This window comes from Xenopus laevis, chromosome 4S, assembly GCF_017654675.1.
Source record: "Xenopus laevis strain J_2021 chromosome 4S, Xenopus_laevis_v10.1, whole genome shotgun sequence".
Classification (NCBI taxonomy): Eukaryota; Metazoa; Chordata; class Amphibia; order Anura; family Pipidae; genus Xenopus; species Xenopus laevis.
In genome coordinates, this window is record NC_054378.1 from 50,878,686 (window position 1) to 50,986,897 (window position 108,212).

Genomic DNA, 108,212 nt, shown 5'->3' on the forward strand with positions numbered 1-108,212 from the left:
CAAGGTTGGCAGCATTAACCTAGAGACACCTTGATTTTCATGTGATCAGCCTTATGTGGCAGATTTAATTAACGGAACTGGAAAAAATGTGAAAATATCTGCCCCTGATTTGAAAGCTAGCCTTCAGTCTTTACAGACCAACATTTCCGTTTAGCATATTCTACACCATAAAATTATAGAATTTAGTTTGTTTGTGTGTATGGTATCTATATATATATATATATATATATATAATATATATATATATATATATATATATATATATATATATATATATATATATATATATACATACATACATATATATATAGTCCAAGGGTTGCCAGCAGTCTCGATAAAGTTACTTAAATTTGCCTGGGTGCAGTGCCAATAAATTATCCATAACTACTACAAGAAGGTCCGCACTCTCAGGACTTATGAAAATCATAATATTTATTATAAATGACTAACATTTCGTCTAGGTCCCTAGCCTTTCTCAAAGTAACAAACTGAACATTAAACCGCCTTAAATATACACTGTGGCGGGAACAAACAGCTGGTAAAAGTCACATGATCAGTAATTCAAATACTATTAGTACATTCACTTTAAATACTTAAATCCATAATATAAAACCAAAACTAGACAATATATATCCCCTAGTTCATTTCAATTACAGTTAAAAACAAGACATTTGTAACCACTGATGTTTAACTATTTAGTTAATTTAACATGAAACAAATTAAAATATTGTTACAATAATGTCCAAAACTTAGAGTTTATTTGGCACTATGTATCAATCTACCAAACTATCATGGGCTATTGCATTCATAGTTAATTTAATTTAATCCTTTAATCCTATTATAAAAGTTCTATTTCCCCATTCTTTGGGAGCTCTCTATATGATAAGGTTTCAATGGTTGGACTATTACATATCCTTGTTTTAACACACCTGTTCCTATTTTGCTCTCTGCTAGTTAGTGGATCTTATTAGACATATCGTCAGACAAACTGTGTACAAGAAGACTGTGTTTTATACATATTGGATCCATTTATAAAACCTATAGCATGCAATGTGATCTCATAGGTAAAAGACCAGGGTTTGGAACCCATAATTTATACAATACTATTCATGTGTGGATGGTGTGGGAGTATGTCCCACCTATAAATCTTCAATGATATAGATATCGCCACACTTATATGAAAATATGTGCAATAGCCCCATGTGTAACCCACGGCTAACACTAGCGCAAATTCGTCAGCGTGATGTCATTTCATTACTTTGCCGATTTACTAACGGGTGCTGGCGTAAATTCGCTAGCGAAGTGGACCTACTCTAGCGCTACTTCGCACCCTTACGCCAGGCAAAGTTGCGCTATGGCAAAGGGACGTAACTACACTAATTCACTAACTTGCGCATTTTACTGAAAGTTACCTCTTGCGCCAGACGTCCCAAAAAATGCTGGCGTCTTTTACTTTTTTGAGGGTCATAGGCTGAAAAAGATCGAAATTTTTTTGGTGGTATTTGTAACCAAGTGAATATATTGTGAGTGAGCCACATTAACCTATTGTATTATGGGCGATAGGTGAGACATAAGCATAAGAGTTTTTAACCTGATATAGTGATAATTATTTTAGATTATATACAGGCATGGGACCTGTTATCCAGAATGCTGGGGACCTTTCGGTTTTCCAAATAATGGATATTTCCATAATTTTGGTTCTTCATACCTTAAGTCTACTAGAAAATTGTGTAAACATTAGATAAACCCACTAGGCTGGTTTTATTGAATTATTTTACTGAATTAAATCTTAGTTTGGATCAAGTAAAAGATACAATTTTATTATTACAGAGAAAAAAATGTGGATTATGTGGATAAAATGGACAATCTTTCAGTTATTCAGAGCTTTCTGGATAACGAGTTTCCAGATAACGAATCCCATACCTGTATGTATGTATGTATATAATTATATATATCATATATTTTTATTTAATGCAATAGGTTAATGACTTGATACAATGTTCACAGTTTTTGCCATGGCGAAAATTAGCATGGAAACGTGATGTTGATTGCTATTTAAAAGTGGCTGCTCTATCCTTATAATAGGAGTTTACACTTTGGTAAAAAGGGTAAGGTTCGCACTTTGATAAATTACTATATTTTCTCCAGGCGGTGTGAACGTTTTTCTCCAGCGAATTGTCCTACTCGCCTTTAAGTAAATTGGTGAATTTTCTGCGAATCGTCATTTTGGTGAATTTTCGCCAAAAAAACCCCACAATTTACTCTTTAGTAAATGTGCCCACATGACATGTATTTACTGGAAATGTGTTATATTTAGCACATTGCACTTTTTATTCACCATTTGTGGGCGTGAAAACTTGTGATGTGTGTTTCATTTGTGTGTTCACTTCCTATTTAACATCCTGACAATGGTCCCCGGTGTATGTTATTGCTAATAAATTATTTTTCCTACGTTGTGAGTGCTTTCGTAGATAATTGGTTATAGATATATATACACATACATTATAAGTGATATAATATAAACGTTAACTCCTAGTTGATTTTCTTCCTCTTGGCACCATCCATAATGCCATGAAGGGAGCAAGTGACCTAGATTTCTCAACCTGCAATAACAACCTTTTTAAAATTTTTAATTTAATTAACATTTATGAAAATGACGCCGTAGCTGAAAAGCTGGGTCGCATAATGATTCCTAATGAAATAAAGTCATAACATGACTCGAAATATTAGCATTAGGCTAACTTACATACTTAATCTATGTAACATTGTTGAAGAATTGCTGCTTGCCTTGTCTTTGAAAGCTTTTTATAGCAGTTCATCTTCAACAGAAGCGGAAAGCTTACTGAACCGTGATTGAGAGTTTCTTTTCTCTAAGCTGTTTACACTCGAGAAGAGGGGCATTTTATTGAAGTCCCTATGCCACCTTCTAATTCATTTTGACAGCAAATCCCACAATGTTCCTCCCATGGGAAACCACTTTTGACTCCTAATTTTCAGAGCAATCTTCATCCTGTCTCTTGCTAGTGGATACTACGCAGCCAAGCCTACGTTTACATTTTTAACATTTCATTATTTGAATACTTAAGCAACAGATAGATTATACCATATTAAGTGGCATATTAAAGGAGAACTAACCCCCCCCCAATGTTAAGTTCCCACTGGCCCCCCTCTGTTGGCCACCTCCATGCCTCCCTCCTGCACAGTCTTATCCTAGAATTATGTCCCCTCTTGAAATAGTGACCACATATGCAGAGTGAGCGCAGCAGAGGTCATGGACGCCATCTTCTTCTGTTTGGTAATCTTCGCATCTTCTTCCTCCCCTTCGACAATTTTCGTCTCTTTCGGTGCATGCACAGTTTTCGGGAACCGGAAGATTGCTCCAACTGCGCATGCGCCATAACGCCGCTCACTTCATAAAGATTACTGAAGAGATGGTGCCCATGAGTGCCGCTACGCTCACTCTGCATGTGTGGTCACTATTTCAAGAGGGGACAGAATTCTGGGGTAATACTGTGCAGGGGGGAGGCAGGGAGGGGGAACAGTGAGGACTTACTGTAACATCACAGGGGGTTTAGTTCTCCTTTCAAGAATCTCACCAAACTGGAATAAATATTTTAGTAAATATTGCCCCTTTACATCTTTTCACTTGAGCCACCATTTGGTGACATTCTCTGTGCTTCCTCCTGATCACCTGACCAGAAATACTACAGCTGTAACAGGAAGTATTGGGGAAGCAAAAGACAGAACATTGTCCGTTAATTGGCTCATGTGACCTAACGTATGGTTTGTTTGTGTGCACCATGAATCAGAGGATCCCATGGGGTGGCCCTTATTTCTTAAAATGGCAATTTTCTCTTTAGGGTTACCCAGTGGCACATACTGCTAAAAAGTATATTATTATGAAAATGGTTTATTTACATGAAGCAGGGTTTTACATATGAGCTGTTTTATGCAATATCTTTTTATAGAGACCTACATTGTTTGGGGGCATAGACTTCCTTTAATGTCATAAAGCTGCCCCATAAAACATTTACCGGTAAGTATGATTTTTGCACACCGCTTTTTCGTTTTCATTTTATGACTTTTTTTTAATATATAAATCATTTTAGGGGGGGGAGATTTATCAAAATGTTAGATTAGAACTCACCCCATAAAAAAACTCACTCAGTTTCTATTCAATCCTATAGGATTTTTAAAAGCATTTTCATCAAATTGTGAACTCCATTGATAAATACGATTCCAAAAATCTCATAGGGAACAGAATGCGAGTGTGTTTTTCTAATCTCACATTTTGATAAATCTGCCCCTAGGTATCAGGGCTTTGAAAAAAGTGAATCTACTATTTAGCAATATGAGAAAACTGATCAAGAAACACCATACTCTTGCCGCAGCGATATGATTTGATTTCTTTTGTCTTTTAAAACTTTTCAGAAAGTAAAGCTAGGCAGTTTGCCTCAAAATGGACCTCCACCTCCTTGGCTGGTAAGTTACAATTTTCAGATAAGTTTTAATGAAGTAAAATATCTATTTACAGAAAACCTATGAACCCTTGCATGCTTAAAGGAGAACAAAACCCTTAATTATAAAAAACCCAACCCCCCCACCCTACATAGACCCCCCCCGACCTGCTCCCCCCCAGCCTAGGTGTTACCCCTGGTAAATGCCCCTTCCTCTTTACTTACCCCTTGGTGCAGATTTTGTGCAGTGGAGTTCACAGGCGCCATCTTCTTCTCTTAGGTAATCTTCGGGTCTTCTTCTGTCGCTTCAATTACACTGGCTTTCGATGCATGCACAGTTGTTTGGGACCGGAAGATTGCTCCAACTGCGCATGCGCCGATATACTGCTAACTTCCCGAAGATGGAGCCTGTGAACTCCACTGGACAAATAATAATAAATTAAAACTATTTGCAAATTGTCATGGAAAATCACTCTACATCATGCTAAAAGTTAATTTAAAAGTGAACAACCAACATTACAGAAAATATATTAAGAGTTATGTATCTTGTTGAAATCAATATGTTATTTTTACCTATTTTTGCATTAAATGGATTGGATGATTTTTAACAAAACACAGGGGAGGTTTTGCATATAACACTTCTAACTATAATTGACACTTTTATGACAGCTTTTAATGGTATACAGTAGGTCCAATAAACCATAATCCAAATGGCACTCAAACTGCAATATGTAGTAGTTTTGTTGCTTTTTATTCAAATCTCAGCAACGTTTCAGGGATCTGAATAAAAAAACTAGTACATGTAGCTGTTCGTGTGAGTGCCATTTGGATTATTGTTTCTCAGAGAAAAGTTATATATTTTTTCTGTGAGCTTACTTACGTGTCTCCACAGTTTTATGGCTTTACTTGTTGATGTATGTACTTGTGTTTCAGCTTTTAATTGTGTTTGACTGTGATATTATAGATAAATCTGCCATATATATTTGCAGAGAGAATATAGTATTGCTGTAGTTGCCTATTTGCCCACTGCCTTCCATTGTACTTGAATTTCCTCAGGTCTTGGCCCCCAGTTTCCATCCTTAAACATCACTTGCATATCTTTCATAGATGCAATAGTTGCAAGCGTCTCAGCTTGAATAGAAATATTAGTAATAAAAAGTAGCAATAACAATAAGGGGCCGATTCATCAAGGGTCGAATATCGAGGGTTAATTAACCCTCGATATTCGACTAGGAACTAAAATCCTTCGACTTCGAATATCGAAGTCAAAGGATTTAGCGCAGATAGTACGATCATACGATCGAAGGATTATTCCTTCGATCGAACGATTAAATCCTTCTAATCGAACGATTCGAAGGATTTAAATCCAACGATCGAAGGAATATCCTTCGATCAAAAAAACTTAGGAAAGCCTATGGGGACCTTCCCCATAGGCTAACATTGACTTCGGTAGCTTTTAGCTGCCGAACTAGGGGGTCGAATTTTTTTTTAAAGAGACAGTACTTCGACTATCGAATGGTCGAATAGTCGAACGATTTCTACTTCGAATCCTTCGATAGTCGTAGTCGAAGGTCCAAGTAGCCCATTCGATGGTCGAAGTAGCCCAAAAAAACGTCGAAATTCGAAGCTTTTTACCTTCGAATCCTTCACTCGAAGTTAATGAATCGGCCCCTCTATGTGTAGCCTTACAGAGCATTTGTTTTTAGATGGGGTCAGTGTCGGACTGGCCCGGCGGGACACCGTGAAAAAGGGGCCCGACCCTCATGGGCCCCTGCCAGGCCACACCCCTTCTCCGGACGACCCCTCTCTACAAAAAAAAATATTTAGTTTGGCGCATGCGTAGCGCCATCAGCGCATGCGCGTGGTGACATACGTGCATGAGCACCTACAGAGTAGGGGGCCCTGGACAGCAGTCCCGGTGGGCCCCGGGCCCCCCAGTCCGACCTTGGATGGGGTCAGTGACCCCCATTTGAAAGCTGGAAAGAGTCAGAAGAAAAAGCCAAATGATTAAAAAACTATACAAAACGAATAATGAAGACCAATTAAAAAGCTGCTTAGAATTAGCCATTCTAGAACTTACTAAAAGTTACTTTGAAGATGAACCACCCCTTTTAAAAAAAAAGTCATAAATATGAAAGTGATGCAATGTTTTAGAAACACTGGTGTTGTGTATACTTAAGCTATATTATTGAAAACCTCTCTGTTAAATACACCCAAATTCATCTTTTTAGAACTTAGCTTCTTTTTCTCATTTGGATTGTCTGTAGAAAAATAAATGCGCCTATAATTTACTGTATGTTACTATATGTTCCCATTTTAAAAATTGATTCTTTTTTAGTATCACATCACCTGCAAGTTTTGGCCTTAATGATAGTATTGAATGATTTTATAAATTATAAATGATTTATCAGTTGTTAAATATGCAAAACTTTACAGTCTGGTTAAATTTCTATATAATACAAAAAACATAGTCAAATGTATGTAAAAATGTTGAAGGGCTTTATTTTCATTCTCAGATGATGAACTACTGTATATGAGCAAGACTGAGATCTTTCTATTATTATGCACATTCAATGATAACGGTTAATATAACCACAAAGCAATTTGAACTTCATATCTTCGAAAGATGCAGAGGTGGAGTTGGTGTGATTGGAGTGATCCTTTGTGATAATATTTTCCTAAAAGATTGATTTAGAGTGTCATCTGAATAAATGGCTATACCTAGGTTTAAATGGCAAATTGATTTGCAATTTTCAGCCCTTTTTCAGAACTTACAGAAGACTAATTTAAAAACTTTAATGATTTCTTCTTATTATTATGCCTCTGAGAAAAAGCAATTTTCTTCTATTATTATCTACCACACACAGTAGTGACATTATGTTTGACTTGATCGTTTACAGAGCCCGGTGGTACATGACCTCTCACTAAACATTTGTCTTGTTGTTGCATCTTTTACAGACACAATGGGGCAAATTCACTAACCTCCAAAAATTCGTCAGCGATGGCTTCGCTCACATCGCAACACTTTGTCAGCCGTAAAATTGCCAGGACTACACAAATTCACTAAAATCCAAAGTTGCATTCAGGGCGCCGAATGCTGTCGAAGTTGCGCTAGCGTTATTGCGGCAAGCAAAGCGAAGTTGCACTAGCGTTGTCTAATTTGCATACGGCAGGAAGTTAAAGTTGAATGGACGTATATGTTGCAGCAAATACATTACACTACACAAGCCTGGGAAACTTTAATAAAATAAAATAGAGTTGTTATATTACCCTACACATGAGCCAAGTGTATAGTTTAGGTGCCATATGTTAGGAAATGTAGGGGGGAAGCCGGGTACCCCAGAAACAATTTACGATCTTTTGCAGCCTATCACCCTGAAAAAGAAAAAGACACCAGCGTTTTTTGGGACTTAGAACAATTTTCAACTTTCTTCTGAGGAACTCCTATCTACTCTATTGCACTTCGTCTGAGGTAGCGAAGGCAAGTCTGGCGCAAGAGGTAATGTTCAGCAAAATCCGCATCTTAGTGAATTTGCGTAGTTATGTCCATTCACCAGAGGGCAAATTCGCCAGGTGTTAGGGAGCGAAGTACCGCTAGAGTCTATCTCCTTCACGCCGGCGACCGTTAGTACCGAAATGATGTCACGCTTCAGAATTTTTAGCCACATTAGTCACTTCACCCCTTTAGTAAATTTGCTCCAATGATTCATTGAAAAACTCAAATACATTTATCCATCCTTCTTAGGAGCCAAAGGTACCAGACCGTGCCAAATTATACGTCTCGTGGCTCCGTCAATTTCTGTGTTTTTAATTCTATTCCTTGTTGTTTCTTCAAATACTGTCCCATTCCTTACACTTCATTTAGATGGTGCATGGAAGCAGCAGGCTCTTTTCTTTTACTATTTAAGTTCTGACAGAAAAATATTGGGATTATAAAAGGAAACTCAGTAAGAAGACAAAATGCTTAATATATGCCATGATTAAATACTGTGTTCACAACATGGATTGCACTATATAGTGCACTTTTTTGAGAGATCAGTGTCACGGTCGGCACCTTAAATCCAGAACCTATGCTTAGCACCCGGTTCTCGGCTCTTGCTTCTGCCAAGCGAAGGGTTCTGGACGAGCAAAGGGGCATGACGGTAAAGCAAATGTCCTTTGGGCAGAAGGTCACAGTACAAGGCGTAGGCAGAAAGCTTAGTCAATCAGGCCGGGTCAGTCAGGCAAAGGTGAAACCAGGAGATCAATCAGAAGGGATGCGCATACAGAAGAGTCAGTTACCAGGCAGGTTCAGGATTGCAGAAGTCAGGATCATCTAAAAAGGCAGGGGTCACAACAGGTATCAGATCTCAGACAGAATACAGGTTCAGAAGCACCAGGAAATCACCAAAAATTATCCTATAACGGACAGTGAGAAAAAACATTCTGCCTCTTTAAATACTTTTGAATTTCGCGCCATTGCGCGCTGGTGTCATGCACCTAGAAATAGAAGGAATGCGCGCCACGCGCGCCCTAAGCAACCACCATTTTGCCCGATGAGGAGCGGCGTGGCGCGCGTCCCCATTTATGGCGCAGCGGGCGTCCCCACCGCACCACTAGACCACCAGGCTACAGAGTTGTCACATCAGTAGATAATATAGTACTTTAGGAAACGCTGGTAATTTTCATTCAAAGGCAGGCTGGCAGGACATTTCTTAGAATTGCCAAATCAAATAAAATGGCAGAGAAGAACATTATTATGCCCACATAATGGTGAGGTGCTGTTTTTATCACAAGTAAACATTTTCATTTTTTAGTTTTTGACATTCATTATTTGCAGAACTGTATCAGATTATCAAAAAGTCAGTTAGGCCCAATATTTAAAGGAAAACTATACCCCCCAAACAATGTAGGTCTCTATAAAAAGATATTGCATAAAACAGCTCATATGTAAAATCCTGCTTCATGTAAATAAACATTTTCATAATAATATACTTTTCTAGTAGTATGTGCCATTGGGTAATCATAAATAGAAAATTGCCATTTTAAAAAATAAGGGCCGCCCCCTGAGATCGTAGGATTCACTGTACTCACAAACATATCAACAAACTATACATGTTAGGTCACATGAGCCAATTAACAGACAGAGTTGTGTCTTTTGCTTCCTCACTTCTTCCTGTTATAGTTAGTGTTGTAGTATTTCTGGTCAGGTGATCTCTGAGGCAGCACACAGACCATCACGAAATGGTGGCTCAAGGCAAGAGATGTAAAAGGGCAATATTTATGTAAATATATATTCCAGTTTGGTGAGATTCTTTAATATGCCACTTAATATGATATGAACTATCTGTTGCTTAAGTGTTCATTTTGGGGGTATAGTTTTCCTTTAAGCTTGTTGAGAGCCTCTATAGAGATACTAACAGTCATTTTAACTGTCATTAAGAACATAAACTACAGATTTTAATATTTAGATTTTTAATCAAGGATTTGTTTGGCTAAAAGACTAAACATTTGTCAGTTTATTTTACACAAAAGATATAACTGCTTGCTTTAATTTGAAGCGTCAATCCGTCATCAGTACTGTTTTGGATTACCTATAGTCAAATTACGTTGTCATATACTGTCTATATTTATGTGCCCTATATTTTTGCATTTTGCTGGGCACTCTGTCCTATCATACAGTATTCTGTACTACTCTCTACTATTACATATTAATCCATATATTCTGCTTGGATAGGTTATGTTGCAAACAAAGCTTATCGGCCATCCCAATTTGAAAGGGATCCCGTTTAATTACTGTTTTGGTCCATGTGTCTGAAAATTAATTTTATATTCCAAGCAGACAAAGTTATGACAACAGTGAGTCATTTTCGAGTAACCTTTCCAGAAATAGCAATACTGACAGTAGTGCTAGAATAGGAATTTTTATATTTTAAATGCTACAATGCAGGAACTGAATATATACACTGTAAATTATGGTATCTGAAGCACTAAAATATTTATAGGAGGATATTTGGATTTAGAACAACATGATTTCTCTCATCTGTTCCTTTTTTAGGAGGCAGTTAAAAATTTTAAAACACGAGTTAATGAGGTTATGAAGAGAATAAGCAGTTGCACAAAGAACTACAAGGGAAAAGAGACATACTGTAACTTATCCTGAATGGTAATTATGTGGCTCCTTAGCTTACTATTGTTGCACTTGAAGGGCTTTAAAAGACAAGGAAAGAAAGAAGTAGGCTATAAATATTGTACATTATGTTTTGTGCAGGGAAGATCTGTGTCTCCAAAGATGTCCCAGTAGCTCCCCATCTTCTTTTCTGCTGATTCACTGCACATGCTCTGTGCTGCTGCCACTTACTGAGCTTAGGGACCCACTCACAATATACAGTACACTTAGGGGCACATTTACTTAGGTTCGAATATCGACGGTTATTTAACCCTCGATATTCGACTGTCGAAGTTAAATCCTACTTAGAATATAGAACGATTCGAAGGATTTTAATCCATAGAGCAAACAATTTTTCTTCGATCAGAAATTGCCTAAAAAGCCTATGGGGACCTTCCCCATAGGCTAACATTGATGTTCGGTAGGTTTTACTTGGCGAAGTAGGAGGTCGAAGTTTTTTTTAAAGAGACAGTACTTCGACTATCGAATAGTCGAACGATTTTCAGTTCAAATCGATTCGAAGTCGTAGTCGAAGGTTGAAGTAGCCAATTCGATGGTTGAAGTAGCCAAAACAAACTTTCGAAATTCTAAGTATTTTTTCTTCTATTCCTTCACTCGAGCTAAGTAAATGTGCCCCCTAGAGTAGAAATGTCACAATATAAGACTGATTAGTAATTAATACAGATAATTACTACATGGCCAGTGCAACTAGCATCAGAATTTATTAATCAGCCTTGTGGCATCAGCTTATATGTCAGACCAACCTAATTTTTTGCGTGATAATTTGCAACAACCCCTAAGCTTAGCTTCTCAACAGCTGCTCAGTGGGCTCTGAGCAGCTGTTGAGTGTCACAGATACTTTCCAAAATGGTGACCCCCTGTGACAAGTTCGAAGTCCTGGATCATTGCTGCTATTGAGAAGCTGGAACTTTAGGCTGGTGCAATAAGTTCAGTTTATAAAACATTGCATTTGTAGCCCTATTCATTTTTATGGTTTAGTTCTCCTTTAATGTTAGCAGAAGGATTTTGTATGCTATCCTTTGCTTAACAGTCAGCCATGATAGGGTTTTTACCAGTGGCTGAACAGGTTTCTTCTTATGTGAGAGCATTCTAGCAGCAGAGTTTATGATTGATTGCAGGGACGAGAGATTGGTTAGTAGGAGATTTAAACTGGTTTTATTGAGGCTAGGGGTTTCCAGTTAAGTGTAGACATCTTTATAGTGTTTCAGTCAATTTTTCACACTCTAGCTCAGTTCTTCCCAAACTGTATGCATCTGTGTAGACTTGAAACAGTTTCATGGGTAACTGGTCGCCAAGGTAAGGAAGACTGGGCATAATATGCTGCATAATATTTTGTCTGGATCATTCATACTCTTATTTTTACTATATCTGTAACTTTGTTGTGAGCAAAGGAAGTCATTGCTTTAGTAAGAACCTTGAACAAAAAAAGTTTGGCAACCAGTACTTAAGCTCATGTAAATGTAGACGTTGATAACCCAAATGTGAAAACCAACAGCTATAGCTCATTGTGGCACATTTTGTAAAAAAATTTAAAATCGGGGTTCTACTACATTACAAAAATAGAGGTTTTTTTGTTGCTTTATGTTGATAGTAGCTAATATAAGCTCAAGCCAAGATAGTAATGGAAGAAAACCAAAGCTTGACTGACCAGTTGCAGGTTTATTCTGTGTATTATTCTATACTGCTATTTGATTTCAGAAGATTAAGATAAATGTAATGGTAACCTGACCTTATCATACATTACATAGCTCATTTTAATATTTTATCATTACTTTTTTCTTGCTGTCAGTTTCTAGAATAACAAAGCAGATGATGAGGAAGACCTGCTAGAGCTGCAAAAACAGCAGGAAGTTTTACGCTCCAAGTATGATGAGCTAAAAGCTACCATGGAAGGCGGAATAGCTGCAGAAGAGCATGTTGCTATGGTGAATGAATTAAAAAAGTAAATTTCCTCACCCTGTGTAAAAATGGATAATGACTCAATCAGGGAATAACTCTTCAACGTTCTGTGTTAAATACCTCTACTTATATTCAGAGACAAAAGGTCAAAGTGTGATTTTATTCGTACATCTTTGTGGTATGGTGGATTAAATTGCCTCTTCTCTGGGTCATCAGCCTCAGGGTAAAATTACAATCATTCTGAATAGCAAACATTTGTTCTAAACAAATGTACATGTTTTGAAAGGACTGTAACATATTAACCCTTCACGGACTGAGATATATTGCATATCAGGATCAAAACTACACAGACGATTATGCGAAAACCATTTCAAAGCATAGGGCAGTGTGGAATGTCAGTGGCTAACCGGTCATAATACAAGGGGTTGTTGTCAGGTATTTTGTCTTGGTTCATCTTTATATATAATGACAGACCAAAATACAGAGAATTATCTCAGAGAAAAACTGCCGTGGATATCATACATACAGTATGTAATGCAAATATTTGTGTCAGTGTTTTTTTTTCAGTTGAGTTGTTTTCACCAGAAATAACGACTTTTTTCACATTGCTTTCCATTTTTTATTTCTTTCCCAAAATTGAAGTTTAATGTTGTCTCTGGTGTCTCAGTCTGGCAGCTCAGTAATCCAGGAACATTCTAAATTGTTACCATATGCTACATTTAGGGGCAAATTCATCAAGGGTCGAATTTCGAGGGGTTAAATCCCTCGAAATTCGACTGGGGAATAGAATCGAATAGAATCGAATAGACAATTCGGGCGAATTTACACGCTGGCGAATAGTCGAATTGGTGAATATTCGCCAGGCGAATAGGCGCTCGATCGAATATTCGCTCGAAGGATTTTCATTCGATCGAATACCTTTTTATTCGATCAAAAACTTGGAAAACAAGCCTATGGGACTTTCCCATAGGCTTTTAAAGCAATTCGGTAGGTTTTAGGTGGCAAAGTAGGCAGTCAAAGTATTTTTAAAAGAGACAGTACTTCGACTATCGAATGGGCGAATAGTCGCAGCGTTTTTGCGCTCGATCTGTTTGAATCATTCTACTCAGGCGAATTTACGCCAATTCGATAGTCGAGGAGCACAAAAAACTACTCGAAATTCAAAGTTTTTTTACTTCGATTCCTTCACTCGAAGTTAGTGAATCGGCCCCTTAGTGTCTTTGGAATATTAGCAACTATTGTATCAATTCTAACAGCTGCCTTTAGGGCGGAGAGACACGGTCAGATTCGGGGAGATTAGTCGCCTGGCGACTAATCTCCCTGAACTGCCTTCCCCTGCCTTCCCGCCAGCTACAATGGAAATCGACGGCGGGATGGCACTTGTTGCGATTCGTTTTCCGAAGTCGCCCCATGAGGTATTTTTTATTTAACAGGAGCTCACCAAAAAACATATCTTAAGGAAAATTGCAAGGTAAGGTAGCAGCTGAGATAAAAGATGAACGAATGTACACTTGTCATGTGAATGACCCAAACCTGTCTCTTTCAGCTTTTTTTTATCTCTTTAATTTCTTCCTATAATTTTCTTCATTCGTTAGCAGTTAATACCCACTGGGATGACCACTGCCATGACCTGGTGCATTTACACTTCCATGTCATAGTAGTGGCCATAGGTACTAGCTTGTGACAAACATTGAAGATGACAGGAAGCAATTAAGGCTCTAGAGTAACTCATAGGGACAGTTTGGGGCCACCAACATGACAGAATTCCATAATTTACTTTAACCTTGGGTTCACAGATTGTGCAAGACTGCAACTCCCTGCATTCTTATATAGTGAATGGTTTATTGTAGTTTACGAACGTGTAAAGATGTTACAGATGTAAAGAAAGACCTTCAAAAAAGGGACTAAACTAGAGAAGCAGTCTTATCCCATTTATTAATAAAATGCATAGAACCTAGTAAAGGCATGAAAATAAAAACATAGAGGCAGTATAATATCCTGCAACAACTGCCCCAGTTTTTTATTGTGCTAAAAACCACCATCACTACCATTATTACCTTTTACGAGGGGAGTCATATACTGTACTGATATCATTAATGAACATATTACAAAAGAAAGGAAAAAACAAAAGACAGTACAGTGTCATTTGTACAGATCTGCTGTGCATGATCCAATCATTTGTCTCTCAGGCTAACAGGCAGATTGCAAAGCAAAAGCACCACTTAATACCAGCCCTATCTGGACAGCCACAAGGGCTAAAAAATTAAGGGAAGAGTAGTACCAAAACCTATAATTCAAATGTATACTGTTGGGCTGCCTGGTAAAACTGGTAAAGCATTACTGTAGTAGTGCTTTATACTGTTGTAGTGCTGGATTGCTTTATAGCGCATTAGAAGCACTACTATAGTTTATATAAACAAGCTGATTGTGTAGCAATGGAGGCAACTGAAAAAAGACTAAATCGCACAGGTTAAATCACAGATAAGCTTTATAGAACACCATTATATTCTACAGAGCTTTTATAGAACACCATAATATTCTACAGAGCTTATCTGCTATCTGCTATGTAACCTGGGTCCTTTGAATAGCTGCCCCATGGCTACAAGGCAACTTATTTATTTACTACTATATAACTACAGTAGTGTTTCTGACGCAAATATGCTAGTACCAGTACAGGGCAGTATATAAAGTATATCTTTACTTTAAAACAATTTCATTCTTTGGTGGAACTGTTCTTTTAAGGTGACCTTCTTTTCCATTCTGAACTATCAAATCAGAATTTCATCATTCATTCTTGATTTTGGCCAGGTATAAAGTTGACTTGATATTATTATGCAAGAAATAATAAAGCTTTTATGTAAAATAAATTGCTACTTTTTCCAACATCCTCATATTCTGCAGTCAAATTCAGCACATACAAGATAAATGTAGGATTGAAGTAAAAGGATCTAATGCACTTAGAATCTAATTGCAATTACAAAAGAGTCTTCTTTTGAAGAGAAACAACCTAATAGCTGATAAGATTCTGGATGCTGAAGTAGAAACAGTGGAAAAATCAAATAGGTTTGTTTGTTTACTTTTGGCTCTCACTTTTTTTTACGTTAGTTTGTAAAAACTTTCTGCTAGTGGTTTTCTTATGCTTTCATTATTTTTCATTAATGCATTAATGATTGATAATATTTAGTATAATAGTAATATGTTGCTAATGTGCAGGTGTATGTATAATTTTGATGATGGTCTACATCTATAGCACAATTTATGGGAGGAATCAATATAACTAGAGAACACTGAAGTGCTATTGAGAACACTATATTGTACTATACTCTGCTATACTAGTACAGTTGTATTGTGCACTGACTGAAGCTGCCTAAAAACAAAAAGATCAACCAAGCTGATCTGTGCCCACTTTTTCAATTTTATGACCAGTCTGAAAAAGTATAAATGTGTATGGAAGTAGCTAAATATGTAGTATATGTAAGTATATTTCTCATGGTAGGTATGTAAACAAGGCATGTTATACTTGTGTGAATAGTTTTACACAGTGGCATAACTATAGAAGAATCTTCCTCTATAGCTAATAAAAAAGGGGCACACAAATTGGGTGGAGAGTGAGGAAGGGGGACACAAGTTGGGTGGGGAGTGAGCGTAGTCGGGGCAGGGAGTGGGCGGGTGAATGCGGGATGTGGGCGGGGTGGAGGCAGGACAGGAAGTGGGTGGGAGGATGGGGATCGAAGTGCGCTTGGCCCCTCTGAAGATTTTTTTTTGCAGGGGTACCCAGCACAATATAGTTGTGCCACTTCTTTTACAATATCTGTGTGTTTATATAATTAAATATATTCAAAACAAATGCTGTACTTAGCATGTTATTGTTTATTGTATATATGTTTATTTCTGGCTACCCTCATAAAAGGTATTTACAATGTGCTTTCTAAAGAGTGATGCATGCCTTTAAGCGCCTAGATGCTACAGATTAATTCCAAAGCCAATGGGGCTGTATGAGTACACTGGGATTCATTATTTCTCTTTTTATGGGTTGTATGAGCCCGCCCTGACTCTCTACAGGTTGCCTACAGCAGAACAAATGACATAAGCTTGTTCATGCCAGTAAACCTGCAGTGAAGATCGGTGAGGGGATGACCACTGGCATAATGCTAGTGTGTGCATACCCAAACAATCGTGGAGTACATAGAAGAAAATGTTGTAAGCACTTTGTTTAGTACTCAATTGAAACCTCCTACTTAAGTGTTAATAATTCTTCTGTGTTAGCAGATTACAATAAATTAAAGGGAGCATTCTTAACAGGGTTATAAATTCAGACTAATATAGCCTGACTGTTCAGGTACTTCCATGTGTCATGAATCAATTCATATGTAATAAACATACATAAGAAACACATGGGTAATTGAGAAGTTATTTTTACTTTGTTTAGTTCTATGTAAACATTGATATGGTTAAAATTGTATTGTTTGTTTTAATCCAATGACGAATGGCGAATTATTATAGGATGTTTCATTATTCACCCATGATATTTTTTTTATTTGCCATTAGGCTTTTGGTCCCTTTTTACAAGCCTTTCTTAATAATTCTAAAGCCAAAGTGAGATTTGTATTGTGTCTGTTGTTCAATTTACATTCTGTGTTAATAGAAAACTACAGAGAAAACAACTGGAAGCCTTGGAGAAAGAGGCTGCAGCCCATCAGTATTTAGCCAACATTATTACACTTGCAGAGCATATTTCTTTGCAACAAGATTAATTGATTCAAATGATATGAGCAAAGCTTCTATTATATGTTCTCTTGTCTTGATCCAAACAATAAAAATGGTTTTTATGCCAGCAATTACTATCTGACCTTTGATCACTGGACAGCTTCCTTCAACTTGGTAAATGTTCAACGATTGTCATAATGAATCATGTGGTTATTTTACATAGTGTGCAATATGTTTATATTCCAGTTCCCCTGTGTGTAGCTATTAATAGTTGCCACCTGTCTTTCTTTAATAAATTGTACAGAACCTTGCTGAATTTAAGCAAAGATTTTGCAGTGGAGCTTGAAAGGCAGAACATATGGCTTATAAATTCAGCAAGCCTTACTCATACATTTCAATCTTTAAATAAAAAATCATGATGATATATTTTATATTTTTATCTTTAGAGCTTTGCCTTTATGCTTTAATGTAATGTATTTTTCATAAATAATTAAATTATATATATATATAATTAAAAGGTATTTGCAGAACAGCAATGCTCAGTTAATGAGGGCACTGAGAGAGTGAGGGTTATACAGGAATAGCTAAAATGAGAGGCAGTTGTACATCTGGCTAATACATGGCAGTAGCTGCTACTAGTTCTACGGAAAAGATCCAACATTTGATACTTGTACTCGTGGTTGTGACCCTCGAGACGCCAAACGAGTGATAAGTTACATTCAAAATGAGAAATTCTTGTTAGGGATTGTTCCCATAATAAATAAGTAAACACATACTCATTTGGATCTGCTCAGCACAAGCTAAAGGCTCTGGGTAGTGATGGGTGAATCTGACCCGTTTCACTTGACCAAAAATTCACCAAAATGCATTAAAGTCTGTGGGCATTAAATTTTTTCTGTCGTGCGATGTGGCATGTCAATTTTTTTGTCAAGTGAAAATTTTTTTTACCCATTGAAGTCTATGGGCATCATTTTTGGGGCGAAACGTGGCGAATAATTTCGCTCATCACTAGCCATGAGCACACGGAGCTGTAGGCTCGGCTGCTTTCAGCCTGTGTATTTTTATTATCTGTATTAATTACTAATCAGCCTTGTGACATTTCTATTCTATGTGTACTGTATATTATGAGTGGGTCCCTAAACTCAGTAAGTGACAGCAGCACAGAGCATGTGCAGTCAATCAGCAGAAAAGAAGATGGGGAGCTACTGGGGCATCTTTGGAGACAGATCTTCCCTGCTAAAGGGCTGGTACAGAAGCCCAAAATATAATGTACGACATGTAACCTACATCTTTAGGTTAATCTTTAGTTCTCCTTTATGGAGAGCATAAGGATTAATCTTAATGATCTTTACATCACTGGTGTCCTGAGGCTAGCCACATTTACCACCGGTGTTTTCACAAGTGTGGCAGATAACATTTGTTCAGATTTCTCAGAAGTTATTTGCACTTATATATTTTTCAGTGTACACATCTTTTGGAGTTATCGATTGTATGCAATAGAATGGAACTGGAAGAAATATATATATATACAGGTATAAGATCATTTTCCAGAAACCCATTATCCAGAAAGCTCCGAAGTGCAGAAAGACCATCTCACATAGACTCCATTATATCCAAATAATCTACATTTTAAAAAGTGATTTATTTTTTCTGTGTAATAATAAAACAGTAGTTTGTACTTGATCCCAACAAAGATATAATAAATCCTTATTGGAAGCAAAACCAGCCTATTGGGTTTATTTAATGTTTACATGATTTTCTAGCAGACTTAAGGTATAAAGGTCCGAAATATCCAGATCCAGGTCCGAAGATCCATTATCCGGAAAACCCCAGCTCCTTGTTTCTTTAGACCTGAGTGTGCAGACTTCATTTCAATTTGAATAACACTGCGGCGGTTCTGCACCCAAGCAAGTTAAAACAATTTTTTTCGTGTACACACTCTTTTCTTGTAAGAAGTCCATTTATAAATGTAATTTAAATTTACAACATGTAAAGCATAAACATACTTTTATTCATAAGTGCTTATAATTTGTTTCTTGCTTGCAAACCAGGTCAGAATTGGCATTGTACTATAGGAATTGAAAATTATCTTTTTCCTTTTTTAAATTTGTACTTTGAATTTTTTGAACATTTGAACATTGTTTGTGGTGCTTACTAGGAGCTATTATGCAAATCATATTATAAAGGTGCTAAACTCAAGATTATATTTTGGTTATCTTTTGCAGCTTTAGCCAACATTATTTGATAAAGTATTGTCAGTTAAGGTACCTGAGCACATTGAGGCTGTTGGTATAGCTTCAAGTAACTTGTCAACAAGTATTTTGAAATAAGTATAAAAAATTATATAGGGTCCTTGTGTATTAGCCCACCTACGCTTAGCCACACACACACACGTATACCTGATACAGCTACTCTATTCAGACTGAAGGATTTTTTAAAAAATTTTATGATTGATTATGGACTTGCTTGTAAAGGGAAAAAATTCAAGAGGTTTTCACATAGATCTACCACAATACTGAAAAATAGGAGACAGCATAAAATAGGCACATCTCAAGACTGCATTTGCTCCCACTTGTTTGGATTGAATGGACTAGAAAGGAAGGCGAAAAAGGACCGCACATGCTCACCGCTCTCCCCTCAGATCAGGTGCTCCGTCCAACAGTGTCCCCACTGTAAACACGACAAGAACTCGAAGAAAGACGGCACTTCTGAAAATAAGGTTTATTGGAATTCCTGCTGAGAAATGGACTAGACTTGTGCACCTTAAGTTTAAAATAGAACTGCGGATTTTCAGATGGACTGAGAGCAGGACTAAGGCCAGCATTATTCCTGAAGGCCCATAAAAACCTTAAACGTTTGTAAGTACCCACCACCTAGAAATCACAGTTTGGATAAAAGTAACAACTTTAAAGGTGAAGGAGAAGGAGTACCCCCTTTATAGAGTGTGTGACCACCCATAAACAAAAAATACTACACTATATAAGTCAATTGTCCTTTTTGTCTATCCTCAAGCTGTTTTGAGCGCTGGTCCATCTATATTTACATTACCAAACAAGTTTTTTGAGACATGAATGGTTACATTGTAGGCCATCTATGTGATTCATTTGTAAGACCTTGTAGACCATCGCTTAAAGGTGGCCATAGACACACAGATAATATTGTACGAAAAAAATTTCATACAATATTCAGTGCATGTGTGGTGGAAAAGAGTTGACCGATATTGGCAGAAGACTCGGATATCGGTCGACTCGTCGTTTGGGCTGGACGGAAAAATATGATCAGGTGCCTTTGGAGGCAAACATCGGCCATTGTTAGTGCTGAATCATCACATACAGGTAGAATTCTATTGTTTCTCCCTGTATATCTAACAATTCAGCTCTACACGTCTGTATTGAAACAAACAGTCTTTCTTGGAAAGATCCTTTCGAAGAAAGATTGTAATTGTTAAGTCTATGGTCACATGTTCTTTGAGTGTACATATAAGGTTCAGAAATATGAACTGTCCAAAGTCTGCCATTTATTTGTTATTCTCTACAATTTTCATCAAGATAAAACACATATTCTAATAACACCCTTGTGCCTACAGTGAAAAGGGATCATATTTAAGCCTTAATAATAGCTAAGGTTTCTGACTAATATTCAGTAGAAAAGATTTGACGAGCACTCCATTCACCCGTTCGATTAAAAGAAGTAAATATTTATTCCAACATATTAAAAACATCCATTCCCTGACGCGTTTCGTATCATTGGATACTGACTAATATGGTGTATATATACTATAGATAATGTGTAACAAATCATTTTATTTAACATTTAATTTACTTGGAGCCAGGCAAGAAATGCTATAAAGTGTAATAAATGAGAGATCTGAACATGGGTAATAGTTTCTGGCATTACAGGTGGAAGGCAGCAAATCTCTGCCTAAAGCCACAGCTACTTACAGGGACATCTTTGCAGAAGTTGATTTGCTTTGATGTTTGTGCGTTGATAATTTAATTAACGTTATCTCAACGGCAGAATTCACGTCAAGAACAAAACATTTCAAAGTGAAAGGATTTCTGACAATGAAACGATTTCTGGGTTAATTTTATTTGGCAGCATTATGAATCATAGCACCAGAGCTGTAGCTCCTGATTAAAATGTTGTACAAATGATTTGAGCCACTGCAAGTTTTAAAAATCAAGAAAATTATATATTTGTTAGGAAATCAATTCCTATTCCATCTGACTTGTAATGCTTCACAGCATTTGAACTTGAACATGAAAGCAAAATTCCATTTTAATGTCACTGAACCGGATGTGTTTATTTCCGAGTCATTTAAGGGTAATCCTAACGTTTTCAGTTAAAGCTTTTATGTGAGTCGCAAAATGACATGGGTTTTCAACATAATTTCTCTTCACATGAGCTGTAGCAAGACCAGATTGCAGAGATTTATGCCTAATGTATTTTCTGCAAATGCTAATAATGAATTAGAAGCAAGTTACATAGGGTTTGGATGCACAGTCATGGTAATAAGTACACCCCATGGCAATCTTTGACTTTTTTCCAGCATATTTCAACATTCACATACTCGTTTCAGCAATATTGATTGGAAAAAGTGATATAATAATTATAATGCACCATTTACATTTTGTAACCCTTTGTGTAATTTAAAAGCATATTTCATGTGTGGAAAAAGTAAGTAAACCCTACATTTAGCACAACCTCAGATACCAAAATTAGAATCAGCTGTGCCAGATCAGGTGCAAATTATTTTAATTTTGTAAGAGATGATCTAAACCATGCTTAGATTAAAATATATCAAACAACTGCACACTTGCTCAGGCCAGGCCTCCCCTGTAAGCTGAGCTCAAGAACAGAACCCAAGATCCCAAAAGAAGTTTCTAAGAACCCCAGAATTTCATCTTGGGATCTTGGCAACTATTGATGTCAAATTGCAGGACATTAACCCTAGTAAACACAGTAGTTGATGGCAGAAGCTCCAGAGTTCCTGTGGGTTAAAAGGTGCTTCTGCGTACAAGTTCACTGACTTCAGCAATGTGGAAGTGCAAAAGAGCATTTTGCCAAAATAACATGATACCCACAATAAAGCATGGTGGTGGAGAAGTTCCTAGTTGATACCATCTGTCAGAAGATTGAAGCTCAGCCAAAAGTGAACCTTGTAACATGATAGTGACCCAAAAAATTCCAGTAAATCCATCAAAGATTGGCTGAAAAATATTGAGAGCTCTGCAATGGCCAAGTCAAAGCCTTGAGATGCTGCAGGGGAATTTGCAATGACTGTTCATGTAAAACACCCCTCAAATATGACGCAGTTGAGGTTGTTTCTGCCAAATGGGGCAAAACCAACTATTAGGGTATACCTAATAGGTTATAGCTATATTTTCCAGAAGGCAATAGCATATCCGTAAATATTTTGATTAATGAATTATTATATTTTTTCTGTTCAGTTTCATCCGCAGTAGACTCAAGGCATTCTTTTTTTTGTCATTTGTAATGATGGGCGAATCTGACGCATTTTGCTTCACGAAACGGCAAAAACTTTGCCCAATGCATTAAACTCAATATGCAACAAATTTTTTCACCCGTTGGAGTCTGGTGAAAAAAAATTTGAGTTCTGTGGGATAAATGATTTCATGCATCTGTTACCATAGAAATGGTAATCAGCACTGAACAGTGAACACTATTCCCCAGTTTTTAGCATTTTAGAAGTCTTTTTTTCTTCTTTGAGGAGATATACATTAGGAAATCAGGAAAATCAACCAATACTTTCAGTTCATGCAGGAACCAAAAACAAGGCAGAGAATAGGATTTTTATAGAATGCCTTTTAAATGTTTTAAGTGCAGACCAATATCCTTATACATTCAATACATTCGGTCAAGGGTGGAAAGCTGTAAATAAAAATTACTGCAATAGTAATTGTCATCCATTGTATATGATGTCTAAAAGGATGAAGAGGGATTGCATGTTTGGTAGGACATTTATAGATAGTCTACCTTTTAACATAAACAATTTCCTGTTGTATTTCAACAATACTCTATTTAAATAGCGTTGAGAGTTAGGCTTTGTATTTTTTGTAAATCTCTATTCATATTACTTAAATTCACACTTGCTGTATATCCTGACACAATGTTATAGATTTTATTTTTTTTCTCTGCAGGCTAAAAGCTTAAAATCTGAAAAACAACGTTTTTTTAATAAGATGTTCGAAGGAAATAAGAATTAGTCAAGGTATGTCTTTGAATCTTGAAAACCTGTATTTAGTTTAATGATATTGTGTTTTATCTGCTATTTTGCATCAAAGGCCCTATTTGGCAGTTTTTGGATGAAAAGAGCCTAATGCTAAATGCATCCTAATACTAAAAATACTAGGAAAACATATGTACTGTATGACTTTATTTTCACCAAACTCTGTTCAGTGTTTAGAAATGATGCATACTTGGTGATAAAGAAAAATATATTCACATTCTATGGCTAGATTTAATCAGGATTCTTAACAAGAACACAAAGGAATTGTTCAGTATAAAAATAAAAACTAGGTAAATAGATAGGCAGTGCAAAATAAAAAATGTTTCCAATATCTTCAGTTAGCTAAAAATGTAATGTATAAAGGCTGGAGTGACTGGATGTCAAACATAATATCCAGAATGCTACTTCCGGCATTGAAGCTCTATTGGTTTACACTGATTGGTTACTAGGTAGTAACCAATCAGTAGCTGTTTGCTTTTGAATTTGAGCTGAATGCTGAGGATCAATTGCAAACTCACTGAACAGTTGTGTCTCTTGTGTCTCCCCTTCAAGTCGCTGACTAACTCAGAGTTAGAGAGCTGAAAAGCAGGAAGTTCTGTTCGTTTATGATATACATTCAGTCACTCCAGCCTTTATACATTACATTTTTGGCTAACTTACTATATCAGAAACATTTTTTATTTTGCACATACTGTCTATTTGCCCAGTTTTTCTTATTACACGGAACTATTCCTTTAAATGCTCCAGCATCTTAAGCGGTTCTAAATGTCTATCATTTTATTTGGGTTTGCCCTTAGATGCCCTTTTGAGATTTTTGTGCATTTTCTAATATTTATTTATGGTAGTCTAGATGCATATTCTCACTGAACATTGTAAATATATGCACGATTCTCTTAACAAACAACAAGCAGTTTAATATGCATTTGTGAGCCAAGAAGAATCAGAATTTAGTAGTGAGAAGTATTGCACTAGAAACTGGCAATTAAGCTAGCTAAAATAGATGCTTTAAATGGAAAATCTGAAGATCATAAAACATAATATGAAATTCTTCAGCTTTATAATAAGCAATTAGTGCAGAACCTCAAACTGCATTACCCTCTAATGAATTTTTAATGATGACATGGATAAAGCTGACAAAGTCTACATTATTTCTTCAGCACCAGACAAGTAAGGATTACCAGAATGTTTACAGTATAAATGTAAAACATTCCTTCAATGTATATAATGGTATGAGATACAAAAATATTATTCATCACAGTGGTCATTCTTTGGAATGTTTTTTTTTTTCTCCCAACACTGTGGCCCTTACTGAGAACATTGTAGCAGTCAAAACACAACATATTCCATATGGCACATTGATATTCTACGTGTAGTCAGTAGGAATCACATGAGTCATAAAATGCTCTCACTTATATTATAAGAAGAGACTTGCCTGAAAACCATTATCGCTGGCATGAGATTCACACTGAACACAATAGAACAGTGATCCCCAACCAGTAGCTCGTGAGTAACATGTTGCTCCCCAGTACCTTGGATGTTGCTCCCAGTGGCCTCAAAGCAGGTGTCTAGTTTGGAATTCCAGGCTTGGAGGCAAGTATTGGTGCATAAAAAACAGGTGTACTACTATATAGAGCCTCCTGTAGTCTGCCAGTCCACATAGAGGCCACCAAATTACAGCCCTTATTTGGCACCCCAGGAACTTTTTGCATGCCTGTGTTGCTTCCCAGCTCTTTTTATTTTTTAATGTGGCTCATGGGTAAAAAAAGGTTGGGGACTCCTGCAATAGAATATGGTAGAGGGAAGTTTTAATTCTTTTATGCCTGAGAATCACCCACATGATGCAGAACTAGGGCCTAAATGTCTTTTTGAAAAACTTGAAAACTTGAAAAACATCCTATGCAGGGGCGATCCTGGCCCCTCTGCCGCCAGTTGCTGCTGCCCCCCCCCCCTCCCCTGGAAATTCGCTCTTAAAATACCAGGAGCAGCATTTTGCCGCCCCCTGGTACATAGTGGGGCGCTGCCGCCTGAGGCGACAGCCTCAACTCGCCTCATTGGAACAATTCTTATACATTTGTACTATATATCCAACCCTTTTTGGCCTGTCATGGGGAACTGGAGCCATTAAGCATACTCAGGCTTTGTAAAATAGCCAGAAGGCACTTAGATCCCATCTGGTAAGTGCTGTTTGTTTCATAGTCTATATTCCTAAAGGGAGGTCCCTTTGTAGCTGTCAGTTTTGATCAGTTGTTTCATAATACTGTCACTCACTGTAATACCTGCTGAATAGCTGGCTTTGCTGCTATAGTCACTAGTGTGCTGTCAAAGAATATGCCACTGGCATTGTGCCTCTCTAAATTAAAATAAGACATTACATACATTGCATGCTGGATTTCATTCTCCTTTATAAAAGCATGACATTGTAATTACTTAGCGTGTGTTTGTAGAGCAGCAGATGAGAAGTTGTGCGGGGGTATTTTTGATCATTAAACAAGGTACCACATGTTAAATCACCCGACACTCTCACGTGTGAGCCTTAAACAAGTTATGCAACTAATAATTATATTACACAAAAATCTACTTACAGTGTATTTTAAAACTGCAAAGTTAGCACATGTAAATCAAACATATAACATTATAATATTTGCGATGAGTGCCTAGCCGACTTTACATGTTTTCACTAGTTCATGACTTCAAAATATCTCCTAATATAGGCTGTAGTTAACAACAATATGTATCACTTGGACAGTCATTTATGCAGTATGACATTAGTCAACTTCTCGATGAACCATCGCACATTCCTTGGCAAAGGCACTGGCAGAAGCCATATACAAGGCATACAGTTAGACTAGAAGGTACAAGGCTAACACATACTATCCCAAGAGTGACTTTCTGAATTACCAGCAGATAAATTCCAAGAGGAAGGGAGCCAAAATAGAAAACTCCAAGAAGCCAGACTAGTATTCTTGGTACGTGGTTGCAGAGTTTGGAGAAAAGGTCATGATCTATTTGGCCCTGTGAGCTTACAGAAGCAGATTCAGTACTCTGTTCGACATAGTAGTCAGAGATGGTGTTTTGACTCGGTGATCGAGTAGAGTCTCTTTGTACTTCCATTATTGTTATCACTAAGCAGTTTGAAGATCCACGAGATGGGCTCGATGAAGCAAGATTTTTAGGTGTTAAAACCACCTCATTGCATTCTGAACTACAAGATGCCTTGCTTTTTTCACTGAGTTTACAGATAATATTGGCATCATCCGGCAATCCTTCAACTTCATCTTCGTGCAGTTCAGTCTCATTGCGGCAGAATGGACAGCAAATGCATGGGGACCCCCCTCCTATATTAAGTATTTTTGTTAAACATCTAGCACATACACGGTGAAGGCAATCTAAGATTTTGGGTTTGCGACTATTAGTATTAAACTTCTGATAGCATATTTTACATTCCAGTTCTTCAGTTGTAAGCTTTTCTTCCACTGTCATCTTTACTGCAAGATGTCTTTAAATAGTTGGCCACTAGGTACCTTGTTTATTGCAAAGAAGCATTTCATTCAGCTTGAGTTCCAATTTCTAAAAAAAGACATGGAATAAGCATATTGATCGAAGGAATATAATACATTTCATGCACTGCCCAATGTTCAAATCCATATAAATGGTTTCTTTATTCTGCAAAAGTTTAGACCCCCATCTTGGATTAACGGCATGAGGCCGCTCTTTGGCTGTCATTTCTCATTCATGAAAATGTCACAATAATGACATGCTGCCTGCAAGGACATGCTTTTCTAGGTTGTACAGTCCTATTTTATCATATCATACTGCATCATACATTTACAACTGCATCTCCAGCAGAATACACAGTAGACATGCTTCTGACAATACATTGTAAATAGCTTTGCTACAGTACATAAGTTATTTCTAAATGTTATTTCCTCTGACCTGGCTGTAGCAGAAGTCTGTTCTCCTCCAGGTTTGTTAATCAGCTGACTTCTACATTGTTTCATGAATCAACAACAGAAAAATGTCTAATGCAGTTTACAATATTTTTGGAGAGTTGCTTGAAAACTATTTTTTTTCGCCGCTTGCTTGAATGCATTTATACTAATGTCAGGTTTGCTGGTTTAATCTATTTTGATGTATGAGACTTGGGTGTTGGAGGAAAGCGGAGAACCTTGTGGAAAATAACACAAGGAAGGGGAGAACATATAAACGTCATGCAATATAGTACCCTGGCTGGAATGGAACCTAGAACCTCGGCACTGCATAAGAATTTTTGCTTCGTTTACAAATTAATTTTTACCTGAGTGAATCCAGTCTATTGCTTTAATTTTGCAAGGTAGACACCACGGGCAAGAAGTATGAAATCAACAGCTGGCACAACCAGTGTTGTTCTCAGCTGCTGATAGTAAAGAAAAAGATATTCTGAATAATAGTGTGGCACATACATAAATAACAAGCTCACCATGCACTATTATGAGATAAATTGTGAGTTAGCTAGAAATGTCAAGGCATGGCAAATTGTGTGATGAATAAAAAGAACAAGCCATATTAGTGTTGGAAATGTAGAGAATCATCTACAGCAGTAAAGTAGATAAATGTGTAGGTGGCAACAGAAGTGAAAGCTCCTGTCATTTAGGAGGCTGGGAGTTGTGGTACAACCACAGCTAGGGTGCCACAGTTTTGGAATAATACTTGTCTAGACAAAACAATATTTAATGGGAAAGGTCACCTTTGAATAAACCTCTAGTGTAAGGCTATTCCAAGAAACATTTCCACTGGGATTAATTTTTATAGTTTTGTGAATAATTAGCATTCCTATTCTGCTTCTTACCAGTTTGATATAAAAAATTGCTATCTATTTGTTAGAGTCACTGACCTGGGCAACCAAAACAAACAAAAAAAACCCCCAAAAGATTGAGGCTTCAGTTGTATTGTTTTGTATTCCTTATCTTTCTACTGGGGACCTCTACTATTCTTATATTGTGACTTTCGTGTTTAGGTTTAGCCCTAGCAAGCAAATAGCAATTTCAGTTCCAAGTCTGTGAGCTGCAGAACAAAACAAAACAGAATAAAGAATATGATTAATTGCAGATGGAAAAACAGAATAATTGTGTAACATATTCCAGAAAGATCTTTAAAAATGATACTATTGTGTGATATGATATGTTGAACTTTAGTTTAATTTAACAGATGCTAATTTGCATCCATATCGGTGCATCACATTCAACTTGTTATGCTTTCAACATAGCGTGTGCCTTCAATTGCATGGAACTCTGGGCCGGAACCATGTAAATTAATATGGCAGCTCCCACAATGTTCAATAAATACAGTAAATAACACAGTAAGATACGTGCATAGAAATGATCTATTTTACTGAGTTTCCCCCCGTATGCATTTTAAAGGATAAACTTAGATTTAACAGAATTAAACTGCAATATTGAAGGACTTGACATGTCCATTTGTTGCTTTAGTCTGAAAGTTCAGCTATGAGAATCAGCACTGTAATTAATAGCCCCTGTTGCTGAAGGTTGTCTGTGTGTTCCATGTATAAAAGAGAATCTTATGGCAATGGCTTTATTTCAGGTGAAAGTGGCAAGTTACAGCACAGATGGGAATGCTTATACAGTTATGTGAAAACCCATAATTCAAAAAGCTCTGTGTAGTGGGAAGGCCATCTCACATAGACTCCATATTAATCAAATACTTGAGTTTTAAAACATATTCCTTTTTTATTTGTAATGATGAAACAGTATCTTGTACTTAATCTCAAGCAATATATAAGTAATCCTTATTTGAGGCAAACAATCCTACTGGGTTTTTTTTAATGTTTAAATAAAAAAAAATGTAAGCAGAAGTATGGAAATTCAAATCATGGAAAAAAAACTTTATCCTGAAAAACCCTTACCATGAAAACCCTAGGTCCCAAACATAGTTACATAGTTTAATGGGGTTGAAAAAAGACCAAGTCCATCAAGTTCAACCCCTCCAAATGAAACCCATTATCCATACACACAAACACTGACCCCTCCATACCCTCACATAAACTATATATATACTCATATACTAACTATAGTAGTATATATTACTATCACAATAGCCTTGGATATAATGCTTGTCCAATAAATCATCCAAGCCACAGAATTGGCCATCAAAACATCACCCAAAAGGGTATTCTGAATAACAGGTCCTGTAGCAGTTAGTACAGTATTTGCATGTTCTGACCTGTGTGTAGTCTATTTAAGAAAAATTACTATCCCATTTAATCCGAGTATTAACTTGCCATTTCTGACAGTGTTACATGCTTATCCATTGATCTCATTCACTAAACTTTCTTGGCAGCTTGAGAATAGCTGGGATCAGTAAAACAAAGGATTCACAGACGCCCTAGAATAACTCATCTGGATCTGAAGCTTCATGTATGAACTGATTTATATCAGTGCTGTGGGACATGAAGGATGTAGTCCCTTGACTGTTAACTTGTTAGTAATGGGGATCCTATGTGAAATCTATTGCATCCATTAGCTAATAGAACACTGCCTAATTAAATACATGACTCATAGCATGATAGAATTAAAGGCTTTCATTATAGTGTAATGGTTAACCTGATTCAGTTCAGCTGTAAGTTGACTTTCTGTTACAAAGACTATTCTGCAATCCATTTGATGCTAGTAGTACAGTATATCCTATACAAGTCATTTAGTTGTGTACATGTTAATTAGAGCAATCACACAGTACATCAGGCTTAACACAGAGGAATGTCCCCACACTCAGCAGTCTATCAAGGAATGCTATTGAAAACAACACACATCTATGTGTATTAACAATTTCCTCTCCGAGGAGGTCTATAGTTGATATTGTTTTCTGGGAGGAAATTGTTGACCTGTTAATAAATGTCCTTGAGAGTCTCTAGCGGGGTCATGAATCTGAACTATTTATTTCTCTTTGCAAAATGTTTTGAGCTAATAATAATAAAATCAGTAAGTAATACAATATGCATTAATAGATATGTGTTAAAAGTCAGGGAGTTTGATTTGTGTGCAAAGATGTATCTACTTAACCCATGTGATACATGACAAATAATTTAGCTTCCTATTAAATCTCCAATCAATAGGACGTCTGCTGTAAGTATATTTTAAGGAAACAGTGACTGCTTTCCGGTTAGAAAATGGATTTTAATTTGATTTTAAATAGTCAACATTATTTGCTATATAGTATGTATTGGGAATGAGATAGTGTTGATAATGAAACAGATTTTGTATATTATAAAAAGACCCACCTGACTTATTTTCTAGCAACATTGAACATTAGCTGGACATGGGTGCTGTATTTTAATCATCCTTGCAAACCTCACATTCATTTCAGTTATTACAGGTGTACAAGAAGAAGGCTGCTGGAAAAACTGCAAGATATCAGCCACAGACTGTCAGAGGAGGAAGACTTTGCAGGGAAAGCAGTCCAGTATCAGCGTGAAATGAGGCACCTCCAGCGGCTGCTGCAAGATAGATAGGAAACCCTTGATGAAGTGTTGCAGCAGAAAAGGTAAGTCAGTCACAGTGAAAAACAAACCAATTAGATGTGACTGTTGGAAGGAGGACAGCTGCAGGGCTGTGGGCACTTGGCTTTTCATCTTGGTCCCATCTGCCGAGGCTCTGCTCTCTCTCATGTGGTTTGTGTACAATTCATACAGAAAATGGTGGATACCCTCCTCCCGCCCCCAAAAGAAGCCCAGCTGCAGAAAGATTATCACTAAGAATCTGTAGCCATGGCAAGGTCTGTGTCTCGCCAGAAGACACTGTGCACATAAACGTATAGTCTGCTAAGGAGCAAGTTTCCAAAGCTAACAGCTACAAAAGCATAGTTAAAGAAAACACGTAAAGGGTTTTATTTCAATGTTTTTGTTACTATGGCGACATCATTTATACACACTATTACTTGTTATGACTGAGGGGCTGATGTATTGCAAACAAATCCGGATGCACACATTTTTGTTTTGAATTGTGTTAAAACTGGTTGATTAAACCCATATACATCAAAAAGGGGAAACGTTTCGGACCCCGCCGGGCTCTTTATCGAACCAGGGGCTGATGACATTCTTTTATGTTTTACTGAGTAGTAACTATCATTATCGATTGTTGTTGGGGTTTTTTTTTTGTTAAGGCAATCTGTCATAAATGAGCCCCTTTGACTAATTTAAAGGAGAACTATCACAAAAATTAAAATTTAATACTAAAATAAGAAACTTTCTAAATACAAACAATTATAAATTCTGTACCCTTTCTGAAATAATCAAGTTTACCTTCACTATCTCTCTCTCTCTGTTTCTCCTCATTCTGTCTTCATTCAGGAGTTGGGTGTCAGATGAATGGTCCAATATATCTTGCAGGGGGGCTCCTTTTGCCTAGAAGATGTATTAGAGCTCACTCTATTAAAATCACCAGACATCATGTCTCTCTACATGCAGAATTGGTGCAAATGGCAGTTATTTTGTTAGATTTTGTTTGTACTGGAATCAGTTATTTGAGTGAACTCTAATCTGCTATGAAAGAGAGCCCTCCTATATATATTGAATCATTCATCTGACACCCAGCTGCTGTATGAAGACAGAATAGAGAGAGAAAGATGCTGAGAGAGGAATAGTGAATATAAACATGATTATTTCTGAAACAATGCAACATTTTTAATGGACTGTATTTAGAAAGTTTCTTACTTCAGTATGGGGAAGCTTATATTACTTTTTCATTTTCGCGATAGTTCCCCTTTAACACACATTGTTTTCTTCACCAGGGGATTTCTGCCAACAGAAAAAAAACAGCTTATGTGACATGGGCCTTAGTCATAACAAAGATCCTATCAGATTTTATAAATTCCTTTCTGCATTAGAGGAATCATTCCAGTGTGGAACAGAGCTTGTATGAATCCTTAAACCCCAAATTAATTTGCAGGTGGAATTAACAATTCAGACAGGTGTTAAAGCTCACTAACCTCTAACACCCGATGTAACAAAAGCAAGTTTTACTGCTAAAAACAAGTAACCACCTTCTGAATGAAACACATATTTATCTGCTTTTATCAAAATGTTAAACACTGGTTTATTGATTTATATATTCTTTCCTTTGTTTTTGCTTTGCTTGCTTGCCATACAATGAAACACATGAGAATGATTCAAAAATCATATACAATGATTCCTGCGTACATGAATGAACGTGAATGTGTAAAAATATTATGATCTCTAATAATTACAATCTACAGCCATCCCCCATAGCAAAATGTATGCAGCACCTCTGCTGAAATGAGGGTGTTAGTGTTATATTTAGTCATCCTTCAGCAATAACTGAAAAGGCTAAACCATAAAGAGATCAATATACCTGTAATGTATGTAAATGCCAAAGGTCTAATTGCCACTCTAAATACAAAAATAGCAACAGCAGAGGTATATAGACACAGCTGACTTTCTCTATCCAGTCCAGCTAATCAGTATTCATCTGTGATGTGCACGGCTTGTACTTAGAACGTCAGCAGCCACACCAATTTTCTCATGCTTCTGATAGTGGTGCCATTATCTGTCTTTAACAACTAAAGGGTCTGTCATTCCCAGTACTTCATTAAGATGTATGTCATCTGGATCATTTCCAATAGTGTGTACAGATAGTGGACCTGTTATCCAGAAAGCTCAGACCAGGGTTTTTCCAGGAATATTTCTGTAATTTGGATCTCCATACTTTGTTTGCTAAAATCTTTTAAACATTAATTAACCCCCATAGGATTGATTTGCCTACAGTATAGATTAATTACAGTAGAACCCCCATTTTACGTTTTTCCGGGGACCAGGAAAAATTATGTAAAATCCTGGAAAATGTAAAATAAGGGAAATGTGTTAAAGTAACTTTTTCATCAAGTACTGAAAGGCTATACGAACAGGAGTCAGTTTTACCTTGCAATACAATATTTACTGTGTTAATAACAAGGGTTAAAGAAGAAGCAAACCCTAAAGTTAAAAAACCCTACCCTAAATAGAACCCCCTCTCTCCTCCCCCCCAGCCTAGCTCCTACCCCGGGCAAATGCCACTAACTCTTTACTTACCCCTCGGTGCAGATTCTGTCCAGCGGAGTTCACGGCAGCCATCTTCTTCTCTTCGGTAATCTTTGGAATGAGACCAGTGTAGTGGAACAATTTTCTGTTTCACAACGGGCATGCACTGAAACTCACGAAAATTGCAGAAGCACCGGTCTCATTCCGAAGATTACCGAAACGGCTGATTATGGTGCCCATGAATTCCGCTGGACAGAATCTGCAAGGAGGGGTTAGTAAAGACTTAGGGGCATTTGCCCGGGGTAGCAGCTAGGCTGGGGGGAAGGAGGGAAGGGGTCTATGTAGGGTAGGGGGGTACGGTATTTTTAACTTTAGGGTTTGCTTCTCCTTTAAGCATTGCAGTGTTAATGTTACACTATGGGGGGCATGTGCAAGGCCTCTCTGTCAGTCACATACACAACCTAAAGCAATAAGTGATTGGTGCAGGACTGTATAAGGGGCAGACTAATTGGAATTGACCTTTTACTGGCAGAACCATGGCAAAATATACATCTGGTTAGTATTTTAAACCTCTTTATTTCACAAATAACATTCATAAAGGGGAAAAAGGCAGTTTTTGGGAACATCAGGACACAATTTTGATGTAAAATCTGGGAAAACATTACTTAAAATCAAGGAAATGCACCCATTGAAATGAATTATAAATTGGTGGGACCACAAATAAAAAATTTAAATTGCAGAAAAAACTTAAAATCAGGGTACTTAAAATCGCGGTGTTACTGTATATCTTATCTTAGCTTAGGAACTGTTTTCCTTTTTCTCTGTAATCATAAATCATTTTTAAAAATGTGAATTATTTGATTGAAATGGAGTCCAATTGTATTTAAATAGGATTAATATGTGTATCCAGACATGATGGAGGTTTACAGCATAGGTTAGTAAGATGTAGACATTCATAAAAAAGCAGATATAAGTTTTAGGCAACTACAAGCCCCCCTCATTGTATTGCAAATGACTGCCCTGATGTTATACATAGAAATAACATAAACCTGTTGCCTTGCCATAAAAATATTTAATATTAATATCTATCTGCACTCTGTTCTGTTTAAATGCATTTATTTCCCAGTTAGTATTGTAAAAGCAACTATGTACAGCTGTACAAAAATGCTGGAGCAGATTTCCCAAAGTGTGAACTGTTAATCCCTGTGTGAATGAGTACCTGACACTAGTAGATCTGCCAGTCGTAATTGCCTTCGGCTCCTAGGAACCTCCATCTGTCCTGTTGTTTGAATGCTGCAGTGAATTCAACAATCAATTTATTGTTTCACCCGTGGGGGTTTGAATAGAATATTACAATTCTGTCAGAGAAAAACTGGAATTCACTTCATCATACTGCTTTCACTTCATCATATTGCTTTTTCCTTTTACCAAGTGAGCTTGCATTAGCAGAGGATGAGGATCCAATGTTATCATGCACAATTGGTGTGGGTGCAAAGTATTCAGGTTTATGGACTAAAATTTGAAATTTAACTCCCAATCCTGCAGGAACCCCAAAGTACAGATTTAGCTGTAAAGTAGAAATCCCTAAGAAAGTTAGGCAGAATGCTTGAAGTAATAGATCTCCACAGACTTTCCTTTCCTTTTCTTTATACAAATATTACAATATATCATTTTATATATAGAGTATATTATACCATTCTTTAGGCAAGAGGCTACATTGAGATTGGAGTCATGTGGCAAATACATCTTTGTTTTACCTTAAAAACAGGACTTGTAATTGAAATGGTTATTTTATCAAGACTGGAAACCTTAAGGCTGATAAAAGCTGCCGGCTGACCGACTTGGCAGCTTATTGGCCCATATGTGGAGCCAACCGATGGGCGTCCCTGATCAATATCTGGCCAAAAGTCAGGCAGATGGTGATCGGGCAGGGTAAAAATCCTGCTGGATCGCATCGACGTTTCATGACGTTTTGCATGATGCTTGAGAAAGGGGTTCACCCCGAAACGTCGCACGTCCGCACAAATAAACAGCAAGGGGTCACCCTGCACTGCAATTTACCTTGTGTGCCAGTGTATCTTTCCTCTCTATATGACGATCCACAGAGGCCTACTACAGCTGAAACTGCTATACAATATTTGACTCAAGGAAAGAGACCAGTAGAGGACTATGCGGCCGAGTTTCGTAGGTGGGCTGTTGATACCTCATAGAACGAATCAGCCTTGAGGCACCATTACCGCTTTGGTCTCTCTGTTCAACTAAAAGATGAGTTGGCTAGAACAGGAGTTCCTGATAGGGATGTCGCGGACTGTTCGCCCGCAAACTAGTTTGCGCGAACATCGGGTGTTCGCGTCCGCCGAATGTTCGCGAACGTCGCGCGACGTTCGCCAATTTGGGTTCGCCTTAGCTGGCGCTTATTTTTGCCCTCTCACCCCAGACCAGCAGATACATGGCAGCCAATCAGGAAGCTCTCCCTCCTGGACCACCCCCTGGACCACTCCCCTTCCATATATAAACTGAAGCCCTGCAGCGTTTTTTCATTCTGCCTGTGTGTGCTTGGAAGAGCTAGTGTAGGGAGAGAGCTGTTAGTGATTTGAGGGACAGTTGATAGTAACTTTGCTGGCTAGTAATCTACTTGATACTGCTCTGTATTGGAGGGACAGAACTCTGCAGGGATTTGAGGGACATTTTAGGTTAGGTAGCTTTGCTGGCTAGTAATCTACCTTCTACTGCAGTGCTCTGTGTGTAGCTGCTGTGGGCACTGCTGCTGATCTCTCATCTGCTGACTGCTGCCTGTAACCCAATAGTCCTTGTAAGGACTGCTTTTATTTTCTTTTTTGTTTTTTTACTTTGCTACTGTAAGAGCCCAGTGCTATTAGTCTAGCTGTGTTGGGGAGTGGGACTGGTGTGCTGCTCCTAGTAGTTCAGCACCAACCAGAGTAATTTTTTTTTTTTTAATATACATATACATATTTTTTTATTTTACTTATCTTACTGTTCTTTAACGTGTCCAGTGCTGTTTGCTGTTCTTCATAGTAGTGCACCAATAGTAGTGCACTTGCAGGCATTATTTGCCCAGTGTGTTCTTCAAACAACTGCCACCTAGCTGTGTGAGCTTGTTCACATTCTGTCTAAATATCAATAATAATACCGTCTCCAGAAACACCACCTGAGTGATGTTTTTACAGCAGCAATAATATATTCCGTATCCACTACTGTATACTTTGCCCTTGCAGGCATTGTTTGCCCAGTCTTTAACCAAGTGCCACCTAGCTGTGTGAGCTTTTTCACATTCCGTGTCCAGAAACATCACCTGAGTGACGTAGTGTGATTTCTGCCCTTTACAGCACAAAACGCAGCGCTGTGTCAACAATGTATTTTTCAGAAACATTTTTGCCCTTGATCCCCCTCTGGCATGCCACTGTCCAGGTCGTTGCACCCTTTAAACAACTTTAAAATCATTTTTCTGGCCAGAAATGTCTTTTCTAGCTTTTAAAATTCGCCTTCCCATTGAAGTCTATGGGGTTCGCGACGTTCGCGAACCGTTCGCATTTTTGCCCGGAAGTTCGCGAACATGTTCACGAACATTTTTTCCGACGTTCGCTACATCCCTAGTTCCTGACAGTCTCGAGGAGCTGATTCAGTTGTCTATTCAAATTGACCGACGACTGAGGGAACGTCGGGTGGAAAAGTTATCCCCCCAAGTCTCTTGGGTCATGCCCAAAGCTCCTCCGCCTATTTCCGGTGCTTCTTCTTTTCCTGAGGCAGAACCTATGCAGTTGGGGTTAATCCGTCCAGGCTTGTCTCCTGAAGAGAAGTTGAGAAGACAGCGCCTTAATATTTGCCTATACTGTGGTTACGCAGATCATCTCCTACGTTCCTGTCCTGTCTGACCTGAGGGTAATCCTTCATTTAAGTCTGAATTAAAGTCTCAACTTCAATTTTCAAGTGCCCATATCTCTCTATTTATGTCATTACAGTGGGGAAGAAACCGTTTACAAGTACCGGCAATCCTTGATTCGGGTGCTAGCAGTTGTTTCATGGATGCAACCTTCGCAGAAACCCATGAAGTGCCATTATTAACTAAGTCTCAACCAATCCTTATTAAAATGGCCGATGGCTCTCCACTTAGTTCTGGCCCCGTTACTTTGGAGACTTCACCTTTTTTTTCTTCAATAAATGATGAACATTATGAGTTTATTCGTTTTGATGTGGTTTCCTCTCCTTTGTTTCCAATTATTATTGGATTACCCTTGGTTAAAAGCACACAATCCGGTGATTGATTGGTCATTAGGAACTGTAACCTTTTCCTCTCCGTATTGTCTTCAGAATTGTTTTCGTTCTCAGGTTCGTCCCAGAACGGTGGCATGTACTACAGTGGAACAAGAACTCTTTTCGTCAAAATAATTTTGATGCACGACAATTTTTATAATCGTGACTATTTTGTCCAAATGCATTAAAGTCAATGGGCATCTGAATAATTTTGACATGCAATAATTTTTATGCGTTCCAATTTTGACACGCTGCAATTTTTTTTTTCGCAGCAGTTTCACGAAAAAGTTTGCAGGTGGAGAAACGCGGAAATCCACCGCTAATCCATGCCTGGAGAAAAAATTCACCCATCACTAGTTAACAACTATAGCTAAAAGTGTGCTGAAATACTTTATAGGCATCCATGCAGCATATATTTCTTTATATCCTATGCTTCCTGCACATAAGTACATTTGAGCATACTGTTCCAGACAAATTAGCAGTATTTGTCCCCAGAATAGTTTTACCACTTCCTTATGGTGCTGATGAGTGGAAGCCTTATTTTACACAATAAATGGAGGCAGCATGGGTAGTCTAGTTCATAGGTAACATATTGCTCAACAGAGGGCTTACATATTATATATTATGTGTTTGTTCCTTACTTTTTTTGTAGTTTATAGTTCATAACCTGTGTGTCTAACCTACCCGTCAACGTCAACCCCCACCCCTCAACCTCAGGTGAAATGAGGGCTGCACTGCTCCCAGCACATACATGAAGCACAGGTCTATGAATTATATTTAAAAAAGGGTATCTGTGTTATCATTAATTTTATTAATTGCTGACATTATGAATTATTGTGTTTTACTTGTACTTTACAGTTACATATATATATATATATATATATATATATATATATATATATATATATATATATATATATAAATGCATATATACACACACACAGAGAATGCAGGCTCTTAAGTTGAATTCTTATGTAAGTTGAAACATATGCATTTATTTATTAAAGGACCAGTAACATCAAAAAAATTAAATTGTTTTAAAGTAATAAAAATATAATGCAGTGTTGCCCTGCACTAGTAAAACTGCTGTGTTTGCTTCAGAAACATTACTATTGTTTATATAAATAAGCTGCTGTGTAGCCATGGGGGCAGCCATTCAAAGGAGAAAAGGCTCAAGTTACACAGCAGACAGCAGATAAGCTCTGTCTGTCTAATGGTGTTATCTGTTATCCATTATCTATCCTGTGCCATTTAGCCGTTTTTCAATTTCCACCATTGCTACACAGCAGCTTGTTTATATGAACTATATTAGTGTTTCTGAAGCAAACACATCCGTTTCACCAGTGCAGGGCAACAGTACATGATATTTTCATTACTTTAAAACACTTTCAGTTTTTGGTGTTACTGTTCCTTTAAACAGATGTCTGTCTTAACATAGAATTTATTTTTTACTTTTCTGTGCTCTGCAGTAGACAACACACACCAGAGGGGATTGGGGCAGGTGGTTTATTAAAGCTAAATGCTTTGTATGAGTTGTATGTAAGTCGGGTGTATGTAAATTGAGGACTCCCTGTAAAAAAAAAAACAAAAAAAAAAACAAAAAACAAAAAATATATATATATATATATATATATATAAAATCAAAAATGGTTTATTAGCTAACGGACTAACGTTTCGGCCTCTCCAAGGCCTTTCTCAAAGTACAGATAGATACAAAATGAAAGCAATAAATACCCTTGGTGGCAAGAAAGGTTAATTGGCTGACATCATCATCATCATCATCACTGTGCGTCAAGTACTAAAGTTTTTAAATAACACATATAAAACATATTTTGATATCACATTAAAAATTTGAGACACATTTGTATTAAAAACCCCCATTTTAACCAAATAAGGAGTAAAACCATATTATGTAACAATGTAGCAAACTGAGTTGCAAATACTTCTTTAACAACGCACAGACAAACTGGCTGTCTTGTTTATGTTACATAATATTATAATATGAGTATAGATGAAAGGTCTAGTGTTTATAGTCCCCCAGATGCATTAACTATAAATATAGCAGAAACCTAAGAAATAAATATATACATAGTGGATGCAGTCCCAAAACAGGTCAGGTGTCCTTGCTATGTGCTAATTTATGCAGCACCAGCCTCCCCTTCCCAGTGTGTCAATATACTTCTAACATTAACCCATCAATAGTATGTCAATGATGTATTAAATAGATAAGTGCCTGTAAGATCACCCATCATCCCACAAGTGAAAGTGTGTACTAACTCTCTCATATGTCACCAATACGTGTAAAGTAACCCCTTAGATTAAAGATATTACCGCTGCCCGTGTTTTCAGTATATCACAATGAGCATAATGAGCGGCTATATATACTCAAAGAAATGTGCATATAAATTATCATATCCAGATCCTCAATCGAGATATGTATGTCATTCAAAATATAAATAACAATAAATGCATGAAAAAATGAAGAATGTGAAAGAAAAAAATAATAAAAAATGAAAAAAAATAAAAAATGCAAAATATATATAAAAAAAAACCAAAAGTCCCTAAAGTAATGTGGAGAAATCCCCAAGTCTTGTGGGCCATATTATTCAGTCCAAATATCCATAACGTCCAAAACAACCATATGGTAGCCGTAGGTATAATCAAGTGGGTTAATGGGGTGGCTTACACTTCTGGGCAACGGGACTTTACTTATTTCAACAGCAAACATTAACTTATTACACCTTGGCTGCTTAAGTGGTTAACACTTGTCGAATCCTGTGCAGAGGAAGAAAAAATACAATTCCCGTAGTGTAGGGGTAATTCCGTCCCAGTACACACGCACCACAAAGGTGGACGACCGGATCCCCACCGGGAGACAGCTGTCATATGCAGCTCCACCGCACAACAAAAGCCGGGACCCGGTAAGTGTAATATATGACTGGGCTCACCACTGAACGCCGGCTTCAGGATTTCAAATACTCACGCGCCTTTGTATAGACGCAGCACTGTAGTGAGTCATACAGACCCGTATATGTGGAGCAGTTTTCTTAGCTTGTAACACGTTGTGTGCGGTAGCCATCAATTTAGTTGTAGCGCCATCCATACAGCGGGTCATACCGGTCTGTATCCAAGGTTCAGTAGCTTGAATCAATGTCTGCAGTGACGGATTTTACTGTTCTGTATTTCATGCCTGTCAGTAGAATTGCCAGGGAGGAGAAATCGATTTCTGCTGTATGGATGGTCGCCTTTTCGCCGTTTCTGAAGAGGACAGGAAGTGGACAATCTGTAAGTTATTTCTTAATAAAGGCTTTGCTATTTAAAAGTTTAATTTGTCTTGGTGTTTATTTTTTGTTGTGCACTAACGAATTTTTTAATTTTTTTTTTGATGTTACTGGTCCTTTAAACACCAGCATATTATGTGTATCCCAAATGATATTTGTTTATGTCGATAAAAAGCAGTTCAATTGTAGAGCGCTATTCAGCCCCTGGGGGGATACGCACTCTAATTCAAATGTCCAAAATTCCTCCCTCTGGAGTAGAATCCTATCCACATCACCCCCTCTTGGTAAATCCAGGATACAGTCTATGGGCATACACTTAAATGATGAAGCCGGATGTTTAGCTTGTAGCCAGTGTTTTGCCACTGGCTGTTTCGAAATGTCCTGCTTAGTTTCCTTCTTTGGTTTAGGATCCAATGCAGCTCGAATAGTTGCACATTGCATACTAATTCGTTCCCTCAGTTGTCTGCTTGTTTTTCCACAATACAGGAGACCACACGGACATTTAATTATATATATATATTTAACATTTCATGAGGTGCAAGTAAGTCTATGTTTAATGTGGTATGCTTTACCACTATGTGGGTGATGGAATTTATCCCCTGTGATTAAAGTATTACATATAACACAGTTCCCACATTTAAATGAACCTGTTCTCTGTATTTGCTGCCGAGTGGTATTGTACTTGCTTACCGGATCAGTGGGAGACAGTAGTTCCTTTAAGTTCTTATTTCTCCTGTATCCAAATTGGATCCTTCTCCTGTTAATCGCAGTGAGCTCCGCGTCTGTCTTGATAATCGGCCAATGCTGCAATACAGAATCCCTAATCAATGATAACAGCATTCCAGTCAAGGGACATGGCCCACTGTTTAACCTCATCAATTAATTTCTTTGGATACCCCCTCTACAGAAATTTCTGCGCCATTAAGTTTAAGGCCAAAATCCTCTCCTGTTCGTCGCTAGTTATGCGCACCACTCGCATCATCTGCAATTTAGGGAGTGAGTGCAACAAATGCTTGGGATGAATGCTGGTATAATGCAACAAGCTATTCCTATCCGTGGCCTTATGGTAAATCTTGGTTTGGAGCTTGTTTGCTACTTCATCCTTATACACGTTGACATCCAAAAATTGTATACTACTCATATCTTAATGCATCATAAACCGTATATTTGAAGGCAATTGGTTCAAGTCATCCACAAGTCTTATCAAGGTATCCTCGGGTCCAAACCAAAAAAAGAACAAGTAGTCGATGTAGCGCCTATAATAGCTACCAAATTGTCGAAAAAGAGGATGTTCAATATATACTTAGTTTCGTACATATATGAGTTTGCATATGAGGGCGCAACATTAGAACCCATCGCAGTCCCCGAAAGTTTTAAATAGAATTGCTTCTCGAACTTGAAATAGTTTTTATGCAATATGAAGTCCAACAAGGATATTACAAATTCAGTGGACCTTTATACAAAATGTTCTCACTCATTAATTCCCTAGTGGCCTCAATTCTGGCAATATGTGGTATGCAAGTGTACAAACTATGTACGTCCATAGTGAAGGAAAATTCAGTTTATCATAGTTCACACTATCAATGACCCATAAGAAATAGGCCATATCCTGTATCTATCTATCTATCTATCTATCTATCTATCTATCTATCTATCTATATATATATATATATATATCTATCTCTAGCTATATATATATATATCTATATAAAGATATATATATATATATATATATATATATACAGCAATCCTCGAAAGCACTCACAGCAGTCGCCATCAAGCGTGTATCAATAAGTCTTTATTTGTGCATGGTGCATCAACGCGTTTCAACTCCATGTGAACCGAAACGCGTTGATGCACCATGCACAAATAAAGACTTATTGATACACGCTTGATGGCAACTGCAGTGAGTGCTTTCATGGATTGCTGTGAATGACTTTGGTTAGCACCCAGCAAATAATTATATGATTGGTGAGTGCTGATTAATCCTATATATATATATATAGTCTTCTAAATACAAACATACACTGTACTGCCATCCCATAAAGCAGAATTTTTCCAGTAGTGTCATTTAATGAACTTGGCTGTTGCTGGCAAATGAAAATGATTTTCAGCATCTCGTGAGGCATCTTGGTACGACTAAAAATAACATAAGGCGGAGGAGGCCTGATTTGATTTTCATGATTGCTTTTTTTTTTTTTTTTTTCAAGGCAAGTGGAAAGTGAACTTGAAGTAAACTGGGAATCGACCTCCAATGAAAATAAACAGATAAAGGACTTTTTACATAAAGCTCTAATGTACAGCGTGGACTACTAGTGACAATAAATTCTAACAATCAGACCGCTTCTGAAATTCCAAACTTTGAGAGCGTTATAACAAAATTATTAAACACGTGAACCAATTGTCTTAGGATATCACTGTCTAGATCATATTAAAAGTTAATATACATGTAAACTACACCTTTAAGATTTAGGTTCAGACATAGAAAATCTGTAATTGGGCAATAAAACTACAATGGAATGAGAAAGATCTCCAGGTTCACTAAGGATGTTATCTGTGGTGTTAAAAATACAATTTTATTGGACAATTATTGTCTATCTGGATGAGCTTATCATATTGTGTACCATGTATAAGTGATTATTAACGACTGTAAAGTAAAAGTGGCATGTGCCATTCTTGCATTGTTCATAGCTTTGGGTTTTATGATTCATCTATAGGTATGTCAGATGTTCCATCACTTGACATTAGCATTCAGGCCAACGCCCCTGTGTAACACCAGGCACCTTCGGGTGACTTCAGAAAACAAAGTATGTATATCCGATCTATTGTGTAATAACTATACATTCTGTTTTGTTTATTTTGACAGCTTCTGGTTTTGGGATGAAACCCAAGATTTGAGCAATTAGTATCAATTTGTAAGTAACATGCATTTGAAATTACCTATGTATTTTCATTATGGGCATATATAGCCGTTAGATTTTTTAGACATTTTTATTTATTATACAAGATTTCCTTATACAAAGAAAATTACACATCACTTGTTAATTGTTTTCATGGCCACTGAGAGTGTGTGATTCACTAACAAAGACTTGTAAATTAGACTTATGGACACAAAGAGTGTATTATACACAATTTGAATCATTTTGATTGGATGTTTTTAATGGAGTATCACTAAGCATCATGGGAGTAGTACCTCCTACAATATACATTTAGAGATTGGTGTTACACAGGCTTGAGAAAGGGCTTTAGCCGAAACGTTGCCAATAAACCAGTGTCATAGGATTCGGAGCGCTGCATCGAGTGTTTCTTGGAAGTATTAGATTACTAGATGCCAGTAACACCTATTAATAAATGTAAATGGGTAATAGAAAACCAACAGTCATGACATGCATCCTGCTGATTCTGTGCAATTGCATCATTAATTGAGGCTTGTTCCAAATAATAGCAGTGTGGAGTTTAATTAGTTAAGTCATTCATTCTGTGAAAAAACAGGTGTCAATTACGGCTCTTAAGTAAGGAAGGCAGCAAATGTTGTGCATGCTGCTTATAGTACATTTCTCTCTAAAAATGGGTTGTTCCAGACATTGTTCAGAAGAACAGTGTACTTTGATTAAAAAGTTGATTGGAGAGGGGGAAACATATAAACAAGTGCAGATAATAGTAGGTTGTTCAGCTAAAATGATCTCAAATGCTTTAAAATGGTAAACAAAAACCTGAAAGACATGAACAAGAATGTAAAACTACCATTGGAATGGATAGAAGAATAGCCAAAATGGCAAAGACCAGCTCAAAGATCAGCTCAAGGAAGATCAAAGGTCTAAGGTTACCTGTGAGTAGTGATGGGCGAATTTGGGGCGTTTCGCCGAAAAATGGTGAAAACTTTGCGAAACTGCGCCAGTGCCCATTTACGCCGGCGCAGATTTGCTGGCAAATTTACGCTGCCTCTTTGCAAATTTACTTGCCGGCGGCGAATCGTAGGAATTTGCCGCAAATTCGCGCCTGGCGAATAAATTCACCCATCACTACCTGTGAGTACTGTTACTATAAGAAGACATCTATGTGAAGCCAAGCTTTCGGCAAGAAGCCCACGCAAAATCCCATTGTTGAAAAAAAGACACTCCAAAGAGGTTACAATTTGCCAAAGAACACATTGACTGGCCTAAAGAGAAATGCTGAAACATTTTGTGGATTGATGAAAGCAAGATTGATCTTTTTGGGTCTACGGGCCGAAGACAGTTTGTCAGATGAAACCCAGACACTGAATTCAAGCCACAGTACAGTGTGAAGATAGTGAAACAGGTGGCACAACCATCATGATATGGGGATGTTTCGCATACTATGGTGTGGCCTATTTATCACATACCAGGGATCATGGATCAGTTTCAATTTATCAAAATACTTGAAGAGGTCATGTTGCCTTATGCCGAAGAGGAAATGTCCTTGAAATGGGAGTTTCAACAAGATAACAACCCAAACACATCAGTAAATGAGAAACATCTTGGTTCCGGACCAATAAGACTGATGTTATGAAGTGACCAGCCCAATCCCCAGACCTTAATCCAATACAAAACTTGTGGGGAGAAATAAAAAATGCTGTTTGTGAGGCAAAAGCAAAAAAAAGCAGAAGAATTGTGGAATGTAACAGGTGCCAGAAGTTGGTGGACTCCATGTAACACAGATGTGCAGCAGTTCTCACAAACACTGATTATACAACTAAATATTAGTTCTGTGATTCAAAGGAAAGCAAAATCTTGAAACATTGTCCACTTTATATAGTGAATATTTGAGTTTATAAAGAAGAATGCAGACTGTTATTTTTTTGAAAAGCCTAATATTCCGTTTTCTTCACTTTGTAAAGGAATAACACAAATTTGATACATTTTTCTTCATGTTTTGATTTGGAATATAATGTGCAGTGTTCCCAATGCATTTATGTGTATGGAAATAAAAGCTATTATAAGGATTTTGAGCTTTATTCACTTTTATAAACACACTGCTATTATTCTGAACACAACTTTACCTTAAGGAGTAGTTCAGCTTTAAATTAACTCTCACGAAGATGTTTGTGCTGGAGTCCATTATTTGAGTTAGCTCTAATCTGCTTGGAAAGAGAGCCACTCTCCAAAAAAAATCTATTAGACCTACCTGCCATTTAAAATTTGACCCCAACTTTTGCATGAAGAAAGACAGATACTGAGAGGGATGGTGAAGCATACCTTGAATATTTTAGAAACAGGACAACATTTTAAATTGATTATATTTGAAGGATTGTTATTTCCGGGAGATGAAGCTTGTATTAAATTTTTATTTTTGTTTTTTATAGCACTTCCATGTTCTCAAATTCAGCACTTTATGGATATTGAGTATTGATGGGCGAATTTATTCGCCAGGCGTGAATTTGCGGCGAATTTGCGCGTTTCGCCGCCAGCGAATAAATTCGAGAAAACGGGCGCAGGCGTCAAAAACGGGCGAACCGAAACGGCGCAAATTCGCCCATCACTAATATTGAGCCTACATACGGCTTATAACACCATAGATCTTGTATTCTAATTTATACAATTATTTATATAAAACATGCGCAATTGGTCCTCCAAAGTAAATCCAAAGTTTAGTCAGAAGAGCTGACTTTTTATTAGTGATTTCAAGGCATCAGGTAACTGCACACTCCCCCCTCTCTCTGGAATGTAAGGGGGCGTGGCCTAGCAGGACACAGATTGAGTTTTTATGACCTCCTGTGAGTAGGAACTGGACCAAGAATATAATGACCATAACTCCTTATTGGAACATAGGAGAGAGATGATATTATATTCATTGGTTATTAATTCTCTCAGGGATTCCATAGATACTAAACATCAATACTGTGTGACCTGCCCCTGCCCAGATATTCACATCTAATATACAGAGTACCAAACCTAGTCATGTTTGGACTCGTTGGAAAGATGAAATTGCCTTGAACCCATCATCAGTTTTTTATACTGTTCGTACAACAGGTATGGGTTCTGTAAGGATAAATATATTTGAGTATACCTTATATGTGACCTTCACTTCACCTTTGAGGGTCTTCCTGGGAACTTTACGTTCTCACTCCTTGGGCTTCCCCCTCCCCATGGAATGGCTCTTATCAGCCAGGGCATGGAGGAGGGCATTACAGCTCTGACCCCTCTGACCATAGTGAACAGAGGCCTGTTATGTGTCTGATTTAGATGCTGGTAGAAATATTTCTCATGATACCTTGGCCTGTTTTATTAACTATTACAGGCCTGTATCATCACACCTCCCCTTTTTAGAGTGAGCAAGGGGAGATTGACTTACAGGTCACTCTTAACCTTGCCACAATAAAAACATAAATCCATAGCCATAGCCAGGTCATTATCGAAATATCCATTCATATTATACAGTATGAGGGATCCGGCTACCTCCCAGGCCTAAAGTCTTGTTCCTTGAGGGCTGTATCAGTATAATCCCAGGTACTGGACTGGTTTGATGTAGGTATACTTCCTGTTTTGCCTCTATCTGCACTGTCTCTGGACAGAGTGCAGGTTTGCATAGTAGGCAATGGTCTATCACTGCTCACCTCAGGCACCTGACCTATTCCTCCCATCTTGTTCACTGAGGGGCCCTCCAGCCTATCTCTAATCTCCCATTCCCTGGGCCTAGACATAGAAACTAGCTGGAGGCCTCCCACCTTGTTCACTGAGGGGCCCTCCAGCCTATCTCTAATCTCCCATTCCCTGGGCCTAGACATAGAAAGTAGCTGGAGGCCTCCCACCCCCTTGATGCCACCCTGGTCTCCACTGACCTGCTTAGTCTTGGGTTGGCATAAACCACTGGGCTCGTCCTTAATACTCTGGACTTCTGGAAAAACTACTTTGTTGCTATCTGACTTGGGAGCAACTCCTGGTACTGTCAGCCTTTTCTCCTTAGTACTGACCACCTTAGCCCCCCTCAGTACTGGTTCTGGCATGAGGGCTATTCCTGGCCCACCACTACCATCACTCTCCCCAGTCTGAGTGGCACTATCCACTAGGACCCTACTCTGAGTCCTTACCACCTGTCCCTCATGCTTCTGCACTGACTCCTGAGCTTGGCGTAGCTGCTGACCTCCACTCAAGACCTCAGGCAGTTTGGGTACAGGATCAGGGATTACACGCTGGAAATCCCTCACTGCCGGTATACTACCGGGCTGAACCAGGGAGACTCCTAGGGGAAACCTCTCCTCCCCCACTCCCTTCTTATCCCTACTTTGGGATAACACTGGTTCAGGCACTGGTTGACTCTGGCTCCTGCCTCCCAGTCCTCCCTCCCAGTTACTTTGCTGCATTGTACTTTTTACAATTACCTGTTGAGGTGGGTGGCCACACTCCAGCGCGGCTGGACCTAGTGAGACCTGGTCATAGGGCACAAAAGCAGTTATCATGTAACCCAAATCATTCCCCAACAAGACATTTACAGGAATTTCATTAGTTACACCCACTTCCCTTAGACCTCTCCCCGCACCCCAATCCAAGAAAACTTTTGCAACAGGCAACTTTGGTTGGCTCCCACCCACTCCCTTTATGGACAAAGTCTTTCCAGGAATAATGTCCCCAGTGTTTATCATCTCTGGACGCACCAGAGAAAAATTAGAACCTGAGTCTCTTAGTCCCTGAGTCACTTTGTCCCCCACAATCACAGACTGCATATGATGATGTAGATTCTCAGGCTTACCAGACACAAGCATCACAACAGGCTGTCCAGGTGAAGTTGGTTCCTTCTTTTGTGGACAGTCAGTCCTCACATGGCCCATCTGGTTGCAGGAAAAACATCGGCGGGTATCCTTTTGCCCCACAGCTGCAACAGACCCCTCAAAAGATGAATTCTCACCAGACTGTAGACTGCTGTGTGCGGTTCCTCCTGTTGATCGCTCCTTGTAGCTTGGTACAGATGTTCTGCGGTGGTCAGACATCCTATTTGCAGCATATGTGTTTGCTATCTCTGCTGCCTGATCTGCTGTTTTGGGGTCGTGGTCCATAATGAATTGCTTCACTTCCATAGGACACGTGTGCAAAAATTGATCCTTTATCATCAGATCTTCCAGGCACTCAAATGATGTAACAGAGAGTCCTCTCAACCAGGATCTAAAAGCGGTTCTCAGACTACTCACAACATCAGAGTAGCTGTCTGTAGGTCCGCGCTGCACAGTTCTGAATCTTTTGCGGTATACTTCTGGTGTGAGATGGTACTTTTTGATGAGGGCATTTTTTATAGCATCATAGTCCCCATCAAACTCTGGTGGTAATTCCACAAAGGCATCCAGGGCTTTGCCTTTCAACCCTGGGGTGAGATATTTGGCCCATTGCTCACGGGGTAAGTGATACTGTCTACAAGCCCTTTCAAAGCACCGCAAAAAGGTATCCAAGTCACCATCTTTATCCATAACTGGAAATTTATCCACAGAGTTTATTAAAGGGCGTACTTCCTGGGTCTCACTGGACCGTGAGTGTGATCCCTGCTGCTGGAGCTTGACTAACTCCAGTTGATGCTGTCTTTCAGCTGTAGCAGCATCCCTCTCTGCTTGCCTTTCAGCTGCTGCTGCTGCTGCATCGCTTTCTGCCTTTCTTTCTGCTGCTGCTGCAGCTGCTGCATCTCTCTCTGCCTGTTGATATTGCAGGATGAGCTGAAGACGCAGCTGGGGGTCATCTGAACCCAACAATTGCAAAGCTGCTTGCAGGGATGAATTCCTGTCATCCTGCCCACTGCAACTAGAACTGTCCTCTCGCTGAGAGGATCCTGGAACAGAGTTCATCACTGGGACATCCTGAGTTGCATAGTCTCCTGACTCAGGTGTGTAGTTCTGCTGCTCCTGTTGCACCAAGGCACAAATCAACATTTCCTTCGATTTGTCCGCTGCATCAATTCCTCTTTGCTCATAGAGATTGATGAGGGTCTCCTTGGTCTGCCTCTTATAAAATGCTGCCATCTTGCAACACTTTGCCAAAATAAAAGATAGAAAAGAAAAACAAGAAGGGAAGGGAAACTGTTTGCAAGTATGTCTTAATAAAAATAGTATGCACTGAGTTTGTCTTTGAAGACTGTATACTCCTCGCAAGGATTTACAGATCTTTAGTGCAAGGTTTAATGACTTAACCCAAGCACTAATGCTCTAAATAAAAAATATGCCACCGCTGCCTACCAATCTGTCACGAACACGGTACTTCCAACCGCACGTGACTTTAGGTGTGGCTATCAGGGGTCACTCACTCAGTCTCTCACCCACCTTGCACACAGGTTAGACTAACACAAAAGCACCCCAAACACCAACCAACACCCACAAAACTCATTCGCTGCCACCATCTATCATTCACAGGCGATAGAAACCTAATGTTACTATTCCCCTGTTCTCGCTAACAGGTAATAATTCACAATACACCTACTGATTCAACAAGTACTTCAGTATGCAGAGGGTTAAGGCTCACAGTTACACTCTTTCAGGCTAGGTTCGTTTAGAGCATCAAAGACAATCTTATTAAATTCTCTTTAATATTATAAAAGGTATAACAGTGCAAAATACAAAAAAGATGTTACAAAAGAGACATACATTCAATAATACAAGTACAAACAGGGCATGGAGGAGGGCATTACAGCTCTGACCCCTCTGACCATAGTGAACAGAGGCCTGTTATGTGTCTGATTTAGATGCTGGTAGAAATATTTCTCATGATACCTTGGCCTGTTTTATTAACTATTACAGGCCTGTATCATCACAAAACACTTCTCCGGTTACTGTACATACAGAGACTGTGAATACCTTCAGAACTGTGCATGTAATACAACATCTTGAACCACCTTTATGACACAAGTTATGCCACAAGTTCACAATCAGATATCAGAAGAATAATTTCTGTATGGAAAACACTAGGAGACAGCAAAGTTGGTAATAAAGGTGCTTTCCGTGCTACAAATTTACAGCCAACTTTAACAACAACTTCCAATTCTTTATTATTGTAGAGAACATGTAAGTATTTCTGCACTACACATTTCACGTAATTGGCTACCTAGACATTCCTTTCAACCTGAACTGCAGCTTGGAGCTTTCAGAAAGAGACCTCATGCTATAGCCTTTTGTCATACTGTACATAGCTCCTCCATAAACTCCCCCACATCACTACAATTTGACATATGGAATAAATTATATAAATCTGCTCTCAACAAAAATAATTTTTGATATACCATTCACTATGATCCTTAAAACCACAATTTTTTCTGGCTGAATGCTGATGAAGATTTTAATGGAATATCTCCACAGTAACTTTATTGTACCATACCCTGGTGGACACGGGTGCCGGCGGGGATTCCCGCCACGTGCTGCCTCTTCCACCGGTACCGATGGACCTCCAGGTTGTCATGATGTCATCACGTCCACGGCGTGAAATTCAAAGTATTTAAGGGGAATTTGGGCGATTCCTGTATTGCCTTCGGTCCAAAACATCCGTAGCGACCGTGTCCCTTTGCCTGTCCAGAACTCTTGCTTTGCTCCTCTCTTATTAAGACCTGGCGGCATCTGAGTAGCTAAGGGCTCCTCCCAAAGCCAAAGGCGGCTGCTACAGGCGGTGTGACCAGCGAGCCTAGCACTTGTTCTGGATTTAGGGAGCCGATCATGAAATTTATATTAAAGGAAGGAAGCATATGCCTAACATTTGGCACCCCCAAGTGCTGCAAGCCTTTCCTTCTCCTTTAAGAGGAAGTCCACATCCCCTACCCTCCACTTTAAAATCAAGTATATAGAGGATGGACTTCTTGTAATTCTGAGCCTTCTGGATAATGGGTTTCCAAATAGATGGTCCCATACCTGTATTTTATTACTCTGCACAGTACAGGTATAGGATCTATTATCAGGAATGTGTGTACAAGGTCCAGTTTTATTATTGCAGAGAAAAAGGAAATTATTTTGGAGATAGCCTTCCTGTAATTCAGACTTTTCTGAATAAGTGATCCCATACCTGTACCAAATGAATCAGAGAAATCCATGTGAAGACACTGATCTATAATCTATAGATTCTATATAATCCAGAGAATCTCTAAAAACTGATGCTTATTTAGTATATATTGCTATATTAAGCACAAGTTGAAAATTATTCTAGAGAGAACCGGTTATAGGGTACTCTTGCTCCATGTTATAAACCAACCAATATATTTGCATACTCAGCATGTTCAGTATAGGAACAATTTATGTCTGGGCTGGAAGCAAATGACACTGTATAGCTGAACCTCACACGTTTTGTTAGACCTAAAGCTTGTTATAGCGGCACATGGTTACATAGACAGAGACATTTAAGGGGGTTATTTATCAAAATCCAGATTTTCTGATGTTTGAAATGAAAAAAGTCTGACCAAACTAGAATCCATGATTTGCCCTTAGTTATCAATAAAAAAACGTGGAAAAATCGGATTGGGAACAAACGCATCTTTTTCAGATTGTCGCACGAAAACCCAGAAAACTCTGAATATTTAGTGAAGGATGAAAACTACTTTGAATGGTTAAGGGGACATCTGCTATTGACTTTTAAATGAATTTGGCAGTTTTTAGATGATGTATTTTTGGATCCGAACTTGGAACATCTTCAGGGCATAATAAATCACGGAAAAAATGTAGTCTTTTTTACCGTGACTTTTTTAGGTTTTCAGCATCAAAATAGACACCTTGTCCATTTCTCTCTGCAAATTTGCAGATCAGGATAGGGGTATGGGATTCATGAGAGCAGCCTGGATGCAGATATAAAGCTATCGGAACTTGCAATATGGATCCTTTTCTGCGGCATCAACACTCCCAATAAATGTCCCTCTGCAAGTTACACAGTAAGTGGAATAATGTTACACATCTCCAGGGTGCATTAATGGTTACAAACACAACACAGTTTTATCTAAACTGTGCTTACAGATGTGCTAATGCACAGAGCGTATTTTAGCATGTTTCATCAGTTGGATTGCACATTATCCAGTAATTAGACCAAAAGGTGTACAGACCAAATACTCTTCTGTAAGAGCAACTGTAATTAGTCTGTAAAGCTGCAAATCTCTTGTAAACTACATTATGGGGTGTTTTAACAACTGCTGTGCTCAGGTGAGAAAATAGTGTCAGTCAAACAAATTATCTGTCTGCAGTGTCCTTATGTCATATGCTGGTGGTGTAAAGCAGCCTTCACTCTGTTATCCTTTCTGAGCTGCCTGGTATCTCCAGCATGTGCCATAATCAGAGTGTTTGCCAGACTAAGCAAACTGAAAAAGTGACATTAGACAGTGCCAAACCAAGCTGAAGGGGCGCCCTAAGCAACCCACCATGAACTAACTAGGTAAAGAAGGGGTGGGGTGACAAAGGGTCAATAGAAATTTGAGGGCCAGACTAGGGGTAGACAGAACAGGTACAGTACATGCCTAGCTACACCTCATTGTGCCTAGGTACATACCTCTTCTGCCTAACCGTATTTCTGGCACTGATATGGGAGGTTTTGGCCACTGGTGTTTGCCAAATGAGTTACCCCTACAGTATATGGAATGCCCTAAGGGGGAATGTAATATGTTTTGTTAGCACAAAAAACATTTGCAAACACCTTTGCTGACGTTATCGACCGTGTTTGCTCCATTTTTGATTAAAGACTCAAAGAGTTCCTCGCAAAGTTTGCGACCAAATTGCTTTTGCAAAATGTCTTTTATTTAACAAAACTTTACAATCGCAAACCATTTTTTTCAACAAAATATTTAACAAAACTCCAGAGCAAATGTTAAAGGTTCGCAATGCGCAATTAAGATTCACAGTGCAATGAAAGCCTAATGAAGAATACATTGCAACAGGTGAATTTTTATTTGCAACATTTTGCTCTTTGCAAATTTTATTACACTGCCCCCTAAGTTTGCTCAGGTGCAGTGACGAATGGCAACCAATTTGATGCTTGCTTTTAAACAGGTGACCAGTAAAATTGGTTGCTGTAGGTTACTGCACCTGGGCAAACTTTGCATATTTTATAACCAGTAAAAATAAGTTCTGGTTTAGAGATAAATATTCACTTTGGAATAAGTTCAGTTCATTTGAAAGAGAGGGTAGCTCTGGGGTGCCATCTTTGTTCTCTGGGGTTTCTGGTCTGTTTCTAGCAGTATTCCACTGCTATGCCATCCTGTGTGCTCATCGCAGATGATTTATTCATGTACACAATTCTAACATAACATATCTTTCAGGCCCATATCAAGCTGGGGTATGGAAACCCCTTCACTGCGTTGATACAGCCCTCTCTTGATGGGCCTGCATAGTCACCTACTATGATCTGATCATTGGCCAGAGGGCAAAATGATTGGATCAGTCCAATATTGTCTAACTTGTGGTGGCCATATTGAGTAAAGTGCCACTCATTTGCCAACCTAACCAAACAAGCAGATCTTTAGGTGTATGGCCAGTTTTAGACTTGCTACAACATCAGTATACTGTTATATACAGTACACCTGCATTCCCTGGCTCCTTGTTAAAATGGGTCGTAAAGGAAAAAGTGATTCTTTAGTACCATCAATCCCCCAGAGTAGGCTTCCCAAACTTAATCACTGTATAATGTAAGAGGATTCTCCACTGTGAAATATCCCTGCTAGGCTACGTCATTCATGTCGTTATCTACATATCGAGATTACAACATTTTTGCTGGCTGATTTTACTCTGTAATCTAAGGTCAGAAGGGCGGATAGGTGTTCTGAGCTAGAAAAACAATGTTTATTGCAATTCAGCGACAATTATATGAAACCAAGAACACCATCAAGTGTTACCTAATGGCTGCTGCATTACAGCCCCATTATGATTTAATCCTGGATAATAGCAAGCATGGAGCAGTGTCTGTGCATTTGGAACCACCCATAGGTGGATTAAGGGTATATTTATTTCTATGGGATTTTTAAAAGACTATTTTTCAATGGGTGAAAGTGAAAGTTCATCCTTTGATAAATACGCCTTTTAAAATCCCATTGAAATGAATGGAGAGAGGTGGAATTTCACTCTAGAGGATGTGGTGATCTCTAACTTCGCTCTTTGATAAATTTATCTCTATGCCTCCCCAAACATGTTTTCCTAAAGAATTAAAAGAAAAGTTAAAAGAAAAAAAAAATTAAATCTTCTGTCTTACCAATGTATCTATTTGAGTTTGTCTGGGTGAGGGGCAGACGGTGTTACTGACTAGTGTCTTTAGAAAAAAATCCCTACCTGGGGACTCCAGTTATGTCATCATGAGATTTTGCACTGAAAACCTTGTAAGATTTTGGATAGAAAGCTAATGAGCTGATCTTTGTGCCAAGCACAGTTAGGGAATAGGTAAGAGAAAGCTTTACCCAGATTGGTTGTTGGTTCTGGGGATCAGGGCCAAGAGATCCTAGTCCTCCACTTGTTTGATATGCATAAGGAAATAATGTGTGTGTTTTTGCCTTTCCTGGAATGCAATAAAAAAAGGTATCCCCAAATAAAATAAAACCTTTTTATTCTGATATTTGTATCAAATTCTAGTTTTCACTGAGATCGTGCCTTTTGTCAAATACTAATGAGAAGAGTGTATTATTTACAGTACAGTAAATGTTAAAAATAGTACATTTATAATCTAAGCAATTGCAGGCTTTCACAATGTTTTGCTTGATTTTGAAGATTTTTTCTTGGCTGTAATTAGTTTCAAAGCTCCTTTGCGTATAGGTTTAGTAGGACAAACAGCACTTTGTATAGTGATCCAGGAAGCTGCCTCACGGCAATCTGACCTCAGCCTGTTCCAACACATTCTATTACATTTTATCTGCAAAGTGTTGGATGTGAAGTCACACTAAATCCACAATGGCAACAGCAATAACAAGCAATGAATAGCTTGCTTAACATGATGCTTTTAAATTCTTCTGGGGCAATAAGGAGCATGTTTAATAATTACTGACAGTGACCTCTGCTCTGTAGCTCCCCAACCCCTGCTGGGCTGGCAATATTTACCTTCTGAATCTTACCGGTAGGGTTTAAGGAAAGTGGAGCTTGAAGGAGTTTAATTCTCAATCCAGAAGTCTTCCACAAACCAGGTACAGTCCTTTTATACTCATATTTTATTTAAACAGTCTAAATGGGTGCCATGTTTGTTTTTAAAAGGCTGACCCCTAATGTGATCATAGAATATTGCTATTGCACCTGAGGAGCTTGCTGTTTGTTTTTTAAAAGTGTCAAAGTACTTGGGCAATTACAAAGCTGTGTTTGTCAAAATCTAAATCCTTTACTACTATTATCTCACCCACTCTTCCACAGCAGTTTTAAAATGATTTGTGTTACTGGGTAATCTGTTATCATAGTGATGTTAGTAATCCTTTCTCTGGCAAACAGTAATGTATTTCATTCTAACTGTATCCAGCTATTCACACTGATGGGCTGTCAGACATGGGATTAACCATCAGATTACATCCTTTCAGCTAAAAAAAAAAGAATGCTTATCATCATTATTTCCATTATATGAACATATTATTCTTATTAATAACTTGTGACCTTATTTTTAGCAATCTGCAATACTTTTCCCGGCAGCCAACAATTCAATGGCAGATGTCCCATTGATATCCCGATCTGCGCTGGGTTTCATTCAATATTTTGAAGATTTTGTGGTTTTCGGGTGTAAAATCTGAGAAATTTAAAAAGCTGGGGTCCCCAGACCACAGCCGCTCTTCTTCCTCCTTTAATTGATAGGCTCTTGCCTATTCAAGTATGTGGTGGTGGAGGAGGGTTGCAGACAGGCACGACTTTGTGGGTTGAAGAAGCTATGTGCTCTGAGCCCTCTATTGTCTTCTGAGTAGTGGGACTAGCATGTTCTTGTTACACCACTAGCAGTTAGCTAACCCTTTTGCAGGACCTCAGCCTCTTCTTCATGTACATGTGGGGGTCAGTAGCATACTCATACACTTAGCTTGTACAATCTGTGAAAAGTTTAACTCAGAAACTTTTATTATGGTATACCCTTGCTCTTTTTCGATTTTAATGTGTTACACAACCAGGTCCAGGTCTTTCCCAGTCTCTTCCAATAACCTGGCCAATTGCTTCATCATGTACAAAACCCTAGCATTTTAGCATGTGTGAACAGATTATCCTATGTAACTTTATAACTGAATTCCCCTACAACAGCGATGTACTTTTCCTTCCTAACTCTCCACGCTCTCCTCTACTAGAGCAGCTGCCCTCTATGGTGCTCTCAGATTCAGTTTGCTCCATAAATTTCAGCAGACAGCTGTCCTCCCCAACATCTTCCCTATTTCCATCACTTAATTCACCAGCCCCTAAAGGTTCAAAGAATAAAAACAAATACATATAGAGCACACCTTCTGAAAAAGTAAAACCACTGTTTAATTGAATTCATTAAAAACACAAGTTAAAAGGAGCAGGCTATGATTAAGGGGTGTTCCCGAAACCAATTAAGCTTTCTGCTACAGCAGCCACTTGTGTTTTTAATGAATTAATAAACAGTGATTTTACTTTTTAAAAAGGTGGTCTCTACATTTTTCTTTTTCTATTCTTTGAATTGTGTTGCAGCCTAAGGAGCCCTGTATGGATGGATGCACATCTAACTGTAAGGGCAGGACTACATAGCTGATTCCGCCGCGATCCGCCGCGCAAAATCGCAGGCGTCACATCGGATGCGACGGAAATAAGGTAAGTAATTTAATTGTCGCATCGTGTTGCATTGTTGATGCAACACGACACGTCTGTCGGATGCTGCACGGTGCGTCTGCATCCGACAGTCGTGTCGCGTTGCATCAACAATGCGACACGATCCAACACTGCCATTACTTACCTTGCTTCCGTCGCAACCAACGTGATGCCTGCAATTTTGCGCAGCGCGTCGGATCGCGGCGGAATCGCCCGTGTAGTCCTGCCCTAAGGGCTCTTACACACAGGTGTTTGCGTCTGCATTTTTCAAACAAAAGCTGAGCACAGTAGATTGCATATATATTGCATTTGAACACATTTTTTGTCTACAACCTGGCATAATATAATGGAATCAAATGTGGTTATTTGTGCTCAAACCGCATCAAACACATGCAGGAAAAACACCTGTGTGTAGGAGCCCTAAGTCCTTCTCTTACCACAAGAGCAAGGGGTGAGTCCAGTTTTTTTGTTTCTTCATTTTTTAAGTTTTAGCCCCTAATAGTGCCTGTGCAATGAGCATCCTCCTCTCCCCTTATGTTGGCAGTCCCCCTCAATACTAAAAGATGTACTTTAGATTCTATTACATTCTAAAAAAGAAGCATATTTGCATCTCACACAGGTGAAATTTAAATAGGGCGGGGGTTCACCTTTAGGTTAATTTTTAGTATTTTATAGAATGACCAATTCTAAGCAACGTTTCAGTTGGTCTTCATTATTATTATTTTTTTCAGTTTTTTAATTATTTGCCTAATTCTTCTGAATCTTTCCTGGAGAGCTTCTGAATAAAAAGCAAAATAACTCAACAATAGTGATAGGTGAATTAGCGCCGTTTCGATTGGCCGAAAAATTTGTGAATTTCGCGTGAAATTCGTGAAACGGCGACAAATTAGCGAAACGGCGCTGGCATCAATTTTTTTTGACGCCAGTGAATTTTCGCCAGCGAATTTTCACGGCCACTTTGCGAATTTATTTGCCGGTGGCGAATCGCGCTAATTTGCCGCAAATTCGCCCATCACTACTCAACAATCACCTCAATAGTTCACAACCCCTTTAATATTCTTGTCTCTGTTGTTTCCGTCTGGCACCTCAGTAATCCAGGTGCAGATTCTGAACAATTTGCTACATTACTTGATACGTGTCTCAGTAGCGTCTGTGGGATATTAATGACTATTGTATCAATTCTAACAGCTGCCTTTAATGAAACCCAGGGATTCTGCTCAGCAGGGCTAAATCTAAAAAATGTATCAATGTATAAATTTAGAACAGTTTAAGCGTCAGCGATCCCCTCTCTTAGAGCTGCTTCAGAAAGACATAGGAAGGTAAATCATGACGTTTTAAACTTCAATAATAAAAAAGCAGTCACAAGTAGAAAATAGAAATTAAATTGAAGAAGTCTTTACTTCTGGTGAACTATCCGAAAACAACCGAATTCAACAAATTGAGTGAACAACCCTTTTAAAGGCCTTTTTGTGTTTTTGGGCTCCTACACATGTATTTCCGTGTGTGTTCCACACAAAATGTTGGGTCTCATCTGCATGCATCTCCCACCAATACCTCACACACGCTATGCATCCTCAAACTTATTGATAAATTAATTAATGTCAATGTATTCAGCATAAATCTGCACTTTTTTTTTTTAATGGAGAACCTCAGGCCCCAAGTACATTGTATATAAATGAGTATTTCCCTCTTCTTCTAAATTGACTCATTGTATAGCAGTTATGGCACTGGCAGTGTTGCAAAGGGCAAAGTTCATTTTGACCAGTAATATAACTGCAACAGAACAAACAACCTGAATGTAAAATATACGCCCCAGAATAGTTGGAAGGAAATACACACTGATAGGTGCTAGATACTGATGGTATCAGGTTTTTACTGCAGAAGCTTTGAACAGAGGCTGAAGTTCTAGATGGAAGAAATCACTAATTGTACACAATTTGCAATATTTTAATACAGGGGCAGACAGACAATCGGATTGTTCGAACACAGAAATGGCCAGAAAACGCAAGGGGCTGCAGAATGGGGATGCGGACCAGAAATCTATTCAAAGCCAAGAATCCAACTCCATGAATCTAAAGAAACAGGCAAGAATTGGCTTTCCGATTTGTTAATGTATTACAGTTTTATGCATCTATAACGTTGCTTCTATAGTGTTATTTGCTTATGCAACACTTTTATATAAGTACCGGGTGCTAAAAGACAAAGGAGGGGTTTCTGCCTAATTTCTTCAAACAGACACCATTACTGGCCCTAAATACTGAAGTGTTGGCTGACGAGGTGTATTGTACAAGAGATATTCCTGACTGTACAGGGATGCATTCCTTCCCTTTCTATTCCTTGTGGGGTCTGAAGTTAGCAAGAGTGACCTGAGCCATCAGAACCAACTACCCCAACATGCCCAACCGCCTAGCAATGCAGAACCCCTGTCCTGTAACATCATGAAGAGTGCTCCCCTTTCACAAATGCCCCAGGGAGGGAGGAAGCTTCCATGCTGGAAACCTAGCCCCCCCTATCTATTTCTGGTCTACAATTCAATGTTGTTCTAATAATACTACATTAATTTAATGAAACAGCATATGGCAAAGTCTGAATGGAGAGAGAGATCATGCATAAAATAGGAATTACAGTTTAAGCCCTATATCTGTCATTGACATAGCAAAGTTTTCATGAATTTTTATGAACTTTTCAGTATCAGCCAATGTAATCTTGCCCACAATACTCCCACGAGGTAGGAATTATACACTGTCAGCCAGCGCTTCTAGCGCTTCCACCCACAGGGACATCACCATTACTAACGGGCGCAAGCGCCACTTCGCTAGCGAAAGAGATAGACGATAGTGATCCATTTGCACTCGTCAGGCGAATTTTCGCTCTGGCAAATGAACATAACTGCGCAAATTCACTAAAATTCAGATTTCATTGACCGTAACCTCTTTCGCCAGACTTGCCTTCGCCAGCGCAGACCAGGAGAAGTGCATAGGACTTTCTCAATCTTCAGTTTCTTACATCATATTGGAAAAACGCTGATGTATTTTCCTTTTTGTCATGGTGATAGGCTGCAAAAGTGTTTAAAAACTTTTTTTTGTGTAACAGGTTTCCCCCATACATTTTATAACATATGGGATTATTATTTTACAGTGGGCTTTTGTGTAGGGCATTATAACAACTCAATTGTCTTTATTAAGGTTCCCTTGGCATGTGTAGTTATCAGTGTAAATGTAATGTATTAGATGCAGCATGTAACATAAAGACGTCCATTCAACTTTAATTTGTTCTTTAATTCATTAAAATCCATTTCATTGTAAGTGTGATAGCTTCCGTTTCGTCGCACTGGGATGAATCGCAGGCATCACATCGGTTGCGCCGAAACTAAGGTGAGTAATAGGAATGTCGGACGTTGTCGCTGTCAAGACTGTCGGATGAAGACACAACATACAACGTTCGCATCCGACAGTTGCGTCATGTCGGATGGACGCATCGACAACATCCAACATTCCTATTACTCACCTTAGATTCGGCGCATCCAAAGTGACACCTGCGATTCATCTCAGCACATCGGAGTGGACGGTATCGCACTTAAAATCGCCCATGGAGTTCTACCCTTAGGATATAGGCAATTAGTTGCATTATGTAAGCTGAATAGTTCTGTGTCCAGATTTTCTTTGGCCTTGACATGCTTCTGGAAAAAAAAAATTCCAACTGATAAGGAAAATACCACATTAATTATGCTGGTTGGCGTCACTTTTTACTGCACCTTTTAAAAGCGAAAATCCTGGTGTGACACAGGAAAATACAAAGTGCAAAGTATCAAGTGCCTTATTGATTTCTGTAAGCAAGGGTTTTGTAGCATGTTGTTTCTCTGGTGCTTATTAAGGTCCATAAGCCTTAAAGTGTTTTTGAAAACTTTTACTCCTGTTGGACCTGTAGGTAGCAAATGAAGAACTTGCACCCACAAAATAGATGGATAATTATGTGTTGGAAATGTTTTTTTGGATGTTTCACAATAAACAGCAAGAGTATAATAACAGGACAGCTACCTTCCTGCAGACTCAAAATCATATAACAAGTAACACACAAGTGTGTTAGTTCAAAAAGACCTTGAATATGAGATAAAAATGTTAGAATAAACAACACGTTTCTAGTCAGAGTAGTAATTATGTGAATATATGAAAAATAATAAAATACAAAAATAATTAATACGACAAAAAATAATACAACAATAAATAATCCAGTGGATGAAAAAGAAAAGACAAGAGAACCGTTGTTTTCAGGAAAAATTAGATTCTCAAATTGGCAGAGAAACTTGAGTATTAGATCTCTGTTTCTAGAATCACAAACCTTGAAATAAAGGGACCATGTGAGCTTGAAAGAATCTCTCAATCTGTTTTCTTCTGATTTAACTTTCAGATCTTCTTGCCCACTAAGTTGGTTAAGGTGTGACGCAACATCTGTTTTTAAAGGAGATTCCTTTTTTAGCCAATAATTAAATAGTGCTTTTTTAAAGATGGATAATTAGACAAAGGCGTTTGACTAAAAAGCTTCCAAGAACACCTTTCTTCCCACAGACCCACTTTCTGTCCTTTCTATACAGTGAAAGTTAAATATATCCTTTTATGAACCCCTGGGGCTCATATAACCACCAACCAAGTTTTATAGTAAGTTTCTCTTTTTGTCATGTTATGTTAAAACCCTAACAAATCTCACAGTCCTTTTGGACCATGTACCATATGGGGGATCCACTGTGCTCATTATGTGGTTTTCTATTTTTTTTATTTTACATCATATAATAAGATAATAGAAATGTCTATAATTTTCATTTAAGATATTCCTACTTAAACCTGCTTCTAACGTTAAAAATGATACCATAGAAGAAATGTTCTGCTCTGCCATGCAAAGGGCTAAAGCTTCATTAAGTCACATACTGAGCCTTTTGTTAGATGCACTTCAGAGGTGCAAATAGGTTAAAACTGTTTTATTGACAGAGATGGACAACATGCTCTCACTTTCATAGTACTAGGGTGCACTATTTTTAATATAAGAAGTCTAGTTGTCTATTTTCTTTGTCTAAACACAAGTATTTTATGAATTCAGGGGAGGTAGCTGAGCCTATACTGTACACCATCATAAATATGTTCTTCTAATATTGTTTTTCATGATTTATAAAAAAAAGTATCCAGTACCTTCTATTCCAGTGACTAACATACTTTTAATCTATTGAATTATATTGTCATATGCATGCTTTGAGTTTTCAGGCTTTGTTCTGGGGCACGAGAAGTATTTCCTTAGGAAGCTGTAAATTTGTTCCATACTTACAGTATATACCAAAATGGAATTTGTAAAAATGATGAATTTATAATGAACCAGTCACCTTCTGTTTCACTTCAGGTTGGTCTAATCAGCGGAATAAGTCTCATTGTTGGAACCATAATTGGCTCAGGCATCTTCATTTCTCCTAAATCTGTCCTTTCCAACACAGGAGCAATAGGACCATGCTTGATTATTTGGGCAGTCTGTGGGGTTATCGCTACACTGGGTAAGTTTAAACTATGCCAAGTGCTTGTATATAAAGTAATGTCTCCAAAGCAAGTTGTATCTGGGAACATATGCAGGCTATTTTGATAGTAAATGAGCTCAATCTTCTCTGTTAAAAGTTGTTCACCAAAACCTTGGTGAAACCTTTGTGCATTTGCTTAAAGAGATTGTTCACCTTTGAGTTAACTATTAGTATGATGTAGAAAGTGATATTCTGAGACAATTTGCAATTGGTTTTTTATTATTTGTGGCTTTTCAGTTATTCAGCAGCTCTCCAGTTTGTGATTTCCGCAATCTGGTTGCTAAAGGTCCAAATTACTCTAGCAACCATGCACTGATTTGAATCAGAGACTGTAATATGAATAGGAGAGAGCCTGAATAGAAAAATGAGTAATGAAATGTAGCAATAACAATAATTTTGTAGCCGTACAGATGAGGCCAGTGATCCCCATATAATAATGATGAACAATTGAAAAGTTGCTTAGAATTGGCCATTCTATAACATACTACAAGTTAACTAAAAGGTGAACCACATCTGCATGTTCCTAGAGTTAGAAGAGTTGTAAGACAATAATGATACAAACTTCTATTCATTGCTTTATTTGACTGCCCTGTGCATGCTCCCTAGGGTTCCCATAAAGTCATGCAAGTGCACTTCTATCAACATCACGACAAGGAATATTGAGCCAAATTGTTATGTTTAAGGGGCGTTGAGATGAGTGAGTCCAACAATTAGGGAAAGCAAAAATGATTGTAATAATTGTTCTTTCAGTACATAGCTAGTTTGCTAGAAACAACAAAAACATACACTTATAGCTGCTTTATTGTTCTATATTTATGACTGGGGTTCTATGAAAATATTTATCTATATCCTGTTTATTTTAAGGTGCACTGTGCTTTGCTGAGCTGGGCACGATGATAACAAAGTCTGGAGGAGAGTATCCCTACCTCATGGAAGCATTTGGGCCAATCCCAGCTTTCCTTTTCTCGTGGGCCAGTCTCATTGTGATTAAGCCATCATCGTTTGCTATAATATGCCTCAGCTTTGCAGAGTATGTCTCCGCTGCCTTTTACCCTGGCTGTGACCCCCCAGTGGTTGTTGTTAAGTGTCTGGCTGCAGCTGTCATCTGTAAGTAACAATGCTATGATAGGTGCAATGTGTACAGAATTATGTTTGTTTATGTACTAGTATTGCCATGTATTTCCCTTCCTAACACTCCTCTCTTTATTATTTAATTTCCCTACTTGATCTTCCACATGGTCATCAAAAAACCCATACCTCTTTCACTCCACACTACATGTTTTTTCCCCACTCCTTATTCTTCTTATTGTTGCCTAATTTCTTCTTCTCAATACTTCCCTTTCTGTTTTAGTTTTTAATTTATGGCAACCCAAGAACGCACATTCAGCGATTGTACGACCAATAGGGAATCTAACAAGATAAGTCCCCTACAAGATTGCAGTTAGTATTTTACAGGTCACCTTTGCGTAGATGATTTGTTGACACAAATAGATTTCCTATTAACACCAAAGGATAATTGACAGAAGCTTATCTAGCCTTTAATAAATCACACATTTTGGTTGAATCCTTGTTTATCTTTAGACCTAGCAAGCAGGTTCCACAAGAAAGAGTTTGAATTTGTTAATAAACACTGAAAACCCCTTTGAGCTCTAGAAGTTCCCTGCAGTGAGCCAGCTGGGCAGGCCTGATAAATTAACAAGCGCAGTGCAATCTTGTTGGGGAATTATCTTATGCAAATACTACTCAGTTGGTAGTTCATATGGCAGTACATTTATGGGCCCTATCATATACAACAGCCCAAACTGGAATTGGAATTGTTGATAACCAGCATAACAACCAGACATATATAAAATAAAACTGAATAGAAAAACGGGTGTATTGCCTTTAAATAAAGTAATAGTTAATATGAATTAAAAAAAGCAATCACGCATCGATATTTGTTTTTTTTTTTAGTCTGCTTAATGCTTAAAATAATTCTGCTTCTGATTTACCCAGGCTTTAGTGTATCCATAGGGTTAACATTGTTCAGGGCTGTAAAACTTGCCGAGCGACACAATTTACAGTGGTTTTATTATTTCATTGCAAATGACACGATTTACAGTGGTTTTATTATTTCATTGTCATGATCTATCAAGGAAATATGTTGGAATATGTACTTTATGTTGATCAAATTGGTCACAATAACATTTATAAGTAACTGAGCAAAAATGTTTGTTCAGCATATATATTTATTATCTGGCTGCTGAAGTAATATATGAGCACTGGGTATAGGAGCTAGATGGTCTATTTGTCCAACACCTGCAGAACCATTTGATTCCCTTAAGAAGGGCCGGAACTAGGGGTAGGCAGAGTAGGCAAGTGCCTAGAGCGTAAAGTTGTGGGGCACCAGGAATTTACCTTCTTTGTCTCATACCCCTAGTCCAGTCCCCTCTCACCGCTCTGGCTGGCGTGTCAGTCATTTTCGCTCATGCATGTGATGATGCTTTTCAATTGGCCTTCATTGTTTATTTTTAGCAGTTTTTGAATTATTTGCCCTTCCAGCTTTCAAATAGGAGTCACTGACCCCATCTAAAATCAAATGCTCTGTAAGGCCACAAATGCATTGTCATTGCTACTATTGCTCTTCTTTCTATTCGGGCCTCTCCTATTCATATTCCAGTCTCTTATTCAAATCAATGTATGTTTACTAGGGTCATTTGGACCCTAGCTACCAGACTGTTGAAACTGCAAACTGGATAGCTGGTGAATAAAAAGCTAAATAACTCAAAAACCACAAATGATAAAAAATGGGAATCAATTGAAAATTGTCTCAGAATATTACTCTCTATCACACACCCCCCTCCAAAAAAAGCATCACTCTGTTAAAGAGTTTCAGTGAGGGGAAATTCCCATAGATTTTCCCTCCAGCAGTGGAGGAATCCAGGCTCTATTTTCAAATAATTGATAATAAATAATAAGTAGGGCGTGTTTAACCAGTGGATTGGGAAAATTGACAAAAAGGCTTTTAATCCAACTCCTTCACTGTGAGATTTCTGAGGTCTGTAAAAAAGAATCAATATATGATAACTGTAAATTATATATATATATATATATATACAGGTATGGGACCTATTATCTAGAATGCTCGGGACCTGGGGTTTTCCAGATAACGGATCTTTCCGTAATTTGGATCTTTGTACCTGGTTTTGCCTCCAATAAGGATTAATTATATTTTAGTTTGTATTAAGTACAAGGTACTCTTTTATTATTACAAAGAAAAAATAAATCACTTTTTATTTGGATATATTGGAGTCTATGGGACTTTCCATAGCCTTTCCATAAAAATCAAATAGAAAACTCACCCACCTGAAACCTGCCAAGATGCTGTATAAGCCAGTGGGATGTGTATCTTTGTATTTTAGCATGATGGTACTTCAACTATTTAATTTTTTTCTTATATACATTGACAAAAAAAGTAGTTTTAAGAGAGTTGTTGGTTTTGCTTTTTTTAACACACTTGCAAAAATTTATTGATTTTCCACTATGTGTTTAAAACTTTCTACTCCAGATTTCCTCCGGGTTCCTCTGAGAGTGAAAGGGTTAAGTCAGCGATATAATTTGCAATCCTTTTCAGAAAAGTTTACTTGCATTTCATTCTGATTTTATTCTCTAAGCTAGCTGGTTCATATCAAGACCCTTAGACGCCTGTGAGTTGATAAGCTGATTGAGTTGTATCTGCTGTAATTATAACTGTCTGCTTTGTTTCCTAGTGGCAATCACACTGGTGAATTCACTCAGTGTAAAGCTGGCAAGTTATGTTCAGAATTTCCTCACGGCGGCAAAGATGATTATTGTTATAATCATTATTGTAAGTGGCATCGTTCTGCTAGCACAAGGTACGTGGCTCATTGTATATACAATGACAGGAACAAATCATTCATTATTCTTTCAAATTGTTTTCTATAGTATTATTGTGCATACTCTGCTTCAATAGATTGCTCTTTGTTATACACGTAGGAAGTACAGTTTGATAGACATCCAATCAAACACAACACAAAAACATACAATTTCTAACCTCAGATGCCACACTAGGGAAGCAAAGCTTCTCCCAATCTTCAGGGAATGCATGTGAATGTCTATATTTCCCACCATGACAAAGACATTGTCTGTGAGTTACTGAGAATACTGAATATGGAGGGTTTCTGAAACTAAGGGTAGGGTTAGAGAATAGAAACATTAGCAAATCATTGGGCACTTCTTTGAGAGCAGTGGCGTCTTCACAGAGATAGTTGAATGTTTGGAAATTTTATCCCAAATCAAATCAAACAGATTTAATTGGCATATTTGTATCTTGTGTGTTTAATTATTAAAGTTTCTGTGATGACACTGCAATAACTGTTGTTGGTGTCTGTTCCTACCATAACCTGAAAGCAAGTCTGGGCTGGGATTCAAAATAGGTTCTGGCATTTAATACTTAGAGAGGTTCAAACTTCCCAATAAATAACCAGATTAGAGAGCTAGGGGGCACCGAGGGTCAGTTGTATAGTGTGGTCTCTTTGCCTTGATTTGTTTGCTTGTTTAAAATGTATTTTCTACAAATATACTATATACACTATATACACATTCTCTGTGCTTGATGTATATGCTATTGTGCAGCACTGGGGAATTTGGCACTTTATAAATGTTTGTTAATAATCAATAACCAATATCGTCTGCAGGAAAAACCCAGAACTTTGAAAACAGTTTTGAAGGTGCTACAATCACAGTTGGGGGTATCAGTTTGGCTTTGTATAATGGCCTGTGGGCATATGATGGATGGTAAGCTTTTTGTGGTCTGTTGTGAATTATTATATACTAACCAATTCATGGGTGGCTTATGAAGGTTGTAAATGGGATTAGAATACATTCATCTAGAACTAAACCTCTATACCCCAAATCCTGTGAAACTTTATTCATAAGTTTATATCTGTTTCAGACACTCAGTAGTCACCCAATTGGACTCTGTTTTGTTGATGACAGTTCCTACTGTACTGAGTACTGACACTGTAAGCATAATTTACAGTAGCAGTATATTAACAATAGTAGTAATACAATGGTAGGCCAGTGTCATATATATTATTAATATGTACCCATGTTTAAGTCCTTTAAAACTACTAAACGACTGATTGAGAAATAGGATATTAGTGCTGCAACATCCAAGTGGGATATTATTTGCTGTATTGTCCTTCTTATAAGAAAATAACAAGAAATAACATTTCTGGCCCATTAGTGTTTAGAGGTTCCCCATGCTGCAGTGCATTGGGATATAGGACTTAAGTGTGTGGCTTGCTTTTCTCTTTGTTTGCCTCTATCCTGCACTGTAAGTTGCCCATCCAAAGATGCTCAGTAGAAGCCTAATAATTTCCACATCTGAATTCAAAAATTAGAGAGCAACACAAGTTCCTGGGGGTGCCAAATATTACTTGTAAATGGCTAGCCCCTATGTTGACTGGCAGCCTACAGGAGGCTCTGTTTGCCAGTACACAGGTTTATATGCAACTAAAGCTTGCCACAAAACCAGGGATAAATGAAAATATAAGCACGTGCATTAAGGCCACTTGGAACAACACTCACTGAGTAGGTCAGCGCCGGAATTAGGGGTAGGCAGAAGAGGCACCTGCCTAGGGCGCAACAATGTGGGGGCACTGGGCAAGTACCTGTTCAAAGGTCTTCTGCCTTCACCTAGTCCGGGTTCACTCTCCAGCTGCTCCAGCCTCCCTCCTCTCTCCTCCCCTCCCTTCTGTCACTCCCCCCACCTCCGTTACTCCCTCGCCTGCCCTTTCCCTTTGTTGCTCTCCCCTCCCTCCCTTCTCTTCTACTATGGTGCATGCGCACTCGCTCATGCATGCACTCATGAATGCACACACACAGGGGGTGGGGGTAGCTGACCGGGGTGCTTAGGGTGCCCATTTGCAGGTGAACATGTTGCTCCTGAGCCACTGGTTCTGCTCCAAAACATTGGGCAGTGTAAATGCAGCAAGTTAGTCCCCTTCATTTCTTTCTTAAATCCATTCCTATACATCATTTCAATCAGATGGGGGGGAGGTTAGAGAAGGAATGCAGGAGGCCAGGACCTGCGGTATTTTGCTAACGCAGTCCAACTCTGTTCCTGGTTGGTTGCTGCTTTGTTAGATCTACTGAGAGCTTTCAAAAATATATATAAGAACGTAGAATCGGATATAGCACCATGTGCTATATCCGATTCTACGTTCTTGTGCAGTTTTTCCTTGGAGCAGCACCCGGGTTATTGCATTTTTATACTGACGGAGTGCGGATCTGGTTCGGTTGTGTATATATATATATATATATATATATATATATATATATATATATATATATATATATATACAGTACCTGTATATATATTCTTAGAATGAACCAGCAGCACAGGGATATTTTTCAACGTAAAAAAAGTGTATTTAGTGAAGCATGTTCCAGCCATACCTATTAACATGTCGAGTTTTGTACTTGTTAGTGTATGTAGTTGTACTGGTCACAAATTTACAGTTATTTGTTGGGTGAAAACTTCTCAGATCCTTAGGATTCATCATTGCAATTTAAGTACACATACTAGTAATATTCTAACAACCATTTACTAAATTTTACCTTTCTTTAGGAACCAACTAAATTATATCACAGAAGAGCTTAAAAATCCATACAGGTAAAAATCTGACTTTAACTTGCCTTCAGAGTTCAGTCCTGAAGGAGAAGATAGGCAGTTTATGGGACTGGATTTAGGATTAATGGTACCACCTGCAAAAATTACAGTTCTAGAAAGTGAGACTACAACTTTAGTATTTCAGAAAAAACTTATAGGGTGACACTTAAATATATGAAGTGTTAATGTTACCAGACTTTTGCAAAATGAACATGGTCAGCTCAATGCCTCCTTTTATGTAGGATGCCATTTTCACATCAAAAAGTCTCTGGCCACTTGGCATATAGAACCTACATGTATTTTATTTTTCTCCAGGGATTTCCATTTTCGATTTCTGAATTTGGTGAATTAATTTAAAATGTCATCATTTGTAGTTGCAGGTTTTTCTTTTAAAGCATTATTTTAAACAAAGAAAATCATATTTAGGGAAAACCATCAGACATGGGGGAATATTTGCAAATGTGCAAAATGTCAAGTTTTTGCCAAAAATTAAAACTTGCCAAAACAGTAGCAATTTACTTAAACTTATTCATGGCAGGTTTTTGCATTGGGGAATATTTGCATCTTTTCACCGGGCATAATTAAGCCAATGTATTGTCCTATTCGACAAGGAGTCTGGTATGGTGTCACTGGGGGTTGTGACTAGATGATATGTGATGTAATATGTAATATACCGTATGACATTATCTATAGCAACTTACTCAGTTTTCTCATTACGTCTAAAGAGCAATACAATAAATTCCAGCATAAGTATCCCTGTTATATAAAGGCACCGTGACTCTTTTTTTAGAAATATATAAATAATAATAAACTGAATTTTTTTGTTTGTTTGTTTGTTTTTTTTAGAAATCTACCACTATCTATAATTATTGGAATTCCTCTTGTCATTGTTTGCTACATTTTGATCAACATAGCTTACTTCACTGTCTTGACACCGACAGAGCTTCTGCAGTCTCCAGCTGTAGCAGTGGTAAGTTAAATGCAAGTTAATTGTTTTTGTTTAGGACATTCTCAGAGATGGGGTTGTTTAGTTCATTTTTATTGTGCAGAGCTGCAGCCTTTCATGCACTTACCCAGTAAGGAATCAGATCCCTAGGGCAAGGGCAAATAAGGGTATAATAATATAGTAATACATATAGTATAATTATATGTATGTAATGAAAGAAATTCATTGGTTCTTCAGTAATTCATCAGTAGAGGAACAACCAAATCCCTGCTTCATATAGCTCAGCATCAAAATGAAATGCCTATTATAAAACGTAGGAACATCTAACCCAGTTGACAGAAACATAAATAAATACACACAATATACACATAATAATGTATACACTATTATTTATGCAATGCGATATCTTACAGTATATAAATGTAATTGCAGGAGCTTAGCAGAGCTAAAAAAGGATCAGAGGTAAAATGTTGCTAGGGTGATGCTACATACAGTATTTTTAGGCACATCCAACTTCCTACGTCAGACAAACAATCGCTGCAACAATTTGGAATTAAAATCCCCTCTAGCTGCTGATGTACTGAAGAGCTCTGACAATGGCTTGCAGTGAAGTAGACAGTGGGCTTCTGCGAAGCTTTGCTAGGTCTTCCTAATATATTTATTAACTTGTGGGACTACCCTTGGGGTACCCTAATAAGCAAAAATAGCCATATCATGTACAATATGCATTTAATTATTATAGTTCATCTGTGTATAGATTATTAATATGTATTGCTAGAGATGACAATAGGTGTAATCCCAGATACCTAAAGACATTGATTACATGAATGACATACTGCTTATGTTATAGTGCTATAATGTTATTTTTCTTCAACAAAAAACAGCCAGTGGGCAAGTATATTGCTAGAAAATCCACTAAACTGTAGTGGATTTTTATTGTTTTTTCTTTTTTTTTTTTTTTATAGATATAAATGGTTTATACAGATTTATTTAACACAAAAATAGTCAATAGGCAAATATAACTATACATGGGACATAGCGCTTCCATATTAATATACTGTAGGTAACTTATGTAAGTATTCTGACAAAATCAGAATGAAAGAATTAAGGGTTGCTGGAATAACTACTCAAGCAACATCAGTGATGGATTATTAAATGAATATTGTAAAAGCCCTTTTCTAATGGATTATTCACCACTTATTTGCGAGCCAGCAGTAAGCTGCATCCATTTCTTCATGGATTTTATATTATTCCTATGCACACATGGCGAATTAATAGAGGAGCATTTTAAATAGTGTAATGTCATCAAGCAAAAATGAAGTCACTATTGCACTGTTAGATGGCAGCAAGATGGCTGATTTAGCACTTTTCATAAGAGAATCGTCTACTCTGTATATGTGTAAGTTTTTGATGCCAGCATTCATAAGCTAGCTGCCTCAAATGGGGAAGGTTTGTGTCCCCTTTAACCTTGTATGTAGTAGGCATATCATCTCTATAATAACACTGGAAGTATTTGAATCTAAAAAACATGATATAATTGCAGACATTTGGGGATCGAGTTCTGTACCCTGCAGCCTGGGTGGTTCCATTGTTTGTAGCATTTTCAACTATTGGAGCAGCCAATGGCACATGTTTTACTTCTGGAAGGTCAGTTTTTCTTTTTCTGTATATGTACATCATTTGGATTTGGATAAGCCTATGAAACTTATTTGCAAGCAAAAACAAGGAGCTCTCCTCTTAATCTAGTATATTTATACAATAGAAACCGTCTCATCAACCAGAAAGATGGAGACACAAAGATAATACGAATGTTAAATGAATAGCTTCTGTAAATTCTCATCAGGACAGTACTATAGAAATAGAGTAAAATATTAATAATATCTATATTAAGAATATCTATTTACCTGCAAACAATCAATTAACTAAAACATTGAACATGAACTCAGTTCAACAAGCAGCTGCAGCAAGAAGATAATATATTATGGAGAGGTAATTTATAGTATTCACTATATAGTCATGCACAATATTGTCTGCAAAGCTAGTCACGACTGATCAATCCAGCATCTTGTTGGCCAATTAATGGGGTCAAAATTATGATCTCCTGGAGTGATATCTGGTTGGGGATCAGCAAGATTTCTAAAGATCAGATATGAAAGTCCTGTCAGATGAGGGCTACATCAGCCAGCTGACATGATCCTCTCCCAACAGGTGTAAACGGGCCTCCATTGTAATCTGGCTAGCTAGACCCTTCATTGGTAGTATAGTATTTTTGCAGCCTGCCCTTCCTCTGATGCCTCTAATGTCTGAAAAGGAACAGGGCAAGGTCTTCAAGTGTCATCTCAAGCTATGGCTGGGTAGGGCCTGGGTTGAGAAGGGCCTGAGTTTAGAAGGGGTTAGTTAGGGTGGGTGCTGGTTGGAAAATATCCAATCCATATCACAGTTGGTGAGCTAGGTAGAGCAGTGAGAGAAATTAATTACGGGGTTATATGACCCACATATATACAGGGCAATACACTACTGGTGTAGTCAGGATTGACCAAGTCAGAAGCAAATATTAAAAGGTATATGGCCAGTTTAGGCCACTGACACAAGGAGGTTAGTGACCCTGTGATTAATCTCCTCTAGCGTGGGCCACTAATCGCCTCTGAATGCTTTTCCAACAGCAATGCCGAAGTTGCCCAAAGTTTACTTGTGGGGCAACTTTGAGTAACTTTGGAAAGCCAAAGTGATTAGTATGTTTTTCCACTAATGATAATGTAAATTTGGAGGAGTTTAGTCGCCTGCGCTAGAAGAGATTAATTGTAGGCTAACTAATCTCCTTTGGGGTGTCAGGGCCCATAAGAATACAAAATATATGATTTCTCTGTTTCTTTAATAGTCAACATTCTCCAAATTCAAAATGTCTCTCCTTCCACAGACTTGCCTTTGTTGCTGGCCGCGAGGGCCACATGTTGAAATTTTTGTCCTATATCAGTGTCAAGCGTTTGACTCCATCTCCAGCCATTGTCTTCTATGTAAGTGTCACGTACCAGTTTTACAGTTTAGTCTACTGCTTTCTCATAGAAGTCACTGTAGAATAAGGGGCCTATTTATTATGCCATGTAAAATGAATTACACCAAAGTCAAACAATTTATTTCCTGCAAAAGCAGCGACAGATTTTTTTGTACTACACAGCAAGTCTATTCACATTTAAACTGCAACCTAGAGTACTAGCAACTGAACTCTAAACACCAAGAAAGGGGTGACTGAGGGTGGAGTCTAGTACGCAAAAGGAAGATGTTCATATATCTGGCTGAACAAAGCCATAATAATTATAATGGAGCTGACAGTTCTTCAGCAACATGACCAAAGGCAGCATTTACAAATTCAGGCTTTGGGGACGCAGGGCATGAAGAGCCTTACACATTATTTTTTTAAAGCATCAGTATTCTCCAGCCTTCATGTCAACCAACACGCCTATCTAAAATATACTTTCAGCACACCACTGACTAACTAGGGCAAAGGTGAGAAACCCAACAATGCCATAAACAAACCCACCAACGCTGCATGAGAAATAGCGTCTCCCTGGCTGTTTTTAAAATTTATAAATTTAGAAGAGTAGCTTTGAGACTCTTTGTATAGAATTTCGAAAGGTTCCTACAAAAATAATAAGACTGAGTAAAAGAGAAAAGGCAAATTTGTGGTGTTCAATCTAGTGCAACAGAGGTTTAATGCTGGCAGCAGAGAATGTCTATGCATCTGTCTAGCTTCCCATAATTCATATCTAACTGTTTTATTTCTCTTATCATACAGGGCATTATTGGTATGATTTACATAATTCCAGCCGACATCGACACCCTTATTAACTACTTCAGCTTTGCTGTTTGGCTGTTTTATGGTTTAACTATTGCTGCACTTGTTGTTATGAGATTCACCAGGAAAGAACTGAAACGACCTATCAAGGTAAAACCGAGTAATTACAGAAGGCACCATAGTGAACCATTAACTACATTAATGTATTATTTTTCCTTATTTGCCCTTTCTGCTATGCCCTTCTTCCATCATTACATTGCTATCCTTCTGTGTTACTGATTTTTTTTATCTGTTTTGCTATGCAGTGCTCTACCCTCCTGTTTTTGCCTCCATTTTTTTCTTGTCCTGTTGTGTCACCATGCCTTCTTATTCCAGTATGCCTTCATTCTTTCTTTTGCCCTGATTCTATGCATTTTGCTTTCCCTTTCTCCAACAATATATTCAGTTGTCTCATTGTTCTTCATAACAATCACATCATGGCTTCTGTTATTCCTTCATGGTCCCCTGTTTTTGCAGGTCTTTGTTTACTTAAACATATTTAATTTTATTAGCAAGTGGGCTGTTTCCAATATTAAGGGGCCGTTTCACTAAATTCGAGTGAAGGATTCGAATTAAAAAAACTTCGAATTTCGAAGTATTTTTTGGGTACTTCGACCATCGAATTGGTTAAATTCGATCGAATTCGATCGAATTCGAACGATTCGAACGATTCGAAGTAAAAATCGTTCGACTATTCGACCATTCGATAATCGAAGTACTGTCTCTTTAAAAAATACTTCGACCACCTACTTCGGTAGATAAAACCTACCGAAGTCAATGTTAGCCTATGGGGAAGGTCCCCATAGGCTTGCCTGTGATTTTTTGATCGAAGGATTTTCCTTCGATCGTTGGATTCAAATCCTTCGAATCGTTCGATTCGAAGGATTTAATCGTTCGATCGAACGAAAAATCCTTCGATCGATCGATCGCAGGATTTGCGCAAAATCGTTCGACTTCGATATTCGAAGTCGAACGATTTTAGTTCCCAGTCGAATATCGAGGGTTAATTAACCCTCGATATTCGACTCTTGATGAATCGGCCCCTAAGTATCAGGTCCTTTTTATTAAGATGAATGCCTTTCTTTATTAATAATCCTTTGTAATAATAGCATAATTATCTATCCATTTCATGGACACAATTCATGTCATAACATGCAATTTGTTTAAGCTTTCATACAGATAATTTTCTTATAAGAAAATGAATCATTTGTGTAATAACAGCTAATATTCATGATCAACACAGCATGACAAACTATACGAATTCTCAGATACTACAAATACTATCTGCTAATAATCACATTTATTTTTTTTTACAGGTTCCAATAGTAATCCCTATTATTATGGTTTTAATCGCGATTTATTTGGTTTTGGCACCTATCATCGACAAGCCTGAATTAGCTTACCTGTATTGTGTGCTATTTATTTTAAGTGGTCTTATCGTATATTTCCCATTCGTGCATTACAAAGTCAAATGGGCACAAAAAATAACAAGTAAGTTCCATTTTCTGATATAATTTGATTTAAACTGTAATTTAGAACAAATTGTTGTTATAGAAGGTACAGTCAGTTGCTATTATTCAAACGGAGATATGTAGCCATTTCTCCCATGGGTAAGTTAGTGTAACATATTTTATACTTACACGGTCTCGGATTCATTCTTTCCTTTTTGGAGGGGGCTTGAGCTACCATCTCAACTCTGTAAAGCACCCAAAAGGTAAATTGGGATTTACCAATAGACCTTTAGCTGCTGATCAGTAGATCCCAAAACACTTTCAACAAACAGCTGATACTTCAGATATTTATAATGTTAAGGTTACATAAGAAATACATTTTTATATTAATATAACAATATACATTTTCTCTTAAATCAATATTTAAGTAATATTTTCCACGGAACAGAATGCTAACAATGCTTTTATGGATGTAGATCATAATGGGACAATATCACTAAAAGTAGACTTTGAATTAGTATAGTATGGGCACTCCTGTTGTAAAGGGACAGTGCCTTTACTAATGATTAATTTCTAGAATCTCTGCTAAAAATTACAGGGTTCTCTTTAATCTATTTGCACTTTGACTATTCGTATCTAAAACCTGACAAATTGCTGTTTTAGCCTATGGGGCTACTCCTAGAACCCATCTGGAGTCATTTGGTGTATTTTGAAAAATCAAAGTTTTTTTCGGAAAATACTTTGATTTGAATTCGAGCGATTGAATACCGAATTGAATTCACCCGAAGTTTTTTTTTATCAATTTCAGTTGTTCTTTTTTTATTAAAATTTCAAGGTTTAAAAAACTCCCATCACCTTGAAATTCGATCCTTGATAAATCTGCCCCTTAGTATGTTGTAGACAGCAGTACTCCCACTGAGCTACTTACTAACGTTACTGTCAATTAGTCTGCACCTCCAGAGTAAATAAATTAAAAATTTGGAATGAACAGACATCTTTATCTGTGCTTGAACCTTTTCCAGTGTTGCACGCTGGTGGTTAGCTTGCAGGCAGTTGGCAGGGTCCCAAAGGGTCAGGGCCCACTAAAATTTATCTGGGATTTATTTGATTTGCATCCAATAAGGATTTATTAAATCTTAGTCGGCTCAAGTACAAGGTACTGTTTTATTACTACAAAGACATTTTTAACACGTTTGAATAACTTCATTATAATGGAGTCTATGGGAGACTGCTTTTCTGTAATTCAGAGCAGAGATTAGGGGTTTCCCAATAACGGATCCTATACCTGTCGTATAAAAACTATACAAAATAATGAAGATCTTCCGAGTAGCTTAGTAGTTGAACCTTTTACCTTTAGAACTGAATTTCCTAGACTTTTACAATATTAATTCTAAAGTCAGTACCTGCAAGGGGAAGAAGAAAAGTTGTCTAATTTGCCAGGAAAGACCAGTTTAATGCATTTCGTGCCTGACTAGCACTTTATTAGAAGAGTGGAAAGCTCAAAAAACAATAGGCAGCAGTTTTATTTATGACATGTGATTATGGCATTATAGTAGTACATTACTATTTCCAGGCTTTTTTTTAAGATCCATGATGATTATTTAATGGGAGCGCAATGTGAAAACGCTGACTTCAAAACTGTATATAACTACAGCCTTGATAAGACTGTATGAATTGATTGGTTATACTAACAAGTTTGTGGCTTTTATATTTTCTTTATTGATTGCATGTTACATCTTATCATATTTGCCACATTTATGACTGCAAGTTCAACTCATCAGCATATTTTAGTGAATAATCAATTCATTCCATTATCAGCTTACTCTACTATAATGTCATTTTTACTGTATCAGTTTAGTTGTTAATTTATTGACTTGGATTATATCCATCTTTTATTGATTGTGGAAGTATAACATATTCTTAGACAAGCTCCTTAACTTATATTTTTGTGTTTTGTAGTTGGTACTGGTGGATATGTGTATGCCATTATTGTGGTGTGACACCTTTGCAACAGTTAGGGGCAGATTTATCAAGGGTCGAATTTCGAAGTGGAAAATACTTCAAAATTCGACCATCGAATTGGATTACTTAGACTTCGAATGTCAAAGTTTTTCTTAATCAAATTTGGCCATTTTCGGTCGAAGTCAAATCGTTTGATCGAAACAATGAAATCCTTCGAATCGAACGATTTCATCAATCGATCGAACGATTTGACTTCAACTTCTAAAAACTTAGCCAAATGTTGGCTATAGGTTCAAGGAGGTCCCCATAGGCTATCATAGCAATTCGGCAGGTTTAAGATGGCGAAGTGTCAAAGTTTTTTAAAGAGACAGTACTTCTATTATTGAATGGTCGAATTTCCAATTCGAATCGAAGTCGAATTTAGGCCTATTCGATGGTCGAAGTACCCAAAAAATTGTTCAAAATTTGACGTTTTTAACTTCGAAAATTCACTTCGACCCTTAGTAAATCTGCCCTTAATGTCTCCTCTCCTATGGTACTGTATACAGTGTCGGACTGGCCCACAGGGATACCAGGAAAAGTCCCGGTGGGCCAAGGTGTCAGTGGGCCCTCATGCTGCTAAACATTTAGCCTATTTCATGGCCATTCTCTATTTCTATCAGAACAAAGTGGCTAAATAGATGGAATAATAGATTATAGTATGTAAAGAAAAGGAGAATAGATGAGTGAGGAAAAGACTAATAATAGTACTAAGAGTGGGCCCCTGGTCTAAGATTAATTGGTGGGCCCCTAGTCAAAGGTTTTTGGATGGGCCCCTGGTGTCCCAGTCCGACAATGACTGTATATACTTCCTTAGAATCCTATAGCAACATGATTGACATGGACTTTCAAAACAAGATTCTTGTTGACTGAAACACTCTGCTTACAGAACAGCCTTCACCCTGTGTTTGGCTTATGGTCTGTTATACAGTGAAACTTTAATTTTACAACCCCTTATTTTTAGTTTCCCCTAATTTTACACATTTTAATACTGTTCCACCAATATATAATGCACCACTTTTCTTGTGGTCCCCTAAAAATGTAAAATGGGGGTTCTACTGTACTGTATTGGCTGTTGTCATTATTTAATGGGGTAGAAATTTATGGAAAAACTACTCTGGCCATGGAGCTGCTTACTTTCTACATTTCTAATAGGTTATTAAATTCACAGTACAACCAATGTCCATGAACAAGTAATGTTTCTCACTTGACACTTCTTCACCTTGGAAAATTACATCTGTTGATATCTCTGTGGAACCTGCCCAAAGTATCTCTCATCTAGAAGCAAACAAAATGGAGCAGCCAGAGGGCAAGCTCAGTTCTAGTTAGACCTTTCCTTTGCAAGTACATACAAGTACATAATGACAGCCTGTCATGTGGGTTCTGGCAAATGCCAGAGGGCCTGCCATAAGATGCCATAGAGAGTCACTATTTAGTGGACTGGTGGGGAGCTGATTGGGCCTCTCTGTACTTGGAATGCCAGGGCCTATTTTGAATCCCAGTCCAGACCTGAGCCTGGGTGTGTTGTAAGCAACCTAAACGCTGACTCAACATCAGCTTGGCCAGAAGTGTCCCTTGCCCAGCACCAGTACCACCACTTTGTGAAATGGGTTATAGGACACAACAAAATTCAAGGTAAATATCATACGATTTTCTTGACTTTTGAGATGGACAGATGACGTGTTATGTGTACCTGAACCAATTCTCCTGGCCCCTTTTTGGATATCACCTCCAATGGGTATATCAGAAGGTTATCCATAGGTAGTGCTTGGAAAAACTGCCATCCTGCCTGCCTGATAACCTATCACCCCCCTTACCCCCTTACCTAGACTATTTTTCAAGAAATGTTTCCATCATGCGGAGCCTCATCCAGATCTAGTCCTTTTCCAGTTGGACCTTTTTTGACCTACTTTCATAAAACTCTTGCTAAAGGATTGGGCACTACCACAAACTGAGCACTCTTGAGTGTGCATGCGATTTGCACTCTATCTACACTTTCTATTTTACCACATTAAAGGGCATGCGCACTATTCCTTCAATTCGTACGATTCAAATTCGGCTGAATACGGACCTATTCGATCTAAAACGGACCTATTCGACCCAAAAAAAACTTTGACTTAATAATAAGACAATTTTCACTGTATAGATAGCTCCTGAGCTGTAATAGTAAAGGGACCCGTTAGCAATATAAATACCGCTTTCAAAGTTAGAAAAACTAGGTTATGGGTTACAATGATCTTGGTTTAGTGAATTAGCAACAGTGGTTGCAATGCACAAGGAAAATTATCAAATATATAATTTTTTGGAAGAAAGTGTGGTGTGTTGGGGAAAAGATACAATTATTTGAAATTAGAATAAGGCACAAAAATGCTGATATTTTACTCTGCATTCCCTTGACAAAAGGTAAGCTATTCTGAACATTTGTAAACTTCAGTTCCCAACATGTCGTGAATTAGTAACTAGCAAATTATTTTCAGTGTCCATTTTAGCTGGTCGTCCTGGAGTTATTTGAATATTATGTACCTTGCGATTATTACTGTTGCATCTGTAGGAACACGGAAGCACAAAACACAGGAACCCACCATTGGGACTAGAAGAACTGGCTAAATCAATAATGGCAGTATCATAAGAATGGAAGTCAAAATAGGCTCTGAAAGGGAAACAAAAGCTAACACTGGTTACTCAAGCAAGTATTAATCTTGTAAACAATGTATTTCATGATTTCTTTTAAATAAAAATGATGTTTCTTCTCTAAATTCTAGGGCCAATAACCATGTTTGTCCAGATGTTGATGGAAGTAGTTCCGCCAGAAGAAACAGCTGAAAGTAAAACTGACCAGCTCTAATAAATGAATATAACCATGGACTGGAAATATGTATTTAATTGCATTCTGTGAGGCAAAGTTGCCCCATAGTTGTACATATTGTAAATGTGTTATTGAGTTCATTCACCTTATAAGGTAAATTAACTTGCAAATGTATTTTTTTGGTTATTAAATCAACTAAGCAGCAGATATTGTAAAGATTTGCAGATTGTTATGTATTCTTTCTGTGAAATAGAATGGAGAGTGGATACATAGAGACTCTGAGCAGAAGAATCTCCTATCAGCATGCTGCAGAAGAAAAATGACATTACATTTAAATAGACATATGTAAATACTTGCTTTATAAAAAGCTGAGAAAATGGTTTGATGATATCCCCCGTTTATATAAACACCATGGGACCACTCTGGGGTACTTCAAATAAAAGAAACGTATGAAGAATGAACTGTGCCCTCTATAATGATGGGTCCACAGTTTAATGTCTGATTCCGTTACCTGTTCATAAGGCCCTAAGAAAATATGATAACAAAATAAATATGACAAATACACACATTATAATTGGTGAACTATTATTCTGCAAAAGAACATGTTAAAACATCTGGATCAAAATATAATCTAACCATTTGAGGACATACACATTTGCATGAATTTAGAGCCTTGAAATCACCCCCCCCTCGGAAAACCCCAGGTTGCCCCCCAACAGGCCTCATGAATCCATGGGGCTTTTGCCCTCTATAGTTACGCCACTGGAAATAAAATGTACATTGGTTTCAGCTTTAGATACATATACTGTTATTGCTGTGTGCCTAGTGAAATGGCTGGGCTAGAATAAGTAATAGATATATTAAAAGGTATAAAAGATTATAGCTTCCTGGCTACTTGCAAACATTCAGACGCCAACAGCGCATATCAAGGCCAATAGTTTTACACATTTTTTGTGGTGAGCGCTGAGCTTGGATATATATCAGTCTGGCTCGCCATTTGATTGGTGGAGGATCTCCATTGAGTTCCACGTGTCACTAATTCCTTTATGCATCACTGGCACTGTGGCACACCTGGGGGCCCATTTACTTAGCTCGAGTGAAGGAATGAATAAAAAAAACTTTGAATTTTGAATGTTTTTTTGGCTACTTCGACCATCGAATGGGCTACTTTGACCTTCGACTACGACTTTGACTTTGAATCGAACGATTCAAACTAAAAATCGTTCGACTATTCGACCATTCGGTAGTCGAAGTACTGTCTCTTTAAGAAAAAACTTCGACCCCCTAGTTCGCCACCTAAAAGCTACCGAAGTCAATGTTGGCTTTTTTAGGTCGAAGAAAAATCGTTCGATCAATGGATTAAAATCCTTCGAATCGAACGATTCAAAGGATTCGATCGAACGAATAGCACTAAATCCTTCGACTTCGATATTCGAAGTTGAAGGATTTAACTGCGACAGTAGAATATTGAGGGTTAATTAACCCTCGATATTCGACCTTAAAGGAAAACTATACCCCCAAAACAATTTAGGTCTCTATTAAAAGATACTGAGTAAAACAGCTCATGTGTAAAACCCTGCTTCATGTAAATGAACCATTATCATAATAATATACTTTTTTAGTAGTATGTGCCATTGGGTAATCATAAATAGAAAATTGCCATTTTAAAAAATAAGGGCCGCCCCCTGAGATCGTAAGATTCACTGTGCACACATACAAACCACATGTAAGGTCACATGAGCCAATTAACAGACAGAGTTTTGCCTTTTGCTTCCTCACTTCTTCCTGTTACAGTAAGGGGCAGATTCATTAAGGGTCGAATTTCGAAGTTAAAAATACTTCGAAATTCGACCCTCGAATTGAAATCCTTCGACTTCGAATATCGAAGTCGAAGGATTTAGCGCTAAACGTTCGTTCGATCGATCGAAGGATTTTTCGTTCGATCGAACGATTAAATCCTTCGAATCGAACGATTAAATCCTTCGAATCGAACGATTCGAAGGATTTTAATCCAACGATCGAATTATATCCTTCGATCAAAAAAAGGTTAGCAAACCTATGGGGACCTTCCCCATAGGCTAACATTGACTTCGGTAGGTTTTATCTTTCGAAGTAGGGGGTCGAAGTTTTTTTTAAAGGGAAAGTACTTCGACTATCGAATGGTCGAATAGTCGAACGATTTTTCGTTCGAAACGTTCGAATCGAAGTTGAAGGTCGTAGTCGAAGGTCGAAGTAGCCCATTCGATGGTCGAAGTACCCAAAAAATACTTCGAAATTCGAAGTATTTTTCATTCGAATCCTTCACTCGAGCTTAGTGAATCGGCCCCAGTGTGTTGTAGTATTTCTGGTCAGGTGATCTCTGAGGCAGCACAGATAGAGTCACGAAATGGTGGTTCAAGGCAAGAGATGTAAAAGGGCAATATTTATGTAAATATATATTCCAGTTTGGTAAGATTCTTTAATACAGTATGTCATTCAATTTGATATAAACTATCTGTTGCTTAAGTATTCATTTTGGGGGTATAGTTTTCATTTAAGTAAATTTGCCCCCTGGTGTGTGTGTGTTTTATTTATACACGAACAGACTGCACTATGATATGTTTTTTGGGAACTTCCTTGTACAGTAGCTTTGTTTTATTGGTACAATTGTGGGGATCCCGGACATAAGGGAAAGAAGAAGGGATCTGCAGAAACTTATTTGTGAAAAGTATTTTATGTTAGAAGACCAAATTAAGCACTGAATACACCCCTTTTGTTGATAACTACACAACTGTTGTCCTGTTGCCCCCCAAGTTGTGCATCTGAATGACGTGCAATTTAGGGCAGTTAGGAGTCTGACCATCACCAATACAAAGCTGGTCTCTTTGCTCCCCCCTGTGGCAATATACACAATGCAGAACACAGTGTCCAAAGTGCAAACAAATGGCTATATGTGGCCTTTTGCTCATTTTACATTGTTCTGCATTGTAAATGACCCCCACATTTGATGCCCTACTTTTTATATAGTCACATAGCAACATAGTAAGTTAGGTTGCAAAAATACACACATCCATCAAGTTCAAACTTTTAACTCTATTTTAATGTGCCCAACTGCTCATTGATCCAGAGGAAAAAAAAGCCCCATCTGAAGCCTCTCCAATTAGCCTCAGAGGGGGAAAAATTCCTTCCTGACTCCAACATGGCAATCGGACTAGTCCCTAGATCAACTTGGACTATGAGCTATTTCCCATAACCCTGTATTCCCTCACTTGCTAAAAAGCTATCCAACCCCTTCTTAAAGCTATCTAATGTATCAGCCTGTACAACTGATTCAGGGAGAGAATTCCACATCTTCACGGCTCTCACTGTAAAAAAAACTCTTTCGAATATTTAGGCGGAACCTCTTTTCTTCTAATCGGAATGGGTGACCTTGTGTCAGCTGGAAAGACCTACTGGTAAATAAAGCATTAGAGAGATTATTATATGATCCCCTTATATATTTATACATAGTTATCATATCACCCCATAAGCGCCTCTTCTCCAGTCTGAACATCCCCAACTTGGCCAGTCTTTCCTCATAGCTAAGAGTTTCCGTTCCTTTTATCAGCTTAGTTGCCCTATACCAGCTTAGTCAATAATTTACCCCCCCCCCCACCAATGTAAAATAATATGTCAGGTGGAGTTCCATGTCCGCATAAAAGAATGAGGCAGAAGGCTAAGAGCTTTTATACAGGTCATGGAACTCCGAGGTGATTTACTGTATAATCCAAGATATTATAAATCCAATGTGATTGATAATAATTTTATAATATCCTCATGTTTTACAACAGGGAGTACATTATTTATTATACTTCCCATTTAAATGAGTTATGTGACAGAAATGTGAAAAGAGCTCCCCCGGTATCTGTCTATAATGTCCTATAATGTAATTGTAAAGAGCAAACATGTCCCCTCGCAAGCGTCTGTTTCCAGAGAAAAACTGCAACCTTGACAGTGTTCCTTGATAGTTTAATCTTTCGATTCCTTTAACGAGTTTAGTTTCGTTTAGGCTTGGTGCGACCCAGTGGATTCAAGTGTATGTATGTCGATCATGTTGTTGACCAATCAAGATGTGAAAAATACAATACTAGTAATTAATTATCTTGTGAATTAACTGTGCCATGAGATATACTAGCGCTATCTGTTCTGAAGTGCTTAAAACTGTAAAATTTACATACAAATTTGTATGATACAATAGACATCTTTATTATTTCTGGCTATTACAGAGAGATGTAGATAATGCATGGTAGTCCATTGGTGTTAGTTCTTGATTTCTTACAGCACAAAGTGCATGGATTCAAATTCACCAAGCACCCATGTGCAGTCACATGATGCAGATATCAGTGTGGATTTGTGAAAGTATGAATTTTCATGCTGATATCTGCTGTGTGTCTGCACTCAGAAGTGATGTCGGGTGGGTCGGGTGGGTTTGGCCCAACTTCTGCACATGATTGTAGGGTTGCGGGTGGGGTTTGGTTGAGCTCTTCCTTCTTTTCCTGACCCAAGATAAAGTGGTGAAAATGGCTGGCCTCCTCATATAATCTATTCTATCCCTGCTACATCATTATATCTGCTAGAAAACAGTTTACCCTTTACAGGTTATCATTACATAAAAAGTCATTCTGAGAGGCCATTGGATTAGAGGTCTCCCAATGCTTTCTCTCCTAAAGCGATTATGTTAGTCTTTTAATACTCATCAAGGTCTGGTTAGAGTGGAATTTCTGCAGATGGCTGGTTATTTAGTGTGATGAGCAAAAAGTGAAAGTGGGATTAAGGCATGCACTAACATGTTATTTGTCACTTGTACAAATTAACACAAAACACCCATGTCAAGAATTATATTACAAACACTGTATAAATAAATAAATAATATTTGTGATGGCTTCCGTCTCCAGTGTGCGATTTTTATCAACTTGGAGGCACACCAGGTTAGGATGTGGGGCAACTTTTTGTTGATGACACATTAGTAGCACACAGGTAAACTCCAGGCACATAAGATTTTGGCATGATGCAAAGCTTGCCTTAATTACAAAAACAAAACATGTATGCCTTACATCATAACATAGGATTTGGAATTGTTTCTTAAAGGAATTATTCAGTATAAAAATAAAAACTGGGTAGATACACTTTTGAGTTAAGTTCGGCTTTTCGTTCTACTGCGCATGCGCAGCCGCGTGAAGATGGAGGAAGACAGAAGAGGATCGTTCAGTGGTATAACCCCGGGCCGGTGCAGTTTTCTGCTGATAGGAGCACCGGCCCGGGGTTTCGGGTAAGTCAATACAATCACTTGGGCCTGCCTAACATTTGGCTCCCCCGAGTGCTGCAAGCCTTTCCTTCTCCAACATCAACATGATACATGAATTTCAAATCACACATCAATACACATACATTACACACCCCACACAAAGATTACATAGCACCTAAAAACACAGAGTTTGATAGACATAACTGATCAAGATAAAGACTTTCAAAAAAACTGTCAAAATGGAGAAAGGAAGTTCAAAGAAATCCTTTACAGTTTATCCAGATGTGCAGAGAGCTGCGCTGCATGTCCAGTATCTGGGCCCTGCAGGAATGGAGCAACTGGCTTACCCCTGTATTTTGATAGAGCTGTTTTCATTTGCTGTTTAAATGCATCTCACTTTTAGGACACTGTTTCAGCCTGGGTGTAGGCACACGGAGTGAATTTTGGCAACTCCAGTTTCAGAGATGAAATCCATTCTGTGTGCCTGCACCTGGTTGAACACAGTGGCTCTGGGTGCAGACAAATGATAGGGCTGATGGGAAAAGAGGGCTACCCTTTAATTATTATTTTTTTACTTCCCGTAGCAGTCATTGTCTGTTCAGTTCTCTTCTTTTCTTTTTCAGTTATTACCCTTTTGTTGTCCAAACTACTTATCTCCCTGAGTCATTTAGCCGATTGTAAATTTGCTGTAAGTCAACAGTTTTATTAAAACATTTAGGGGCAAATTTACTTATGGTCGAATATCGAGGGTTAATTAACCCTCGATATTCGACTGCCGAATGGAAATCCTTCGACTTCGAATATTGAAGTCAAAGGATTTACCGCAAAAACGATTTTTTAATCCATCGATCAAACGATTTTTCTTCGACAAAAAAATAATTAGAAAGCCTATGGGGACCTTCCCCATAGGCTAACATTGACTTCGGTAGGTTTTAGGTGGTGAACTAGAGGGTCAATGTTTTTTTTTAAAGAGACAGTACTTCGACTATCGAATGGTCGAATAGTCAAACGATTTTTAGTTTGAATCGTTCGATTCGAAGTCGAAGGTCAAAGTAGCCCATTCGATGATCGAAGTAGCCAAAAAAAACATTTGAAATTCGAAGTTTTTTTATTCTATTCCTTCACTCGAGCTAAGTAAATGGGCCCCTTAGTAATTTTTTAAAATAAATTCAAAAATGTTTGTACTTTAATATTGGTTCCCTGATCTCGTTTGTTACATTTTTTTACTTATATATTTAGTATGTACAGACCCTTTTAATTTTTACTTCAGAACTGTATCTAAAATATTTCATGTTAGATAGCATTCAATTTAATATCTACTTTAATAGGGTAGTGCAGCCCACACTGCTTTAAGTATGTCTAGGATGAGCATGGACAAACAGGTGAAACTTTTTCCCAAATCCTCCAGAAGATGTAACCTTTTATTGACCATGTTAGTGGTAAAGTAAAGGACCCCAAGTCAGTTATTCATTCCATCTAGAAATATTTTTACGGGTGTCTTTCAATATTGTAGTGGTCTGGGATGAAAACAACTAAATATATATAATATAGCGGTTTGACCACAAGAGGCCACTGTTTGACTGGAATCTTTAACTGACTTTGCATAGCTGCAGCTTTCACTCTTATGAATACAAAAAAAATAAGATCTCCCTTGTTAAAATAAACAATAGAAATTTTAATTTCCTGTTGTAAAATAATTAATAGAAAAACATATTTTCCTTATAGGGTTTGTAAAACCAACATAAAAAAAAAAAATACTAACAAAGGAAAATGTAAGTCTAAGCAACATTCTAATATCCCTTAATTACTAATTGATTAATTAATTAATTAAATATTAATATAATTACTAATAAACTGGTACTACTGGCTTTGTAGCATTATACTTTTCAATATAATAAGGCGCAAAATCTATTCAACTCCGGCTCATTCCATTCAGCTGGGTAGGCTTGTTATGACATGATTTTGAAAAATATGAAAAACAATATATGTGTAGGTATGCTTGCATATTTTATATTATTTATACAGTGCGTTTTTATCATACAGAGTAGCTACAGCGTTTTTAATATAATTCTTGACATTGGTGTTTTGCGTTAATTTGTACAAGTGACAAATAACATGTTTGTGCATGCCTTAATCCCACTCACACTAAATAACCAGCCATATGCAGAAATTTCACTCTAACCAGACCTTGATGAGTATTAAAAGACTAGCATAATCGCTTTAGGAGAGAAAGCATTGGGAGACCTCTAATCCAATGGCCTCTCAGAATGACTTTTTACATAATGACAACCTGTAAAGGTTTAAAGTGGACCTGTCACCTACACATAAAAAGTTGCATAATGAAAGTCCTTTGCAAATTAAATATGAAACCCCAAAAATTTGTTTCATTAAAACATCCATACCTGTTATAAAGGTGTTTAAATATCTAAACTGTCAATCAAATATTACCTGCCCCGCCTCTATGCCTGTGGCATAGAGGAGGGGCAGTCAATTACTTTCACTTTCCATTCAGCACTTCTTACATGTCACTGCTCTCCCCACATTCCCCCTTCCCTCCTCAGGCTCTATAATTGTGTAGGGCACTGCACATGGACATTAGGTCCCCCATGCTGGTGCATACATAAGATTTTGGGGTGATACACAATTTCCCTTAATAACCATGTCCACAAAATGGCTGCTACCTGCTTGCTTTGATTGTATAATTCCAAGACAGAAGGAAACAAAATTTAAATAATAAATGCAGTGTAAGTAAAGTTTATTTTGCTCAACTAAAATGATAGAAAAGAATTTGAAATTATTTCTTTGGGTGACAGGTCCCCTTTAAGTATTGTCTAGCAGATATAATGATGTAGCATGGATAGAATTGATTATATGAGGAGGCCAGCCATTTTCACCACTTTATCTTTACAAAAAAGTCTCTGTCTCTAGATCTAGAAACAAAAATTTACAAAATATTTTGTTTCTATATTAAATTCCACAGGTTGTTCCCAATTATAGTATTGTATATAATATATAAAGCACTGCGTATCTTGACAGCGCTATATAAATAAATGATGATGATGATGATGATATATATTATATATTAAGTAACTGGATTCATGGTATACTTGTACAGTATAGGACCCCTTATCAGGAATCCCAGAAAGCTCTGAATTATAGGAATGTCAACTCCCATAAGTCAATTATATAGTGAATATAGTACCCCCTCTTGCAAAATATATAAGGATATTATAAGTTACCAAGGAGTTCCATGACCATATAAAAATTAGGCATGCACCAAATCCAGGATTTGGGATTCAACCTTTTTCAGCAGGATTCGACCAAATCCTTCTGCCCGGCCAAACCAAATCCGAATTTACATATTCAAATTAGGGACGGGGAGGGAACAAGAAAGTAAAAAATGTTTTCCTCTTCCCACCCCTAATTTGCATATGCAAATTAGAATTCGGTATTCGGCTAAATCTTTTGAGAAGGATTCTGGGGTTCGGCCAAATCCAAAATAGTGGATTTGGTGCATCCCTAATAAAAATACAAGGCTGAGTGTTTTTATATGGTCATGGAACTCCGAGGTGATGCCTAATATCCTCATATTTTCCAACAACTTTATTTATTAAAATACACAAGTTTTAGTGAGTCATGCGGCAAAAATGAGATCACTAACCTCCGATTATATATAGTGAATAAAGTACCTCCTCTTGTAAAATATAAGGATATTATAAGTTACCAAGGTTTCATGACCATATAAAAACACGAGGCCGAAGGTAACTTCTAATATCCTCATATTTTGCAACTGGGGGTACTTTATTTATTATAATACACAAGTTTCAGTAAGTCATGTGCCATAAATTAAATCAGAACTCACCGTTTATAACTGATAACATCAGAACTCACCGTTTATAAGGATATAATACACAAAAGCCATGAATATCTTGTAAATTATATCCTTATAAATGGTGAGTTCTGATGTCATCAGTTATAAACGGTGCGTTCTGATGTCATTTCTGTCACATGACTCACTGAAACTTGTGTATTATAATAAATAAAGTACCCCCAGTTGTAAAATATGAGGATATTAGAAGTTACCTCGGAGTTCCATGACCTGTATAAAAACACTCGGCCTTCAGCCTCGTGTTTTTATATGGTCATGAAACTCCTCGGTAACTATAATATCCTTATATTTTACAAGAGGGGGTACTTTATTCACTATATAATTTCCAAGCCATTCATGGCTTTTGTGTATTATAAGGATATAATTTAAAAGATATTCATAGCTTTTGTGTATTATAACAATATAATACACAAAAGCCATGAATATCTTGTAAATGATATCCTTATAAATGGTGAGTTCAGCTAGACAGTTCTCCTTGACTTGTAAAGGCATGGAAGGTATACTATCCAGTATGCTGTATAAACCCTATCTGTAGGGATATTTGCTAGCTTTGTTCTCATCATGTGCAAAATCATTATGCATCCTGCGGTGTACTATTGCATCTGGTGTAATGAGGCTGTGTCTTGATGTCAGTGCGACATTATACTGGTGCTTGCACTCTTCTCGCTTATGCTTGACACTATTAAAGTGCACCAATTGCTGGATTTTCAAGTTACCTTCTGATACCATCTTTTGCTGTTTTGAACCGTTTTCCATTTACCCCTGGACTTTGGCCTGAACTCTTACTTCATAAGCTTGACTCTTTAGTGTCTTGTTATTTTGGCCCTTTGGAATCTCTCCACTGCTGAGCTTCCTCTGCTTCCTCCCAGGTAAACTCCCTGCTAGTGTGAGACACTTGGGTAATACACTGTTGTCACTGCAGCAGCTCTCATCAAACCAGTTTCACATGCTACTGATACAGATGTATCTTTTTGGGGTGTATTTACCAAAAGGCTTATACAGAGTTTATAACAGTTAAGGGTAGGGCCACACGGGGAGATTAGTCGCCCGAAATTTTTAAAAAGAAAGTTGCCGCAATAAGGCACGATCGTCTTTGTGCAGGAAAGATTTCATGCGACTTTTGATTCCAAACGATTTATATACCATAGTGCTTTGAGCTACGTTCTCCTCCCACGCAAGATCAGTGAGTTGTCTCATTACCTCGGCGTGTTGTCTCCACGTCATTACGCCAGCGCAAGAATTTACATACTATCGTGGCTATTAATCTCGGGGTGTGCTTGTAGGAGATTTCAGTACTTCTCTTTGTACTTGCTATTTCTGACAAATTGTGCCAAAAAGGGTCTCTCTGTGCGTTTTGAAGCTACAGGTGATCTCAAATGGCACTGTGTGCATAATAGCTGGCGATTTGCATGTAGCTGCATGCAAAGATAAAACAAACGGCTTGTCGCCAGAACACGCTTTTAAAAATCACGGTCGACTAATCTCCCTGTGTGCCCCTACCATAACCAAATAGGACCTGAATAGACATATGTACTAATCAGTGGTGTAACTTGGAGATAACAGTGCCTGGGTGAAACTGCACCCAGACCCCCAAACTGTCCTCCCCCGCCCCACCGGGACATGCGCCATGTGCACAATCTTACCTTCGGGTCTCCCTGTAGCAAACTGCTGTGACTCCTGAGGGCTCTAAGGGGGGACCCGGTGCAGTCACACCCCCTGCTACACCAGTAGTTATGCCATTAAGTAATACAAAATAACAGAAACATTATAGCCTCACACAGCAATACATTTTCGGCTGACATGGACAGTAACGCCCAACTTGAAAGCTGGAAAGGCAAATGCTTCTAAGAAGTGGACGTTCTATATAATTATATACACATGGGCTTATCTATCAAAAATCTAATTTGTAAGGTTTTAGAGTTTAAAAACGATTCAATAAACTTGAATGTTTATTTATTAGTAGCCCACCTTACCTATATGTATGATTTGGCACTAAGAACAGGGCTGAGCTGCGCCTCCTGAAATTGTTCTATTTAGTGCAGCAACCCTGTGGCGGCAAGAGTTCTGTACATGAGCACTAAGGGGTATACTCTTGCGTTGCTCCCCTGAGGATGGTAAATGACACCTTCAGGTTATTTGTGTAAGTGCTATTCATACCAATATAGTGTGTAGCATTTTTTAAATTTACACCCACAGTTCTTTTTTTATCTATTTTTAGGAGAGATGATCCAGAATCCATTGACTTCATGAAATATATTGTTCAGATTTATTGAACTGTATTCAGCAGAAAAGAAATAGCTGTTGTACGCGACAGTCGTCCATGATGAGACATTTACCGAAAGATGACAATTAATTGAACTTAATACAAAAACAAGAGGCATATAGGCATGTTGCACATAAGGTGTCATCAATTACAAAATCATTTTATTTTCATGTTTCTGCATGCAGGATATGAGCTTTCCAAATATGTTGTATTGATGCTTGTTGTCTACCACTTTTAGTGCAACATTTGCATGCACAGAGCAGAGGAACGAGAAATATTACCAAAACCACCCTCTATTGATAAAGCTTTATCCTATTTCTACTGTATATTTACTAGGTTAATAGGTTGGACAACTAAGAAAAAAATGAATTGCTATTGACCACAAAGCTTTGGCCCTTGTTGTCCCACAGTAAGACTACTCAGTAAATATAACAGAGATTTAAAGACACAGTCACAACAGAATAAAGTATGAATTCATAATTTAAGACCACAATACAAGAAGTGCAGTAAACTTGGATAATAATTAAATGTGTTAAGAGGATATTCGCATTGACCCCATAGAACCTTGCCAGCTTTTACTGGCTAAGTTTATTTTTCTGCCAACATTTCGCAAAGTTTACATTATTTGTAAATTATTTATATAAAACATAGTTCCGTATGAAGGCGTGGCTATGCAAACAGAATATTCGTTTCTCCATTATATATGGGTGGGAGCCTCAAAATGACACCTGCCAACATTTTGGAAATAGAAAGAGGGACAAAAAGATTTGGTGCGTGGCGAAAAATTTTTGACCAAGTCCATTTTTGTGGCCACACCCCCTAATTACCATGTTCATTTTACAAAATTTGGTAGGTTATAAAAGTTAACACATTTCTTTGGGTTTTATGTGTTATTACAGTTTTGCTAATAAAGGTAAATTGCCCTTTACGCTGCAAGTCACAGTTTCCCCAAGAGACCTATCTTAAATTGTTACAATTGTTTCTTTGCTTATCTTAAATTGTAACAAATGTATCAAAGTGCACCTGTCACATATTCTGGGCTCTCCGCCAAAAGCCGATTACGTTTTAAAAACTTTGTATCTTTTTCTGGCTGTTCAGTGCAGAGGATTAAAGAGAAAGTTGGGACATTTCAGTAACAATCCAGGACTGTGGGTTGAGCTGTCAAAATCGGGATTGTGCTGAGAAAAATGGGACAGTTTGTTGGTATGATGACATGTTTTAAGGCATCAATTCATTATTATTATTCGTATTATTAACAAGTGTTTCAGAAAGTGCCAATACATTCAGCAGCCCTGTATTTATAAACTATGCTTGCAAAATGAAGGCTACTACTGGAAAAAAAATACATACACACATATGTACATGTATGGGGCCTGTTATTCAGAATGCGTGAGGCCTGTTATCCAGAATGCTTTGGACCTGTGGTTTTCCAGATAAGGGGTATTTCTGTAATTTGGATCACCATAAGTAGAGCATTTCAACATTTAGTAAACCCAATAGGATGGTTTTGCCACCAATAAGGTATAATTATAACTTAGTTGGAATCCAGTACAAGGTACTGTTTTATTATTCCAAGAAACCATATTCCAAATGGCACTCACATGAACAGCAACATGCAGTAGTTGTGATGCTTATTATTCAGATCTGACAAAAAGGAAACATTTTTAAAATTAGAATTTTTAGCTTAAAATGGATTCTATGAGACATTACCTTCCCGTAATTTGAAGCTTTCTGGATAATGGGTTTCACACACACACACGCATCAGACTACCAGGTGGAGGTAAGGTGCAAAGTTAAAAAAAAGGGCACAAAGTGTCTTTTCTTCTTTTGCAATTTTTGTCTATGCTAGATCGTTATAATACAATATATAATATCAGTTAAAAAATAGCTTGAACCTAACCACATACATAATATCTTTAAATTATAGTATTAAAATAGTAGTATTAGTAGTGATCTATAATAAGCTTTACTTGAGGAGTAGCAGCTCCTTAGTAAAAGAAAATTGTTTAAACAAGATGGAAAATATATTGCTGAGAACAGGAATTGACTTGATGCCGTATGATATACTGTATACAGGTATGAGGCCTGTTATCCAGAATGCTTGGGACCTGGGGTTTTCCGGATAACGGATTTTTCTGTAATTTGGATCTTTATACTTGAAGTATACTATAAAAATCATTTAAACATTAAATAAACCCAATAGGTTTGTTTTGCTCACAATATGGATTAATTATATCTTAGTTGGGATCGAGTACAATGTACCATTTTAGTACTACAGAGAAAAAGGAAATCATTTTTAAACATTTTAATTATTTGATTACAATGGAATCTATGGGAGATGCCCATCCCGTAACTCTGAGCTTTTCGTATAATGGATCCCATACCTGTACTATAACAGGGCTGATGCACATATATAGGTCAATCAGTGGCTTAAAACATACTGTACTGACTGATGCTTAAAATAAATCCACCTATTTCAATGTGAGGACATTGCAAGTTCAATCTTAAAGGAATAGTTCAGTGTGAAAATAAAACGTGGGTAAATAGATAGGCTGTGCAAAATAAAAAATGTTTCTAATATAGTTAGTTAGCCAAAAATGTAATATATAAAGACTGGAGTGAACAGATGTCTAATAAAACAGCCAGAATCCAACTTCCTGCTTTTCAGCTCTATAACGCTGAGTTAGTCAGCGACTTGAAGGGGGGCCACATGGGACATAACTGTTCAGTGAGTTTGTAATTGATCCTCAGCATTCAGCTCAGATTCAAAAGCAACAGATATGGCCCATGTGGCCCCCCCTCAAGTCTCTGACTGGTTACTGCCTGGTAACCACGGTAACCAGTCAGTGTAAACCAAGAGAGCTGAAAAGCAGGAAGTAGTGTCCTGACTGACATGTTTATACATCAAATCACTCCAGCCTTTATACATTACATTTTTGGCTAACTAACTATTTTTTATTTTGCACAGCCTATCTATTTACCCAGTTTTTATTTTTACACTGAACAATTCCTTTAAGGAGCCCCAGGACTGGAAAATATTTCACTTTTTTTTTGGTCAGAATGAAGGACAGAGAGAGGAGAGATATTAAATTATTGAGCAGCAGGGTTTGAACAATCCTTTTCATGGAAAAGATGTTCAGTTATGCGCCAGGGTGAAGAAAAAAATGCACCTTGCATTGCTCAGTACATATACATCATAAGCCATGGGCAATATGTACAGAGAATATACCCTGAGTGCACTGGTTGCATTGATGCAACCTGCAGATTTACAGCAGAGTGCAAAGTGTTCAGTTCTAAATCTGCAGAAAAATCACTGCCGCTGCTGAAGTGAGTGCTATGGGGAGCAAGCGTCAAAGGTTGAGGTTGAGACTTGCTTTTAATAAGGCTAATGAAAAAGAATGGAGTTTCCCATTGCTTTCTGAATGAGTAACCTATCAATGCTATGTGACTGAGTTTTCGTGATTCTGAACTCGCAATTTTTAATAATTATAATATAAATGTGCTTGAACTGATCAAATGTTTCATCTCTCTCATATCTAATAAGCTAATATTAAAATCAATAGAAATTAGATTCATTATTTGATGTTCTGTTCTGATTTTATGGCGAAATCCCTAAAATATCTAAAGAAAGGTAATATATATATATATTGTGCTATAAACCAGATGGGTGATCAGAACAATTCCTCTATTATTTTATTCTAAAATATGAAACATTTTAGTGATGGGACTCTTTGTCTATGGTTTTGCTACATTCCAACAGCCCAGACCTGGATTCACAATAACAAAATTATTACACAACATAAAACATTAAAAAGATCGGATTTAGGCAAAGAACAGAGTTTTAGATAAAATAAACAGTCCCACCCCTTTTATTTTACAAAGGTTGCTTTTTCTCACCAGATACAGTTTTTTGTTCTTTCCAGAGGAAATACAAAAATAAACAATCAAAAAATAACAACATACAAACCCCCTGACTGACACAACAGAATAGAAAAAAATTACTCCTTTCAGGTCATGATCTTGTATGTTCAGTCCCTTGGCACAGATTTGAAAAGCCTCACATAATAAGGTATACTTTGCATCTTTTTTTTTTTGCAATAATAAACCAACAAGAACTGAAGAACTTAAATTATAACAAATGGAAAAAACATTTTTCTACTTTTCACAGGTGCAGAAATTTTGACCTGTGGGAAAAAAACGTGATTTTTAATTGAAATGGAATAGTATAAAACACTCAGGGTATACTATATCTGCTGTAGAAGAGGGTTTTTTTTTAATGTAAATAGTTTAAAAACAAGAAAACATTTAATCACTACTGTCGCTTTACAATGAAATGCCATATTAGCTACTTGCACCAGAATATACAAGTAGCAACTAATACTTCCCCAGTGTGACATTAGCCTTAGTGTTACAAGTTAGACAAATGGTTTGCAACACTGCGGTTGCACCAAAACGATCAATCAGCAAAGGGCCTTGATTAAAAAAATGCAAGACAAACAATGAAAGCAAATAATGGATTGGTCTCTATGGGTTACCATGGTGGTGCAGCTTTAAGCCTTTCATGGTCCTAAGCAATAACCCAAAACTGATATGCAACCTCTATGCATTCATTGTGAATTTACTTCTCAAACAGGTTTGGTGTTTTCTAAATCTTAAAGGGGTTCACCTTCTAAAAACTAGTTGTTTTCAGATAGATCAGAAATAACTGTTTTTTTACAATGATTTTACATTTTCTATATGTGGCCGTTTTTCTAATATTGAAGTGTAAAATGTAATTTTCAGCTTCTAAAGCAGCTCTGGGGGGGGTCGCTGACCCTGAATCTCTGGGTTTCATTATAGGCAGCTGTTAGAACTGATACAATAGTTGCTAATATTCCAGAGATTCTATTGAAAAGTGAATGTTGCAAAATTGTAACAGTTTAGAGTCTGGACCTGAATTATTGAGCTGCCAGACTGAAACACCAGAGACACAAACATTCAACTTTAAACTTAGATTTTGGAAAAACTGTAAAAAATAAATAACGGAAAGTATTTGCAAAAAAGTCTTTATTTCTGGGGAGCAATCTAAAAACAACTGAATTGAAAAAGTGTTTGGAAGATGAACAGCCCCTTTAACCTCCTTACAGCATACCTCCCAACTGTCCTGTTTTTGCGGGACAGTCCCGATTTTGACAGCTCAACCTGCAGTCCCGGGTTTGTTACTGAAATGTCTTGACTTTCTCTTTGATCTCCTTCACTGAACAGCCAGGAAAAAATGCAACATTTCTAACTTAAGTGGCTTTTGGCAGAGAGCCCAGAATAGATACTTAGATATTTTTGTAACAATTTAAGATAAGCAGGTCTCTTGGGAGGACTGAGACTCACATCTTAAATGGCAATTCACCTTCATTAGCAAAACTGCAATAACATATAAAAACCATATAAATGTGTTCAAACTTTCATAACCTGACAAATTATGTAAAATTGACATGGAAATTAGGGGTTGTGGCCACAAAAACACGGGTGACCAAATTATTTTTGCCATGCTCCGCATGGCAAATCTTTTTGTCCCTCTTTCTATTTCCAAAATGTGGAAGGAATGTTACAGTGCAAATTTTAAAAAGACTATATATATTCAGAAGTAATTCTGATCAAGCTTGTGTGTTTATCAATTCATCGGGTATCCAGTGAAGGTATACTGAAGCCGGTACTGTTATTGTTGATAAGTACTCCTACTCAAGGACAAGTAAGCCCAGGATGTGTACATCATCAGTCCTATCAAAATGTACATTTTTTATGTAGAAATGGGTAGGATTTTAATATCAACTTCACAACGGTACTATTATATAAAGCACTGCGTATCTTGACAGCGCTATATAAATAAATGATGATGATGATTATAGCCATAAGTAATACCCCAGCTTCACAATTCTGCATCACCCATGCATTACAAATAAGACTACAGTTATATATTTTTTATATCTTACTGTTAAGATGTGATGGTGGCCAGCAAAAACTGCAGACAATCTAAAGCTATAAATGATCACAATCCCACACGGATATGCAGTGAGGTGCACCGTAGATGCATTCCCTGCAATTACATTTCAATGTTGCTTCAGTTAAACGCAAGTGGCAGTCTCAATCTTCTCACAGGGCACAAGTATATTTACTTAGCCAGAGCACAGCTGAGCCCTTAGACAGGGAGATATTCATACCAATGCTGAAAGAGGAGCTTAGAATGAGAGACCTGATATGTTTTGGATTCTGGTATTACATATAATACCAAAGAGCAGGGAATTAGTTAAGCCATTGCAAACTGAACTCTTTGATGAAATGGCCTTTTACTAAAATGCTCCAGACCACTTATGCATGGGTGTTTGTATGAAATGGATCTTACTAACACGCACTCTTATGTGTTGTTTATGTGAAACAATCATATCATTTCTCTGTTTTAATATTATGAAAGTCTCAATTGAATAAAAATGCAACATGTATTTTTTCAACAACACAGCTATTAATGCTTGTAGGTACAACCAGGCAGAATAGCATTAAATTGTTAAGTGCTCAAACCTTGTCTCGTACACACAAGAAGCCAGTGTGTAACGTGTAGTCCTAAAGCTATCCAGCACAGCAACAAAGGTCTGCTCTAAGCCCATTCTCATAAGGCTATTATGAATAATAAGTGGGGCATGCTTACGGGAAGACTCAAGAAAGAATAAACGCAGACAGGCTATAAAACCTACAATGGTTAAGCTGACCATTGAATTGGCCTTCAGCCACAGACGATGTATTGATCAAAGTGCAGTAGTAGATATCCTCTAGCTGGAAGTTCAGACTGTGGAATATTCTGAAACACCTAATTGCCACTATTTTTATCTCCCTCTTCACAAACTGCCAGCCAGTGGCCTGGCATCAAAATGGTCAGAATCAGAGCATTACAGCTTTAGTGGTTTACAACAAATAAACAGATGCCAGTTGGCAGGAAATATTATATGACTGAATCCTGTGAGCTTAAATCCTTCACCACATCTGTGATATATTAGTTGCTTGATGCATCATTTCATATCTTTGCCCCCAAATTGCAAACTCTGTTTGTTTAAGAATATTGAAAACATAGAATAAAAAATAAGGTAACACTAATTATAATGCATTGATAATAAAAAAAAAGAGACAAACATCCACAAATGTAGCACCAATACAGTGTGCAATATGATGCGGGCAGAAAATTAAGTTTTAAATAACCCAATGGAGTGAATGAATCAGTCTTAATGACAATATTATTCAAATGGGACAGAACACATGTAACTGATCTACAGATAATAAGTTTGCGTTAAATAAAAACAAACAAAAAATATACCCAGAACTCTATCAGAATGGACACGATTTCTCCCTAAAAAAAGTTAAATAAAAAAGGAAGAGTTATGATCTGCACCAAACCCATACTAAATTATACAATAGAATAAAGTTAGCAGCATAAACATGTATTTTCACGTTAAGAAAGTTTTACTACACAAACTGCCAGTACTATAGCAATAATAAGAACTGCACTGAAAACCACCCCTGCTAAAATTTTGCTGAGGTCACATATAGATTTATGAGCATCCAGAGAAATAATTCCAGGGGAAGAAGCCCCAGCACTCATGATGGATTTAAGTTCAGCTCCTGGATCCTGTTTAGCTTCCACAGTCCACTGAGGCACACTGACCTTCATTTCCATCTCATACATCATTTCACCCATAAGGTTAATCTCATTCTCCAGGTCCTTGAGGTCCATCACATCTATATTGTGCTCAGCTTCGTACCTCATGTTCTGCGCACTCATAGCCCTAGCAGCCACACCAGAAGTTCCACCACTCATGCCAGTCTGAATGAGGTGTTTCTTGGGAATGTTAAGAGGAAATTCCTGACCTAGCACCAGAGCTCGTCTCATATCTGTTTCCAGAATGTCCATACAGGTAGAGAAAATGACCCATAGCCTCTCAAATTCAGCCTTGTCTTCTTTGGTCAATCTATGGTCCTTGAGAGTGCTGGTAAGTGTGTTTCTGTTGGCCACCGCTAGTTCTTGTGCTTTCTGCCTGGTCTTCTTCAATTCTTCACGCAGGTTCTGTGAGTCTGATGTGCCACCTATGGTGAGTACCAGATGTCTGTAGCAGCCAGTTACCTTGTTAAGAGCATCCAACAGTGCCTTGCATTCCTCCTTCAGCATCTCCAGTTTTGCTTTCTGCCAAAACCACTTAAAAGCCCAAATACTATCAAAAACGACACTTTTTTTAACACTGCTCCAAAGAATGCAGACTGGCAATTAGCTGCGCCTCCACATTGCTTTCACTGCTTTATATATTCAAACAAATGGCATATCTCATTGAAACACAATCAGAGATGTCCTACTCGGGCTCCTCCATGGCACCAGGCTGCAAAAAAAATTAAATAAAAAAAAAAGTTGAGTGGAATCAAATCCTTTGGCAATAATCTGTCAACCTATCAGAGATCATCTGGTAGCAACATGTGCACAGTATGAGTGAAATCCATATCAAGCAGTTGAGTATTCCCCTTGCAGGAGGATTGGATAAAAGTTAAAGAACTGCTCTAGAGGGAGCAACTCAAGTTTCAAAACAGGGTATCCTGCTCTTCCACTAGATCTCAGTGATTTCTCCCAACGGGGAGCTCTCCAAACACGTCCGACTCCTCTCCCTGTGCAGCTCATTCTGCCCAGCATCAGTATGAGTCACGTGACAATTCCCTAAAGCAGTACAGCTTGGGATATTATATTCGGCCGGTGTAGACGGACATCTTTAAGAAGGGCAAATTTTGTTTTTAAAGTGTACAGAGAATAACGTTATTCGTTTGTTTTAATGTAATTTAACTGTACGGCAGTCCGTCTAAAATAAACCAGGAGTGCTACCAGTACGAGTTCGACACTTAGCAAAAGGCATTAGTTTCACAGCGCGTTTCATTAATATTTGCTTTCCAGCACATAAAATGGCCGCTCTCTTATACAGTTTAGGTGACGATCTCCACTGCTTTGGCATGTGACACGCTGCGCTTGTAACACGCCCACCTCTTAGCTGTGATGCGATTGGCCGTAGAAAGCGTCTGTAGGTAAAAGAAGCGTGCCTATTGGTTGAAAGCTGTGTTGTTAATTTTGCAGCCCTAATCTACTGTAGGTGGAAAGGAGCTGGTCACGGCAAGAAATAAGGAGCAAACCTTTAAGTATATGCTGTGTGCCGGAAACTATACTATATGTCTGCGAGGTCTGACAATGAAGGGCAGCTGTTTATCATAAACACTATGTCTGTGAGGTGTGCTTCTCACCCCAAACTAGGGATTTGCACCTTGCACGTAGAGCCATGTTAGTTTACTGTAACTCCCAGCTCTCTCTGAGACATTGGCAGGTTGTAGGTCGGTACCCGCCTAGAGAGAGTAGAATGCTGTCCATGTTGCTCGACTGTGGCAATATGTGGAAGACAAAGGTGTCAAGGGGACTATTCACAGTAACATTGGAGCAAGGACAGTTATTGAAGTAAAAGTGTTGCACAAACAATGTTAGGTCCCCCAAAGCTTTATTTTAGTTGCATGAATAAGGTATTTGTACATTTTGGTGTGAAATGCCAATTCTATGATTTGTGTTTTGAGTATTGGGCCGGAACTAGGGGTAGCACAAGAGGCACTTCCCTTATATGCAGCCTACCCCTAGTCCTGCAAGTGTTACAACATTGAAAAGTGGGTTGGCTCTGTGAAGTCGAAGTGCTTTGCGCGCCATCACGAACGCGCGTCCTCGGTTGCGCACAATTACGCACGCGCGTCCTCGGTTACGCACAATTACGCACGCGCGTCCTCGGTTACGCACAATTACGCACGCGCGTCCTCGGTTACGCACAATTACGCACGGGAGAAAATCTATGCATACATGGGGAGAATATAAAAGTTCCTTGAAGATCGTGCCCTGGTTAAGCTCAAACCTAAGACCAAAGCATTGCAAGGCAGCCGTTCTAAACATTGTGCCACAATATACCCTTTTTTTAAAAAATGTTTTTCTAAGATTTATTTTGCACCCTCAGGTGGTTTCTCAGTAGCAGCTCAGTAAACTAGGGTTAAAGACTCTGCAAACGGCTAGAATTTGCTACATTCATTGATACATTTCTAAGCAGCTTGAGAGAAATGTCAGCAACTAATGTTGAGCTTGTTTTAGTAAATTTGAGTAATGTACACTTTAAAATTAAATCTTAGAAACATTGTAAAAGGAATTGAAAAAAATATTTCTTGTGTACTATCTGAAAACAACTGAACTGGAAGAAGCGTTGAAGTGGAAGTTAAACTACCTTTTAAATAGATCAATGAACAAATTCCTGGTGACCATCCATGAGGACAAGAAAAGACTCCATGGAATGAGTAAAAAAAATAATTCTTGATAATAGGGTGGTGATGTGATGTTTGACAGCATTATATAGAAAAAAGATTATGTCAGGGTGTCCAGCCATGGTGGGGGAGTGGGTCCACTCAAATGCCTGTGGCAACAATGAACTAGGAGTTAAGGTCCTTCCAGGAGGACAGCGAGGAGGAGGATCCGTTTTTGCATACACAGGAGATGAGATGGCATTCAGAATAATAACACCATCAGTGGGAATGATAAGAATGGGAAGGAGGTTAAAAGATTTTTCAGAATCAAAGGTACTGGATAAGATCAGCTTAGGGTGGCCTTAAATGCACTGATATTATCGTGTGATAATCGTTGTGTGTGTGGTGGGAGACAATCGACAGATATTGAGAAAAAAAAGCCTTATATATCGGTCGTCTCGTCGATCAGGCAGGATGGAAACAGGACTGATCAGGTGCAACTTATTAGAACATCATTAGAGAGTATCTTGGAGGAACATGTCTTATTTAATCCTCAGATATTTCATTTGGTTATTGCTCAATAACCCTAGTATAGTATGTTTCAAGTTTAATGCAGGTTTGAAAAAGTCTTAGGCATGGTGCATTTGCAGATGAAGAAGTAAAGAGGAGCTGGTGTTAATTTGAATCCCAGGAACCAGGTAGATGCTGAAATTCCAAAATGGAGAGGAACAGCTAGGGTATGAAAGGCTTCAGTGATATCTGTTTTCTTCTTTTTGTTTTTTAATGGGAAGTAATGAGAAGGTATATTATTTCTTGTATATTTGTGTGTATTTTAAATTCAAGCATAATTGGTGTGCTCTTCAAATTTATGGTTTATATGTTTTTGTGTTTTTTCATTTTTTTTTTTTTTTTTGATGAAGGGATTAATGTTTGATTTTCATGAGGTTTTTCTAAAGCAAGTGAAAGAAGAATGTGGTTCCCTCTGCCTATAGTGCTCAATGTAAGTTAATAATTTAAAGCGATACTGATACATACCTATAAAAATCTTAGGAACATGTCCGTATTAAAGAGATGCTGCACGCTAAGGGGTTAATCAAAATTTGAATTTATCTCATTTTCTGATATAAACGCCGACCAACTCCGCAAGGTTTTCCCTTATTTATCAAATATATTTTCCCGAAAAATTGTAGTGCAGGAAAACATTAGAAAAAAAACGTGAAAACCGTCTGAAAATTTGAATCGTACGAATTTTTCAGATTTTCCCCCCGAAAACCTCAAATTTTTTGCATGAAACCCAGTGCAGATCAGGATACCTTGGAACTTCTCCCATTGACTTATATACAAACTCGGCAGGTCTGAGATGCCGGATTTTCTAATTCTGACTTTTTCCACGCTAGGGGTATTATAAATCACAAAAATTTGTTTGTTTTTTTTACTAAAAATTCGGATTTTATAGCCAAAAAAACGAAAACATTTCCAATTTTTTTGCATTCTGACTTTAATAAATAACCCCCTAAATATTTACCTCCAAAAGCCCCCCAGCCCTGCAACATTCATGAAGCCGACCCTCTGACACTGCTAAAGGATCTTCTGTGGTTTTCAGTCAAGCTGGGCTGGGGGCGGTGGTGGTTCTGTATTGAGGAAATGAAGCCATTCTTTGCTTGTGAGGCTGGAGGCAATGCAACGAATAATTGATTGACTTTTGTATTGTTGCTTTTTATATGGACTTGAGCCTAACTCATTTGGAAACTAAAAGGCTCTTCCCAGTGAGGAGGATGTTAGCTGTTTACACAAAAGTAAAGAAACTCTAATTGGTTTTATTCCCACAGGGATCTGACAAATGTCCAAGTTGGCCCTGATTTGATATTTCTGTTAGGTAAATAGCAAACTTGTATGCTCGTCATAAAGAATTCTGAACAGTTACTAACACAAGCCTACATTTATTCCACAACATCTATTTAGATAACTAGGACATTTAACTGTATCATTTCTTGCTCCTGTTATGATTTATAATGATAAGCATTTGCATGATGGAAAACTGTCATGACTAAAATGCTTATTTTGTTCATAAATAGCTTCTCAAATACAACATAATATTCCATATTCTGCAGAATACCATACCAAAACCAACCACTCATGCACTGGAAAATGCTGGCATGGAGGCACAAATAGCTGATGTTCGCCTGGCTCTTGAATTTGGCCAAATCTGAATCCTGCTTAAAAAATGCTCTGATTTGGCTGAATTTCAAACCAAATATTCAATTTGTTGCATGCCTAGATTCAGCTCTTATTTGGTCTCAACCACCACCCTCTAGCCTGTTTGTATCAGTCTAATAGCTAGGTAATTTCATAATATGCATTTTTATTTGATTGTATTTGTAGTAATTGTAGTGCTTATACACACAACAGATTATAGCTAAATGCAGGGGTTAAGTGCAGGCATAGGGGTCACAATCAAAAACGTGGATCAGCGCCTGGGGCAACAGAGAAATCAGAAACACTATATGGTGTAGTAAGTTCCAATTAGGTTAATTAGCACCCTGTGCGTAGATATAGCTTTTATTGGTGCAGTTCCTTGATAGAACCATTCCTCTCCCCTTAAATATATCACCGCCTATATACTTCAAACGCCTCCACCGATTCAGCAGAAATGCCTACCGTACTTACAAGACCTCTACTGATGGTATTGCATGTATTATTTCGACTTCGACTATCGAATAGTCAAACGATTTTTTAGTTCGAATTGAAGTCGTAGTCGAAGGTCGAAGTAGCCAATTCGATGGTCGAAGTAGCCAAAAAAACACTTCGAAATTCGAAGTATTTTTCATTCTATTCCTTCACTCGAGCTAAGTAAATGTGCCCCAAACTGTCTATTTGATATGCATTTACACACACTACCTCATATAGGATGTCAGAAGCAGATCATGCCCCAAGGTTACACATCATAGACTACATTGCTACTGGAATCTGCTGTAAACGCTAGTTCTTTATTTGCTTGCCTATGCTGTGACAGATGTATTTGTGTCAAAGCTAAGAGGCTTACTACTGGTTTTGTGATGTATAATCCCATATCCCAAAACCAAGGAAGCTCAAAAAGAACCTATTTCCCTCATACCATCTGGGATTTATTTAAAGTCTTTGCTATCTCGTTAAAATTACCATTTTCTATTTTTTGAGACTCTGGATAAAAAAAAATGTTTCCCTTTTTATGTTGATTACATTGCTCTAAGTGAATTCTTTGTCCCAAGTTATATGTATGTATCAATTCAAGTTTTCGGGACATAAATTTGATTCATTCCAGTTTTTTCGGGACATGATCTCAATTTTTAGAGTTTTTTTTCCCCCATCATTTTTGACAGTCAGATTTTTCCATAAGCCCACAAACATTTGAAATTTGGAGTCAAAGAAGACATTCTTAAAAGTACAGGTATGTGATCTGTTATCCAGAAAGCTCTGAATTATGGAAAGGCCATCTCTCATAGATTCCATTTTATCCAAATAATCCAATTTTTTAAAAATGGTTTCCTTTTTCTCTGTTATAAAACAGTACCTTGTACTTGATCTAAACCAAGATATAATTAATCCTTATTGGAAGCAAAACCAGCCTATTGGGTTTATATAACGTTTACATGATTTTCTAGGGGACTTAAGGTACGAAGATCCAAATTACGTAAAGATCCATTATCTGGAAAACCCCAGGTCCTGAGCACTCTGATTAACAGATACAGGTATGGGATCCGTTATCCAGAAAGCTCCGAATTAAGGAAAGCCCGTGTCCCATAGACTCCATTATAATCAAATAATTAATATTTTTCCAAATGATTTCCTTTTTCTCTGAAATAATAAAACAGTACATTGTGCTTGCTCTAAACTAAGATATAAATAATTCTTATTGAAAGCTAAACCAGGCTATTGGGTTTATTTAATGCTTACATGATTTTCTAGTAGACCATAATTTAAGGTATGAAGATCCAAATTACGGAAAGATCCCTTATCCAGAAAACACCAGGTCCCGACCCTTCTGGATTACATGTCCCAAGAGAAAATAACTAGACTGTCCGTGAAATCCATTTGACATGCTTCAGTGGATTTGTCCACATTATGAAGCAAAGCAAAATCCAGGAATTGAAAACAACCTCTTGTGGGATATTTCTTGGGTTCTTTGCTGAGTGGATTAGGCTGGATGACTTCTTAAACTAAGGGATCTTAAGAATTATCATAGTGGAGGAGCTGACATAGGAAACCCTTCAATTAACACCTGTTCATGACTGCATCTATTGAACTCTTATTGACAAAAATATGTCTTTGCACTTTGTGTGAATTGTACTTAATTGTATCCAGTGTTTCCCAATCATTTTTGCGGCACAATTCCTGTGCTCTTTTTTTTTTTTTTTTTTTTTTTTTTTTTTGTAGGGAGCCAAAGTTATGATATGAGGCACCTCTGGAGAACACCCCCTACTCACCTAATCATTTTCATCAATTTATCACCAGCAATTGACCTCACTTTTTATAATTATTTATAACAAACAGGGGTCTTAACAATCATTTAATTAATCCAATCTTTAACCCTTGTGTATTAATTACTTACAATCGCTTTTTATAGGCCCTGAAGAGATATACTACATGGCCGTAAACTTTTTGTCTTGCTTGAGCTCCCCTGCACATGTTTTAACAGGCATATTTATTAATAACTGGGTATGGGGCTAAGGATAAACAATGTCATGAAAGAGGAGTGAGGTCCATGATTGGGTTGTCACCTTACACCTGATACAGGTATATCCTAAAACCCATTATCCTGAAAGCTCCATATTACGGAATGGCTGACTCCCATAGACTCCATTATAATCAAATAATCCAAATTTTTAAAAATGATTTCCTTTTTCTCTGTAATAATAAAACAGTAGCTTGTACAGTGCTACGCAATATGTTGGCGCTATATAAATACATGTTAATAATAAAATACGTAGGGATGCACCGAATCCAGGATTCAGTTCGGGATTCGGCCTTTTTCAGCAGGATTCGAATTTGGCAGAATCCTTCTGCCTGGCCGAACCGAATCTGAATCCTAATTTGCATATGCAAATTAGGGGTGGGGAGGGAAATTGCGTGACTTTTTGTCAGAAAACAAGGTAGTAAAAAATGTTTTCCCCTTCCCACCCCTAATTTGCATATGCAAATTAGGGTTCGGATTCGGTTCGGTATTCAGCCGAATCTTTCGCGAAGGATTCGGGGGGTTCGGCCGAATCCAAAAAAGTGGATTCGGTGCATCCCTACTGGCAAAACCAGCCTATTGGGTTTATTTAATGTAGACTTAGGGGCAGATTTATCAAGGGTCGAATTTCGAAGTACAAAAAACTTCGAAATTCGACCATGGAATTAAAAAACTTCGAATTTGAATATTGAATTCGAAGTTTTTTCAACAAATTTGGCAATCCTGCGGTCGAACGATTCAAACGATTTTAGCGATCGATCGAAGGATTTTTATTCGACCTCTAAAGACT

General features: G+C 37.8%; 3 protein-coding genes across 8 annotated transcripts; 1 reads left to right on the plus strand and 2 right to left on the minus strand.

Annotated features, from left to right (window-relative positions):
• Window positions 1-25,867: 25,867 nt before the first annotated feature.
• Window positions 25,868-30,889, minus strand: LOC108704094 (E3 ubiquitin-protein ligase RNF182). Of its 3 annotated transcripts, XM_041561220.1 has the most exons (3): window positions 30,753-30,838; window positions 27,416-27,872; window positions 25,868-27,049 (listed from the first exon to the last, which is right to left on the minus strand). In XM_041561220.1, exon 3 carries the CDS (start codon window positions 26,960-26,962, stop codon window positions 26,252-26,254), a length of 711 nt encoding a protein of 236 aa, XP_041417154.1. In that variant the 5' UTR covers window positions 26,963-27,049; window positions 27,416-27,872; window positions 30,753-30,838; the 3' UTR covers window positions 25,868-26,251. The 3 variants fall into 3 exon arrangements, with proteins under 3 accessions (XP_041417154.1, XP_018095976.1, XP_041417155.1); XM_018240487.2 differs by lacking the exon at window positions 27,416-27,872 and having other exon boundaries at window positions 30,753-30,889; XM_041561221.1 differs by lacking the exon at window positions 30,753-30,838 and having other exon boundaries at window positions 27,777-27,914.
• A 2-nt stretch (window positions 30,890-30,891) lies between these two features.
• On the plus strand, window positions 30,892-81,546 carry slc7a9.S (solute carrier family 7 (amino acid transporter light chain, bo,+ system), member 9 S homeolog). 4 transcript variants are annotated; one of them, XM_041561219.1, is made up of 14 exons: window positions 30,921-31,015; window positions 43,926-43,974; window positions 59,673-59,800; window positions 63,102-63,249; window positions 64,135-64,377; window positions 67,020-67,145; window positions 67,968-68,067; window positions 69,905-69,949; window positions 70,793-70,916; window positions 72,436-72,539; window positions 73,810-73,906; window positions 74,686-74,835; window positions 76,041-76,215; window positions 80,939-81,546. In XM_041561219.1, exons 3-14 carry the CDS (start codon window positions 59,708-59,710, stop codon window positions 81,019-81,021), a joined length of 1,488 nt encoding a protein of 495 aa, XP_041417153.1. In that variant the 5' UTR covers window positions 30,921-31,015; window positions 43,926-43,974; window positions 59,673-59,707; the 3' UTR covers window positions 81,022-81,546. The 4 variants fall into 4 exon arrangements, with proteins under 4 accessions (XP_041417151.1, XP_041417153.1, XP_018095977.1 ...); XM_041561218.1 differs by lacking the exons at window positions 30,921-31,015; window positions 43,926-43,974 and adding exons at window positions 56,022-56,113; window positions 57,600-57,719; XM_041561217.1 differs by lacking the exon at window positions 43,926-43,974 and having other exon boundaries at window positions 30,892-31,015.
• A 15,117-nt stretch (window positions 81,547-96,663) lies between these two features.
• Window positions 96,664-100,895, minus strand: rgs9bp.S (regulator of G-protein signaling 9 binding protein S homeolog). The gene is given in 1 exon segment (NM_001094697.1): window positions 96,664-100,895. A coding segment is annotated over 1 exon segment (714 nt). The 5' UTR covers window positions 100,583-100,895; the 3' UTR covers window positions 96,664-99,868.
• Between the last annotated feature and the right edge of the window lie 7,317 nt (window positions 100,896-108,212).

What these genes read in the sequence shown, in the direction of transcription:
- slc7a9.S (XM_041561217.1), top strand. Translation starts at nt 30,994, where the DNA reads ATGAAGTGTTGCAGCAGAAAAG. An exon ending in GAAGTGTTGCAGCAGAAAAG is followed by an intron (nt 31,016 to 59,672) that starts GTAAGTCAGTCA and finishes ATTTTAATACAG; the next exon opens with GGGCAGACAGACAATCGGAT. An exon ending in GAGCTTAAAAATCCATACAG is followed by an intron (nt 69,950 to 70,792) that starts GTAAAAATCTGA and finishes TGTTTTTTTTAG; the next exon opens with AAATCTACCACTATCTATAA.
- LOC108704094 (XM_018240487.2), bottom strand. Translation starts at nt 26,962, where the DNA reads ATGACAGTGGAAGAAAAGCTTACAACTGAAGAACTGGAATGTAAAATA.